Raw genomic sequence first — 141,465 nt, 5'->3', positions numbered from 1 at the left:
CGGGGCGCCGCATCGGCAACAACTTCATGGACGGCCTCAAGGACGGCATCATTCTTTGCGAGTGAGTGGGGGCAATTGTGGCCCACTTGGGCGGCCCCCCAACCCCACATCTCGACTCCCTGAACCCTTCAAAATGACCATGAGCTCAGAGCTTGGACACTTGATACCTGACACCTCCAAACAGAACTCTGAGGTGGCAGATAATCATTGTACCCATTTAACAGTAAAGTAAACAGAGGCCCAGTTAGGTAAAGCATGTCACCAAAAGTCCCACGCTGTGCCAACAGAAATGACTTCAGAACCTAGAGTCTGAACTGCCAGGCATACAGGGCAGCCGCATTTATAGTCTCCGGAGTCCCAAGAAAGGGAGGTCACAGCTAAAAGGCACCGAGCCACATCCCCCCTGGAGAAGGAAATGGCAACCCGCTCCAGTATTCTTTCTTGCCTGGGAAACCTCATGGACAGAAGAGCCTTGTGGACTATAGTCCATGGGGTCTCAAAGAGTCAGACATGACTTAGGAACTGAGTGCATACACCTGAGGGATGTGCCACAATAATTTCAGTGGGTCCTGATTTTCTCCTCCTCTCAAAACCTAATCACCAAGAGAAAGGCCAGCCCTCACAGCTCCCAAGCCCTGACTCTAGATTCTACTTTCTAGATTTCACCACAATCCTATTTCTGGGTAGGAACCCTGAGTCCAGCCCAGGTCTTGTCTGCATCTCTGAGTCTGACCCAGGGCAAGGTAACCATGTGGGCCAGAGCTGTGCTTAGGAATCTTCCAGAAGCTTCCCAAAGTCACCTTGTTACCAAGCCCTAGCTGCTAGAAAGGGAGGGACCGGGGGATGCTCTTCAACCATATCCAGGGAATGGGGGGATGGTTTGGTGTCCCAGGCCTTAAAGAGTGCAGAGCCACCCACCTGTTCATGGAGGAGGTGCATTTATGGAGCGCCTGCTGTGTGCCAGGCAGGTATAGGCACTGGGGATAGTGAACAAAACAGACTCGACTTGGGGCGCATACAGAACTTTTGTCCTACTGGAGATGATTGAACAAATAATTGATGAAATAATCACATACGGGCCTGTGGTGGGAAGTACCATGGGGAAAACTCAAGCTGGGAAGGATGGCGGGTGGGCAGAGGAATGAAATGTTGCTGTTTTGTACAGAATGGCCTGGAAGGTCATTCTGAAGAGGTGGCGTTGGAGCAGAATCTCGGATGAAGTGAGGGAAGTTGCTGCTGGGGCATCTTAGGGAAGAGTGGGCCAGGTAGAGGGGACAGCCAGTGCAAAGGCACCCTGGGGTGGGAACATGCCTTATGGGTTCAAGGATGCTGAAGAGGCTGGAGTGACCAGGGAAAGTGGAGGGAGTTAGCTGGGGGCCAGATGATGCAGGGTCTCTGTGTCATTCATGCTAAGGAGTTAGGCTTTTATTCTCAAGGCATTGGGAGTGTTTGGAACTGGGTAGTAACTGGATTTTTTCTTTTTTCCTTTTTCAAGTTTCCAATATTTTAATTGGAGGATTATTACTTTAGGATTTTTTTAAAATTGAAGTATAGTTGATTTACAGGCTTCCCAGTTGACACTAGTGGTAAAGAATCTGCCTGCTAATGCAGGAGACATAAGAGATGTGGTTTTGATCCTTGGGTTGGGACGATCCCCTGGAGGAGGAAATGGCAGCATACTCCAGTGTTCTTGCTGGGAGAATCCCATGGACAGAGGAGCCTGGTGCTCTATAGTCCATGGGTTGCAAAGAGTCGGACACAGCTGAGCGTCTGAGCACATAGTTGATTTACAGTTGTGTTCATGTCTGTTGTACAGCAAAGTTAGACAAAGTCCTACTGTATAGCACAGAAAACTATTTAATATCCTACAATAAGCCATAATGGAAATTTTGGGGACCACACTGCACAGCTTGCAGGATCTTAGCTCCCCAATCAGGGATCAAACCCTGGCCCTGTGGGGTGAGAGTGTGTGCGTGCTCAGTCGCATCCGACTCTTTGGGACTCCGTGGACTGTAGCCCGTCAGGCTCTTCTGTCCATGCAATTTTCCAGGCAAGAATACTGGAGTGGATTTCCATTTCCTCCTCCAGGGGATCTTCCTGACTCAGGGAGCAAACCTGAGTCTCCTGCATTTCCTGCATTGGCAGGCAGATTCTTTACCACTAGTGCCACCGGGGAAGCCCATGGAATTGTTCTGAGAAGGGCATTTTAACTGTGGGGTGACGAGCATCTGGAGGGGACGAGATGGAAACTGGGAGCCCCCAGGGAGGTCATGGCAGGAGCCCAGGAGAGGGACAGCAGTGGCTCAGAGCGGGGTGGAGGTGGGCTTCTGGAAGTCTTCAGGAGGCTGAGCCAAAGGAATTGCTGAGGGATTGGATGTGGGGTGAGTAAAAGGGAGAGGAGTGTCAAGGGCAGTGGAGGGCTTTTAGTGAGCTGTGGAAGATGGAGGGAGTTCTGTAGGGGGAGGTGGGTATCAGGAGTCTTGGTGGAATGCATTTGTTTGAGACCCACATGTAGTGGGGAGATGAGCTTCCCTGGTCACTCAGACAGTAAAGAATCCCTCTGTGATGCGGGATACCTGGGTTCCATCCCTGGGTTGGGAAGGTCCCCTGGAGGAGGGCATGGCCACCCATTCCAGTATTCTTGCCTGGAGAATCCATGGACAGAGGAGCCTGGCGGGCTGCAGTCTATGGGGTTGCAAAGAGTCAGGCACAACTGAGCAAATATACTATTACTCCGTGGGGAGATGGAATGGAGAGTGGGAGGCGGGCTGCAGGAAGATTTGGGGGAGCCACTGGCATATGAAGGGCATTTAAAGTCAAGAGACTGGGGACTTCCTGGTGGTCCAGTGGCTAAGACTCCACACTCCCCATGCAGGGGGCCTGGGTTTCATCCTTGGTCAGGGAACTGGGTCCCACATGCCACAACTAAGACTCTGCATACTGCAACTAAAAAAACAAAAAACCTCCCACATGCCCCAACTAAGACCCAGCGCAGCCAAATAAGTAAAGTCCAGAGACTGAACGAGATCACCAGGGTGATGGTGGCCTGAGAAGAGGCCCCAGTGCTGAGCTGTGGGCTCTCCCAGACGTAGTGGTTTGAATGAGAAAAGGAGCCTGGGGAATTCCCTGGCGATCAAGTGGTTAGGACTCAGGGCTTTGAACTTCTGAGGGCCCAGGTTCGATCCCTGGTCAGGGAACTAAGATCCTACAAGAGGTGCAGTGAGGCCAAAGGAAAATAAAAAAGAAAATGAAATTGAAACATGGTCACCAGTGAGGCGGGGGCACCCCAGAAGACTACTCTCCACCTCCCGTAGGGAGACTTTCTGACCAGAACAGGTCCAGCTTCCTGAGGGTGGTTTGCCATCTGGGTCCTGCCCGCGTGTTTGGGTGGTTTGTGGTGGGGCTGTCTCTGAGGTCAGACTGCAGTGGGAAACAGCAAAAAGTCTGGCGCCCCCTGATTGTCATCCTGAGCCCTGGTCCCGCTGGACCGGGCTTGGATACTGGCAGCAGGGAGTCCCCTGCCTCAGCCCCCTCCCCTTATTGTAGGTTCATCAATAAGCTCCAGCCAGGCTCTGTGAAGAAAGTAAATGAGTCCACCCAGAACTGGCATCAGGTGAGCCCAGACTCTCTCAACTCTTTAGTCTCTTAACTCTCTGGCCCCTAGCCCCGCCCACTTCCACCTGTAGCCCCGCCCACCTCCACCCAGCCCCGCCCACGCCCCCACACCCCTGACCGCTTCCGGCTCCCGTCCAGCTGGAGAACATCGGCAACTTCATCAAGGCCATCACCAAGTACGGGGTGAAGCCCCACGATATCTTTGAGGCCAATGACCTGTTCGAGAACACCAACCACACGCAAGTGCAGTCCACCCTCCTGGCCCTGGCCAGCATGGTGAGTGTGGGTGACCGGTGGGCGCTCTGGGTTGGGATGTGGGTGGAGCTTCTTGTACCCTGCCCCCTGCGTGGTACTCCCACCCCAGTCCCTGCTTGGGTGGGAGAGGGAAAGCGGGTGCCTTTCAGGGTTTTCAGTGCAACTGTGTGGCCCAGAGTCAGTCCCTGGCCCTCACCTCCCCACCCAGGCCAAGACGAAAGGGAACAAGGTGAACGTGGGAGTGAAATACGCGGAGAAGCAGGAACGGAAATTTGAGCCAGAGAAGCTAAGAGAAGGGCGGAACATTATCGGGCTGCAGGTATGGTCCTTTCCTCGCCTGGGTCTTGCTGATGAGCTGTGGTTGAGGAGGGCACCCTGGTCCCTGCAGGCTTTGGCGGGTTGCCGGGGGCGGGGTACAGAATATGTGGCCTTTAGGAAACCCTATGCTTAGCATTTTCAGTACCCTAACTTACTCCTCTGACAGTCCTAGGGGGTGGGTACTGTTACCGTCACACCCTTTATACAGATGGGAAAACCGAGGCCTGGAGGTTTGCCCATTTGCTAGGATTGCTCAGGTGATGAGTAGCTGAACCCTGGAAATCAGGCCACTTAGCAGTCATGTGACACACCTTCTCTGAGCCTCAGTTTCCAGTCTGTTGCCCCACGGGAGTGGAAACAGGGCCTCATCAGAGGGCCGTGTGTCTGCTGACATCAGTTGTGTCTGGTCACCCTCGGTGGGATCCTGTAACCCCCGGGTAACTCTCCTCCTGGCTCCCTAGATGGGCACCAACAAGTTTGCCAGCCAGCAGGGCATGACGGCCTACGGCACCCGGCGCCACCTCTACGACCCCAAGCTGGGCACGGATCAGCCCCTGGACCAGGCCACCATCAGCCTGCAGATGGGCACCAACAAGGGAGCCAGCCAGGTGTGTTGCGGGGCAAGGGGGGCTGTGCGTGTGGCAGGCTGGTGGGGGCTCTCGCGGTCCCCCACGGCCTGACCGTTATGCTGCCCTCTGCAGGCCGGCATGACTGCACCAGGGACCAAGCGGCAGATCTTTGAGCCGGGGCTGGGCATGGAGCACTGTGACACGCTCAACGTCAGCCTGCAGATGGGCAGCAACAAGGGAGCTTCACAGCGGGGCATGACGGTGTACGGGCTGCCCCGCCAGGTCTACGACCCCAAGTACTGCCTGACGCCTGAGTACCCTGAGCTGGGCGAGCCGGCCCACAACCACCACCCGCACAACTACTACAACTCTGCCTAGGGCCCAGGGCCTCCCGCCTTCCCCCAGGGAGGCTGGCTGCTGCTCTTGGCAGGGCCTGGCCCGGCCTGCCAACCCCCTCCCCCTGCATGGCTCCTCTGGCTCCCTGGCACCTGCCTACAGGGTTAGCTTTTGGGGGGAGCAGAAGGTGGGGGGGCTGTGGAGAGGGGGCTCCTCCCTGGTGTGCTGCAGGGTCCAACATGGAGCTGGGTGTTCCCCACCCAAAGGACGCACTGAGCAAAGCTACCCCGCTGTCCCCCACTCCCCATAGATGGGTCCCCCCCCGCCAGGACAAGAAGCCCTCCCAAGCGAAGCCCGCAGAGCCCAGACTCGACCCCTCCCCACCCCATTCCCGCAGCGGGCGCAAACTGCATGCCCAGACCCCTGGCGGACACACGCGGTTTGGTTTGCAGCTGGCTTACGGGATGTGACAGCGGCGTTTGTGACGCGAGCACTTTCTTTTTCTACTTCACTGGAGCACAATAAATGGCTGTAAAATCACCCGAGGGGCCTCCCTTGTGGCTTGGTCAGTAAAGACTCTGCCTGCAATCGTAGGTGGACTGGGTCCAGATTTCTGGGTGATTTCGTGATTTCTGGGTTGGGAAGATTCCCTGGAGAAGGGAATGGCTACCCACTCTGATATTCTTGCCTGGAGAATTCCATGGACAGAGGAGCCTGGCAGGCTATATAGTCCATGGGGTCGCAAAGAGTCAGACACGACTTAGCGACTAAACATCATCAACCATCAAAATCACCTGAGGACTTAGGGCTGCTCTATCCCAGGGCTTTTGTGGCTGCCGCGCATGCACAGGGTACGCTCCATTTCCCGCACACACATCTGCACAGGTGCACACACACTCACACGCAGGCACCCTAAGATACACATACTGAGCTCACAACACTCGGTGGACCCAGGACTCACACCCCCCCACAGACAAAAAGAATCCACACAAACGCACACTTCATGTGTATGGTGTACACACACTCCCTGCAGCCTTAATGCACACACCTTTCACACACAGATACTCGCACGTGCAATACACATGCCTACCCAAGACAAAAACACACCTTCACACAGGTACATAATACACACACACACACACACACACACATGTTCAGCACCCATGTACCTACCCTGGAAGCCTGTGGGTCGTGTCGAGGTCAGCACTGGGATGGGTGAGATACGATGTGAATCACAGTTTTGGAGCTGGCCAGCCAAGCGACCTTGGGCAAATCACCTCCCCTCCCTAGGTCTGTTTTCCCATCAGGAAAATGAGGACATTGAAGCCTGTGGGAGTCACAGGAAGCTTCAGTGAAATGACGCCTCCAGACGGGGATGGTATTTGGCACTGATCATGAGAATGGACCACAAGCCTGGTCCTGGAGGCCCCTGTGGGCAGAGAGAATCCTTGAGTCCTGGAGTAGACTATGGGGCTTCCGTGGTGGCTCAGTGGTAAAGAATCCACCTGCCAACGCAGAAGACTCGAGTTCAATCCCTGGTCCAGGAAGATCTCCTTCCCCCTGGAGGAGGAAATGGCAACCCACTTCAGTATTCTTGCCTGGGAAATTCCATGGACAAAGGAGCCTGTGGGGGTACAGTCCATGGGGTTGCAAAGGGTCAGGCACGACTGAGCAACTAGACAACCAGACTGTGGGGAGGTGGGAGGCGACGGGGCAGTGGGAAAGATGGGTGCTCCGGACGCCCAGGGCGATGGCCTTTTACCAGCTGGCACAGAGCAGTTAAGAAGCTGACCACAGGGTGCAGCTGGCCTGTGTGCCTGGCTCACACGGTGCCCTGTGCTCAGGGCTCATCTCCAATCCTGGCCTGCCAGCCCGAGATCCCAGAAGTCTGGACGAGGTCCCAACTCTCCCCATTTCAGGGGACACCCCACTCTTCCCGCTCTCCTGCCCGAAAGTTACCCACCGCCAGGGTTCCATGGAGAGGATGTGGCCTGCCATGCTGGGGGCTCAGAGCAGTCTTCTCCCCTTCCCTCCCCAGGGTGGGCTGGGGTGGGGGGACAGGGCGGGACAAGGCTGGAATGATGGGACCTGCTGGGACAGACATCAGAAGCCCCCTGCGCTTGCACAATCCCTGGGGCCTCGTAAAGCAGATTCCGGGAGCTCTTGGCTTGGCTAGCCGGAGTCCTGCTCCCCCAGGGCCAGCGCGGGGAAGCTATGCTGAGGAGGATCCTTGCCTGGCCCAGGGCCCTGCCTCCTTGGGAAAACAGCACCATATTAGCACTTAGACTGTGAGACTGGGGTAGGCGGGCCCTGGTTGACACAAGAGCAAGGGCCCTTTCCCTGGACCCGAGAGCAGCCCCCCACCCAGGTGCCTGTCCAATCACTCTGTCTAAGCCCACTGGGTCCTGCCTTGGCCATGGGACCCGACCTGAGTGAGGTCTTGGAAGAGAAGGTAGGAGCACCGGGTTGGGGGCATGTCAGGGCAGGGTGGGCCTCGGGGGACACCCGTCAGACCCAATGGCTGGGCCTGGTGGGTCTGGCCAGCTCAGCATCTTCCTCTGCTGTTCATATTCCTTGCTGCCCTGGTGGGTCACCATCTGCTGGCACCGTGTCAGGAATCACGCTGGGTGCCTCTGTCCTCAGGGTGGCCCTTAGATGGAGTTTCCATCTTCCTTCCACTTGCTGCCCAGGCTCATGGGGCTGCGTGGAGGAGCTTGAGCTGCCCCGTGCTGCCAGAGCACCAGGACCACCAGATTGTCTGGGATCTAGCCGTCTGCTTGTTTAGGTGTGGTTTTTTTTTTCCCAGTACCACCAATCAGTTAACTCAATTCTGATACTACCTGAAGACAGCCTCTGATCCCACAGGATAAGGGTTCCGTTCAGGGCTACCCCTCCCCCATGCCAGGAGCCAATCACAAGTCCAGTGACCAGCTGTAGATCGGGGGTTCTCTCCACCCGCTCCTCAGATTTTGTTAATTTACTGCACTGGTTCACAAAACTTGGAGAAACATTTTACTTTTTATTAGATCACTGGTTTTATTATTACTTTGGTTTTATTATGAAAGGATCAAACTCAGGAGGAGCCAGAAGGGAGAGACACAGAGAACAAGGTATAGGGAGGGGTGTGGAACTCCTGAATCCTTTCCATGTGTTCCAGCACCTCTAAGTGTTCACCACAGGCAGAGGTTCATCAGATCTTGTTCTCAAAGCACTTCATCTTAGGTCCACTTGTTGTTGTTCAGTCACTAAGTCATGTCTGACTCTGCGACCCCATGGACTGTTGCCCTCCAGGCTTCCCTGTCCTCCTCTATCTCCTGGAGTTTGCTCAGATTCATACCCCCAATGGCTCAGTGGGCAAAGAATCTGCCTGCAATGCAGGAGACAGAGGAGACATGGGTTCGATCCCTGGGTTGGGAAGATCCCCCGGAGAAGGAAATGGCAACTACTCCAGTATTCTTGCCTAGAAAATCCCACGGACAGAGGAGCCTGGTGGGCTACAGTCATGGGGTCGCAGAGTCAGACATGACTGAGCAATGCCCATTGTGTCCGTAATGCCATCCAACCACCTCATCCTCTGCTGCCCCACTTCTCCTCCTGCCCTCAATCTTTCCCAGCATCAGGAAAAATCCCAATTTTTCCAGTGAGTTGGCGTCCCATCAGGTGGCCAGAGGATTGGAGCTTCAGCTTCAGCATCAGCCCTTTCAGTGAATATTCAGGTTGATCTCCTTTAGGCCCCTTCCCAAAGGTTGGTAGGTGTGGCTGAGTTCCTACTCAGGAATCAGCCCCATGCTGAAGCTGTTGAGTGCTCAGTCACTTCGGCTGTGTTAGTTATTGAGCACTTAATGCATACTAAACACTACGAGAGGCTTCCCTCATAGCTCAGTTGTTAAAGAATCCACCTGCAATGCAGGAGACCCCGGTTCGACTCCTGGGTCGGGAAGATCCGCTGGTGATGGGATAGACTACCCACTCCAGTATTCTTGGGCTTCCCTTGTGACTCAGCTGGTAAAGAATCTGCCTGTAATTCAGGTAGGCCCCAGTTCAATTCCTGGGTTGGGAAGATCCCCTAGAGAAGGGAAAGGTTACCCACTGCAGTATCCTGGCCTAGAAAATTCTATGGACTGTATAATCCATGGGGTCACAGAGTCGGACATGACTGAGAGATTTTCACTTTACTTCATACACTATGGGTAATGCTGATTCATTGTTGTCTAGCCACTCAGTTGTGTCCAATTCTTTGCAACCCCACAGACTGCAGCCCACCAGGCTCCTCTGTCCATGGAATTCTCCAATCAAGAATACTGGAATGGATTGCCATTTCCTCCTTTAAAAAATCTTCCCGATAGGGATTGAACCTGGGTCTCCTAAACTGGCAGGTGGAGTCTACCACTGTGCCACTTGGGAAGCCCCAAGGATGTCTAGGACCTCATTCTAAATCACCTCATTAGCATAATCTCACCAGTGAGCAAAAATGGGCTCTTTATGAATGATGAAAGATACTCTGACTGCCCAGGAAATTCCAAGTGTTTTAGCTTTGTGCCAGGATCCAGGGACAAAGACCAATATTTCTTTGCAGTGGAAGCTTGCAGTCCCAACCCCTAGACTGAAAGGCAAGCGCCAAGACCAATATTTGTTACACTGAACATGTGCATCTGGCCCCACCTCCAGTCTCCCCAGCACCCTAGGACAACAGTCCAGTCCCTTCTTCCCCTCCAGGGATCTTCACCCCACTCAGCCCCCAGAAGCCAGGAGCTGTTCCCGTAGCCTGGACCCTGGACTCATGAGTGAGACCCTGGGCTGTGAGGTCTGCTGGCTGCAGGACCCTGGGCCCACGGCCTCCTGTCTCTGGCCTGCTTCCTCACCTGTGAGCATCCTCCTCCCGGGGTGGCCGTTGGAACACGGCGGGAAAGCAGGCTCACCTGAGAGCAGCCTCAGGAACAGGGGGGCCCTGGAGCCTGACCTTCCTCAGGGGGGTCCCCCAGGAAGCCCTCTCTGATCACCCCACCCCTACCCCGGGCTCTCTTGGCCCCAGTTTCCACTGTGACTGTAAATGCCTGGCCAGACGCCTGTGCGTTTATCCCTGTCCCCTGAACCCAGCTGCCCGGGTTTCACCTTGAATGCTTGTATAGTGGCTAAAATGTACGATGGTTTGAAGGACTGACTGAACCCCACTTCAGATGGCCCGCTGGGCCACCTCTGAATGCCTCAGTCTCCCCTTTTCCTGTGTTGAGACCCTGGGTCTGACCCAGAGCCTAGGAAATCAGAGAACTGGGAGTTCTGCGTTTGCTGCTTTATTTAAGGGCTTGTGACAGACAGCTGTCCCCAGCCCAGCCCCTCCCTCCTCTACAAAAGCTAGGGAACATGAAAACAGGCCGCCCTGCCAGGGGGCCCATGGGACTGTGGCTTGAATTCCAGGCCGCAGGCCTGGGAAGGCAGCTGGGGAGGGGGAGCAGTCAGTCCCGTTCAATGGCCAAGTACTGCTGGTGAGGTGCAGGAAGGCGCTGGAGAGACCGGTGGCAGCCTCTGTTGGGCCTGCCCTTGCAGAAGGGGATCAGGACGCAGGCCTCTAGAGAAAACAGGGCCCTGAAGCCAGTGGCCCAGGTGCTAGAGGCTGGAGCCAGTCAAAGGCTTGTTGAGCAAGCATTTCAGGCCCCCGGGGCCCCACCACCCTTCAACTCTACCCGCATCCCATGAAAACTCCCCTGCAGTCGCACCTGCAGCAGCGCACGCATACACACACACACACACACACACACACACAGATACCCACTCTGCACACACTCACATTCGGGGCTGCAAAGGCCCTGGACCCACACCCTGGACACCCTGGAATGTCTCTCGTTTGGTACCCAGTGGGCGGGGCTGCCAAGGGGGTGGGCCGTCTGTGTCGCTACTGATTGGCAGCCTCGCAGGCGTCTATCCAATCGCTGTACACGTCCACTGGTTCTGACAGATCTGAGCCGCTGCGGTCAAGGGCAACTGGTAGCACTGGACCCCCTTCCCACATGTACTTTTCTGTAGCTCACACCACTGTTAGCCAGACCACTGCCCCGAACCCCGTTCACACCACGTAAGTCAGCCCGTGGCGCTGCTTCCTCTCGGTGGCCACGCCCCCCGGGCACGCCGCAGGGCTGGGTGTCCTCGAGCAGCCCACTCTGGGCGGGGCCGCCCAGAATCCCCAGTCCATCTTCTGGAAAAAGCCCGGTTTCCCAAGGATACAAGTGATGGGTGTCTGGAATTCCTCTAGGCACACGGTACAAGAGATGACTCCGGTGTTTCGGGCTCGGTCCCTGGAACAGGAGGAGGTGCAGGGGCTAGTGAAGGAAGGGGCCTCTGTCTGTGGGTGATGATCCCCCTAAGCAGGAGGGCTTGGGGCAGATTGGAGGACAGGATAGTGGTGGGGGTGAGCCACACCGCAACTGAGGAAGGAGGAAGTGGCCCCGTGAGGAAGGCTCCCCAGCCCCACTCACATTTTCACGTCACAGGACTTCTCGTGGTTGCAGAAGGGGCAGGTGAACTGGGTCTCCAGGGTGCCTGTCATCTTCTTCTTGGGGGGCGGCTTCCGTTTCGACTTTCTGCGCCCCATGTCTGTAGGGGAGCGAACCTGTGGGCAGAAGGGACAGAAATCTGACTTGTGGGCCCCATGCGGCCCCCCAGCCCGATGCCCTAGGAAGCAGGCTGGCTGCCTCTGGAGAAGGGAGGTCTTGCCTGAGGCTCCCAGGGGCTGGGCTGGCAGACCACCTCGGTGCACTATGGGGTCAGGCGGCCTGGATTCTAACCCCAGCTCTCCTACTTCCTGCAGGATCCCAAGTGGGTTCCTTAAATGCTCTGTGCCTCAGTCTCCTGTCTATGAAGTGGCATGAGGTTTCCATCTGAGCCTGGTCTCACGGGGAGGGCCAACAGGACATATGGTAAGAGCCTGGCCTGTCTGCCAGCACCTACACAGGAGGCCACCATTCCTGGTGAGGACGAGACTCTGTGAAGGCCGGTCACACAGGAGTGCTCAGGAGCCAGAGATTTTATTCAGGCTGCTCCTTCTGTCACGGGACAGGCCAATGCCACCCAGGAGGAATGACACTGAAAGGATGTGACAGAGCCTTCTGGGGGGCCCCTCAGGCAGGCTCTTTGCAGATGAGGGGCTGCTGGACAGAGAAACGGGGACATGCATTTGGAGTAAGGAAACGCCATATAAAAGGTTGAGGGCCTGGCCAGGGTTTGGGGACCATGCGGGTTGGGTAGAGGGGCAGGCTGGGGGGAGAAAGGGGGTGGGGAAGGAGCAGGTGGGAGTGTTCTGAATATTTGGATGGATGCTGGAGGTTGTGGGGAGTGTAGGGATTAAACTGTTTGGTGTTTTAAAGAGACCAAGGAGGGACTTCCCTGGTTGTCCAGTGGCTAAGACTGCACTCCCAATGCAGGGGGCCTGGGTTTGATCCCTGGTCAGGGAATTAGATCCCATATGCCACAACTAAGAGTTCACATGCTACAACTAAAGATCCCGCATGCCGTAACTAAGGATTCCGCATGCCGAAACCAGACTGAAGATGGTGCATGCTGCATCTATGACCCGGTGCAGCCAAATAAATATTTAAAAAAAGAAAGAGAGAGGGACCAAGGAAAGGGATGGGTGGAAAGCCTGGGTGAAGATGAAGTCAGAACCAGGACAGGGTTGTTCTGGGTGAAAGGCAGCAGTGGGTAAGCGAGGAGAGGGGACAAGCCAGTGGTGAGCACGTCGAGAAGGAACAGTCCAGTGGAGTGGGTGAGCAGTGTGAGAAGTGTCCGGTTGACTCCCAAGGTTGTGGTGGGGGATGGAGGTGGTGGCTTGGGGAAAGGGGGCCCTGTTCTCTGATGTCTGACACAAAGGAAGAGCAAGGTGCTGGGGCAAATGGCACGTCCAGGGGAAGATGCCTCAGAGGCAGGTGGGCAGGGAAGCAGCAGCAGCTACACTGAGTGCAATCTCCCATGTCAGGCACCAGGCTAACCCCCCGAAGCGCCCCTCCCACCCCCATCCACCCCTGATTCTGGTCTCATCCTTTCATGACTAGCAGAGGTCAGCAGCCTGCCAGAGAAAGACCAGTGTTTCATTCACACATGGTGATCACTCTCTATCTGATGGCCTTGTTCTAAACTAAGGGTGCTTCCAATTCACTGAGTAAACAGAAGGAGCTGGCGGTGAACATCCAGAATCCACAAGTCTCCAGGACCACCCACTTGACCTTTCCCCTTGTGCTATGGAAGAATGGCCTCGCTTCCCACAAACACAGTTTGTTACTTTGGGCCTTGGATCCCAGCATCACACTTGCTCTCTCCACTGGATCATTAACAAACACACTTGGGATGACTTTGCCCATCATCAGAAACCATCTCTTTATTTATAGAGAGTTTTTCTAATAGAGCTGTCTGCCTTCTCTCCGGTTCTCTCTCCACTGCTCCTGCCACGCTGTCCACCCCACGGGGCAGTCCCCACTCCTCAGCACACCGGACTCACCGGTTTCTCCGCCTGCCCTTTTCACAGGGCTCTCAGGACCTGGGACTCTCCCCACTCACTCCTCGATGGCAGGTTCTGCCAGTCTCTGCTGCTGCAACCCCACCCCACCTCTCTAATTTGCTAAGGATAGTGAATCCACTTGCTCAGTCTCCGGGCCCCTCCCTTGTCCAAATACATTCACCTCCATGGAGATCACACCCCGTCACCGCTTCCACTGCCTGCTCTGAACTGTAGCCTTCCTGACCACCTGCCTCACCTGATGCTAACCCATGTTTAAACATGACCTGTCCAAAACCCAGCTCCAAACACCTCAATCTGCTCTCCTGCAGCCTTCTTCAGCTCAGCAGACAGCAAGTCCATCTTTCCAAAAACCCTGGACTCGACCTCAGTTCCTTTTGCCCCCTCTCACACCCCTTATCTCACCCTGATCCTACTGTTCTACTTTTATTTTAGGCCGCATCTTGAGGCATGCAGGACCTTAGTTCCCCAGTCAGGGATGGAACCTGTGCCCTGGCAGTGGAAGCTCAGATTCTTAACCACTGGACCACTAGGGAAGTTCCCTACTATTCTACCTTTAGAAGACGCCCAACATCTGACCACTTCTCCCCACTCCCAGGGCCAGTTCTGTGGTCTGAGTCCAGAGTCCAGGTCTTCTCTGGCCTGGATGATCACAACAGCTTCCTCACGGGTCCCTGCCCACCACCCTCAGAGTGTGAACTCCTTGTGGGCAGGGATTTCTGTCTTTTCTTTGTATCCTCAGAGCCTAGAACAGCTCATGGCACAGAGCTGGTGTTCAACAAATATTTACGGAATGAATGAATGAATGAATGAACCAACCAACGCCAGGCCTAGAGCAAGCCACAGCAGTGCTGTAATCAGGGAAGGTGAGGTGTCTGCTCTTGTGTAACTGATATTCTGGTGGAGAAGACAGACCCCTAAGCTAACTAATAAGGGAAAAAATTTCAAATATTGACAAGTGCTGTGTGTGTGGGTGTGTGTGTTGAGTCACTTCAGTCGTCTCTGACTCTTTGTGACCCTATGGACTGTGGCCCGCCAGACTTCTCTGTCCATGGGATTTTCCAGGCAAGAATACTGGAGTGGGTTGCCATGTCCTTCTCCAGGGGATTTTCCCCACCCAGGGACTGAACCCAAATCTCTTACGTTTCCTGCATTAGCAGGCAGGTTCCTTACCACTAGCAACACCTGGGAAGCCACTGGCAAGTGCTACAAGGTTAATAAAACAGAGCAACGTGGGACTTCCTCGGTAGTCCAGTAGCTAATACAGGGGATACGGGTTCCATCCCTGGTCTGGGAAGATCTGACACGCTGCAGGGTCACTAAGGCTGCATGCCACAACTACTGAGCCTGTGAGCCGCAACAAGAGAGGCCACCACAATGAGAAGCCTTCACAGTGCAACTAGAGAGTAGCTCCCACTCACCACAACCAGAAAAAGCCCAAGCGCAGCCACAAAGACCCAGGGCATTCCAGAAAATAAATAAAATTAAAAACAAAAAACAAGGCTATGTGAACTTCTCTGGGACAGGGCTACTTCACTCAAGGGTGGAGCCTGAAGGATCCTTTGAGGAACGGTCATTTAAAATGAGGACTGAATGATGAGAGAAAGAAAATCCACATAAGACAGGGCAGGCAGAGGCTGGAAATACTTCAACTGCAAAGGCTTCAAGGAAGCACCAGCTTTTCTTGAGAAACAGAAAGAAGACTGGTACAAGCTGAAGCCCAGTGAGCAACAGGGAGATGGATGTGAGATGCAATGGAAGACGAAAGCAGCAGGCCGACCCCAAGACCCTGCAGGCTTTAGTAAAGTATAGTCACTTCAGCAGCCCAGGCTCCCACCTTTAGCCAGAGTGTTTTGTTGAAAAAATTTCCCCAGAGCCAGACCCTGGGTACCACCTGCCACAGAATCACCTGGGGCTGCTCAGAAAAATGCAACTTTCTGAACCTCACACCAGATGTCCCCCAACTAGAATGTCAGTTCTGCAGGTTGGGGTGGGAGCCTGATTTGTGCATGGCTGAAATCAGCAGCCCTGGTAGCTCACCTGCCAAGGCAGGAGACTGGAGTTTGATCCCTGGGTCGAGAAGATCCGGTGAAGGAACCGGCAACCGACTCCAGTATTGCTGCCTGGGAAAACCCATGAACAAAGAAGCCTGCAGTGTTGCAGTCCATGGGGTCGGACAGGACTGAGCAACGAATCAGCAGCACGCCAATGCCTGGTGTGCATTAAGTGCTAAGTAACTATCTGAATATATAAACAAGTCTCCTGAAGCTAGAGATGGGCCCCAGAATCTCATTTTTCCCGGTGACTACAGTGCCCCCCAACCACGCTGCAGAAAAGGGGTATGGACTGCATGTAAAGTTCCGGGGACGGGGAACTGTACTTATGTGGCGACCTAAGTCCAAAGCGCGCCAAGAAGATGGAAGAGAGCTCAGCCATCGCCCCTGGCGGAACTCAAGAGGTGGTGGGAGGACTGTTCCTCCAAGCTCACCGAAGCTTCGGTGTCGCCTCCCGCCAGCCGCCGGTAGCACCCAGGCCTCCAAGCAGCGGGCTGGGACCTGCAGGGACCTGAGGCAATCAAGTTCCCCGATGGGCCGCTCCCCGAGCCCTGGGCCCTCGGCGCCTCCTTCAGGACCCCGTGAGCGCCCTGGGGTCGCAGAGCGCTCAGCCCCACCCGGCCCCAACGTCCGACCGCGCGAACCTTTACCTGCACTCACACCCTTGTTGCGACCGCCTCGTTCACCCGGGAGACAGTGACTTCCGGCTCTCGGCGGAAGCGGAAATATCTTACCTCCCCCGCCTTCTGGTCCCCTCGAGGCTGGGACTGCCCAGCGAGGAAGCCCAGCCTCCTCCAGCATCTTCTCTGTGCGCACGCGTACTCCCATTTCGGGCCCGGCGGCAGGAACGCGTTGTCCCTGCACAAGGGCCTGACCATACTTGGTAGTTAGAGCCGGCGCTTGTGGTCACAACTTTGGTGCGCTCACGCACTGGCAGTTACCGCGTTTCAGGAGAGGTGGACCCTGCCGTAGCAGCCCTGGAAAGGCAGCTTCGCCCTTGGCCGCAGCATCTTCACTTATCTTCTCTCCCAGTTCAAGCCCCAGCCCTTTGCAGCTCACATGGGCCTCCCAGACGTCAGCCACATACATATATCCCAGTGCTAAGGACATGCAGAGAACTGTATGGCTGAATCAGAGTGTGAGAGAAGCTTGTAAGAAGCTCTTGTCAGACTTTAACAAGAACCTGTGTATCTTATTCTAATACAAATTCTGGCTCACTAGGTCAGGAGTGGGACCTGGCAGTCAGCCTTTCTAACTAACTCCCTGGTGATGTCCTGTCTTGCTGGTCACTTTTGAGTGTGTAAGCTATAATACATGAGATTGGACAGGCAGTGAGGGAGAGGGGAGAGGAAAAGAAAGCTCCACAGTTCCCACAATGTAGTGAAGAGGCTGACGCGACTTAGCAGCAGCAGCAGCAGCAGTGAAGGGGCTGGACAGAAACATGACTTGTGGACACAGCTGAGGAAGGATCAGGTGGAATGAATTAAAAGAGTAGCGTTGACATATACTGCCATGGGTAAGACAGCTAGTGGCAAGCTGCTCTGTGTCACCGGGAGCTCAGCCTGTGCTCTGGCCATCTAGAGGGTAGGGCAGGGGGAGGTGGGAGGAAGGCTCAAGAGGGAGGGGACATATGTATACTTATGGCTGATTCATGTTGTATAGCAGACACCAATACAACATTGTAAAGCAATTATCCTCTAATTAAAAGTAAAAAAGAAACAAAGGATCAGTTGCTACACTGTTCAGCTCAGCAGAGGGGAGTGTGTAGATTTCAGAGCATCTGATGGTGAAGAAGGTTGCCCAACTAGTCTGGGAGGTTAGAGAAGGCTTCCCCGGGAGGCTGCTGCTCAGGATGAAATCCAGAGGCTGAGTAGAAGTTACACAGAAGTAGAACTTAAGAGGGGGGACTTCCTTGGTGGCCCAGTGGTTAAGAATCCATCTTCCAGTGCAGAGTACCAGGGTTTGATCCCTGGTTAGGGAATTAAGATCCCACATACTATTGGGCAGCTGAGTTGGTGCTCTGCAACTAGAGAGCCCCCAAGCTGCAACAAAAACCCAGCACAGTCAAAATAATTAAAAAAAAAAAAAAAAGAGGGAGTGAAGGAGAGAGGAGAATCAAGGTTGGAGACCCTGGGTGCTGCCTCTTACCCAGAAGAGGAAAGGCTTGAGAGAAATGATTTGGAGGAGAGGTCAAAGGTTGTGTTTGGCTGTGACAAGTTTGAGACAAGCAAGAGAGGGTACAGAACAGGCCTTTGGAAGGGATGTTAGGGGCTGAGAAGTTGGATGTGATTTTGAGTCACCTACATATGGAGATGATTTAAAGCCGTGCGTCAGAGGAGGTCACATGGTTTCAGGGTTAAAGGGCAAAGTGCAGCAAAAGAAGGCTAAGAAGGAGTGGGGATGGGGGTGGGGGGAGGCTTCCCTGGTGACTCAGTGGTAAAGAATCTGCCTGCCGATGCAGGATTTGATCCCTGATCTGGAAACATCCCACATACCACAGAGCAACAAAGCCCATGCACCACAACTATTGAGCCTGTTTTCTAGAGCCCAGAAGCCACAACTACTAAGCCCACGTGCTGTAAGTATGGAAGCCCACCTGTCTTAGAGCCTGTACTCTGCAACAAGAGAAGCCACAGCAATGAAGAGCCCGCACATTGCAACTAGAGAGTAGCCCCTGCTCTCTGCGCGAAACTAGAAGAAAGCCTGCACAGCGACTAAGACCCAGCACAGTAAAAAATAAATAAATTTATTAAAAACAAAAACGGAAGGAGACCAGGGACTTTCTTGGTGGTCCAATGGCTAAGACTGTGCTCTAAATGCAGGGGGCCCATGTTTTACCCTTGGTCGGGAAACTAGATCTCACACGCCGCAGCTAAGACCTGGCATGGCCAAATAAATAAATATTAAATAATAAGTTTAAAGAAAGAAGACCAGGGCTCCCCAACCTTAGAGATTAGGAGGAGGAGGAGCCAGTAAGAGACTGGCCAGACCAGTGTTATCGGAGGAGAAAGACGTCGGTTGTCCTCTCCTAGAAGTCTCCAGAAAAAAAGTATTTCAAGACAAGAGTGATCAACTGTTGTCACATGTTGAGTAAGATGAAAGACAGTTGACTGTTGACTTTGGCAAGTGTTTGGTCCCTGGCAGTCTTGATAAGAACTGTTTCGCTGAGAGTGTTTAAGAAAAGAATTTGTAACGAGATTGTTTCCAATAAACCTATCTCCAAGAAGTCCTCTAGGGGGCAGTGTTACTCTGGGAACTGCCAAGCTTCACCCCAGAAGTGCCTCTCTGGAGGACTCTCTTCCCACCTGTCTTGTCTTGACTTTTCAGTTGTTCAGTCCCAGCGACTCTTTGCGATCCCATGGACTGCAGCACACCAGCTTTCCTTGTCCTTCACCATCTCCCAGAATTTCCTCAAACTCATGTCCATTGAGTTGGTGATGCCATCCAACCATCTCATCTCTGTTGTCCACTTCTGCCCTCCATCTTTCCCAGCATCAGGGTCTTTTCCAATGAGTTGGCTCTTCACATCAGGTGGCCAAAGTATTGGAGCTTTGGCTTCAGCATCAGTCCTTTCAATGAATATTCAGGGTTGATTTCCTTTAGAATTGACTGGTTTGATCTTGCTTGTAGAAACCTGGATACAGACATAGAAGTAGTAGTAGTGTTAATCATTCAGTCGTGTCAGATTCTTTGCAACCCCATGGACTGTAGCCCGCCAGGCTCCTCTGTCCATGGGATTCTCCAGGCAAGAATACTGGAGTGGGTAGCCATTTCCTTTTCCAGAGGATCTTCCCAACCCAGGGATCGAACCTGGTCTCCTGTATTGCAAGCAGATTCTTTACTACCTGAGCTATTACCTTATACCATAATGTTACCTTGCAGCTTGATATTTCCACTTGGTACTGGTCAATACACCTACAGGGAGCTATTGCGTGACTGCCATAGTATGTATTTGGACAGTCCTATATTTCCTCATGATTGCCAAGTTCGCTGGTTGTTTTTTTGTTGTTGTTGTTTTCTTTCCCTTTCTTCTCTCCTTCTTTTTTCCTTTCTTTCTCTCTACTTCTACTCCTTCCCTCCTCTCACATCTTTGTTGAGATACAATTGACAGACGACAAACTGCACGTTTTGACAGATACATACAGCTGTGAAACAATCTCCATGATCAGCAGAGAGAATGTTTTCACCCCCCCAAGAAGTCCTTATGTCTCTTTGTAGTCCATTCCTACCCCACACCCCAGCCCTTGACACCAACTAACCTGTTTTCAGTTCCTATAACTTTGTGCTCTTGAGGAAGTCATACAAACAGAATCATACAATATGAAGCCTCTTGAGTTTGGCTTCTTTTACTCAGCTTAGTACGTCTGAGACATGTCTATGGTTTTTTTGTTTTGTTTTGTTTTGTTTGGTGGGGGGATGGTTTGGCTTTGGAGCATAGGAGGAGCTTAGTTCCTGGACCTGGGACTGAACCTGTGTCCTAGGCAGTGAAAGCACAGAGTCCTAACTGCTGGGCTGCTGAAGAATTCCCTATGGCCATGTTGTGTTTGGCTTTCTTAGTGGCTCAGTGGAAAAGAATTTGCCTGCTGATGCAGGAGCCGCAGGTTCAATCCCTGGGTCAGGTGAGATCCCCTGGAGTAGGAAATGGCAACCCACTCCAGTATTCTTGCCAGGAGAATCCCATGGACAGAGGAGCCTCGTGGGGCTACAGTCCATGGGGTCAAAAAAGAGTTGGACAGGACTTAGTGACTAAACAACATCAACAAATGTTGCGTGTATCAGTAGTTGTTGCTTTTTATCATCGAGTTGTGTTCCATCATATGGATGGGACACAGTTTGTTTATCCTTTCACTTGATAATGGACATTTGGGTTGCTTCCAGTTCAGGATAGTTATGTATAAAGCTACTATGAGCTATCTTATTCAGATCTCTGTGTGGGTGTTCATTTTCTACTGTATGTTTTACTTCTGTTTTTGATTATAGTTGAATTACTCTACTGTAATTTTAATTTAATTTAATTTTACTTTTATTTTGGGATATAGTTGAGTTTCTGTATTTTATTTCTACACCAAAACGTGTGAGTCCCTTGTAATTCATTGTTGCACACACTCTGAAGTAGGGGTCAGGCTGTTTTGTTCTGGGCAAACCGGCAAGGCAGATAACATCTTTCCTGCAAAGTTGCGACATCAACTTAACCGACATCGCGTCATCGTTCTCTCCTGTTTGTTTCTGGATTTCCTCTGGATGTTTTCCTGGAGCCCGGGTCATGCTGTGTGGATGACTGTGCGTTTTGCTGTTTGGTCAGGCAGGTGTTACCTCACTGTTCAGGAGTCTTGACCTCAGAGGCTGTTGAGGAGGGTGGGTATGACCTGACTCTCCATTGACAGCCAACTGGCTGGGTGAGGGTGCCGGTGCCAGGCCCAGCACCTGGTGTGAGGAGTGGAGTTCAGAGTTGACAATATCCGTGATGGTTGCATCAGACGCAGTTGGTCGGGAAGAGAGGGATGAGATGAAGCTCTGTGACTATGATCTTAAGGATTCTGCCATCTTATTTCCTGTAATTGACAAGGCAGCTTTCCAACCACTGCGGTGTGCTGGTGGATGTTTTCCCCCGCCCCAAGCTGGGTGGAAGTCCTCTCTGAGGGCATGTGTCCACCCTGCCTTGTTCCTTTGGGTGCTCCTTGGGTTGGCTCAGGATGTGGGCCTCCGTGAGTGGCAGAAGTACTCGGCCCTTGTGGAGGAGGGGGACTAGTTCTCCTTCCCACCTGGGTCAGCTTGGATGCGTCACTTCTTCTTTCCGTTCTTTGGGCCCTGTGAACCGGGATGTTGGGCTAATTCCACACTCTGGGCCCTGCAAACAGGGACACGAGGCCGACTTCTGATTCAGACTCCTGCCTGCCTGGAGTCTCTGAGTCAGTGGGGAGAGGCAGGGTAGCTGTGAGCTGCCTTGACTGTCCTGGTTAAGATGGAGGATCTGCTACTTCCTGAGCAGGACTTTGGGCACCTGACTTAATCTGTCAAGCTTCTGTCCCCTGAGAAGCCGGGGTACTGCTGGCCCTTTCCTCCTCGGTCAAGATTAGAAGCGATGGTGTGTTTTTTGTTCTTTTTTTTCTAGCCACACCATGAGGCATGTGGTATTTCCCCCAACCAGAGAGCAAACTTGTGCCCCCTGCACTGGGTCTTAACTACAGAACAGCCAGGGAAGTCCTGGGATGGTGTTTTTTGTTTTTTGGCATAGGACTTGGCTGGTAGTAATGCCAGCTGGAAGGAACTCAGGGTTGGCATTTTTTTTTCAGGGTTGGCATTTTGGTAAGACAGTTTTGCTTAATTTTTTTGAAAGATTTTTTTTGATATGGACCATTTTTAAAGTATTTAATTTGCTTCTGTTTTGTGGGGTATTTTTTTGGCCACGAGGCTTGTGGTATCTTAGCTCCCTGACCAGAGATCAAACTTCCACCCTTGCATTGGAAGGCAAAGTCTTAATCGCTGAACCATCAAGGAAGTCCCCAGCTTTGCTTAATTTTAGTAATAACACATGTGTATGTGTGTGTGTATGTTCAGTTGTTCAGTTCTTTGCGACCCCATGGACTGCCCCACGCCAGGCTTCCCTGTCCTTCACCATCTCCTGGAGTTTGCTCAAACTCATGTCCATTGAGTCAGTGATGCCATCCAACCATCTCATCCTCTGTTTCCCCCTTCTCCTCTTGCCCTTAATCCTTCCCAGCATCAGGGTCTTTTCTAATGACTTGGCCCTTTGCATCGGGTGGCTGAAGTATTCTAGCTTCAGCTTCAGCATCAGTCCTTCCAAGTAACACATGTAACAAATTCATCAATACTGATTGCTACAAAGTAGCAAATGTAAGATGCCATTTCCCAAACAATTGGGTCCCTGGCCCATAGCAGCTGAAGTGGGCGGTGCCGGGTGAGTCAAGAAAGAAGTTCTTGCAACTGGCTGGGTCAGGCTGTTTGTGGGTTGGTTTTAGTCAACTGAGAAGCCCACAGGGGAACTAAGTGCATTTCTCTGCAGCTTTCGGTTCAGGGTGAGCATTTTGCTTTCAGCATTCTTTAGCAGGAACAGGCTCTGAAATAATTCTGGAAGTTTTCCCCTGTATGTACTTGCACAGATGTACAAAAGCATGGGTCCGGGGATGTCCAAGGTGGCTGTGCTGGTGAGAGGGAAGGACTGAAAAAGATTTCTATAGGCCCCTGCGAGGAGCTGGTGACACAAGGCAGAAAATCTGTGGCTGTCAAAAAGCAGGGCAATCGTCCTCTTAGGAGTGTATCTTGTTTATTTTACAATCATTTCTGCATACATAGAAAATAAATGTGCAGGCTCATTTATGGCAGCATGATTTGAGGACTGCAAAATTATTGGAAGCCATCTGGGCACTCCTCGGTAGATGGCTGTTTAGACAGACAATGGGGCCAGGCACCCCGTGGGGCCTCTTGTAGCAGCCGAAATAAGCTCCCCTGAGGGCCAGTGGGCAGATCTCCAGATACAAAGGGCAGAAAGAGCAAATTGCAAAAGAGAACCTTTGCGGGTGCGGGAAATGCTTGTTTCTTGATTGCGGCATTGGGTTTGGGAGTGTGTGCCTTTGTCTAAACTACTGAACTGCACACTTTTAAAATGTGTCCGTGAGAACTCAGTGAAGTTGATTTAAAAAGAAAACAAAATCAGAACCAAAAGAGCAAGGTGCAGGGACTTCCCTGGTGGTTCAGTGGTGAAGTCTGCATGGCCCCACTGCAGAGACACGGGTTCGATCCCCTGGTAGATCAGCTGGTAAAGAATCCGCCTGCAATGCAGGAGACCCCGGTTCAATTCCTGGGTCGGGAACTTCCCCTGGAGAAGGGATAGGCTACTCACTCCAGCATTCATGGGGTTCCCTTAAGGCTCAGATGGTAAAGAATCTGCCTGCAATGCAGAAGAACTGGGTTCAATCCCTGGTTTGGGAGGATCCCCTGGAGGAGGCATGGCAACCCTCTCCAGTGTTCTTGCCTGGCAAATCCTCATGGACAGAGGAGCCTGGTGGGCTACAGTCCATGGCGTTGCAAAGAGTCAGACACAACTAGACATAGCTCTTTGTCAGGGAAGATCCCTTGCCTTGAGGAACAGCCAAAAAAATCAAACACACAAAAACTAAAAATGCAAGGTGAAGATAAATGGGAAAGGTAAGAAAAAACATTCAGGTTTGCCTTTATTTGCACATAGAAATCCTTGAAGGAAGCCCAAGATGTTTGTAAAAATACTGTTTTTCTAGAAAGGTGGAGGAACAAACATGAGGCGGCTGAGATAGTTTCCTTTTCTACAAAGTTTAGATTTTAGAACTGTATGAATAGCACTGATCCCATATTGAAATGAGCAAAAAAAAAAAAAAAATGTCCTGATATGAACATTCGACTTGTGGCTAGATAGAATGCATGCAGAACTGAGTGTATGTGGAGATGATCTTTGTGAAAAGGGGGAGTTTTTTTTTATTATGGAAGGAAAGAAAACTGGAGGAGGAAGTTGTACCCTTCTATTTGGTACATAGGCCATATGTATACATGTATCCATTCTCCCTCAAACTCCTCTCCCATGCAGGCTGACACAATATTGATCAGAGTTCCACAGTAGGTCCTTGTGGTTATCCATTTTAAATATAGTAGTGTGCACATGTCCATCCCAAACTCCCTAACTATCCCTTCATCCCCGGCAACCATAAGTTCTTTTTCTAAGTCTGTGAATCTCTTTCTGTTTTTTAAGTTCATGTGTATCATTTTTTTTTTTTTTTTTACTACACATATAAGGGATGTCATATAGTATTTCTCCTCGCCTGACTTAGGAAGGCAGATTCTTAACCACTGGACCACCAGGAAGTTAAGTTCCTGTTTGGCCTTAAAATCGTACTCATGGATGGGGCCAGTCGGTTACAGACGAGACTAAGAGATGAAGGTGCAGAGCGAGGATGGTGGGGAAGCCCCAACCTTTCCAACCCCATGTATTGCATCTCGCCAGGGAGGTAAGGAAAGAGACGCTTACAACACACATGTTCAGCCTTTGCAAGTTTTTCTTTTATTGTCTCTTCGGCAGTGACAGAAGGATGCCTGATCCAGGGGAAAGCTCTGCCTTCCTCCCTCCTTGCCCCTCAATGCCCGGAACTCAGGCTGGGCGAGCCCGGTCACGGGGCCTGGCACTCTGGCCCATACATGTGTCCATGTTTCTTTCAGACACGGGCATCTATGTCACAAGTTCCTCATCTGCCCTTCTCTTTCCTGCTCTGCCTTCACACCACGGGCTCCTGAGAAAGCCTGCCCACGGGCAGGGGGAGTAGGGAGTGGGTGTGTGTGTGTCCCAGCGGGGCCCACCCACCCACCGGCAGGGAGGCGCCTTCTCACTCAGGCCCCAGCACGGAGCCCCCGGCGGTGCTGATGCTCGGACCTGGCTCGCCTCGGCAACCTGGTCTTGAAGAGGGACTTGCCCGAGGCTTCAATGTAAGTGATGCTCATCTCCTTGGGGCTGATCTCTACGTAGGCGAAGCCACCCAGTGAGTTCTCGGCTCCGTAGTGGAAGCGTAGGTAGCCACTGGGGACTTTGCGCGTGTGTTTCTTCGAGGGGTCCATGAAGTTCCCGGCCCCGCTCAACACGAAGCCCAAGCCGTTCTCATCCTGAAGGTACTGTGGACAGAGGACACAGGGTCGGTGGAGCCCCCAGCCCCTCAGTTAGGCGGACTGTGGACTGGGTGCCCACCTGTCTTGGGTGCAGGCTCAGGTCTGCACTTCATCAGAGTCACCTTGAGCAAGGAACATAACCCCAGCCCCCCACCCCATGCCACCCCCGCCAAGTCTCCAGTTTCTTCACCTCTGGGAGCATGTTGATCTGGGGAAGCAACTGGCAACAGGGACCCCTGGGAGGGCTTTTAGGGAACTTTGGGCTGTGTTCTCTCTCGTTAGCAAGCATAGAGTTTGAGGGATAGTGATAATTGAGAGGGCCCCAAACAGGAGGGGAACTCCCAGATGGCTCTGGTAAAGAAGCTGCCTGCCAACGCAGGAGACACAGGGGATGGGATTCGATCCCTAAGTCGGGAGGATTCCCCTGGAGGAGGGCATGGCAACCCTCTCCAGTATTCTTGCCTGGAGAATCCCACGGACAGAGGAACCTCACGGGCTACAGTCCACAGAGTTGCAAAGAGTTGGATACGACTGAGCACACACACATGAACAAGAGGACCCCCAACGCCACCCCACGTGGCACACTGGCCAGGCTGGGGACGTCCTCCCCTTACCAGGGCCCCAGGCCACCCTGGGGACCCTCACCTGCAGGTTGTGGTCGTGGCCACACAGGTAGGCGGTGACCTTGTGTGTGGTCAGCAGCGGCAGCAGCTGCTTGACCAGGCAGTGGGTGGGCCCGTGCTCGGCAATAGACCACACAGGGTAATGGCCGGCCACCAGCACGTAGTCCTCCTTGGCCGCTGCCAGCTGCTTCTTGAGCCAGGCCAGCTGCGTGCGGGCCATCGCCAAGTTGCGGGGTCGCTCGGGCTGCTGGCTGGCAAAGTCATCAGAGTTGCCGCACAGGGTCACAGTGTCCAGCATGAAGATGGCCACGGACACGTTGGACCGGGGGATCTTGAAGCGCAGGCGGTAGTAAGGGCTGGGGAACTTCCTGCGGATGGTTCGGAGAAAGGGGTAGGTGTCCATCTCGGGCGGAGACGCCCCGGGCTCAGCTCTGGCTGATTGGCCTCTTTGCCCCCCGAGGGAGGAGGCTGGTGCGGGGTGGGAAGGAGAGGCAGGAGGGGGCAGGCTCACCAGCGCTTGGAGACCCTGGAGTAGGCGATCTGGGCTGAGACGTTCCCCAGATGGTCATGGTTGCCAGCCAGCACGTACCAGGGCACGGTGCGGAGTGGGGAGGCAGAGAACACATCCTCGAAGGTCTCCTGCAGCAGACAGACAGAAGGGCGGCACCCAGCTCAGGTTCAAGCAGCCACTGGCTGCTCCCACCAACTCGGGGGCCAGGAACAAGGGAGAAGCTGTGCGTGCTCTGCGTGTGCAACCATCATGTTGCTCTGCCCTCTCTAGTAAAAGGTCTAGAAGCTTCTCCACGCATCGCCCTCCCCCCACCCCCGCCACTCCAGTGGCACACACCTGAAACCTCTTGTCGTTGACATCCTGCACACCGCTGAAGTAGAAATTGTCTCCCAGGGACAGAATGAAGTCTGCGCCCAGGATCTGCACTGTCCTGGCAATCTCTTTGGCATTGGCCATTTCCCGGGCTGTGTAGAATGGGGCGTTGGGGACCCCTCCCCAGTCACCCACAGCGACGAAGCGCAGCATGGGGGTGGGGGTGGTGGCGGCAGCAGCAGCAGCAGCCCGGGGGAGCACCAGCGAGGCTTGCAGGATGAGCAGAACCGTCCACATGTCCATCTGGGAGGGGAGAGACAGGCGTCTGGGGCTTGGGCAGCAGGCCACCCTGAGACCCGCCACTGGCCCTGTTCTGGGAGGGGAAGACATGGGCTCCCTGCAGGGCTGGCTTGGTGCTCGAGTTCCCAGGGCTTCAGGGCAACAGCTGGCTGGGAGGGTCAGTGGGCGGGCAAGCAGGATCCAGCCGGCAGGGTGGGGAGGGCTGGGTGTGCAGGGGCCCAGCACTCACCCTGGGGGAGGAACAAGCCAGTTGCCTGGGGGCTCAGAGAGGCAGGTGAGCTCCACTGCAGAGCGGCTGGGCACAAGCCTTTATTTCCTGGGGGGCGGAAATGGATCATTAGAGAGGATGAGGCAGTTTCTCCAGGAGCCCTCCCCTTGGGTCATGTGAGCCTGGGAGCTAGTTCCCCAGCGCTGGCCACGGGATTCGAGGTGGGGTGTGGCACTCCAGAGCAGCCCCCGTGTTTGCCCAGCGGAGCGTGTTTGTGTCCTGGGCCCTCGAGTGTGCAGCAAGCTCTATCGGTGCACCCCTCCCAGCCAGCCACCCATCCCGTGTCCGCATCCTCAGTGGACGTGTTTGTCTGCCCACGTCTGGGTGTGTCTGCACTGTTATCTGCATGTAGCTGAGCGTGCCTGCCTCGGTCACATGCCTGCTCTGTGCTTGTCCCATGTCCCCATGGCGGTGGACACAGCCACTGGCAGGGCCCTGTGTGGGGTGCCAGGGAGGCGTGCTCGAGTCCTCAAGTGGAACTGGGTGTGGGGGACAAGACCGGTGTGTCCCGGCCTCGCGCCCCAGTCCAGCCGCATGTGTGTGTTGTGTCTCTCGGCTGAGTTGTGGGTCCGGTGTGTGAGGTGTGTGTGAAACATCCGAAGGCAGCCCCAATCCCAGCCAGGGTCACCCCCCCTCCCCTAAACAGCAGGGGCCTCCGTTTCCAGGAAGTCCAGCCCGCATCTTCCCCTCTGCCTCACGCCACCCCCATTCCTGCAGGAGGAAACCAGGCAGGAGGGAGCTGGTGACCAGCCGTGTGACCACAGGCTTTTGACCCTCACACCCTCGGCCGCTGCTCTTGAGGCTTGTCTGACCTGCCCCTCCCCTCCCTGCCTCCCTTCTCCCGGCCCCCTGGATCCATGGACCCGTAGGCACTCACGATGGCTCTCTACAGCCCCTTGCGACGGTGGATGGGGGCCCCCATCCCCAGGCTTGAGGACACAGGCTGGCTGCTTGCTCCCCCCACTCCCGACCCCACGGCCTAGATAAACAGGAAGTGGGTCACGAGGTTAGGCGGAGACCACTCCCCCGGGTGGAGGCCTCCGGTCTACACCCGCCGGGCGGTCTCACCTGCAGTCGGCGGGGCCCGGGGTCAAGGCCAGGCGCGGCTGAGCGAGCCAAGCTGCAGGAATGCCCGGCGCTCGCCGTCGGGGCTGCCCGGGCTTAAAGGACGCGGCGGCCGGGGGCGGCCCAGGTGATCCCCAGCGGCCGGAAGCGCTGGAGCCTGGACCTCCTGGCCCTGCCGGCCGCACCCGGGGATCCTGCTGGGTCACCCCGCGTCACCACGCCTCCGGGGTGCGGGCAGCGCTTCTGTAACTGGGGGTGACGCACTGCACCCCGGAGGACGGCCCATACCCGGCCGACTGCACTGCAGCTCGGCCGGGGAGAGTGACTTGGGGTCCCGGTTTCCATCCCCTGCCCCCCCAACGCAGGCAGAATCTCCACCCTTGGGGCCTACACACTTTGGGTGCCAGGGCCTCCCTATCGCAGCGCTGGGTGGGGTGGCAGCCCAGGACTGACCCTCGAGAGAGGATGTCTGTCGTCTTCAACCTCAGTTTCCTGGTCTCTAAATTATGCGTGAGGGCAGAGTTCAGTCTTCCTTAGATGTGCAAATAATTTACCTTGAAACACTCTCCAGAAGCAAGGGCACAACCCTTCCCGCCTCCTTTTGAAGCTGGTGGTGGTTATTCTGTCACTAAGTCCCACTCTTTCCAACCTTAGGGACTACAGCCTGCCAGGCTCCTCCATCCAAGGAATTTTTCAGGCAAGAAGACTGGAGTGGGTAGCCATTCCCTTCTCCAGAGGATCTTCTTGATGGAGGGGTGGAACCCGAATCTCTTTCCTCACCTGCATTGGCAAATGGATTCTTAACCAACTGCACCACCTGGGAAACCCACTGTATAGAAAACCTGCCTAGAACTCTGCAAAAATGGCCCAGTCATGAAAAAGCAAACTTTGAAGCACTGTGGGCTTCCCTAGTGGCTCAGATTACGTAAGGAATCTGCCTGCAATGCAGAAAACCTGGGTTGGATCCTGGGTCAGGTAGATCCCCTGGAGAAGAGAGTGGCTACCCACTCCAGTATTTTTGCCTGGAGAATTCCTTGGACGGAGGAGCCTGGCAGATTATAGTCCGAGGGGTCCCTAAGAGCTGGACACGAGTGAGTGACTAACATGTTCCACAGACTGGAGGAGAGCCAAGAAATGGGAGGACAATCTGAACATGGGGATCTTGGGCCAGAAAAGGGGCACTGCAGGAAAATCTGGTGACATTGAAAGTTTTGTGAATAGTAACACAACTAAGAAACGATCCTGGAGTGGTTACAGGTGTGACCTGTACAGGATGCTAGTCACTGAGGCAACAGTGAGACGTATGTTGCAACTCTTTGCGCTGTTTTTAAAATTTTTTTTGCAATTTTCCTGTAAATCTAAAGTTATGCCAAAATAAAAAAGTTGACTTTGAAAACAGGTGTGACCCAAGAAACTTAAACGTTGATTCAACGTGCATTGAACACCTGCTATATGCCCAGTACCCAACAGACACAGCAGGGAACAAGACAGATCAGGAAAAACCTGCTCTGCTGGGCCCCAAGTGCTGGTGAAATTTATATTCTAGCTGTTAATTACTTTCCATTCTTTGGAGGTGGGGTGGGGCATTCTCTTTCCATTTTATACTTTCTGTGCTGTTTGCTGTGCTCACTCACTCAGTCAAGACCAACTCTTTGGGATCCCAGGGACTATAGCGTGCCAGGCTCCTCTGTCCATGGGATTTCCCAGGCAAGAATACTGGAATGGGCTACTGTTTCTTATTCCAGGGGATCTTCCCGACCCAGGGATCGAACCCATGCCTCCTGCATCTCTTGCACCAGCAGCTGGATTCTTTACCACTACGCCACCTGGGAAATCCATACTTTCTGTACTGTTTGGATTTTTGCTTGAAAAGTGCTTAGTTATTTTGCCAGTAGAATAAATGCAGACTTCCTCCTAACATAGCTGCAGTCTGAATGTACACACAGGAAACAAAGACCTCACTCCAGATTCAGGGAAGTGGTTGTTTTTCTGGGAAGACAGGGAAGGGAACAGAATTGGAGCTCAGGGATAAGGAGGGGTGTCCAGAAAAGGGGCTTCAAATTTATCCCTACTGTTTCCTTTCACGAAAAAGGAGAACAAAATGATCGGAAGCAATTAGAATCCACTGTTAAATTTGCTTCTTCATGTAGCAGGTCTGGGGTGTTGGAAGGATTATCTTCTATGCTTTCTGTATTTTTTGAGATCACACAAAACTATAATATTTGTTATCCTATTGTATTACATGGTCTTTGTAGACACGTCGGAAAATCCTGAAAAGCACAAGGGAAATGATTACACCCGTCTGCCTAGAGAGTCACTATGCAGTAATTTTTTTTTATTAATTTTTCTCTGCCTACATTTTTTCTTCTGAAGAATGGGATGCCACTGATAGCATTTTTTTGAGGGGCTTCGCTGTGTGACATGTGGGGATCTTAGTTCCTGGACCAGGGATCAAACCTGTGCCCCCTGCAGTGGAAGCTCAGAGCCCTTCCCTGGACCACCAGGGAAGTCCTATTGATACCATTTTTTGACCTTGTCAAATGTTAACATTTTCTGTATCTTTTAGTTTTTTTTTGCTTTTTAAAAAGGTTTTAAAATAACATTTATTTCTTAAAAGTTAACATGCACCTAAACATTTTTCTGTACCTTTTATTTTTTATTTTTTTATTTTTTTTTGCCGATGAGTGCTTGCTCTGGGCTTTACTTGGATTGACTGGTGTGGTCCCAGCACCATCTGTGAGGTAGGCACAAGATCACGCCCATTTTACAGAAAGAGAAGCTGAGACTCAGATGGGACCTTGTTGGTCCAGAGTCACAAAGCTGGGGGCGGCCGGGCTGGGATTCAGGCCCAGGGCAGATGGGCTACTGCTCTTTCCTGTCCATCACCCTCATCTTGGCGGGTGCTGGGCTGGGATCTCCAATAGGTGTGGGCATGGGGGCGCCCCAAGTCTGGGATGAGCCTTGGGACCCCGCTGTCCAGGACTGGGGACCTGCTCGCATTTTGTGGGGTCCCTGGCCCGTAAGTAGAGGGTGTCTACTTAAAAAGGTTTTAAAATAACATTTATTTCTTAAAAGTTAACATGCACCTAAACATTTTTCTGTACCTTTTAAATAAAAAAAGTACAGAAGCACATGCACATGAAAATGAATCAGGCTTCGTGTGGAGTGTGTAATGAAACTTGCGACTCCTCAGTTAGGTCTTTCAGGTCACCTCTGGGGTTCTGAGCAAACTCCTCTCTGTTCACTCCAGCGAACACAGTTCTGGTTCTGATTGTCTGTGGAGGTGGATCAGGGTTTGGCCCTGAGCCTCCTTCCCCATCCTCTCCCGCCTTGCTTCCCAACAGCAACGTCAATCCCATGGCTGAGTTCCTCCCTGCCCTCCCCTGCCTGCTCTGCCGCAGCCCTGATCACTCTTCTGGCTTTCTCACTCTCCCTTCTTGGAACAGGAGCCCTCGCTCTGACCTCAGGGCCTTGGCACTTGCTGTTCCATTTTCGTAGAAGATCCTTCCTTCTCCAACTACCCCTGTGGCTGCCTCCCTACTGTATTGAAGTTCTTTTAACTCATCTAAAAAGCACCCCTCCCACCCCCATCCCGAATCCCTCTTATTCTGCTGTAGTTTTATCCACAGCCCTTATCACTGCCTGTTGAACCACACTCTGCTTATCTTGTTTTCAGTCTGTCTCCCCAGACGAATGAGGTCTGAGGTGATAAGAACTGTCTCGGCCAGTCGTGTTTGCTGCTGTTTCTCTGGCATCTAGAATCTGGGGCCCACATGGCAACTCCTCAGGAATTACCAGTGGAAAGGTGGAAGAAGGGGACACCATTGCACAACATGTTTTTACCTCCAGTCTGAATGTGCAGCCTGCCCGAACCTTCCTGGTTTCACCTACCACTAACCACCCCACTAACCACCAGGGCTTCCATGGTGGCTCAGATGGTAAAGAATCTCCCTGCAATGCGGAAGACCTGGGTTTGACCCCTGGATTGGGAAGATCCCCTGGAGGAAGGCATGGCAACCCCCTCCAGTATTCTTGCCTGGAGAATCTCCACGGACAGAGGAACCTGGCGGGCTACAGTTCATGGGGTGGCAAAGAGTCGGACATGACTGAGCGACACAGCACAGCACATCACAACCACCCCTTAGCTTGCTTCATCTAAACATTTTTTTTGGCCAAGGTGCACGGCATGTGGGATCTTAGTTCCCTGACCAAGGATCAAACTCGCACTCCCAGCGTTGGAAGTACATGGAGTCTTAACCAACTAGACCACCAGGGAATTCCCAAATGCTGTTGCTGTTTTTCATAATGCAGGACTCTTGGAAATACATCACTGTCTGCATCTCCTTCCTGTCTGGGCCACAGGACACAAGTCACACTAAAGACAGTGTATTGGAGAAGACTCTTTTTTTTTTTTTTTTTTGGAGAAGACTCTTGACAGTCCTCTGGATTTGATCCAGAGTCCTGGATCAAACCAGTTAATCCTAAGGGAAATCAGCCCTGAATATTCATTGGAAGGACTGGTGCTGAACTTGAAACTCCAATCCTTTGGCCACCTGATGTGAAGACCTGACTCACTGCAAAGACCATGATGCTGGGAAAGATGGAGGGCAGGAGGAGAAGGGGATGACAGAGGATGAGATGGTTGGATGGTGTCACCGACTCAATGGGCATGAATCTGAGCAAATTCTGGGAGATAGTGAAGGCCAGGGAAGCCTGGCGTGCTGCAGTCAGTGGGGTTGCAAAGAGTCAGACATGACTCAGTGACCAAACAGCAACAACAAATTCCTACTTCAGGGACTTTGCACTTGCTGTGCCTTCCTCTGGCCCACTCTCTGCTCACCTTCTTGCCCTTGAGTACCTGACTTCAATGCCATAACACTTCCTCAAGCCTCCTGGACATCTGGACTCAACACACAACCCCATTACCTACTCCCAAGTCTCTAGTCTGTCAAGTATCCCCCCATCCCCAGGCCAGGAATTCCCTCGAAAGCAGATCTGGGTGGACAAGAAAGCTTCACTTGATGGGGGAGAAGGGAGAATGGGGTTAACATTACTTCTGCCAAGCACGAGTCAGTGAAGGGAGGTGTGCACCAGACTGGTATGTATGGTGAGGAGAGCCTGAGGTGGGAGGTTTCAGGAGGTGGGGATCAGGGGCTAAAAGGATCACAGGGACAAGGGCCTGGAGTCATGGAGGGTGGACTTGCTTTGGAAGGTGATAGGTTTGGAGGATAGGGTCCAAGCTGTGTTTTTATAAGATCAATCTGGGAAAAAGCAAGTCACAGACAGATCTGTATCATCTGTTTCTCTGTATCTGTTTATATCTATCTGTACCCATTTAACTACTGCTATCTACTGCTATCTATTTATTTGGGCTTTTGTGGTGGCTCAGAGATTAAAGCGTCTGCCCGCAATGTGGGAGACCTGGGTTCGATCCCTGGGTCGGGAAGATCCCCTGGAGAAGGAAATGGCAACCCACTCCAGTGTTCTTGCCTGGAGAATCCCATGAACGGAGGAGCCTGGTGGGCTGCAGTCCATGGGGTCGCGAAGAGTCGGACACGACTGAACGACTTCACTTCATCTATCTATTTAAGAGTTTTATCTGTGAATGCGCGCATGCTCAGTCACTCAGTTGCATTTGACTCTTTTGTGATCTCATGGACTGTAGCCTGCTAGGTTCCTCTGTCCGTGGGATTCTCAGACAGGAATACTGGATTGGGTTGCCATTTCCTTTTTCTGGGGATCTTCCCAGACCAGAGATGTCTCCTGCATGGTAGGCAGATTCTTCACCAGTGAACCACCAGGGAAGCCCATCTATCTATCTACCTATCTATTATTTATCATACTATACCTTTTATAAGGGCTTCCCTGGTGGCTCAGTGGGTAAAGAGTCTGCCTGCAGTGCGGAAAAGCTGTGTTCGATCCCTGACTTGGGAATATCACCTGGATATTCCCTGTATATATATATATATATATACACTTGTTTCTTTATTTCACTGTGCCAGATCTTAGTTGCAGCATGTGGTATCTAGTTCCCTGCCCAGGGATCGAACCCAGGCCCCCTGTAGGGAAGTCTCTGTCACACTGTATCTTGATAGAAAACTACAAGAGCTTGTTTGCTGCTCACCAAGAAGAAATAATTCTAGTGCCCACAGGAACCAGTTTAAGAGAGGAATCTTCTGGAGATGGGTGTCTTGGGGAATTATTCATTTCTACCTTATTAATTTCTTTATTGAATTCATCTTTAAAAATGATAAGCTAATAAAGCTTTTGTCATCAGGAAAACAGCATTTACCTAAATAACCATTCTGATGAAAACACGGACAATTGTTGATGGAGGGTGAGTCTACAGTGGGGGGACCCTCACCTCCAACCTCAGGCAGCTGGTATGTTCGAGTCAGCTCTCCAGGACAGCTGTTTGAAGGTGGTTGAGCCGTCTGCCTGAGTTCAGATTCCAGCTGCCCTGTTGTTGGTTAGCACTGTGATGGTGGGCTGGGGGCTTTACTCTCTGTGGCTGACTTTTTCGTCTTTAACACAGGCGATGTTCAACACTTGAGTGTTGTGTGCATTGGAAGTCCTGCCACATGGAACATGCAGAAGAGGAACTTGTACATAGCCAGCTCTTGCTGTAAGCTAGCTGCCACTGTTTGTTATCATCATCACTATTATGTGTATTATTGACTACGGCATCGGCTTCCAGGTGGCCCTAGCAGTAAAGAACCTGCTTGCCAAAGCAGGAGACGTGAGATCCGGGTTCGATCCCTGGGTCAGGAAAATCCCCTGGTGGAGGGCATGGCAACCCACTCCAGTATTCTTGCCGGGAGAATCCCATGGACGGAGGAGCCTGGCGGGCTCTAGTCCATAGAGTTGCAAAGTCGGACACGACTGAAGTGACTTAGCACACGGGGCAGTGACAGTTTGTATAAACCCGACGTGTTTAAGAGGCAGCAATGGGAGGTTAGGGGACCAACTCGTGCCCATTTGCCTGAGGCTTTTCTGATCTAACACAGGAAGTCCTACATCCCAGGAACTCCCTCAGTCTTGGGTAAACCAGAAGTACAGTTGGCCACCCTACGGGAGATCTTGGATCCCAGTGGTGAGATAGGGGAATCTCTGACAACCCCTAACTTTTGGGAACTCAGTGCCAAGGAAGAAACTTAGGGGGAGGAACCATTCTGGGGGAACTGGACAAACCCTAGTGTGGATACATTGAGTGTGAGTGTCTTTTTGCTTGTCTGGGTGGGAGAAGACAGGTTTTCCTGTGGGGAACACAGGGCAGAGGTCCTAGCATCGTATTCTGAAATATTTCAAACACACAGCACAGTTGAAAGAATTGTCCAACAAACACCCACACACCTCCTCCTAGAGACTGCAATTAACATTTGAATATATTTGCTTTAATATTTGGAAGCTTCCCAGGTGGCACTGGCGGGTAAAGAACCTGGCTGTCAATGCAGGAGATGTAAGAGACATAGGTTTGATCCCTGGGTCGGGAAGACCCCCATGGAGAAGGAAATGGCAACCCACTCTAGTATTCTTGCCTGGGAAATTCCACGGACAGAGGAGCCTGGTGGGCTATAGTCCATGGGGTCACAAGGAGTCAGACATGACTGAAGCTACTTAGCACACTTTGATATCTATCTCACCATCCGTTCACTCATCCATCTTACTTTTTACCCATTTTATTATGTTGCAGACTTCTGCATACTTCCCTGCCATGGTTTCAGTGCTTATACCATTAACTCAAGCTTGATATTGGCTTACAGTGCTTCTCTTTGATGTGAAATTTGCATACAATGATTTGTACAAGTCTTAAGTGTACACTGGGTGAGTTCTGATAAACCTCAGTTACAACCCTAGGGGAAATAACTTACTCATCTCCCGTGAGATTCAAAACAAAAAATATAAAAGTAAATGGAGGCAGCTCAAGTTCTGCTGCTTGCAAAGCTCTGTGACCTGGAGAGTGTCTTAACCTTTCTGGGCCCCAGTTTCTCATCTTCAAAATGGGGAGAGTAAGGGTACCTGTCTGAGATTTGATTGTGGTTGTTGCAGGTATTGAACGGGTGAATCTGTATAGAGATACTGTGGAGTGCCTAGCATGTAAGAAGTGCCTTGAAAAACACTTATGATATTATCCAGCGAAAGCAATTGGAACAATTGGAACAGCGAAAGCAATTACAGTTGGTGGAAAAAGAAATAAAGAGGTAAGTATATTGCAGGAAAATTTCAAAGATGGCCAACAGAGGAGTCTAAACATTGAATTTACCCTGGTGTGGAAGGCAGATGGAAGGAAAGGGACTGTGTGGATGCTAAGTCCCTTCAGATTCTTTGAGGTCCCATGGGCTGTAGCCCACCTCTGTCCATGGAATTCTCCAGGCAAGAATATTGAAGTGGGTTGCCATTCCCTTCTACAGGGAATCTTCCCAACCCAGGGATGGAACCCGGGTCACCTGTATTATGGGAGGGGTCTTTAATGAGCCACCAAGGAAGCCCAAGGAAAGGGAGGTTTTGAGCTAAATCTTTGGGACTCCATGGACTGCCTGCCGGGCTCTTCTGTCCATGGAATTCTCTAGGGCAAGAATACTGGAGTGGGTTGCTATGTCCCTCTCCAGCTGATTTTCCCAATACCAGGTTTCGAACCCAGGTCTCCTGCATTACAGGCAGATTCTTTACCATATGAGCCACCAAGGAAGCCCAATCCGGATCCACCACCACAGCAAATCAGCAGGTGGGGGCTCTATGCACCTGTGGATGATTAGAGGGAGAGGAGCATTGTGATAACAAGAGTGGTAGGAGGGCTTTCCTGCTGGCTCAGTGAAGAGTCCACCTGCAGGAGACACATGTTGGATCCCTGATCCGGGAAGATCCCACATGCCACGGAGCAACGAAGCCTGTGTGCCACAGAACTATTGAGCCTCTGCTCTAGAGTCTGGGAGCCGCAACTGCTGAGCACATATGCTGCAGCGACTGAAGTCCTCATGCCCTAGAGCCCGTGCCCCGAAACAAGAGAAGCCACCGCAATGAGAAGCCAGCCCATAGCAAGTAGAGAGTAGCCTGCCTGAAGCAACTAGAGAAAATTCCATGCAGCATCGAAGACCCAGCACAGCCAACAATAAATAAACACTTAAAAAAGTGATATGATAATCTGACTGAGTTTAGAAGAATTATCAGAATGTTTAAAAGAACATTTTACACCCCTGTATATGTTTAATTTTTAGATTTGTAACAGCTGCTAAGGATTTCAGATGCATTTGCTTGGTGGAGGCATTTAAGATTGAAGAATCAAAATATACTATGTTGTATAAACGTTATCTACAATATTTAAGAGATTTCAATTCACTACATTTCTGAATGGACTCAAAGATGCACTCACTGACCTCTTTGAAAATGATAGTCCGCTTTGACAGGTGTATAAGTAACACCATAGCTATCCTTGGAACCGAACACTTAAGGGAAATGCTTGTTTCTAAAGGTATGATTTAAATTACATGTTTACAAAGTGACCACAAAGATGGGTTTTTCTAGGCATCAAAGTTGCCCCGAATAAAACACTGTTATGAGTTTGATTTGAGGAACCCAAAAGCCAGTGTGGCTGGAGCAGATGGAGCAAGGGGGAAAGTGGGAGGAAACGAAGATGGGGTGTGGTGGGGTTTGGGGGCTGCAGGGAAGAGAGATTCCCCCAGTGAGGCGGGCGCCAAGGAGAATTTGGAGCAGAGGTGAAACTAATCTAATAGGTGTTGCGTAACTTCCACCAGCTGCTGGGCTGCGAGACACAGCTACTTGGTGGGTATGGCAGGTGGGGGAAAACCGAATCGTGGTGGTTTCCCCCAAACCTATTTTAAAAAAGCCTGAAATCTTGACCTCCGAAGCTCGCGTGATCCCCTGGCAGCCGCCAGAACGCCCGGCGCCTGTCTTAGACTTTTGACCTGGACACTACTGCCCCCGCGTGGCCACAGCCTGAACTTCAGCAAAGTCTTGCAGACCGCGTTCCGTTTTGGGTGCGCAAAGGACCACCTTGTGTGAGGCGCGGAGGGGTCCTGCGATGGAGTCAGTCAAGGTCTGCCCCCGAGTAACTCCCCAGGGAGGGATGAGTGAGCTACGCGGGGATTAAGATGTTTGCAGGATAGTCTGATGAGCAGCTGGCTTCTCAGAAACTTGCAAACCAGAGAGATTCTCAGAGGACGGGTCTTTGGGCAGTGTCTGTTGTTGAGTTGCTCAGTCGTGACCGACTCTTTGCGACCCCGTGGACTGTAGCCCACCAGGCTTCCCTGTCCTTCACCATCTCCCAGAGTTTGCTCAAACTCATTTCCATTGAGTCAGTGATGTCATCCAACCATCTCATTCTCTGCCATCCCTTTCTCCTCCTGCCTTCAATCTTTCCCAACATCAGGGTCTTTTCCAGTGAGTCAGTTCTTTGAATTAGGTGGCCCAAAACATTGAAGCTTCAGCTTCAGTCCTTCCAGTGAATATTCGGGGTTGATTTCCTTTAGGATTGACTGGTTTGATCTCCTTGCAGTCCATGGGACACTCAAGAGTCTTCTAGCACTACATTTTGAAGGCATGAATTCTTTGGTACTCAGCCTTCTTTATGGTCCAACTCTTACATCCATACATGGCTACTGGAAAAACCATAGCTTTAACTATATAACCTGTCCCAGCCTTCAGTTCCTAGTCATCCACCCAGGTCTGCTAAGATTCTCTGGTTTGCCCCTGCTTACTAGTGCTCTGTAGAGCAAGTCCAAGCCCTTTAGCCTTGTGCTTGAAGCTATGGAAAACCCAGTTCTGACTGCCCCACCATATTATTAGCATGAACAGTACACCAGTAGAGACCTCCCTGGTGGCCCAATCATTAAGAATCCACCTGCTATGCAGAGGTCATGGGTTTGACCCCTGGTCTGGGAAGATCCCACATGCTGTGGAGCAACTAAACCTGCACCCTACTCCTGAGCCCACCCTCTAGAGTACACAAACCTCAACTACTGAGTCTGTCTGCCTAGAGCCTGTGTTCCACAACAAACTGCAACTAGGGAGTAGCCCCTGCTCACCGCGACTAAAGAAAGCCTGGGCACAGCATTGAGGACCCAGTGCAGTAAACAAACAAACAAAAAGCTATCACATTCAAAAAACATAGGAGGAAATATTTTTTTTAGTTTATTTTTTTATTGAAGGAAAATTGCTTTACAGAATTTTGCTCTTTTCTGTCAAACCTCAACATGAATCAGCCATAGGTATACATATATCCCCTCCCTTTTGAACCTTCCTTCCATCTCCCTCCCCGTCTCACCCCTCTAGGTTGAGCCATACAGCAAATTCCTGTTGGCTATCTATTTTACATATGGTAATATGCTTCCATGTTACTCTTTCCATACATCTCACCCTCTCCTCCCCTCTCCCCATCTCCATAAGTCTATTCTCTATGTCTGTTTCTCCATTGCCTCCCTGTAAATAAATTCTTCAGTACCATTTTTCTAGATTCCATATATGTGCATTAGAATATGATATTTATCTTTCTCTTTCTGACTCACTTCACTCTGTATAATAGGTTCTAGGTTCATCCACCTCATCAGAACTGACTCAAATGTGTTCTTTTTTATGGCTGAGTAATATTCCATTGTGTATATGTACCACACTTCTTTATCCATTCATCTGTCGATGGACATCTAGGTTGCTTCCATGTTCTAGCTATTGTAAATAGTGCTGCAAAGAACAATGGGATACATGTGTCTTTTTCAATTTTGGTTTCCTTAGGGTATATGCCTAGGAGTGGGATTGCTGGGTCATATGGTGGTTTTATTCCTAGCTTTTTAAGGAATCTCCATACCGTCTTCCATAGTGGCTGTATCAATTTACATTCCCACCAACAGTGCAAGAGCATCCCCTTTTCTCCACACCTTCTCCAGCATTTATTGTTTGTAGATGTTTTGATGATGGCCATTCTGACCAGTGTGAGGTGATATCTCATTGTGGTTTTGATTTACATTTCTCTAATAATGAACAATGCTGAGCATCTTTTGATGTGTTCATTAGCCATCTGTAAGTCTTCTTTGGAGAAATGTCTGTTTAGGTCTTTTTCCCACTCTTTGATTGGGTTGTTTGTTTTTCTGGCCTTGAGTTGTATGAGCTGCTTGTATATTTTGGAAATTAATCCTTTGTCAGTTGTTTCATTTGCCATTATTTTCTCCCATTCTGAGGGTTGTCTTTTCACCTTGCTTATAGTTTCCTTTGCTGTGCAAAAGCTTTTAAGTTTAATCAGGTCCCACTTGTTAGTTTTGTTTTTATTTCCATTACTCTAGGAGGTGAGTCATAGAGGATCTTGCTTTGATTTATGTCATCGAGTGTTCTGCTTATGTTTTCCTCTATGAGTTTTATAGTTTCTGGTCTTACATTGAGGTCTTTAATCTATTTTGAGTTTATCTTTGTGTATGGCATTATAAAGTGTTCTAGTTTCATTCTTTTATATGTAGCTGTCCAGTTTTCCCAGCACCATTTATTGAAGACGTTGTCTTTGCTCCATTGTATATTCTTGCCTCCTTTGTCAAAAATAAGGTACCCATAGGTGCATGGGTTCATTTCTGGCTTTCCATCTTGTTCCATTGGTCTATATTTCTGTTTCTGAGCCAGTACCATATTGTCTTGGTGACTGTAGCTGTGTAGTATAATCAGTCTGAAGTCAGGAAGGTTGATTCCTCCAGCTCCATTCTTCTTTCTCAAGACTGCTTTGGTTATTCGGGGTCTTTTGTGTTTCCATATGAATTGTGAAATTTTTTGTTCTAGTTCTGTGAAAATTGTTATCGGTAGTTTGATAGGGATTGCATTGAATCTGTAGATTGTGTTTGGTAGTATAGTCATGTTCACAATATTAATTCTTGCTACCCAGGAACATGAAATATCTCTCCATCTGTTTATGTCATCTTTGATTTCTTTCATTAGTGTCTTATAATTTTCTGTATACAGTTCTTTCATCTCCTTAGGCAAGTTTATTCCTAGATATTTAATTCTTTTTGTTGCAATGGTGAATGGGATTGATTCCTTAATTTCTATTTCTGATTTTTCACTGTTAGTATATAGAAATGCAAGTGATTTCTTTGTATTGATTTTGTATCCTGCAACTTTGTTAAATTCACTGATTAGCTCTAGTAATTTTCTATACTATCTTTAGGGTTTTCTATGTACAGTATCATGTCATCTGCAAACTGAGAGCTTTACTTCTTCTTTTCCGATCTGATTCCTTTTATTTCTTTTTCTTCTCTGATTGTGGTAGCTAGGACTTCCAGAACTATGTTGAATAATAGTGGTGAAAGTGGACTCCCTTGTCTTGTTTCTGATCTTAGGGGGAATGCTTTCAGTTTTTCACATTGAGAATAATGTTTGCTGTAGGCTTATCATATATGGTCTTTACTATGTTGAGGTAGGTTCCTTCTATGCCCATTTTGAAGAGTTTTAATCATAAATGGGTACTAAATTTTGTCAAAGGCTCTTCCTGCATCTATTGAGATAATCATATAGTTTTTATCTTTCAATCTGTTAATATGGTATATCACATTGATTCATTTGTGTATAATGATGAATCCTTGCATCCCTGGCATAAACCCAGCTTGATCATGATATATGAGCTTTTTGATGTGTTGCTGAATTCTTTTTGCTAAAATTTTGTTGAGGATTTTTTGCACTTATATTCGTCAGTGATATTGGCCTGCAGTTTTCTTTTCTGTGTTGTCTTTGTCTGGTTTTGGTATCAGGGTGTTGGTGGCCTCATAGAATGAGTTTGAAGTGTTCCTTCCTCTGTAATTTTTTGAAAGAGTTTTAGAAGGATAGGCATTAGATCTTTTCTAAATGTTTGATAGAATTTTCCTGTGAAGTCATTTGGTCCTGGGCTTTTGTTTTTTGGGAGATTTTTGGTCACAGCTTCAACTTCAGTGCTTGTAATTGGGTCAAATGTGGATATGTTGTTACATCATAAGTCCCACTAATTCACACCTTAGCATCATATACAATACCTACTGAAGTTTTTCATGTGTTCACAGCACATTAGCAAAGTTACTAGGAAAACTGGACTACCATGACACAAGGTGTTATTGAGTGCACAAAATTGTGACCAGAGAGCCAAGATCAAGGAGTAGTTTGCTTTGCAAAACAATTCTACCCAAAAACAACAGGGGGAGAGAAGAAATTAAAGTGTTCAATGAGACTTTCCTGGCAGTCCAGTGGCTTGCAGGGGGCATGGGTTCGATCCTTGGTCAGAGAACTAAGATCCTTCATGCTGTGTGTCATGGCCAAAAAAAAAAAAAAGTTTACGAGATTAAACACATGTTGACTCAAAACTGCCATTTAATATGCTTTGTATCATAGGATATAAAAACTAACCCATCTATGGAACATTAAGATGACAGCAAACACAATAAAAACTTCCCACATTCAATATACTACTATTTTCTGGTTGTACCAAAAAAAAACCAAAAAACCAAAAAACAAAACCCAAAAAACTCAACCAGCCAGGAAATAATTTCAACTCTTAAATAAAAAGTATTTATAGTGCTAGCTTCAGCAGCACATATACTAAAATTGGAACGATACAGAGAAGATTAGCATGGCCCCTGAGCAAGGATGACACGCAAATTCGTGAAGCTTTCCATATTAAAAAAAAAAAAAAGTATTTATAGTGGCAACATGGATGGACCTAGAGACTGTCAAACTGAGTAATGTCAAAGGAAGACAAATATCATATGATATCACTTATATGTGGAATCTTAAAAAATGGTACAAATAAGCTTACAAAACAGAAATAGAGTCACAGATATAGAAAACAATCTTATGCTTACAGGGGGTGCTGGGGAAGGAGGGATAAATTGGGGTTGACAAAGACACATACTACATATCAAACAGATAATAAAGACCTATTGTATAGCACAGTATACAGTATAGCACAGGGAACTCCACTCAATACTCTGGTTTAGGAAAAGAATCTAAAAAAAGAGTGGATATATGTATACCTAATTCACTTTGCTATGCACCTGAAACTAACACAACAGTGTAAATCAACTATGCTCAAATTTAAAAAAAAGGGGGTTTGCACCTTAAAAATGGATGAAATAGGATTTCTATCGTCTTAAAAATACTACTAGAGCTACTAAAAAACTTTGCATTTACAAAATAATTGATAATAAGATTTCTTTGTATTGTACAAGAAGATAGACAGGAACCACTGATAGGCTCGGGTGTGTGATATTACTCACACATAACTTCTTTCTTTCCTGCTCCATCAGAGGCTGGGCTCTCCTTGTTTCCAGCCTCTTCATTTGATGCAGGTAAATCTTTAGTCTCTTGGGTGGCCATTTCCACCTGTTTTCCCTGTGCTCCCTTTCCCCCTTTTGTTTGCACTTTTCTATCTGAAGATTCAGCCTTTCCTGTTGCCTTCTTTGGCTTTGTTTCCACTTTGGCAGGAGTAGGCTTAGTTGACAGCCTCCCAGGTCTCCTCTTGGGCTCCTCCTTCCCCGCCCCTGACGAGGAGCTGACCTTCCTCTGGGGCACACTTGCAGCCGGGTGGGCACATGCTGGGAGAGGAGAGATGACTCTGGAAGCTGGTCTGCTTGGCCATGGCTGCTCCTTCCCCTGCTGGAGAAGTTGGGACCCCTCATGGCCCTCCCCCACCTTTTTTTGTTTTATTCTCTTTTCTTTTTGCTCTTCTGATTGAGTGACTTTTACTACCCTTGTCACCCAGATCACCAGTCTGTTTTCTTGCCTTCTCTGACCTCCTGCTGGTTTCCACTAGTGTATTTTTGGTTTTAGTAAATGAATTCAAACATTTTTTCTTTTTTATAGTTTCTAGCCCTTTGCTGAAGGAGGCTTTCAACTCGCCTAGGCTTTTGGTGATTCTCTCATCAAATTCATCCAGTTTTCTACTGAGTCTGACGAACATCTTTACAAGTGTTACTCTGAATTCTTTATCTGATAAGTTTCTTATCTCCTCTTGGTTTAGTTGTTTCTCTGAGAGATCCTCATGTTTGAAAGATATTCTTTGAAAGATTCTGTAGTTCCTTCATTTTGCCTAACTCTGTTTCTAAGTATATCAGTTAGTCGCCCAGCCTTGAAAGAGTGGCCTTATATAGGAGGTGTCCTATGGGATCCAGTGGTGCCATCTCCCCTGGTCAACAAAGCCAGGTGTCCCGGGGGCATCCCCTGCATGTTCCCTCCTGTGATGGGTAGACAGCAGTAGTTGCAGATGTGCTGGTGGGTGAGGTTGGTCCCCAGACAGACCTGTCTGTGACTGCTGCAGATGGCCTTAGCAGGTAGAGCTGGTCCCTGGTCCAAATGTCTAAAGGCCCTGGGGCTGAAACTGCTGTGGGGAGGGGGTGCTGGTGCACAGGCTTGGCCTCTTGAGTTCGCAGGAGAAAGCAGGGGCAGGGCAGGTGGTGTTAGGCTGATGGAGACTGATAGAAATGGTGCTGACCAGCCCCAAGCTGGAGAAGGCAGTGGCACCCACTCCAGTGCTCTTGCCTGGAAAATCCCGTGGACGGAGGAGCCTGGTGGGCTGCAGTCTGTGGGGTCGCAAAGAGTCGGACACAACTGAGCAACTTCACTTTCACTTTTCACTTTTATGCATTGGAGAAGGAAATGGCAACCCACTCCAATGTTCTTGCCTAGAGAATCCCAGGGACGGCGGAGCCTGGTGGGCTGCCATCTATGGGGTCGCACAGAGTCGGACACAACTGAAGCGACTTAGCAGCAGCAGCAGCAGCAGGCCAGCTATGTGGAAAGAAAGTAAAAACAAATGACGTCTGCCAGCACTTCTGTCCCTAATGTTCCACTGGACCCCTGCCCTTCTGGTGCACACCCTGAAATTAGCTGATGACTCTCCTTTTTGTAGGGCCCAGGTGCTTTTCAAGCTGCTGCCTTTGTGATGGATTTTGGAGTGAGTGAGTTTCTGCATGAGTCATTTAAGAGTGGAGTCTCTTCCCTTTCCTACAGCTCCTGGGCTCCCCCAGATGTGAGCCCTGCTGGTTTTCAAAGTCAGCTGTTATGGGCGCTCAGCTTCCCAGTGCAGGCTCCCCAGGTTGGGGAGCCTGATATGGGGCCTGGACCCCTGCTCATCACAGGGTACCTCTGCAGTTGTGATAGCTCTGCTGTTTGTGGCTTACCTCACAGGAGTGTGGGGGTGGTTGGATCTCACTAGACCAGGACTCTGTGCCTCCTACTTTTCTCAATGTGGCCTTTTCCTTATACCCTTAGGTGTAGAAAATCTGTCGTTCTAGTCTTCAGTTCAGTTCTCAGAGGCGGCAGTTCTATATGTGGTTGTAGTTTTGGTGTGTCCCTGGGAGGAGGTGAGCACAGGATCTGCCTATTCCAGCAACTTGATCTGAAATTTGTGCAAGGCGTTATCCTCAGCACTTGGCTGAACCTAAAATCAACCTAAACGAGGGCTAGAAGATGACTCTGGATCTGACTCTGCTGTCACCTTGAGCTGTCACTTGCCCCATCACTTAGATACAGCATCTTTACTCCGTTAGAACCTCTCTTTAGATGTCAAACCCAGAAAAGCCAGACAAAGGTGATCCTATCGCCTTTCAATCAGAAGGAAATATTTATGACCTTGGATTTGGCAAAGTATTCTTAGATATGACACCAAAAGCAAATAGAGGGGGAAAAAAGATATTTTGGATTTCACCAAATTAATAAATTTTTTGCATCAAAGGGCACCATCAAGAAAGGGAACACATCATTAGAATTCTTGTGCACTATTGGTGGGAATATAAAATTATTCTTCTGGTATGGAAAACAAAATGATGGTTCCTCAGAAGTTACAGAGGTGATATGTGATTCAGAGATTCCTCTACTGGGTGTATGCTCAAAAGAATCTAAAATATGGACAGATACTTGTACACTTGTTCATAGGGCCATTATTCACAATAGCAAAAATGTGGAAGCAACCCAAGAGTCCATCAAGGATGATTGGATCACTAAGATGGAGCATACATGTAATAGAATATTATTCAGATTTAATGAGAAAGGGCGCTTCCCCGGTGGCTCAGTGAAAAAGAATCTGCCTGCATTGCAGGAGACACAGGAGATGCAGCTTCAATTCCTGAGTTGGGAAGAGCCCCTGGAGGAGGAAATGGCAACCCACTCCAATATTCTTGCCTGGGAAATCCCATGGACAGAGGAGCCTGGTGGGCCGCAGTCCATGGGGGGGGGGGGGGGGGGGGCGGGCAAAGAGTCCCATGCAACTGAGCAAGTGAGTACACATTCAATGAGAAAGGAAGTTCTGACACATGTTAAAACATACATAGACTGTGGGGACATCATGTGAAGTAAAATAAGCCTATCCAAGTAGGACAACTACTGCATGATCCCACTTATGTGAGGTTCCCATAGCAGTGGAATTTATAGAGACAAAAAATAGAACAGTGGTTTCAGGGGCTGGAGGAAGGTATGAATGGGGAGTTGTTTAATGAGTACAGGGTTTCATTAAACAGTACAAACTCTGGAGATTGGTTTTCCATAGTCAATGTACTTCACACTGCTGATCTGTACACTTAAAATAGTTAAGATGTAAATTTTTATAGTATGTGTATGTGATCACAATCAAAAGTAAAAACTCTTAAAGTGAGAGAGTAAAAACAGCCCACAGAAGGCAAAAAAATGGAAAATTATATATCTGGTCAGAGACTTGGATGAAGTATAAAGAACTCCTACAAGTCAATAATAAAAAGCCAAATAGTCCAATTTAAAGGTGGAAAAACACTGGAATAGAAAATTTTCCAAGGAAGATATACTAGGATTTCTGGACATGATTACACATCAAGGAAATGCAAGCCAAAACTACAATGAGGGTGGGGCTGGTGGGCAAAATTGGTGAAGGAGGTCAAAAAGTACAAATTCCCATTTATAAAATAAGTCACAGGAATGTAATGTGCAGTATAGCAGTATAGTCAATAATACTGTATTGCATATTTGAAAGTGAACAGAGGAGCCTGGCAGGCTATAGTCCATGGGGTGGCAAAAGAATAAGACATGACTTAGTGACTAAACAACATTTACTGGCTTGCCTTGGTGGCTCAGTGGTAAAGAAGTTGTCCACCAATCTGGGAGATGCAGGAGGTCTGGGTTCAATCCCTGGTCCGGAAAGATCCCCTGGAGGAGGAAATGCAACCCACTCCAGTATTTTTGCCTGAAAAATCCCATGGACAAAGGACCCTGGTGGGTTACAGTCCAAAAGGTTGCTAAGAGCTGGACACAACTGAGCAAATGAGCGTGACAGTAGAGCTTAAAAGTGCTCATTTCAAGAAAAAAAAATTTTTTTTTGGTAGATATGTGTGGTGAGAGAGGTTAACTGGACTTATTGTGGTGGTAATATTGCAGTATGTACAAATATAGAATTATCATGTTGTACAGTTGAAACTAATACTGAGCTGATTCATGTCAATGTATGACAAAACCCACTACAATATTGTAAAGTAACTAGCCTCCAACTAATAAAAATAAATGGAAAAAAAAGAAACTGAGTTGGTCAAAAAGTTTATTCAAGTTTTTCCCTAAGGTAATACTGGCCAACTCAATATAATGTGATATGCTAATTATAACTCAATTAAAAAGCCACAATGAGAAACAACTACATATCCACTAGAATGGCTAGAAAAAAGTGAGAGAATAACAAGTATACTTGAGGATATGGTGAGATTGAAACCCTCATACACTGCTGGTGGAAAATAAAAAATAATGCAGTCACTTTGGAAAACAGTCTGGCAGTTCCGCAAAGATTAAACCTAGAATCACCACATGACCCATTGATTCCACTCCCAGGCATGTATCAAAGTGAAATAAAAACACACTTCCACACAAAAACTTGTACATGAATGCATTGACTTGAAAAGAACTGTCAGATATTTCTCCAGCAAACATGAGTTTACTTGGGACAGGCAGAGAATTACACTTCAGGACCTGAAGCCATGGTGAGTTGTGAGCCAGTCACCCCAGAGCAAGGGAAGGAGGTTGAGAGGGAAAATGATGTTATGAGGGTGATAGTGAAAAAAAGTTTATGGTTTTTCACTGGCTGAGTCCTTGCAGGGAAAGAAGCCTCCTTCTTCCTCTTTGGCTCTGCTATCATTGCAGGATATGAGTGTTCCCCCTTGTGGTCTCCTGACTCTAATTGAGGTTTCTGGTTTTTTTGTTTGTTTGTTTGTTTTTTTACAAATGCTTATAGCAACAGTTTTCATAATAGTCAAAAGTAGTAATAATCCAATGTCTTTTAGCAGGTGGATACAGAAATGTGCTATAGCCATACAATAAAATATTTTATTGTTGTTCAGTCACTAAGTTGTGTCCAACTCTTTGAAACCCCATGGACTGCAGCACACTAAGCTTTCCTGTCCTTCACTATCTCCCTGAGTTTGCTCAAACTCATGTTCATCGAGTTGGTGATGCCATCCAACCGTCTCATCCTCTGTCATCCCCTTCTCCTCCTGTCTTCAATCTTTCTCAGCATCAGGGTCTCTTCTAATGAGTCAGTTCTTCGCATCAGGAGACCAAAGTATTGGAGCTTCAGGTTCAGCATTAGTCCTTCCAATGAATATTCAGGTATTAGTATTGAATGGTTTGATCTCCTTGCTGTCCATGGAACTCTCAAGAGTCCTCCAGCACCACAGTTCGAAGGCATCAGTTCTTTGGTGCTCTGCTTTCTTTAAGGTCCAACTCTCACATCTGTACATGGCTACTGGAAAAACCATAGCTTTGACTATACTGAACTTTGTCAAAGTGATGTCTCTGCTTTTTAATATGCTGTCTAGATTTATCATAGCTTTCCTTCCAAGGAGAAAGCATCTTTTAATTTCATGGCATATTACTCTGCCATAAAAAGAAATGAAGTATCAATACCTGGATACCCCTTGAAAAATTATGCTAAGTAAATGAAGTTAACCACAAAGTCCACATATTACAGAATCCCACTCATATGAAGTCAGTGAATATAGAAACCTAGAGAGACAGAAAGCAGATTAGTGATTGCCTAGGGCCTGGAGGAGGAAGATGGGAAGACATTGATGGCTAGAGGGTACAGGGGTTTCTTTTTGAGATGATAATAAATGTTCTAAGATGGACCACAGTGATGACTGCATGTATCTGTGAGTATACTGAAAACCACTGTTTGTCCATTTAAAAGTGGCCCATTGTATGTAATATGTGTGTTGCATCTCAACAAAATCCTTCAAATAAATGGATAAATGCATTAAGAGTAAGATAAATGCATAAAGGAGGCTGAGTGCCTGAAAACTGATGCTTTCAAATTGTGGCACTGGAGAAAACTCTTTGAGTCCCTCGGACTGCAAGGAGATCAAGCCAGTCAATCTTGAATATTCATTGGAAGGACTGTTGCTGAAGTTGAAGCTCCAATACTTTGGTCACCTGATATGAAGAAATGACTCATTGGAAAAGACCCTGATGCTGGGGAAGATTGAAGGCAGGAGGAAAAAGGGATGAGAGGGGATGAGATGGTAGGATGGTATCACCGACTCAATGGACTTGAGTTTGAGCAAACTCCGGGAGATAGTAGAGGACAGAGGAGCCTGATGTGCTGCAGTCCATAGGGTCCTAAAGAGTGGGGCAAGACTTAGTGACTGAACAATAACAACATCAATCGACTCTCAGACTCTCTAAGTATATTAGTCGTTTCTGGGTACATCCCACATTTACATAACCCTTTATTGTTTTTCTTATATCAGAGAAAATAGGAAATTTGCTGTGGGAATATTATAGCTGTTCACATCTCAAAGCGCTTTAAGAACACACTCAGAAACTAATGTGGAGTCAGTCTCCTGCCAGAGTAAGGCGTATACCTAAGAATTTAATGAAGACGTCTCATAGCTTGTGATTGGTGGGAGGAGATCGTTCTGTTCCAGGTTGTCCTGACCCAGGCAACCGGTGTGCTCTGGGCTTGCTCCTCAAGGGGTCCATTCCACTAAAAACAGCCTTGAGTTCTCTGCTTACACATCTGTGTCCCATTCAGGTCTGGAGCTGGCTCAGCTTAAACGCAAGGATCCTTGGAGGGTCAGGGCGGAAGCCAGGTCTGTTTGGCCACGTGACCTCCACCTGCTGTTACCCATGGGGGCTGGGTGATGGTGGTGGGGAGGGAGCGTCCTTTCGAAGGGTCCTCTAGGGAGCGCATCAAGGGCAGGTGCGTGGGGCCACTCTGCCTGGAGTGGACGTTGTTCCTCCGCGTGGATGCGCTGGGGATCGTGTCTCACCTGTGCTTCCCCGCAGCAGGTGGAGCTTTTGTTGCGCCTAGACCTGCACCGGATCCAGGAGTAAGAAGTGGGTTGGTGTGTGGGAGCAGGTGTGGTCTGTGGGGTCCCCAGTCCCTTTTCCCTTCCCAAGCGGCATTCATTGTCTTCTGAATTATTCAAAAATTTAGGAGTAGGACCTCAAGTCCATGACCTGTCCCTCCTGCCTAACGCTTCCTAGGGCTGGCAATAAATCCCTAAACTTTCAGATCCCTCCCCCCTTCTCATAGCCAACTTGTCCTCTCTAATTCACAGCGTCATCAGCTATTCGTTCTCCATGATCATTTCAAACAGACCCAATATTTTAATTGTCATTTCCCCACAGTCAATGTTTGGCTCGCTTTAAAAAGATTTATCTTTTTGTTTGTGGCTATTTTACATGAGAGCTAAGCATAGACTAACCACCTGGAACTATGTTGTATAAAACCGTCTAAGATCTTTCCTGGTCACAGACATCCTTGGGAAAGACATTTGGGTGGAGGTTCTTCTTTGGAAACTCACCTGTCAGCACTGCCCCTTGCTGTTTGTCACCTTGAAAAAATTATTCACTTGAGTCTCATTTTTCTATTTATAAAATATCATTAATAATAATAACATATTTCAAATGAGCAAGAAAGGAGTGTTTCAGAAAAATGAAATAATGATTTCAGTGTTATTACATTTTATTTGCTAATGATTCTTCCTTCTTTTTTTTTTTTTTTAATTTCCCTGGGAGTGTGCATAACTATTCTGAGGTCTTGTTATGAACCAAACTTGGGTTCACTCACCCCTGCAGAGAAAAGTCAATCTACTGACACTGGGATGTGGTGAAGGGAAGTGTGGCATCTTTTGTAGGGCATCAATTAAGGAGTCCAGGCAGCTAGTGCTTAAAAGTCCTGAACTCCTGGAAGGCTTTCAGGGAAAGATTTTTAAAGATAGGATGAGGAAGAGGGAGAGGGGTGCATGATCAGCTGGTGGACATTCTTCTGATGTTTTTGGGAGTCAACATCATCAACCTTCTGATTCCAACCAGTCTGAGGTCTATTTGCTTGTGGGCTGCATCCAGTTAGCCTCTTCTACTTGGTGGGGGCTTCAATATCTGCAAAACAGCTTGGAGGATATGGTTCAGAACATTACCTATAGTCCTTGAGGAGCAGGGCTTCCCAGATGGTGCTAGTGGTAAAGAACCTGCCTAGCAATGCAGAAGATGCCTGAGACAAGGTTTCAATCCCTGGGTTGGGAAGATCCCCTGGAAGACGTGTCCATCCACTCCAGTATCCTTCCTGGAGAATCCCATGGACAGAGGAGCCTGGCAGACTGCACTCCATGAGGTTGCAAAGAGTCAGACATGATTGAAGCAACTTAGCGCGCACTTGAGGAGGAATGAAAGTCCTTGACTTTACTGGCTGAAGTATTACTATTTTGTCTTGCTTGACTGTTGACCTTTCTTTCTGCATTTTCTCACTCCTCTGATTAAATTTACCCTTTAGAACTTGGGGAAGGCCTAGGAGGCTATGGTTTTTCTACAGACAAGACACAGGTGGAGGACATGGCTAGGAGTGGCAGGAGGGTGGGGGTGGGGTTGGGTGGGGAGCTTGCTGTTCTGGGATGGCCCCTGCTATAGTCTGTCCTTTTCTTGTGGGTTGTTTAAAATGGACTATCAGGCTTAGACTTGCAACACTTACATGGGCTCTAATGTCATTGTTTTCCAAGTGATTTCTTTCGGTGGAAATAACAACTGCCATATTCATTTTCTGAAATGAATAGATATTATATAGTTGTGAGTTTTCTAGCTGAACTAAAAAAAAGTGCCTTGCAATTTTCTTCCCCTTTTTACATATAAACATTGGGTTTGAGTGATTTTACTGAGGCTTCCCTGGTGGCACTAGTGGTAAAGAAACTGCCTGCTAATGCAGGAGACATAAGAGACATGGGTTCAGTCTCTGGGTCAGGAAGATCCCCTGGTGGAGGGCATCGCAGCCCACTCCAGTATTCTTGCCTGGAAAAACCCCATGGACAGAGGAGTCTGGTGGGCTACAGTCTCTAGGGTAAAAAAGAGCCGGACTTGACTGAAGCGACTTAGCATGCATACACTGGATTCTTCAAACAATGGGTCTGTCACTTTTAAAATCTCAATGCTGGTCCAGAACAACATGAATGGGAGCAGAGCCTGAGGTCAGTGTCTTCAAGCTAAGCCCCTGCCTTGAGGCTGCAAAGGGGAGAACTTAAAGGCCAAATGGTTCTTCCTGAAAACCTCCCTTGTAGGTGTGTTCCTGCTCACAGCCACCTGAGAAAGAGCTCTTGCTACTGAGAGAAGCTATACCCTCGAAAAGCTGGGGATACACCAGCGTTGGGGTGGCCTGGTAAGGCCCTTCTCAAGGTTGTAACTATGGTTCCTTTGTGCCTGTTTCTAGATGTAGGTTGGAGGGGTTTCCCTGGTGGTCCAGTGGACCCATACTCCCAATGCAGAGAGCCCAGGTTCAACCCCTGGTTGGGGAACTAGATACTTCATGCCACAGCTGAAGATCCCACACACCAGAACTAAGACCTGGCACAGTCAATAAAAAAGAAAAGATGTGGTTTACAGCTTTACATTCACAATGTAGGTGCACTCCGAGTAATTTCTGCCTATTGGAAAAAAAAAAAATCTGTGAAGATCACGTGTTCTGTCTTCTGGCAGAAGGTATTGAATTTGAGAGTCCTTTGGGTCAGAACTTTTAGGTGAATCTGGGTGAGGGTTTCCTCATTGTGAGAATGGAAGCCCCATAGAGTGAGCTTTCCCCCATTATTCGCCAGGGAGAGAAGGGTGGGCAGAGCTCCCAGAGTTTATTACTCCTGTGGCTGCTCTGGTGACCCCACCCTGCTTCTCCAGGGACTGATCTGGGCTAGTAGTTCAATCTCAGCCAGGAGTCTGGAGACCAAAGCTTGACAGTGTTTCACCTTCTGCATGCTTAGTCGCTCAGTCATGTTTGACTGTTTGTGGCCCCACGGACTGTATTTCCCCAGGCTCCTCTGTCCATGGGACTTTCCAGGCAAGAAAACTGAACTGGGTTGTCATTTCCTCTTCCAGGCAATCTTCCCACCTCAGTGATTAAGCCCATATCTCCTGCATTGGCAGCTGATTCCTTACCACTGAGCCACCTGGGAAGACTTCAGAATGTAGCTTTTCCCTCTGAGCTGTGGGCTGCTTATCTCAGCTGATTTGAATATTTGTGATTCTGTTGATTATTAAGGCCTTGTAACTGATTTTCCTTAGCAGTTTGCAATTTTATTTCCTGTGGGAGTAAGATTTTTATTAAAAAACTAGAGAAATTTTTTTTTGGCTGCGGCATGTGGCATGAGGGCTCTTAGTTCCCTGACCAGGGATCAAATCTGTGCCCCTTCCAGGGGAAGCTCAGAATCTTAACCACGGAAACACTAGTGTGTGCATGCCAGGTCACTTCAGTCGTGTTCGACTCTTTGCGACCCTATGAACTGTAGCCATTTGTGACTCAATGGACATGAATTCGAGCAAACTCCGTGAGAAACCAGAGGACAGAGGAGCCTGGCATGCTGCAGTCCATGGGGTTGCATAGTTGGACATGACTTAATGATGGAACACCACCACCAGACTCTTGGGTACCTCGGGTGCTGTAGCCCCTACCTGTACTGCAACAAAGATCCTACCCTTGAGCTTTTAGGGGACAACACCATGGCACCCCTGTGGTCAGCAAAGGTATTATTAGTTCAAACCCAAACTAAGCTGTTGGTCCTTAAATCCTATAAAGCAACCAGCTATCATGGGGAGAGACCCCTAACATTAATGGCACTGATGTGAGGCTCTCTAGAGGAAAAAAATGACAAACACCAGGGTAGAGAAGACACCTCTTCCCCTGAGGTATATCCAGTGATGAAAACACAGTCAGGGAGGAAGGGAGGGAGGAAGCAAAAGGAAAAAAAAAAACAAAACAAAAACTGAAAGTTTGACCAATTGGTGATCCAACGTATATAACTAAAAGAATTTACACAAGAAATGTAAAAGGACACTGCTTGACTTTGGGCCTCTACAATGTATGAGATCTTTCATGCCTTCAAAAGGAATTGGGATGACTGAAGGCTTTCCCACATTCTCTACATTTGTATGGTTTCTCACCAGTGTGTATTCTCATGTGCCCTCTAAAGGTAGTGCGATAAATGAAGGTTTTCCCACATTCTGTACATTCATAAGGTTTTTCTCCAGTGTGAGTTTTTTCATGTGTTAGAAAGGATGTGTAACAACTGAAGGCTCTGCCATAGTTTACATTCATAGGGTTTCTCGCCTGTGTGAGTTCTCTGATGAAATTGAAAAGAACTGGGAAAATTGAATGCTTTCCCACATTCCTTACACTTATAAGGTCCATCTCCAGTGTGTATTATTATGTGTGTTCGAATGCTGGAGGGAGAAATGAAGGCTTTCCCACATTCTTTACATTTATAGGGTTTCTCTCCAGTATGCTTTCTCATGTGTCCTTGAAAGGTTGTGCAATAAATGAAGGTTTTCCCACATTCTGTACATTCATAGGGTTTCTCCCCAGTATGAGTTCCTTCATGTATTCGAAAGGAACTGGGCCAACTGAAAGTTTTACCACACTGTTTACATTCATATGGCTTCTCTCCAGTGTGAGTCCTTTCATGTGATCAAAATGAACTGGGACAAATGAAGGCTTTCCCACATTCCTTACACTTGTAAGGTCCATCTCCAGTGTGTGTTATGTATAGAATGCTTGAAAGAGGAATGAAGGCCTTCCCACATTCTTTACATTCATAAGGTTTCTCTCCAGTGTGAATTCTTTCATGGATTTGCAGACCTAGAGGAGAACTGAAAGTTTTCTCACGTTGTTTACTTTCATATTGTTTCTCTGCTGTGTGGACCCTTTCATGTCTTCGAAAGGAACTAGGACAGTTGAGGGCTTTACCACACTGCTTACATTCATAGGGTTTTTCTCCAGTGTAGTTTCTTTCATGGATTTGCAAGCCTAGAGGAGACCTGAGGGATTTACCACAGTTTACACATGAAGGGCTTCTCTCCAGTGTGAGTTCTTTCATGGGCTCAAAATGAAGTGGAAGAACTAAAGTATTTCCCACATTCCTTACATTTATAGGGTCCTTCTCCAGTGTGTGTTATCATATGTCTTCGAAAGGTTGTGAGCCATGTGAAGACTTTTCTGCATTCCTTACATTCATAGAGTTTTTCTCCAGTGTGAGTTCTTTCATGTCTGTGAACAGATTTGTGGTAACTGAAGGCTTTCCCACATTCCTTGCATTTATATGGTTTCTCCTCATATTCATGATACTCATATGGTTTGTGTACAGTGTGAGATCAGATGTGACTATTAAGAAATGAATGACACAAGAAGACTTTTCCACACACATGACATTCACATGGTTCTACTCCAGAAGGAGTTTTCTGGTTCAGATTAAGATTTAGAATCTGGCTGACAGCTTCTCTATGTTGACTACCTTCTTTGCTTTCACAGAGTTTTTCTACCACATAAATTCTGTAAAAAAAAAAAAAAGAGAGAGAGAGAGAAATTATTGATTTCTTTAATAATTTCACATTTATTAGTAGGGTATTAGAACTGCATTTTTATATTTTATAGCAAAAGTGAATGTTTTTCGCCCTTTCTAAACTGTTTGAAAGCTCTGTAACAGGACTATTATGAAAACAGTGATATTAATATATGGAGTTTCTTAATATTGTTTCCCAAAGTGGATAAAGTTACAAACAATGAACACCCATGTCACATTTAAATAAATACTTTCAGTGGAAAAAGAATTAAGGATAAATAAAACTGAAGCTGGAATTATTTTGTTTTATTTGCTTATTTTAAAAAGCTGTGATAGGGGCTCCCTTTGTGGCTCAGGGGTAAAGAGCCCACCTGGCAATTCAGGAGACATGGGTTGGATCCCTGATCTGGGAAAATCTCATACTCCGCAGAGCAACTAAGCCCATATGTCACAACTATTGAGTCTGCATACTGCAAGTACTGAAGCTTGAATGCCCTAGAGCATGTGCTCCACAAGAGAAACCCCTGCAATGAGAAATCCATGCACTGCAACTAGAAAATAGCCCTTACTCTTCACAACTAGAGAAAAAGCCTGTGCAGCAACAAAGACCTAGGACAGCCAGAAATAGATACATAAAGAAATTTTTAAAAAAAGTGAAAAAAAAAAAAGTTTATGACACACCAGGACTCTCACGTGGGACACTGTCTACTGTGTGTGTAACTCACCTTAGTTTTCTCCCTTGGGTTTTGTACCAATCTTCAATGTTATGACTGTCTCATTTTTTCCCTAAAATGCAGACCCAGAAAAATAATGCAAATTATTATAAATTATAGAACAATATTAGATTCTAGGTCCACAATAAGCTGTGACACGCTTAGTTTATTTACCAGTGTATGGTAGTCCTCCCTTATCCACAGTTTTGCTTTCTGTGGTTTCAGTTACCTATGGTCAATTGCGGTCTGAAAATATTAAATGGAAAATCACATAAGTAAACAATTCATAGTTTTAAACTGTGCACCCTTCTGAGTAGCATGATGAAATCTTGCAACATGCCCTCCATCATGTCCAGGATATGAATCATCCCCTTGTCCACTGCATCCATGCTGTATATGCTACCTGCCCATTTGTCACTTAGTTGCCATCTCGGCTGTCAGATCACTGTGGTGATATCCCTGTGCTTGTGTTCAAGTAATCCTCATTTTCTTTTTTAAACAAACTTTAGAAGACTATAATATGATGCCTTTTTAAAATTTTTAAAAATATTTATTTGGCTACACTGGGTCTTGGTTGCTGCATGTGAGATCTAGTTCTCTGAACAGAGATTGAACCTGGCCCCCCTGCAGTGGGAGCGTGGAGTCTTAGCCACTGGACCATCAGGGTAAGTCCTCTCATTTTTCTTAATGATGGCCCCAAAATGCAAGAATAGTGATGCAAGAATTAGGGTATGCCAAACAGAAACTGTAAAGTCCTTTTTTAATGAAAAGATGAAAATTCCAACTTAAGAAAAGATATATACTGATGTCGCTAAGATCTATAGGAGAAATTAATCTTCTATCATTAAATTGTGAAAGAAAAAGAAATTGGTCTTATTTTGCTGTCTCATCTTGAACTGCAAAGTTATGCACACTTAACACTTATGTGTGTTAAGTGCATGGGTATTATACTTGTTCTATTCTTAGTTATTGTTATCAGTCTCTTGGCTATTGTTGGTTAGTTGCTAAGTCATGTCCAACTCTTTTGCAACCCTGTGGAGTTTGCCAGGCTCCTCTGTCCATGGGATTTTCCAGGCAATAATACTGGAGTGGGCTGCCATTTCCTTCTCCGTGTCAATCTCTTACTGTGCACCAAATTCTAAACTTATCATAGGTATGTATGTATAGGATTCAGTACTATTTATGGTTTCAGGCATCCACTGGTGGTCTTGGAATGTATTCCATGCAGATAAGGGGGACTACTGTATTCCTTTTCCACATTCCACATCTTGGAACAATGTTGATTGGCAAGGAATACTTGTTCTCGAAGAAGTGAAGAAATGTTGTCATTCTTACCTATTGAGACCAGGTTCCCCAGAATTATCTGCATCACATCTCTGTAAAGTTTCTTCTGCACAGGATTCAGTAAAGCCCACTCCTCTGGGGTGAAGTTCACAGCCACATTCTCAAAAGTCACTGTGTCCTAAAATATCACAAATATGTTTCCAGTAAGATGTGTGAGTCTGACAGAACTCTGGGATTTATGCTCAATTTATAGGAAGATTGTATATAATTCTATCACCTTCAAACATTTATTTTATGTCTTGGTCATCGGAACTTACTTTTTGTCCATACTTATTTCATCATGAATTTAACAGCATAACGAACACATGCAAACTATTTGTGCATTTTTACTGTGACCACTTGAAATGTTACTGCTCTCTAATGTGAAGGTCTAGAGGGCCTTGGAGAAATGAGAAAAATGCTACAAAAAATGAATCAAATATCATTTTAAACACATTAATCTCTTTTGAAAAAAACTCATCTCCTTTGTTATCACACACCATTTAACTCAGTCCTCCATAATGCATGGGGGCTTCCCAGGTGGCACAGTGGTAAGGAATCTGCCTGCCAATGAAGGAGACACAGGAGACATAGGTTCAATGCATGGAGTGGGAAGATCCCCTGGAGGAGGAAATGGCAACCCACTCCAGTATTCTTTTTTTAAATTTTAAGTGGAGCCTAATTACTTTACAATATTGTGGTGGTTTTTGCCATACATTCATATGAATCAGCCATGGGTGTACATGTGTTCCCCATCCTGAACCTCCCTCCCACCTCCCTTCCCATTCCATCCTATCCCTCAGGCTCATCCCAGTGCACCAGCCCTGAGCACCCTGTCTCATGCATCGAAACTGGACTGGCGATCTGTTTCACATATGATAATATACATGTTTCAATGCTATTCTCTCAAATCATCCCACCCTCACCTTCTCCCACAGAGTCCAAAATTCTGTTCTTTACGTCTGCGTCTCTTTTGCTGTCTTGCATATAGGGTCATCATTGCCATCTTTCTAAATCCTATATATATGCATTAATATGTTGTATTGCTGTTTTTCTTTCTGACTTAATTCACTCTGTATAAAAGGCTCCAGTTTCATCCACCTCATTAGAACGGATTCAAATGCATTCTTTTAATAGCTGAGTAATATTCCATTGTGTACGTGTACCACAGCTTTCTTATCCAAATTCCTCTGCTGATGGGCATCTAGGTTGCTTCCATGTCCTGGCTAAACACTGCTGTGATGAACATTGGGGTACATGTGTCTCTTTCAAATCTGGTTTCCTCAGTGTGTTTGCCCAGCAGTGGGATTGCTGGGTCATATGGCAGTTCTATTTCCAGTTTTTTAAGGAATCTCCACACTGTTCTTCATAGTGGCTGTACTAGTTTGCATTCCCACAGTGTAAGAGGGTTCCCTTTTCTTTGCACCCTCTCCAGCGTTTATTGTTTGTAGACTTTTTGATAGCAGCCATTCTAACCAGCATGAGATGGTACCTCATTGTGGTTTTAATTTGCATTTCTCTGATAATGGGTAATGTTGAGCATCTTTTCATGTGTTTGTTAGCCATCTATACATCTTCTTTGGAGAAATGTCTGTTTAATTCTTTGGCCCATTTTTTTGATTGGGTCGCTTATTTTTGTGGAATTGAGCTGCAGGAGTTGCTTGTATATTTTTGAGATTAATTCTTTGTCAGTTGCTTCATTTGCTGTTATTTTTCTCCCATTCTGAAGGCTGTCTTTTCAACTTATAGTTTCCTTCATTGTGCAAAAGCTTTTAAGTTTAATTAGGTCCCATTTGTTTATTTTTGCTTTTATTTCCATTACTCTGGGAGGTGGGTCATAGAGGATCCTGTTGTGATTTATGTCAGAGAGTGTTTTGCCTATGTTTTCCTCTAGGAGTTTTACAGTTTCTGGTCTTACATTTGGATCTTTAATCCATTTTGCCACTCCAGTATTCTTGCCTGAGAAATCCCATGGACAGAGGTGACTGATGGGTTACAGTCCATGACGTTGCAAAGAGTTGGACGTGGTTAAGTGCACATGCAAAGCAAAAAGCCATGATGTATGAGGTCAAACCTGCAGTAGTTTTTAATGAATAAAATACAGTGAAGAAATGGGAGCTTTTCCTTCTCTTCCCATCACCAAACATGAGAGTCCAGGAGGCCTGTGGAAATACAGCTTGTAATGAGGATCATTTAGCCATACTGGCCTGAATTAGCCAAGTGCAACTGGCCAGATTAAAACACCCTCGTACTTTCAGTTTGTGTAACGTTTATTGCAGACTGTTTCTCCATTCTCTCTCTCTCTCCCATTAGTGGAGCTAAGAAGTTATTTAGAACCTAGGGTTCAGACAACTTGCCATGATATTACATGCTAAAAAGGCATTAACAACTTAGACCTCCACAAATTCTATATGATGAGCCTCAGGGCTGCTTCTCACCAGTTTTTAGCACACAGAACGAAATGATAAAGTACTGAAAGATCTCTTTTCAGTCAAAGCCCTTGCTAACCCTTGAAGAACTTGTTAAGAGCTCCATATATGTTAAGAGCTCCATATTGCTCAGGAGTTAACTCAAGTCCACGGAGGTCTGCTGGTGAATCTCTCCATGATTATATAATAACACAAAGGATTCACAGGGCTTTCCTTCAAAGAACGCAAAAGAAAAAAAGAAAACCCCAAGTTCACAGATATAGAGAACAGATTGGTAGTTGCCAGAGAGGGTAAGTGAAGAGAGGGTTGTCAAGGGGTGGGTGAAATAGGTGAAGGCAGATCAAAAGTTATAAACTTTCAGTTATAAAATAAGTCAGGGGATATAATATGCAGCAGTATGACTATAGTTAATAATACTTTATTGCATATTGGAAAGTTTCTAACAGAGGAAATTTAAAATTTTTCATCATAAGAAAAACTGTAACCATGTGTAATAATATTTGTCTAGTTAACTAACTAGACTTATTGTAATACTTCATAATATAAACAAATATCAAATCATTATGTTGTACACTTGAAAATGTTATATGTCAGTTATATCACAATAATGCTAAAATAAAATGCCCCCCCCCCAAACTAGGGAAGACCTAAAAATTGCAGGAATATAGACTATCAACAAAATCAAAAGCTGGTGATTTGAAATAATCAGTAAAATTGATAAAGGTCTAGGCAGGCTAAATGAGAAAAGAGGGAAGGCAGAAATTATTAAAATCAGGAATGAGCCTTTCTGGCGGTGACGACCTCCTCACGAGAACATGCCTCTCGCAAAGGATTTTCTTCATCCCTCTTCAGAAGAGGAGAAGAGGAAACACAAGAAGTGCCTGGTGCAGAGCCTCAATTCCTATTTCATGGATATAAAATGCCTAGGATGCTATAAAATCACCACCGTCTTTAGCCATGCACAAACAGTAGTTTTGTGTGTTGGCCGCTCTATTGTCCTCTGCCAGCCTACAGGAGGAAAAGCAAGGCTTACAGAAGGATGCTGTTTCAGATGGAAGCAGCACTAGAAGCATCCTGTATCAGGATGAACAGGAAACCATCCCAATAAACACGTTTTGGATTAAAAAAAAATAAAATCAGGAATGAAAGGAATGTAAGACAAGAGCATTTGATAAAACCTAACATCCACTTATAATAATGCACTAGGAACAGAGGGGAGTTCTGCCTCTTAAGATAGAACATTTGCATGAAACCTGTAGGCAACATCACACTTAATGATGAGAAACAAGAGGCTTTTTTTGGTAAGATACTAAGACACGAGGTAAGGTGTCCTCTCACCACTCTTGTTCAACACTATACCGGAAGGCCCAGCTAATGCAATAAAGCAAGAAAAGGAAATAAAATATATACAGATTAGGAAGGAAGAAATAAAACTGGCTCTGTTGTGTGTGATATGATTTTCTATGTAAAATATCTGAAAGGATTCATAACACCAGATATCACTCCAGCAATTAATAAGAGAGTATGGAAAGACTGAGGATACAGAAGTCAACTGTTTTCTTATAGATCCAGAGAAATATAGCTATCTGACCTTTGATAAAGGACTAAAAGGCAATTCAATGGAGAAAAGAAAGACTTTTCAACAAATAGCGCTATATATAGTGGATACTCACATGCAAAAAACAAGTAAGTAAATCTACACACAGAACTTACAGAAAACTTAAAGTAGACCATAGTTCTAAGTGTAAAACCCAAAAGTAAAAAATTTCTAGAAGATAACAGGAAAAAATCCGGGGAATCTTGTGTTAATTTATGAATTTTAAGATACAACACCAAAAGCAAGATCCAAGAAAGAAAAAAATAAGCTTCATTTCATTAATATCCCTTATTCTATAAAAGACAATGGTAAGAGAATATAAAGACAGTCACAGATTGTGATAAAAATCTTTGCAGAATAAAGATTTTTTTTGCTCAGTCGTGTCTGACTTTTACAACCCCATGGACTGTAGCCTGCCAGGCTCCTCTGTGAATGGAATTTTCCACGCAAGAATACTGTAGTGGGTTGCCATTTCCTACTGCATATCTGACAAAGGATTGGTATCCAAAATGTTCAAAGAACTCTTAAAATACAACAGTAAGATGATAAACAATCCAGTTAAAAATGGCAAAATCGAAAATAAAGCAAGAATCCTTGGGGGAAAAAATAAAGTCCCAAACATGGCTAAAAAAATGGGCCAAAGATTCAAACACACATCACCAAGGAAGATATATGGATGTTAAATAAGCCCATGAATAGACACTCAACATCAAATGTCATTAGGAAATTGCAAATAAAACAAATATCAGATGTCATTTACAAAGCAGAATAGAGACACAGACGTAGAGAGAAAACGTATGGATACCAAGCAGGCTGGCAGGATGGGATGGGCTGGGATTGACATATATACCATTGATACGATGTATAAAATAGATAACTAATGAGAACCTACTGCATAGCACAGGGAACTCTGCTCAGTGCTCTGTGGTGACCTAAATGGGAAGAGAATCTGAAAAAGAGGGGATGTATGTATACATGTATAACTGACTCACTTTGCTATACAGCAGAAACTAAGAATATTGTAAAGCAACTACACTCCAATAAAAATTCATAAAAAAATAAAAAAAGATATCACTGGACATTTATTTGCTGTTGTTTACTCGCTAAAGTTGTGTCTGACCCTTTGCAACTCTGTGGACTGTAGCCTGCCAGGTTCCTCTGTCCATGGGATTTCCCAGGCAAGAATAATGGAGTGGGTTGCCATTTCCTTCTCCAGGGGATCTTCCCGACCCAGGGATTGAACCTGTGTCTCCACATCTCCTGCATTGGCAGGAGGATTCTTTACCACTGTGCCACCTGGGAAGCCCCACCCCAGGTTGAGATATAATCTCTAAGGTGGGTCAGTCCCTGGTGAAGGAGGATAGGGACACCTGAGCCATCACTGGAGAGAACTCTCCTCACCTCCTCAAAAAATGAGGAGACGCTCAAGGAAGATTCAGTTTAAGATCAGACTCAGCCCCCCAATTCATAGGCTCTTTGTCCAGGAGACAGAACTCCTGACCACAGACTTTTTCAATACACAAAATACACTCTGAGTGCACTTACATCATAGAAGCAGAACTCAAACATAACATGTAAAGACTTCTATGCCAAAGAAAACCCCCACTGTCTGCTCTGCTTCAAAAAGCGGGGAGCTTTAGTTTGGAGTCACTGTCTTCAGCTCTGCTCTACAGTCACAATACTTTGAATTACCATTGAATTGACAAAATGATACTTCACAAGAAATCCAGCAAAAGCACTCAACCCAGTGTTTATGTGTAAAGGAAGATAGAAAATTGTGACGCGATTTTATTTGTTCAACAGGCAAACTCCAATATATCTATTCCTATCAGAAAATGAAGAGGTCACTTATTTTCAAAAAAAGAAACCAAATTGTAAACGATCACAGGGAACACTTTTAGATATTGCAAGTCTAAGTCCTGATACACCATTCGAAATGACCCAAAAGGCCTCAGACTATAACTACATCTATTCAGAGTTAAAAAATATTAAACAGAAATTTAACATGTAGAATGTAATAATGAGATTCTTTTTTCTGAGATTCACCTTTCTTGCCTCTTTGGAAAAGCTTTACACTGTCTCCCCAGCTCTATTGAGTAAATAAAATTCAAATTTATTGAAAAACTGAGTCTCAAATAAGTGAACACATCTTTTCAAAGTGAGAAACTCAGAAACAGAGGCACTGCTGAAAAGGCAGATAACCTAGGAAAGTTATTCAAAAGGATCCTCTAGCCAAAAGTCTTCATGTCTGTGAGCAAGATAGATTTTGAGAGGAGGGGCACAAAGATTTCTGTTTCAAAGATTTCATAACATATTCCAGGTGATTGTTTTTTGTTTTCCTCTCAAGTAAATAGCCATAAAAACAAATCTTTAAAACGAGTCATCCATGGCTCTGTGGATAAATAATAAACAAAATACAACATCACTTTGAAATGTACCAAGAAGAAAAATAGGTAAAAGTGATACTATGAACTGCAGAGGGGAAGATGGCATTTGGGAATGTGAGGAAAGATCTGGAAATTCAGGGACTTATTGCCAGTCCTAGGAAAGGCTAGGCTGGGCGGACAGGTTCGTGAATTTGAGGACCTGCTCCTCAAGCATTTTAAAAAGTGAGAGTAAAACGATTCTCCTGCAGAGAAAGGGAGAAAAGGACACCCTACAGACCACAGCTGCTCCCACAGGTGAACCCTGGAGACCGACTCACTATTGCCCCGTGTTCCTCCCTATGGCCATCGCGCAGTCTAGGGGAGACTTGGGCTTGCAGTGACAGGACAGGATGTCAGGGTGTCCTGGCTGCCAGCCCAGTCCCCATGCTGCATGCCACGCAACCGGCGAACCCGGGTCCGCAGACTCCGGAGTTAGGAAACCTGGCTCCATCAATCCCACGGCCCTTCTCTCCCAACACCTGACTCCGCACGTTCAACATTTTTCGGTTTCTGGAGTTTCCAGTCATCCCCCCACGACACTCCGCGACAAGTGCTCTCACCACGACGACACATAATGTGACATAGCCACCTGGGGCCTTAAGTCAGTTACAGCTGATGCGGCTGGCTCCAGAAGAAAAATCTACACTGAGCACGCAGTCCATACCTCCCACATCATCCAAGAGGCGCCACCAAATAATCAGGAGTAAAATAATCAGCGACTCCCCTGATTGGACAGTTTGCAAGGCCACGCCCCCTGTACCTGAGTGACAGGAGGCCGGAGGGTGTGTCTTTGAATTGACCAGGTTCTCGAAGTGGGCGGGAAGTGGTCTCTGTAGGAACATTTATAGATTCTTGATATATTATAGCATCAAGCCATAAGGTTTCAAGGCCGGGCAGGAAACTGGGACCCTTCTTCATGAATACGGACACTTGAAAGTGTCCTCATTATTAGATAATAATGAGTTCCTTCTGGGGACTGCCTGTTGGTCCAGAGGTTAGGACTCTTTGTGTTTCCACTGCAAGGGACACAGGTTCCATCCCTGGTCCCAGGAACTAAGATCCTGCAACTCTCACAGTGCCAAAAAAAAAAAAAAAAGAGTCTGTTCCATTTTATCTATGATCATTTCCTGTAGAATTCTGTCCATCCTTCCCCACCACAATTCATTTGGTACTTTAAGAAGAGGTCTCCTGAGGACTTCCCTGGTGGTACAGTGGATAAGAATTCGCCTGCCAATGCAGGCGACACAGGTTCAATCCCTGGTCCAGGAAGATTCCATATGCCATGGGGCGATTAAGCCTGTGTGCCACGACTATGAAGCCCATGTACCCTAGAACCAGTGCTCTGCAGTAAAAAGAAGCCATAGCAATGAGAAGCCTGAGCACCACAATTAGAAACTAGCCCCTGCCCATTGCAACTAGAGAAAAACTGCATGCAGCAATGAAGACCCAGTGCAGCCAATAAATAAGGAAAAATGAAAAAAGGAAGACTCCTGTCTAATAGCAGTGTAAAACACTAAAAGAGATGTATATTTCAGAACTTATTTACAAATCTATGTAGTACCCCTAAGATGACATGGGAGACAAAAGCAAGGACACCTGAAGATATTTTAGCCCCTGGTAGCCACAGCAAATAATAAACAAAGCCCAAACCCTTCTCAGATAAACTAAAATCTCACACTACAGGCCTATATAACTCAGTTCTTTTTAGCAGTAAGATTATGTCTGATATTCAACAAAAAATTAAAAGACACAATGAGAGATTTAAAAAACACACCTCCAGGATTAGGACAAACAAAGGAACCTGATTCAGATGTAGCAGATATGTTGGAATTATCAGATCAGTAATTTAAAGCAACCATGATTCATATGCTAAGTGTTCTAATGGAAATAATGGATGATATTCAAGAACAGATAGGTAACGTATACAGAGACAAAAACTCTAAGAAAGAACTTAAAGGGAAATTAAAGAAATGAAAAATAAAAGAACAGAACAAAAATAAAGAATTCTTTGTTGGGGGAACCTTATCATTACAGTGCAAATGTGTGAGGAAAAAGAATCAGCAGACTTGCAGAGCTGTCACCAGAACCTTCTGAACTGAAATGCAAAGTTAAGAAAAGGGTAAAGACAGAAAGAAATCAAGAGCTTTGGGACAATTAAAAAAGGGTTTCCCTGATGGCTCAGTGGTAAAGAATCCCCCTGCCAATGCAGGGGACATGGGTTTGAACCCTGATGCGGGAAGATCCCACATGCCATGGAGCAACTAAGCAAGTGCACCACAACTATTGAGCCTGTGCTCTTAAGAGTCTGGGAGCTGTGTGCCCTAGAGCCTGTGCTCTGCAACAAGAGAGGCCACTTCAATAAGAAGCCCAAGCACCGCAACTAGAGAGTAGCTCCTACTCGCCACAACTAGAGAAAAGCCCACCCAGCGATGAAGATGCAGTGCAGACAAAAATAAATCACAAATAAATAAATGAATTATATAAAAGGTGTAACATATACAAAATGATAATATGTGAAAGAGAAGAAAGGAACAGAATAAGTAAAAGAGTGAGATTTCCCCCCAAATTAATAATGGATACCAAACATGCAGATCTGGGCAGTTCAAATTTCACCGAACAGGATAAAACTTAAAAAGTCAAACTCAAGAAAAGTCTAAGACAAAAAGAAAATCTTTAAAGAAGTCAGGGGGAAAAAAACAGATATTTACCATGGAGAACTAAGGATAGGAAGTAAATTGGACTTCTTTTCAGAAACCATGCAAGCAAGAGGAGAGTTTTATAAAATACAGTGTTGAAAGAGAAACCACCCAACTATAGTTCTGTGTCAAACAAAATTATTTTTCAACAGTTGAGGGAGAGGGAATCCCCTGTTGGTCCAGTAGTTAGGATTCTGTGCTATCACTGCCAAGGGTATAGGTTCAATCCCTGGTGGGGGAACTCAGATCCCACCAGCTGCATGGCAAAAAAAGAAAAAAAAAAGTGAGTGAGAAATAAAAGATTTTCAAAAACCTAAGGGAATTTGTCACTAATACCCCTGCTTTGCAAGAAATGTTAAAAGAAATTCATCAGGAAAAAGGTAAAGGAAAAAGGTTAAGTGTTAGAGAAGGAACAAGTGAAACTAATAATTAAATCTTAAATAATTTGTTTTTGTTATTTTTAATTAATCTGACAGATAACATTTTATTGAAAATAATAACAGCAGCAACATATTCAGTGATTACACCTTTTGGATGAGTGAAATGAATGACAGAAATGCTATAAGAGGCAGGGAGAGAATTTGAACACCCAATTACTTCAGAGAGGGACCTGGGTTAGTTGTAAACGTATGCTACAAACTCAATGGCAATGACTAAAAATGTTGAAAAAAGTTATGATATGCTAAGAGAAAAAACGGAATTAGGTAGAATGCCCTCAAAAAAGGGATAGAGAAAAAAAGGTAGAGGAGACAGAAGAAAAGTGGGAGACAAGAAAGAAACAAAGAACAAGAGGAACAAATGAAAAATGGTAAAAATATAGTAGATATTAATCCAGCTATACCAATAATCATTTAAATATCAAAAGTCTAAATAGTTTTCTTCCCTGGCGGCTCAGAGGTAAAGCCTCTGCCTGCAGTGCGGGAGACCCGGGTTTGATCCTTGGCTTAGAAAGATCCTCTGGAGAAGAAAATGGCAACCCTCTGCAGCACTTCTGCCTGAAAAATTCCGTGGGCTACAATCCATGGGGTCACAAAGAGTCGGACATAACTGAGCGACTTCACTTTCAAATACAATAAGTGAAACAAAAACTATCACAGTGGGTTAAAAAAAAAAAAAAACCAAACACGCCTAATTATATGCTGTCTGCAAGACCCACACTTCATATAAAAAGACACAGTTTAAAAGTAAAGTACTCAATCTGGGGCTCCTTGAGATTAGGACGGGGCGGGGCAATTGAGAGGGGCGGGTGCAGTGGTTGAGTGACAGCCCGCCTCACTTATTCCGGGCCCCGCAGTCAACCGGTGAGGCTAGGCCAGGGGTGCGGGTGGGTCAGCCCAGCTTAGCGAGGAGTCTTGATCTGCTACCACCTGGCAAATGCTGTCCCGCCGCCAGGATACCCAACAAGAAAGTCAGCTCCCCCGACAGGGTATTGAAGGAGGAGACCAAGAGTAGATGGGAGAGATTGTCTGCTAAGCAAAGAGAAACCAGTCTGCAGAGTTAACCAAGAGACTAAAGATTTACCTGCTGAAAATGGAAAAACGAAAAACCAGAGAGCCCGGCCTCTGAAGCAGGAGAGAAAGAAGCCAGTCTGGTTAATGTCTTATCGCTGGTCCTTGTCCCCTTTCTTGTACGACCCACAGGACTATTTTTTACCAATTGTTTTGCAAATGCAAGTCTTTTGGTATCCCTAGGAACATTTTTAACAAGAACGGAATCCCACCTCATCCTCCCCCACCTTTTTTTTGAGTGTAAAGGTTTTTTTTTGTTTTGATTTGTTTTTAAAGAGGTGAAATCATTTGCTGGTTGTTTATTTTTTGGGTGCAGTCAGAAAACAGTGGGACTTTTTTTTTTTTAAGTGTCTATTTTTATTTATTTATTTGGCTGTGCTGAGTCTTAGTTGTGGCATGCAGGATCTTTGTTCTTCATTGTGGCATGTGGGATCTAGTTCCCTGACCAGGACTGAACCCAGACCCCCAGCACTGGGAGCTCGGAGTCTTATCCACTGGACCAAAATTTGGTTATTAAACATGGGAGGCTTTGACTGTCTTGAGTGTGAGCTTAACATTCCATAAATAGGAGTAACTTTTATATCCTATGATATAATGCATACTAAATGGCAGTTTGGAGTCAGTTGTGCATTTAATGTCTTAAACACTTTAAATTACTTCTCTTCTTATGTTGTTTTTGGTATAATTTTTTGTTTCCTACAGCAAACCACTCCTTCACCTTGATTCTCTTTGTCAGAATTTTGTGCACTCTAACATCTTCAGTTATGGTAATGCAGTTTTCCTAGTAACTTTGTTAATGTTCTGTGAATTGAAAATTTGAGTATGTTACATACCCTGAATATTCATTGCAAGGACTGATGCTGAAGCTCCAGTACTTTGGCCACCTGATGAGAAGAGCTGACTCATTGGAAAAGACCCTGATGCTGGGAAAGACTGAGGGCAGGAGGAGAAGGGGGCAGTAGAGGATGAGGTGGTTAGATAGCATCACCAACTCAATGGACATGAGTACAAGCAAACTCTGAGAGACAGTGGAGGACAGAGGAGACTGGCGTACTGCAGTCCATGGGGTTGAAGAGAGTCAGACACGACCTAGCTACTAAATAACAACAAAAGTGTATATGATATTAAATTGTGATTTAGTGGGACTTATGATGTAACAGCATAACAACATTTGAAGACATTGGTACTTGATATCCTGTTAAGGAAATTTTGTCTCCAAATTTTAAGCTAGAAAGTCACTGGAATAACTATTCAGAAAAGAATAACAACTACATGATCTTTTTAGATTTTTGGTATGTATGTTAAGAATTCTGTACAAATTGAAATCTCTGTGTAGTGATCCTTAAAACAGCCAATAAACTCTCAATTAGGAAAAAAAATTAAAGGGATGGAGAAAGATATGCCATATCAACATTAAACAAAAGACAGCGAGTGAACCTATATGAATTTCAGATAATGTGGGCTTCAGAGTGAGAAAAACTTAGAGGTAAAGAAGAACATTATATAATGATAGTGTTCTTCAAGAGAACAAAGCAATCCTTAGTGGGTATAACAACAGATTGGCAAAATACATGAGAAAAAAATGATAGAACTGCATGGAGAAATACATGAATCCACTATTATCATTGGAGACTTTAACCACCCCCCTCCACTATACCCATCCCATCAGTAATTAAGAGTTCCAGCAGACAGAAAATCAGAGTGGACATAGTTAAATTAAATAGCACCATCAAACAAGTGCTCTGCTGAGCTAAGTCGCTAAGTCATGTCCAACTCTTTGTGATACTATGGACTGTAACCCACTAGGTTCTCTGTCCATGGGGATTCTCCAGGCAAGAATACTGGAGTGGGTTGCCATGCCCTCCTCCAGGGGATCTTCCCAACCCAGGGATGGAACCCAGGTCTCCCTCATTGCAGGTGGATTCTTTACCATCTGAGCCACCAGGGAAGTGGATTTAAGTAAATACACACAATACTTTAGCCAAACACAATGCACATTCTTCTCAAGTTCCCATGGAAGTTTCATGAAAATAAACCACATTTTGGGACATAAAACACACCTTAAAATTATGATTTACTCTATGACTGTGTCTCTATTCCCGCCCTGCAAATAGGTTCATTGCTACCATTTTTTCTAGATCCCATGTGTGTGTGTTCACTCAGTTGTATCTGACTCTTTGTGACCCTGTGGACTGTAGCCCACCAGGTGCCTCTGTCCATGGTATTTCCCAGGCAATCCTGGTTGAACCTGAATGTTCAACCCCCAATGGAGGGGATTGCCATTTCCTCCTCTAGGGGATCTTCCCAACTCAGTAACTGAACTCATATCTTCTGCGGCTCCTGTACTGGCAGGTGGGTTCTTTACCACTAGCTTTGCCTGGGATGCTCAATCGATAAATATCCTTAAAGTCCATATTAATAATCTCTTCACTGAATATCCAATTTAGTGAATAAAGTAGTATCAAAAATAATAATACATAAAAAATTAAGAGTTGGAAAAAATCAATGTAGAGAGAATATAATAAGAATTTTGACGACTGGATCAGGAAAAGTCACTCTGTTAAATGATGTTTTGCAGAAAAGTCAAATATTGCTTGTTCAAGATTGATTCAAGGGCAGCAGTGGTTCCAGCAACAGTGGCAGCATCACTGGGTCCCTGTGGAGGTTCTCATGGAGGCACTGTCCTCCCCTTGGGGCTGAGACCCATCAGTTTATGTAGTCTCTGCGATCTCCCTCATCCCCCTCAGCTTCTGGAAATGGGCTCAAGCGACTAAACCCATGATGAAGAAAACTTCAACATCTGTCACTTTGGACACAAAAAAGAGAGGAAAGGGACAATTCTGTGAACTCTTTATTGGTGGCTTGAGCTCTGAAACCACAGAAGAAAGCCCGAGGACCTACAGTGTAAGCAGTGGGGAAGACTTACAGACTGTGTGGTCATAAGGGATCCCGCGAGCCAGACATCAAGAAGATTTGGTTGTATCACGTTTTCCTCCATGGCTGAGGTGGATGCTGCCATGGAGGCGACCTCATTCCATTGATGGGAAAAGGGTCACCCCCAAACACGCTGTCCCAAGAGAGGACTATGGAAAACTGGGGGCTCTTGTCACTGTGAAGAAGCTATTTGTTGGTGGAATTGCAGAGGACACTGAGGAGCATCATCTTAGAGATCACTTTGGGAAATATAGAGAAATGGATGCCACTGAGATAATTACTGATAGTCTGGAAGGAAAAGAGGCTTTGGGCTTGTGATTTTTGATGACCACAATCCCGTGGATAAGATAGTGTTGCAGAAAATTCATACCATCAATGGTCATTATGTAGAAGAAAGGCATTTTCTTGATATAGAAAGCAGGTTGTCCAAAGTTCTAGAGGTGGAAGGAGAGGCCATGTTGCATTTGGAGAGTATCATGGTGGTGGTGGAAATTTTGGAGCAGGACACGGAAGGGACATTAGAGGAGGATCTGATGGATGTGGAAGATGGCAATCATGGGTATGGAAGAGGACCTAGAGGTGGCAATTTTCGAGGTGGCCCTGATAGTGGAGGCTCTTAGCCAGAGTCATGGTGCAGTAAGACATAATATTATTTCTTTGAAAAATTCTATGGGGTGTGTGTAGGGTTAAGAAGCTGTTAAACTTTTATGGTTAAATAAAAATAACCTGAAAACTAAACAGGAGTAACATGTTCTCGTTCAGTGACAGTGTTTTGAATATTTTTATCTTTAAATTCTTTTTCTAGTTTTATGAGGTATCAAAGTTGAAAGTGTACAGTATAATGATGACTTACATATATTGTGAAGTGATTACCACAGTGAATTTTATACAGTTACCAAAATAAAAAAAGAAAGTTGTTTCTTATCATGAGAATTCTTAGGCTTTATTTCACTACGAAATTTCATATAGCATAGAGCTGTGTTAATTGCAATCCTCTTATTGTACATTATGACTTTTGTATTTATTCATCTTATAACGGGAAGTTTGTACTTTTGGACAACTTTCATCCTATTTCTCTTCTCACCAATTCTCTCCCTCTGGCAACTACAAATATCAACTTACTTTTCTATGATTTTTTTTATTTGAGTTTTATTTTAATTCTACATATATGGGAGATCTGACAATAGTTGTCTTTCTCTGACTTATTACACTTAGTATGAGGCATTCAAGGATCATCTGTACTGTTGCAAATAGTGGACGTCCTTATTTTTTATGATTGAATACTATACCACTGTATCTTTGTGTATATAAATATATATATGTATATATACACACATACATATTTATGTAAATGTGTATGCATACACATGTTTACAGATATCTACATACATATAAAATATAAAATCACTGTTTTTCCTTATATTCATCTTTTGATAGATATTTAGGTCATATCCATATCTCGAGTCTTGTAAATAATCCTACAACAATCATGTGTGTCTAGATGGTTATTCAGGACAGTGGCTTTATTCATATATATTCAGTTGAATTGTTGGTTCCATTTTTAAGTTTTTAAGGACCCTTCATACTGACTTTCACAATGGCTGCACCAATTTACATTCCCACAAACACTGCAACAAAAGTTTTTCTCTTTACTACATCTTAGCAAGCATTTGCTATTTCTTGTCTTTTTGGAAACAACCATCCTAACAGGTTGGAAGTGATAACTCCTTTTGGTTTTGATTTGTAACTTCCTAATGAATGTGGCCCACTGGAGAAGGGAAAGGCAAACCACTTCAGTATTCTTGCCTTGAGAACCCCATGAACAGCATGAGAAGGCAAAATGATAGGATACTGAAAGAGAAACTCCCCAGGTCGGTATGTGCCCAATATGCTACTGGAGATCAGTGGAGCAATAACTCCAGAAAGAATGAAGGGATGGAGCCAAAGCAAAAACAATACCCAGTTGTGGATGGGACTGGTAATAGAAGCAAGGTCTGATGCTGTAAAGAGCAATATTGCATAGGAACCTGGAATGTTAGGTCCATGAATCAAGGCAAATTGGAAGTGGTCAAACAGGAGATGACAAGAGTGAATGTCGACATTCTAGGAATCAGCGAACTAAAATGGACTGGAATGGGTGAATTTAACTCAGATGACCATTATATCTACTACTGTGGGCAGGAATCCCTTAGAAGAAATGGAGTAGCCATCATAGTCAACAAAAGAGTCCGAAAAGCAGTATTTGGATGCAATCTCAAAAATGACAGAATGATCTCTGTTCATTTCCAAGGCAAACCATTCAATATCACAGTAATCCAAGCCTATGCCCCAACCAGTAATGCTGAAGAAGCTGAAGTTGAATGGTTCTATGAAGACCTACAAGACCTTTTAGAACTAACACCCCCAAAAAATGTCCTTTTCATTATAGGGGACTGGAATGCAAAAGTAGGAAGTCAAGAAACACCTGGAGTAACAGGCAAATTTGGCCTTGGTGTACGGAATGAAGCAGGGCAAAGGCTAATAGAGTTTTGCCAAGAGAACGCACTGGTCATAGCAAACACCCTCTTCCAACAATACAAGAGAAGACTCTACACATGGACATGACCAGATGGTCAACACCGAAATCAGATGGATTATATTCTTTGCAGCCAAAGATGGAGAAGCTCTATACAGTCAGCAAAAACAAGACCAGGAGCTGACTGTGGCTCAGATCATGAACTCCTTATTGCCAAATTCAGACTTAAACTGAAGAAAGTAGGGAAAACCACTAGACCATTCAGGTATGACTAAATAAATCCCTTATGACTATCCAATGGAAGTGAGAAATAGATTTAAGGGACTAGATCTGACAGACAGAGAGCCTGATGAACTATGGACGGAGGTTCATGACATTGTAAGCAGGAGACAGGGATCAAGACCATCCCCATGGAAAAGAAATGCAAAAAGGCAAAATGGTTGTCTGAGGAGGCCTTACAAATAGCAGTGAAATGAAGAGAAGTGAAAAGCAAAGGAGAAGAGGAAAGATATTCCCATCTGAATGCAGAGTTCCAAAGAATAGCCACGAGAGATAAGAAAGCCTTCCTCAGCGATCAATGCAAAGAAATAGAGGAAAACAATAGAATGGGAAAGACTAGAGATCTCTTCAGGAAAATTAGAGATACCAAGGGAACATTTCATGCAAAAATGGGCTCAATAAAGGACAGAAATGGTATGGACCTAACAGAAGCAGAAGATATTAAGAAGAGGTGGCAAGAATACACAGAAGAACTGTACAAAAAAGATCTTCATGACCCAGATAATCACAATGGTGTGATCATTCACCTAGAGCCATACATCCTGGAATGTGAAGTCAAGTGGGCCTTAGAAAGCATCACTACGAACAAAGTTAGTGGAGGTGATGGAATTCCAGTTGAGCTAATTCAAATCCTGAAAGATGATGCTGTGAAAGTGCTGCACTCAATATGCCAGCAAATTTGGAAAACTCAGCAGTGGCCACAGGACTGGAAAAGGTCAGTTTTCATTCCAGTCCCAAAGAAAGGCAATCCCAAAGATTGCTCAAACTACCGCACAATTGCACTCATCTCACACACTAATAAAGTAATGCTCAAAAGTCTCCAAGCCAGGCTTCAGCAATATGTGAACCAAGAACTTCCAGATGTTCAAGCTGGTTTTAGAAAAGGCAGAGGAACCAGAGATCAAATTGCCAATATCTGCTGGATCATTGAAAAAGCAAGAGAGTTCCAGAAAAACATCTATTTCTGCTTTATTGACTACGCCAAAGCCTTCGACTGTGTGGATCACAATAAACTGTGGAAAATTCTGAAAGAGATGGGAATACCAGACCACCTGACCTGCCTCTTGAGAAACTGTATGCAGGTCAGGAAGCAACAGTTAGAACTGGACATGGAACAACAGACTGGTTCCAAATAGGAAAAGGAGTACGTCAAGGCTGTATATTGTCACCCTGCTTATTTAACTTATATGCAGAGTACATCATGAGAAAGCTGGGCTGGAAGAAGCACAAGCTGGAATCAAGATTGCCGGAAGAAATATCAATAACCTCAGATATGCAGATGACACCACCCTTATGGCAGAAAGTGAAGAGGAACTAAAAAGCCTCTTGATGAAAGTGAAAGAGGAGAGTGAAAAAGTTGGCTTCAAGCTTAACATTCAGAAAACTAAGATCATGGCATCTGGCCCCATCACCTCATGGGAAATAGATGGGGAGACAGTGGAAACACTGTCAGACTTCATTTTTTGGGGCTCCAAAATCACTGTGGATGGTGACTGCAGCCATGAAATTAAAAGACTCTCTTATTCCTGTGGAAGGAAGTTATGACAAACCTAGATAGTAATATTAAAAAGCAGAGACATTACTTTGCAACAAAGTCTGTCTGGTCAAGGCTAAGGTTTTTCCAGTGGTCCATGTATGGATGTGAGAGTTGGACTGTGAAGAAAGCTGAGCGCCGAAAAATTGATGCTTTTGAACTATGGTGTTGGAGAAGACTCTTGAGAGTCCCTTGGACTGCAAGGAGATCCAACCAGTCCATCACCAACCAGTGATGGTGTTCATTTGAGGGACTGATGCTGAAGCTGAGACTCCAATACTTTGGCCAGCTCATGCGAAGAGTTGACTCATTGGAAAAGACTCTGATGCTAGGAGGGATTGGGGGCAGGAGGAGAAGGGGATGAGAGAGGATGAGATGGCTGGATGGCATCACCGATTCTATGGGCATGAGTTTGAGTAAACTCCGGGAGTTTGTGATGGACAGGGAGGCCTGGCGTGCTGCGATTCATGGCGTCACAAAGAGTTGGACACAATTGAGCAACTGAACTGAACGGAACTGAGTGATTTGTGGGGCTTCCCTTGTGGTTCTGTGGTAAAGAATCCACCACAGGCGACACTGGTTACATCCCTGGTCTGGAAAGATCCCACATGCCACTAAGCAAATAGGCCTGTGCACCATAACTATTGAGCCTTTGAATCATAACTACTGAGCCCATGTGATGAAACTACTGAAGCCCATCTTCTCTGCAGCAGGAGAAGCCATTGAAATGAGAAGCCTATGAACCACAATTGGAGAGTAGCTCCCACTTGGCACAACTAGAGAAAACCCTGGGGAGAAACAAAGACCCAGCACAGGCAAAAATGAATCAATCAAATTAAAAATACAACTAGAAATTATTATTGTTTACATATTTTATCTGTTTCAATATATAGAGTCAATTTTACATTAGTAAAAATTGAAATCAGTTTTCAAAAAATCTTGTTCTGGAACTTCCCTGGTGGTTCAGGGGTTAAAAATCCACCCTCCAATGCAGGGGACATAGGTTCGATCCCTGGTTTGGAAATTAGGATCCCACTAGCCCCAGTGCAACTAAACCCACGTGCCCCAACTACTGAGCCCCAATGCCACAACTAGTGAGAAGCTGGCGTGGGGCAACTAGAGAAAGAAGCTCACCTACCACAACCAAGAGCCCCCTTGCAGCAACAGAAAGATCTGGCATGCCGCAAGGAAGACCCCGAGTGCTGCAACCAAGGCCCGAGGCAGTCAAAGAAAAAAAACAATACAAATTAACAAAAATCACGTCCCATTATTTCCATGAGGTATGCTGCAGCAGGAATGGGTCCTGTTGATTATCCATTCATGCAGGGAAGGACGTTGGCGTCCCATCCAAGTTTTGGCAATTATAAATCGAGTTTCTAAGAAGCATTTTTTCTTTATTTTTGGCTTCACTAGGTCTTCACTGCCTCATGAAGGTTTTCTCTAGATGCTGAGAGCAGGGAGCTACTCTTCCCTGTAGCATGGGCTTCTCATTGTGGTGGCTTCTCTTGTTATGGAGCATGGGCTCTAGGTATGTGGGCTTCAGTACTAGTACCTCCTGGGCTCTAGAGCAGGGATCCAGCAGTTGTGGTGCATGGGCTTAGTTGCTCCAAAGCATGTGGGATCTTCCCAGATCAGGGATTGAACCTATGTCCCCTGCATAACATAGGCAGATTCTTAACCACTGGACAACCAGGGAAGCCCCTAAGAAGCATTTCTATCTGGAGGTTTTTTTTTTAAATGAATATTAGTTTTTGTTCCTGAAAAACAACTATCTTGTGTGGGAAAGCTGTATTAATCACTGTGTGATCAATTATAAAAGAAAATACCACAGCAATATCTCAAGAGATTGTATTATTTTGCATTCCCACTAGCAACGGATGAGAGTTCCAATTGTTTCAAGTCTTTCTCTGCCCTTAGTATTGTCAGTCATTGTGGCCATTTTTATGGGTATGTATTCTACAATTAATGTGTTTCTAATCTGGGAGATTGAGGACACAAAGAGTATAAAGATCCTACGTAAAAATGAAGATAGTAAGATGGTGCAGGAATAGGACGGGGAGACCACATTCTCCCCCACAAATTCATCAAAAGATCATTTGAATTTGAATGCTGAGCAACTTCCACAAAACAACTTCTGAACACTGGTGGAGGACACCGGGCACCCAGAAAGGCAGAGTTAGGGACAGAGACCCATCCCAGGGAGGGAGTCGTGAAAGAGGAGAAGTTTCCAAACACCAGGAAACCCTTTCACCGGCAGGTCTGTGGGGAGTTTTGGAATCTCAGAGGGCAACATAACCAGGAGGGGAAAGAACAAAAAACAAACCCCACAGAATACGTGTCTTAACCGAAACTCCCAGCGGAGAAATAGCCCAGACGCTTGCTTCTGCCACCAGTGAGCGGGGGAGGTGTGGGTTGCATGCTTAGGGTAAGGACCGGGCCTGAATGCCCTGAGGACAATCTGAAGGAGCTATCCTGAGATAGCAACCCAAACTGTGGGATAGCCAGAGAGAGAAAAAGAGAGAGAGAGAGAACTTTCCTGCGAAAAGCTCTAACCTAAGACAGAGCCTGGTGGGCTCACAGAACAAAGGATTGAGCGAATACCAGAGGAGAGCTAGCTGGCTGCAGACCGGCCCATCGCCCTGCCAGAGGCAGAGAGGCAGGTGGGCGACAGCTAGAGCCAGAAGGCGAGGGGCATCCTCCACCAAATTGTGAGCAGGCTCCCAGTTGCTAACCAGGTCTTCTGAGATCCTGGACGGTTGACATGTGCCAGGAGGGTCGCAGCCTGAGATCAGCCCCCCAGAAGAGACACACGACACACCTGAGACGGTGCTCCCGTGGCGCACACAGGAAACCGAGAGGCTGGGAGCCGGGAGGTGATAAGACGCACCGCCCACCTGGGATAGTGCATTCGCCAAGCACCTGGTCGCCTGAGCTCCTCGGACCTGGGAAGGGCACCAAACGTAGACCCAACCGAGTCTGTGCCTTTGTGGAGTACCCAAGAACCTGAACCTGAGCAGCTTAGACCTGGAAAGTGCACACAACCCGGGGGCCACTTTGGACAATTCCCCTTCAGAGCAACCTGGAACCTGAGCAGTGTAGACCAGGAAAGCACAGGCGCCGTGAGCTGGGGCAAACCCAGTGTGGCCCAGACACTGCGAGCGCTCCCCACACACGCCAGTGGTGTGTGTTTGCGGTGTTCCTCTCTCCCCACAGCACCACTGAACAAGTGAGCCTAAATAAGTGACCACCTTCGCCCCCTTGTGTCAGGGCGGAAATTAGACACTGAAGAGACTTGAAAACAGAGGAAGCCAATATAAACAAAGAAGAGGGAGGCGCTCTGGAAGCGACAGGTACAACAGGCAAAACCCTGTAGTTAGCATTGACTAAGCATTGGAAGGGGCCTATAGACCTTGAGAAGAAGTATAAGCTGGAGCAAGGAAATTTCTGGAACTGAACTGACCCCACACTGCCCTCAACAGCTCCAGAGAAATTCCTAGATATATTTTTGCTATTATCACTTTTTATTTTTAAGTTCTTTATTACTCCTTTAATTTTCATTTTTATAAACTACTATTACCTTGCAAAAAAAAAAGACTATTTTTAAAGCAAATTTCACATAAATATTTTTGTAATTTTTGTGATTGATATTGTTTTGCATTTTTAATATTGTATTTTTGAGAGTCTAACTCCTACTCTAGATTTTTAATCTTTGCTTTTTGATGTTTGTTATCAATTTTGTACCTTTAAGAATCTAATCTTCAGTACACATTTTTACTTAGGGGTGTGATTACTGCCTTGATTGCTATTTCACCTTTCGACTCTCCCTTTCCTCCCCCAGGTCACCTCTATCTCTCCCTCCCCCTTCACTTCTCTACTTAATTCTGTGAATCTCTCTGGATGTGCTGGGTTGTGGAGAACACTTAGGGAACTGATTACTAGCTAGTCTGGTCTCTCCCCTTTTGACTGCCCCTCTTCTCCTCCTGGTCACCTCTATCTCCCTCCTCCCTCTTCTCTTCTCTATGTAACTCCGTGGACCTCTCTGGGTGTTCCAGACTGTGGAGAGCACATACGGAATTGATTACTAGCTAGACTGCTCTCTTCCCTTTTGATTTCCCCTTTTCTCTTCCTGGTCACCTCTATCACCCTCCTCCCTCTTCTGTTCTCCATATAACTCTGTGAACCTCTCTGGGTGTCCCTTACTGTGGAGAATCTTTTCACCATTAACCTAAATGTTTTGTCATCAGTGCTGTATGGATGGAGAAGTCTTGAGGCTACTGCAAGAATAAGACTGAAAGCCAGAGGCAGGAGGCTTAAATCCAAAACTTGAGAACACCAGAAAACTCCTGACTCCAGGGAACATTGATCAACAAGAGCTCATCCAAAAGCCTCCATACCTACACTGAAACCAAACTCCACCCAAGAGCCAACAAGTTTCAGAGCAAGACATACCAAGCTAATTCTCTAGCAACACAGGAACATAGCCCTGAGCATTAAAATACAGGCGGCCCAAAGTCACACCAAACCCATAGACACCTCAAAACTCACTAACTGGACACTCCATTGCACTCCAGAGAGAAGAGATCCAGCTCCACCCACCAGAACACCGACGCAAGCTTCCCTAACCAGGAAACCTTGACAAGCCACTCGTCCAACCCCACCCACAGGGAGGAACCTCCACAATAAAGAGGAATCACAAACTTCCAGCATACAGAAAGGCCACCCCAAACAGAGCAATCTAAACAAGATGAAAAGGCAGAGAAATATTCAACAGGTAAAGGAACGTGATAAATGCCAACTATACCAAACAAAAGAGGAGGAGATAGGGAGTCTACCTGAAAAAGAATTCAGAATAATGATACTAAAGATGATCCAAAACCTTGAAAACAAAATGGAGTTTTAGATAAATAGATTAGAGACAAGGATTGAGAAGATGTAAGAAATGTTAAACAAGGACCTAGAAGAATTAAAAAAAAAGTCAATAATGAATAATGCAATAACTGAGATCAAACAGTAGAGTAACTAAGGCAGAAGATAGATTAAGTGAGGTGGAAGACAGAATAGGGGAAATAAATGAAGCAAAGAGGAAAAAAGTAAAAAGAATTAAAAGAAATGAGGACAACTTCAGAGACGTCTGGGACAATGTCAAATGCCCCAACATTCGAATCATAGGAGTCCCAAAAGAAGAAGACAAAAAGAAAGGCCATGAGAAAATACCTGAGGAGATAATGGTTGAAAACTTCCCTAAAATGGGGAAAGAAATAGCCACTCAAGTCCAAGAAACCTAAGGAGTCCCAAACAGGATAAACCCAAGGTGAAACGCCTGAAGACATGTTAATCAAATTAATGAAGATCAAACAGAAACAGCAAATATTACAAGCAGCAAGGGAAAGGCAACAAATAACACACAAGGGAATTCCCATAAGGATAACAGCTAATCTTTCAATAGAAACTCTTCAGGCAAGAAGGGAATGGCAGGACATACTTAAAGTGATGAAAGAGAAAAACCTACAACCCAGATTACTGTACCCAGCAAGGATCTCATTCAGATATGAAGGAGACATCAAAAGCTTTACAGACAAGCAAAAGCTGAGAGAATTCAGCACCACCAAACCAGCTCTTCAACAAATGCTATAGGATCCTCTCTAGACAGGAAACACAGAAAGGTTGTATAAACATGAACCCAAAACAAAAAAGTAAATGGCAACATGATCATACTTATCAACAATTATCTTAAATGTAAATGGGTTGAAAGTCCCAACCAAACGACAAAGACTGGCTGAATGGATACAAGAACAAGACCCCTATATATGATGTCTATAAAAGACCCACTGCAAACAAGGGACACATACAGACTGAAAGTGAAGGGCTGGAAAAAGCTATTTCACCCAAATAGAGACCAAAAGAAAGAAGGAGCAGCAATACTCACATCAGATAATATAAACTTTGAAAAGAGACAAAGGAGGACACTACATAATGATCAAAGGACCAATCCAAGAAGAAGATGTAACAATTATAAGTATATATGCATCCAACATAGGGACACCACAATATGTAAGCCAAATGCTAACAAGTATGAAAGGGGAAATTAACCCAGTAACATGATAATAGTAGGAGACTTTAATACCCCACTCACACGTATGGATAGATCAACTAAACAGAAAATAAGCAAAGAAACACAAACTTTAAATGATACAATGGACCAGTTAGAACTAATTGATATTTATAGGACATTTCACCCCAAAACAATGAATTTCACCTTTTTCTCAAATGCAGCAGGAAAGATCACATCCTAGGCCATAAATCTAGCCTTGGTAAATTCAAAAAATTAAAATCATTTCAAGCATCTTTTCTAATCACAATGTGGTAAGATTAGATGTCAACTACAGGAAAAAAAACTAGTAAAAATGCAATCATATGGAGGCTAAACAACACACTTCTGAATAACCAATAAATCACAGAAGAAATAAAAGAAAGGAATCAAAATATGCATAGAAATGAATGAAAATGAAAACACGACAACCCCAAACCTATTGATTCAATAAAAGCAGTGCTAAGGGGAAGTTTCATAGCAACACATGCTTACTTTGAGAAACGAGAAAAATCAAATAAATAACCTAACTTTACAACAAAAGCAACTAGAAAAAGAAGAAATGAAGACCCCCAGGGTTAGTAGAAGGACAGAAATCATAAAAATTAGGGCATAAATAAATGAAAAAGAAACAAAGGAAACTAAATAGCAAAAATCAAGAAAGCTAAAAGCTGGTTCTTTGAGAAGATAAATAAAATAGACAAACCAGAAAATAGAAAAGGGAACCCTTTTACACTGTTGGTAGGAATGCAAACTAGTACAGCCATTATGGAAAACAGTGTGGAGATTCCTTTAAAAACTGAAAATAGAACTGCCATATGACCCAGCAATCCCACTGCTGGGCAAACACACTGAGGAAACCAGAATTGAAAGAGACACGTGTACCCTAATGTTCACTGCAGCATTGTTTACAATAGCCCAGACATGGAAGCAACCTAGATGTCCATCGGCAGAGGAATGGATAAGAAAGCTGTGGTACATATACACAATGGAATATTACTCAAATATTAAAAAGAATGTATTTGAATCAGTTCTAATGAGGTGGATGAAACTGGAGCTTTTTATAGAGAGTGAAGTAAGTCAGAAAGAAAAACAGCAATACAGCATATTAATGCATATATATGGAATTTAGAAAGATGGTAATGATGACTCTACATGCAAGACAGCAAAAGAGACACAGAGATAAAGAACAGACTTTTGGACACGGTGGGAGAAGGCGAGGGCGGGATGATTTGAGAGAATAGCATTGAAACATGTATATTATCATATGTGAAATAGATCAGCAGTCCAGGTTCAATGCATGAGACAGGGCGCTCAGGGCCAGTGCACTGAGATGACCCTGAGGGATGGGATGGGGAGGGAGGTGGGAGGGGGGTTCAAGATGGGGACACATGTACACCCATGGGTGATTCATGTGAATGTATGGCAAAAAACACTACAATATTGTAAAGTAATTAGCCTCCAATTAAAAAAATTAATTAATTAAAAAAATGAAGATAGTATAATATATTTTGAATGCCTCTATGCATAGACAGTAAGAAATGAGTGAAAGTGAAAGTGAAGTTGCTCAGTTGTGTCCGACTCTTTGAGACCCCATGAACTGTAGCCTACCAGGCAGGCTCCTCTGTCCATGGGATTCTCCAGGCAAGAATGCTCAAGTGGGTTGCCATTTCCTTCTCCAGGAGATGAGTAGACTTGTACAATTGTCAAATAATAGCTAAATTTTAAAACTGCAATGAATACGTTGTATTGTCTTCTGGTGAATGTCTACAATATCACATATGAGTGTTTCTTGCCCTAAACCCCAAAGAAAACATGTACCTCTAAGCCCAACTATGACTCTTCCAGAATGTTAGATGCAGAGGGTAAAGGTAAATGATCCCTTACAGTGTCAATGGTCAAAACCCTAATTATAGTGAAGCTTGAAAGATAATCTGATTACTTCAAGCAATTATTCACACATTAAATTAGCCACTACAGCTTAAGATTCCAAATCCTTTCTCCTTGTTATCTAGTCATGAGATCTAGACACAATTATCTAGCTGAAATACAAACCTGGGTTAGGGACTTAATCCCCAGTGACTAAGACTCTGTATTCACAATGCAAGGGGCCTGGGTTTGACCCCTAGTCAGGGAACCAGATCACATGTGTCAGAACTGAAGTTCCCAGATGACACAACTAAGACCTGGAGCAGCCAAATACATAAAATAAATATATAAAAAACCTGAGTCAACCTTAACTTTTCATATGTATCTGGAAATTTATTATAGGAATTGTCTTATAGGTTTGAGATGGAGAAGTCTCATAAATGATCATCTCCAAGCTGAAGAAGCAGAAAAGCTGGTGGTATAATTGAGTCCAAGTGTGAAAGCCTGGGACCCAGGAGCTCTGATGTCCAAGGGCAGGAAAAGATGGGCATTGCAGCTCAAGAAGAGGGGGTGGAATCACCCTTCCTTCATCTTTTTGTTCCATTTCTTTTGGTCCTCAGGAGATTAGATAACACCCACACTGATGAGGTTGGATGTCTTTTACTCAGTCTACAATCAAATGTTAATCTCTTCCAGAAATACTCTCAAGAACACACCCAGGAATAAAGCTTAACCAGCTATCTTGGTATCCCTTAGCCCAAGCAAGTGGACACACAAAAAGTGATCAACAAGCATAGCTCTATCCAGCCAGCACAAATAGAAAATGACAATATGCTGGGCTCCAGCCCCAGCAGGATGCAGGGGTACCCTCAGGATGAACGGTGTCGGCGAGAGAGAGAGAGAGAGAGAGAGAGAGAGAAAGAAAGAGAGAGAGAGAGAGAGTGACCAGATGGGGGTGTTTGCAGCAGGGTCTGGCCATGCTTTATTTTTTACCGTAGCTTTTATACCCTAAGTTAGTACATTTCTAAGGGGAAGATAGTTTAACATTACATCAGCTTGTCCTTCACAAAACCAGAGTGTTTTCTGCATACTTCTTTGTTTATGAGGATCTTGTACATTATCTTCTGGCTTTGGGGCCTATTAACATTTTATGCAAGTCAGGTGAATGTAAACTTATTTTCTGTTTCTGTGGTGACCTTAACAGAAAAGTTACAGTCTCATAGGGCAACAGTACAGCATGTCACAACAGAGTAGAAGTATAACCTTGTTAACACAAAGGTCAATTCTTCTGCAGAAATTGTCAGTTGAATTTATCTAAGAGGTTTACCCCACACAGACTCTGCAGCTTCAGTGAGGCAGCCTCTGCCTAGCACTCCTGGCTGACAATTAACAACCATCTCATTGTTACCACACTAGGGCTAAGCTCTTATTTTTCTAGATCTTTAACTATATTAACAATGGTTTCCATAACACAACCTTAGCACATTAAGAGCAAAAGCACAGCAAGCAAAGGTTAACCCAAGAGCCACTTTTAGAATAATTTTTTCTTGTGTTTTCTAATAGGCCTTCCTCACTCCCCGAAGGGCTCTGTGTCTATTAGGGCCTTTATATGATCAGGTTCTTTACGCTGTTTTATGATTAGGGTATTATAAGCAGTCATGCATATTAGTACCAAGGGCATAAAGGCATTTGCTAATCAAACTAGAATGCCAGCAAAGGAGTTTAAATTTAAACACTCCTTTCATCCTGGATAATCTCATAAGATACCACCACCCAGGAAACTTATTGATCCGCCTTGCCTGTCAGGTTTTCTCCTCATGACCTTGTCATGGGTGGGATCTCTGCTCCAGGCAATAATATGACCTATGTGATTTTAAATTTTGTAGAAAGCATACTAAAGAAAATAAATTGAAAGAGGATACTGGTTTTGATAATATTTGTCCTTAAAGAAACAAAAAGAAATATTTCAAAATGTCATCCACATCAGAAAACATTATATCCTTTTCTTCTTTCTAAGCCTTGAGAACTGGTGTCTTATGATTACAACCCTTGTTAAGTCAAAAGTTAAATTTGAAATCTGATCCATTACTCTTGACCTACATTGAGACTTCACAAGACTGACAGTTCTAAGAGAAGACTCATACCAACTATTAACTTATCCTTTCTTATGGCATGTCTATTCTACAGTTTGACCCATTTTCCAGTGTTTTTTCAGTATTTTTTTTCATCAGATAGGATTATTATATTTACAGTATTCAGTTTGATGTACTTGACTAAGATACAGTAATGCAAATCTCTTCCTCTGCTCAAGTTTTCAGATGAATTTTGATGACTACAGATGCCTAAAATATTTTAATATGATCTAAGTTACAAATTTCCTTTATCTACTTGAGATTTATTGAACTAAATAGAATCCATTTTATCCTCATTGAGCAACTGTTTTCTTTCAAAACTTAAAGTTGCAAAAAAAAAACAAACCTTAAAGTTGCATACTGTTTATGTTAGAGCTGAAATGAAGAACTTAAGTAGCTAAGAATATATTAATCCCAGCACAAACCAGACTACTAAACAGCAAGACAGTTCAAGAGCAAATATCCCAATAGAATCCAAGGGGAATAATCTTGGAAAACTCAGAACACAGTTAGAAGAGAAATGAGATGTGATGAAAAGGAAAGTAGAGAGAAAGTGGGGGAGAAATTGATATCAGAAGTGAAAATACACAAGCATGGTTTAAAAAGACATCACCCAATGGTTGCAATAACTCAACATCCTGAGTCAAATATTGTATATATACAAGATACAATAATGAGCTAAAATATGGTCTAAAAGCCAAAGTTAATGTAATGCACTTTTAGAGAATACAAAGGCCAAACAAGCAAGGAAAAAGCTAATTGGTGATGTCTAAGGAAAAACAAAATAAGATGGGTAACAAGAGAGTACTATTTTTATACATTTTTGGCAGGGGGGATAGGGCCAAGAGGCATGCAGGATCTTGGTTTCCCAACCAGGGCTCAATCCTGTGCCCCCTGCATTGGGAGCTCAGGGTCTTAACCAATGGATCACCAGGGAAGTCCTGTGAGCACCATTTTTAATAAGCTAAGAAGAATCAAATCCAACTAGAGTTTTATACCCAGCATCAACATTGCCCCAAGTAAAGATGTCTGTCAAAACTTAAGTCAAACACTTCATTGTGAACAACATTGAAATTAGACAAAATACTAGAGTGAGTTGTTAAGTCCAAAGTAAAATAATTCCATATTAAAAACCAGGAATGCAAAAAGCATGAATAGGAAAATTTCAAAATAATTATGAATAAATTTTGTTTCATAAAGCCCTTCTAGGTTTATCTCAGGGACATTAAAATATCTGTAGCATTAAAACAATGACAACAGTAATAGAAGAATCAAGTAGTTAAAATAGAATTGAAAGTGTTCTAAGATATGGAATTTAAAAAGATGGCAACGATAACGCTATATGCAAAACAGAAAAAGAGACACAGATGTACAGAACAGACTTTTAGACTCTGTGGGAGAAGGCGAGGGTGGGATGTTCTGAGAGAACAGCATTGAAACAAGTATACTATCAAGGGTGAAATAGATCACCAGCCCAGGTTGGATGCATGAGACAAGTGCTCAGGGCTGGTGCACTGGGAAGACCCAGAGGGATGGGATGGGGAGGAAGGTGGGAGGGGGGATCGGGATGGGGAACACATGTAAATCCATGGCTGATTCATGTCAATGTATGGCAAAAACCACTACAATATTGTAAAGTAATTAGCCTCCAACTAATAAAAATAAATGGAAAAAAAGAAAGAAAGAAAGTGTTCTAAGGTGTTATTAGCATTTGGGAAAGGTGCTAAAAATAATTATCTGTATTAGACTATTAAGTGAAGTATTTATAGTGTAATCACTAGTGTAACTACACCCTAATGTGTGTATGAGTGTGACTGACAAGTTTCCAGACAAAAAGTGGATTAATAAAAGTGTTAAACCCTAGTCAGTGAAGTAAAGGGAGTAGACAGACTAATTAGGTCAAAGGATCAGAAAAGAGTAAGGTGATTGAAATCATCAAACATTAACCAGGAATTAGTTGAAGGGTAAACGTACAAAATACTAAACCACAGAAGAAGCTCTATGGAACTAATACTAACCTTTTAAAAGAATGGCTGTGTGATATAGACATTACAGACTTGTCAACAAACATTTTGGAGCAGAATACCTTGGTTCGATCCCTGAGTCGGGAAGATCCCCTGGAGAAGGACATGGCAGTTCAGTCTAGTATTCTTGTCTAGAAAATCCCATAAACAGAGGAGTTTGGTGGGCTATAGCCCAGGGGCTCACAAAGAGTCACAGACAGGACTTAGCAAATAAACAACCTCAACAATTATTGATAAACATTCAAAAGGTCTCTATTTTTCCTTTTTGCTATTATAACATCAATTTCTGGAAATCTTTGTATATAGATAGAAACTTCTATTCCTATTTTTGTTGGCTGTATCCATAGTGGGAGTAAAAGGAAAGATTAACTTGTTGATAGGAACTGCAAATACCACTCCATACATAGATGTATTAAATTTTTTAAACATTTTTTTCTTTTTTGGTTGTGCTGGGTATTCCCTGCTCTGTGTGGGCTTTCCCTAATTGCAGTGAACTGGGGCTCCTCTTGTTGCAGACCACAGGCTCTAGAGTGTGGGCTCAGTAGTTGAGCTGGCACACTGGCTTAGTTGCTCCACAGCACGCAAAATCTTCCTGGACTGGGGATCGAACGTGAGTTCCTTGCTTTAACAGGCAGATTCTTATCCACGGTGCCATGAGGGAAATCCCACTTTTTTCATCCAGGATAGTTTCTGACAGTGTTAATAGCCTCTTATTTTTGCATTTGTGTATAAAGACTGAAGAATCTCTCAAATCCCTTTGATCTGAGATAGGGTGTGTCTTTGAAAAATCCACTGATTGGGTTACCCACTCCCTTCATAAAAGGGGAATCCGAGGCAGAAGTCACTGCTTTCTCTGGCAAGCTACAGGCAGTCTTCATCGCAGGATTGGGTCACAGGACAGGGGGAACCAGCATCGGCCTCTTTCACGGATCAGCCTGTTCTGGTAAGTGTGGCATCCATATTGATGGGAACAGAGTCCACTTGCATTCTTTTCTTGGTGAAATTTCCTAGAGTTAGCTCTTACAAGAGAACGTTATGTTATTGAAAGGTATATCCTAAGTGTTAATGTTACAAAATATTCAAGGTTTTGTATAGTTTTGCATTTGAAACTTTCTTGGAATAACAGGACAGATTACAAAAAAACGACATCACCAAGAAATGGAAGTAATACTTGGCTCTGCTTTGTTTAAATTGTTATCCTCTGTGGAAAATTCTTTACCCACACTGTGGTTGAGTCTTTCTTTCTCTCTTTTTTTTTTTTTTTTGCAATTTTTTTTGCAAGTTTTCTGCTCAAATATGTCCTCAGTTAGGCTTTCCCCTGGAGAAGGAAATGGCAACCCACTCCAGTATTCTTGCCTGGAGAATTCCACGGACAGCGGAGCCTGGCAGGCTACAGCCCGTCTACAGGGTTGAAGAGAGTCAGACACAACTTAGTGACTAAACCACCACACCACCAATCTTTTCATCATTAGTAATTTTAATTTCTTCCTCCCTTTATCCTTTCTGGCTTCACTTTCCCCATGTGTGTGTATGTTAGTCACTCAGTCGTGTTTAACTCTTCGTGACCCCATGGACTATAGTCTGCCAGGCTCCTCTGAATACTGGAGTGGGTAACCATTCCCTTCTCAAGGGCATCTTCCCACCCAGGGATGGAACCTGGGTCTCCCACACTGCAGGCATATTCTTTACCGTTGAAGCCACCAGGCAAGTCCCTGTAAGGGCAAAGCAAAAGGTAAATAACTCGGAGTAAAACCTTAAAGTCCACATTAGTCATCTATTCACTGAATATACCATTTGTGAGAGAAACAGTGTAAAATAAATAGATAATAATGCAGATAGAATTAAAAATGGGAAGAAATCAACATTAGAGAAGGTAATATGCATCAGGAAAGGTCACTCTGTTAAATAATGTTTTGCAGAAAAATCGAAAGTTGCTCAAGACAGATTCAAGGGCGGCAGAGGCTCCAGAGGCAGTAACAGCATTCCTGAGGCCCGGACGTGAGGTTTTCCTGGAGGCTCTGTTTCCGGAGCAGCGGAAGCCGGGAGCCGGGACTGGTCAGGTTCCTGTTAGTCTCTGAGATCTCCCTCATCCTCCTCAGCTTCAGAAAAATGGCTCAAGCGGCCAAGCCTGTGATGAAGAAAATGTCAACATCTGATCCGTTGGAGAGGAATGAGAGAGAGAAAGAAGAATTCCGCAAACTCTTTGTTGGTGGTTTGAGCTCTGAAACCACAGAAGAAGCTCTATGGAACTACTACCGGCAGTGGGGATATCTTACAGACTGTGTGGTCATAAGACACCCCGCCAGCCAGACATCAAGAAGGTTTGGTTTTGTCACATTTTCCTCCATGGCCGAGGTGGATGCTGCCATGGCGGCCAGACCTCATTTCATTGATGGGAAAAGGGTCGCCCCCAAACGCGCTGTCCCAAGAGAGGACTATGGAAAACCGGGGGCTCTTGTCACTGTGGAGAAACTGTTTGTTGGTGGGATTGGGGAAGACACGGGGAAGCATCATCTTAGAGATTACTTTGGGAAATATGGAAAAATCAAAGCCATTGAGATTATTAGTGATAGGGAGTCTGGAAGGAAAAGAGGCTTTGGGTTTGTGACTTTTGATGACCACGATCCCGTGGATAAGATTGTATTGCAGAAATACCATACTGTCAATGGTCATCAGGCAGAAGTAAGAAAGGCCTTGTCTAGACAAGAAATGCAGGAACTCCAGCATTCTAGAATAGGAAGGGGAGGAGGTAGGGTTCATTTTCTGTACTTGCATGATGGTGGTGGAAATTTTGGAGCAGGACAAGGAAGGGACTTTAGAGGAGGATCTGATGGAGGTGGAAGAGGTGGTGAATCTGAGGATGGTGACCATGGGTATGGAGGAGGACCAGGAGGTGATAGTTTGAGGGTTAGTCCTGGTTATGGAGGAGGACAAGAAGGTTGTGATGGAGGAGGGCCTGGACATGGCCACCAGGATGGGGGCTGCAGAGCTGGTTATACCAGCTACGGAGGAAGGAATGATGGAAGTCAGAATTGCAATAATTTGGGAAATTATAAGCAGAAACCTTCAAAGTACGAGTTACTGAAGAGTGGAAAACTGAATGGTAGGAGGAATATGGGAGGATCATATGATGGAGGAAACTATTGTCCAGGAGGCCATGAAGGAAGTGGGGATTATGAGAAAGAGGCGATATTGAGTTTGTTATTTGACAGGGGCTTGATTGTATGTCAGGGAGAATGAGAGCATGGAGGAAACAGAACAGCTTCAGGCTATGGAAATAACAATGTCAAGGAAACTCTCATTTCAGTCATGCATAAATATTTGGTGATGTGGCCCAAGGCATGAGAGTACATGCAGAGAGCTATTTTGTGAGTGGGCTTAATTATGTAAAAACATTACCTTCCTTGGATGAAAAAATCATATAAAAAATGCTTTTGAGACACAATTCTTTCTTTTTGAAATGTCTTTCCAGTGCCACTGTTCAAGAGTATAGAAGCATCTCTTTCTTTGATAATGTTTCAAAGTTTTGGGTGACATGTGAAAATCTTTTTTCAAGATTTTCCCCAACATTTTGAAAAACTACTAGCTAGAAACGCCGTGTGATAAGACCTAACATCATTCTTCTAAAAAAAATTTAGGTCATGTGTAAAGAAGCTATTGTACATTGAAGATTTAATAAAATAATTTTAAAGGTGAAATGGTAGTAGTTTGTACCTACCTATGCATAAAATATAAACTCACTCTTTTTAAATATACTCATCTTTTGATATTTAGGTCATTTTCCCATGTCTTGACTATTGCAAATGATCCTGCAATGATCATATGAGTGTAGATGATTATTTAGGATACTGGCTTCATTTTTTTCTGATACTTACCCAGAAGTGGAATTGCTGGTTCCTACAGTGGTTCTAATTTTAATTTTTTGAACCTCCATACTGGGTTGTTCTTTTTTTTAATGGCTGCACTAATTGACGTTCTCACCGAGTGCAGAAAAATTTCCCTTTGGTGTGTCTGACACAACCACCATGAGCTCTGTGCAGGGACGTCAATCATGGACGCAGGAGGACAGAGCCCTCAGTGTCAGGATGGGCTTGTCTCCCCCACATCTCCCTCTCTGTTCCCAAGCCCTGAAGTTTGAGAGTCACAGACTATGATGCAATCACAGAGGGAAGGGGGAAAAACATGCTTATGGTCATTGTTTTTCACCAGGATGGAGGGGGGCAGGTGAAGACCCCAGGACAGGAGCCTCCCCAGAGCTCCTCCAGTGGGACTGACATGAAGCAGTAAAAAGAAGGGGAAGGCAGGCTGCTTGCTTCTCAGCACTGTGACTCCCTTATACACACCTGCTTTCTGATTTTAAGTGTGCCCTTCTCTGGCACACCAGTCTGGCACACGCCCTGCAAGTTTTCCACAGGCTGAGAGACAGAGGGGTCGTGGGCATAAGCTGGGCCAACATGAGGGGCATCTTCCTTTTTGAGAGCAGAGCAGGGATCAGATGCCGATCCATCTTGTCATCAGCTGAACCTAGATACAGGGCTTGGTCTCGGTTCGGCATCTCCTGCTATGTCGCTCTCTCCGATTTATCTTTTCTTGCTCCTGCAGTCTTTACATACTGCATGGGATAGAGTTTGGGATAGAGTTTGAAGTTTATGCGGATTGCCTGAAACACAGAGTGTAGAAAGATGGGGATGTGGTGGTGGGTTTTCCCCCATCCATACATTAAAACTACAAGCAGGTGTATTCCATCTCTCCTTCCTGAGAAGGCCAAAGCAACTGATAATACCTTATGAGTAAGTTCTTGTTTGCATTTGCATATATGTGTGTTTCATCCCCTTGAAAACGATCTGAGGTGTGCACAGAAGTGGCAGAGATGTAGACCAAAGGATTCTGAATATTCTATCCTCCTTTGTCCTATGATCTGAAATTTTTTCCTCTTCACTCCCTTCAAGAGAGGAGAGGGGTACTCTTTCTACCCCCTTTTGATGTCTATGTCAGAAGCTTTCTGTATCTCCTTTATACTTTAATAAAACTTTATTACACAAAAGCTCTGAGTGATCCAGCCTGTCTCTGGCCCTGGATTGAATTCTTCTCCTCTGGAGGCCAAGAACTCCAGCGTCTTTGTGTGATTCAGAAAAAACCTTTCATCTTGGGGGCTCATCCAGGATCCTTCAGGACAAGGTAAGGATGCTTGGAGCTCTAGTTCTTTGTTCTCCTAACGAACAGGTTTTCCACTGTACTTTACTAACTCTACAGTGTGGTTGTGTGAATGAATGAAATGCCCTGTACGAAGCAAGTGAGGAGCCCTGCTCTGCGGTTCCGCGGCAACCTCATACGGCTTATGGCAGAAACCTGTTGGGGGTTTATACCGACCTGCCAATGCCAAGAGGCACCCAACGTCTCCTTCAAGAACAGACCAGAAATGGGCAAAGCGTGTGGACCGAACTCTCCTTTCTCGGTCAAACTTTTCAGTCTCTTTGACCATTTCATAGCTCTGTGGAAATTAGAAGTACAACCTAATCTATCGGATCATAGACTTTCAAGGGGCTTGTAATCTACGTTGCTAATGTGTACCACGGCTTAGGTTCCCAAACTTGGATTGGTAGTCAGGAAGCACCTAGCCTCACTAGGCATGGAAAGCTTAGAAACTAGATGGAGCTCTAGCTCCAAAAGCATCTCTGAGGTTAAAGGTTACTCAGATTGGAACTACAAGGGAAGTTTTTCTTCATTTGGTAACATTCTTAGTGGATAAGAGAAGGCTCATACTGGTGTGGTGACGCTTGGAAGAAACATCTCAGTTTCATGTTCGTATCGGTCTTATTGTGGTCAAGAATATACTCAGGGCTGTGCACAGGCACTCAGGTGACGAATGTTTCCCCCAGCGGTTTAGCCTGGGAGGCATTCCGGAAAGTTACTCTGATTGCACCCCGGGTGGCATCAGAGGCAAGCGAGGTGAAGAGCTGGACGTCAGTCAGGGATGCCATCAGGTCTACCCCTGGTGCATCCCCACCCCGTCTCGGTGGTAGAACCGGGAGGGGCGAGTGTGACGCCTGTGTCGGTAAGGGACAGACTAAGTCTGACCAGGAAGGAAAAGCTTTTGGTGTAAAGTCTGTCTACACCCCCATCTAGAGCAGGGAGGGACGCCTCCAGTAGAAAAATGGCGCTGGTTGCTTTTTTTTCTCTCTTACAGATGGGAGCTAACAATTCCAGCCTCACTCCTTTGAATTGTAGCCTGAAAAACTGGGATAGATGTGATTCCCAGGGCTTAAAGAAGACACACCTGGTCTTCCTATGTGATACTGCATGGCCGTGGTACCCACTGGAGGATGGCGAACAGTGGCCAGTTGGAGGGTCTCTTAAGTATAATACTGTTTTACAATTAGACCGGTTCTGTAGAAGACAAGGGAAATGGGTAGAAGTAGCATATGTGTTGCCCTTTTTCTCTCTGCAAAATATGCCAGACTTATGTCCTAAGGGTATAGATTTGGGTGTGACTCCTTCAGCTCCCTCCTGAGCTCCTACTTTGCTAGATGAGATGGAGGACAGGAGACAAAAAGATAAAGAAAAGCAGGTTTCTCCAATCTATCCCTGGGATATGTGCAGAGCAGCAAGAGAGACTGAATAGCCACTCAAGCTGTTGCCTCTTCATGAAGTACCCACCGGGAGAAATTATCAGTCTATGAGAGTTAATAAGCATTTTTCTTAACAAGAAATACAAAGAATCAAGGAGGATCTGGGAGACTATTTAGAGGACCCCCCAAAATATATTAGAGCTTTTAAAGGTGTTACTCTGCTTTATGACCTTACTTGGAAGGCTGTGATGTATATCTTGGGACAAACGCTGACTTCCGACTCAAAGACTTGAGTTTTGGGAAAAGCGGTTGCTTATGGAGATGAATGGCTTGGTAATGAGTCAGTAGGAAAGAGGGAGGACAAGATAACAGCCCTCCCCACTGGGAATCAGGCGGTCCCAATTATGGAACCAGACTGGGACTACAACACAGCAAAAGGAAGATGGGATCAGAGTCATTTTGTCAGATGTATTCTTGAAGGACTCAGGCAGGCGTGTTCTAAGCCTTTAAACTATGGCCAACTGGCAAACATAGAATAGGAGGAGAAGGAAGCTCCTGGTAAATTCCTAGACAGACTGAGAGAAGCCCCTCGCAAATACACTGAGATTGATTCCGAAAGTGAGGAGGGAAAAGTGATCTTAAAAGATAAATTTCTCACTCAGTCGGCTCCAGATAGTCTCTGTAAGTTATCAAAACGGGCGTATGGACCAAATCAGTCTTAATCTGTTACAACTGGCTCAGGCAGTCTATTATGGAAGGGAATGTAAGGAAAAGAAAGAAAGGCAGAGAAAGACAAAGGAACAGGTGGAAAGCCCTTGCAATGGCTGTGAGAACCGTACTTAAACAGCCTGAGAGAAATGCCCAGAGGGACCCAGGTGAAAAGGGATGGGCTTGCTATTACTGTGGAAAGGAGGGGCACCTCAAGCGGGATTGCCCTCAGGCATCTAAGCCGCCCCCGGCTCCATGTCCGGTCTGCAAAGGACCACACTGGAGGAGAGACTGCCCCCAGAGGCGTAGGTTTCAGGGGTCGGACTCTCAAGACAACCAGGACTGAAGGTGCCTGGGGGTTCCCACACAAGCTCCCGTTCTAATTACACCTGAGGAACCCCAGGTATTGATAACTGTGGGAGGCCAATCCGTTGATTTCCTTTTAGATACTGGGGCAATTTACTCCGTGCTATCCCTCGAGCCCCTCTGGAAAGACCCCTACCAGGTTATTCTTTCTTCTCCCACAGCTGTCAAAGTACCAGGAATTGATTTGTGGGTACATCACACTCAAGTTAAAAGGTGGCACCCTGACCAGAACTAAGTGATGTCATTTTATGTCTTTACTTTCTATGCTCTGACTTTGTACTTTTCAGATGGGCCTGATAATCTATGTGAGCCTACTTATGCTGACTCTAAAAATCCTGAGTCTGCCATTTGATCCTCAAGACAATGCCTTCCTGTCCTGGGATCACTCCTATGCTGCATCCCACAGTCGGTCTAACTGCTGGGTCTGTGGACCACTCCCTTCTTCATCCGTGAAAGGCTTCCCATGGTGGACATCTCCACTTCAAGGAAAGGACTTTCTCCAAGTCTGCAAATACCTTCAACAATCACATGCGATGCCTCTTCTTAAACTGATGACATCTAACAACCTTAAGATGGACTGATGTAACTATGGATATAATGTGACTTTTCATTTTGATTTTAACTTGGTTTAATGACTATTTTGCCTTACATCTGTAACTGTATAGGGGTTTCCTAACCGTCTAAAAGCTTTTAATTTACAAATGGTTGTCCGAGCTCCTATGAGTGCCACAGCCTCCTCCAACTATTACTTGGTGCCCCTGGATCAGAGACCCTCAATATGAGGGTTAGGAGAATATGTTGCCTCAACAATTTAGGGACTATGCCCCTAAACAGCAGGAAGTAGTTATGGAACGAAAACGACGCCCCTTTCCCTTGGCAACATAATTCTCCTAAAAGAAAAGGGGGGAATGAGAGAGTCATTTCCTAGGCAGGTTGATAAGAAGTCTAGGGGTCCCCAAGCAGAGAGAGGTCTGGGATATTCAAGGAGGAAGAAAGGACAAGCTTTTAAACTTTTTTCCCTCTACATCCCTTAGGATTATATAACAATAATGTATCCTGCCTGAGGACAGTCTTTGGATTAAACCCTCTGGCTAATACTGTTATCTTAAAATGTAAATTATGGGAGTAGGTCTGGTGAGATCTTTACAACCTCCAGACATTCTTTGGATGCATTGGAGAGTATATAATTCCATTGCTAACACTAGCAAGGGGGTACTCTTTCTACCCCCTTCTGATGTTTATGTCAGAAGCTTTCTCTATCTCTTTTATACTTTAATAAAACTTTATTGCACAAAAAAGAGGAGAGAATTATGGATCTTTCCTTCTCTAATCACCAGCAGGATTTCCAAGCTCTGTTCCTGGAGGTCTTAAAATTAGTGAGACTACTGAATCCTGGCCTCTCCTGCTGCTAGAACCCTTAGACTGAGGCACACAATCCCTTTGAAACACTGGTCCCCTGGCCTGAGGCCACTCTTAGAGAAAGTGGCTCAGCCTGAATGTTGTCTGCTGACAGAGATATTGCTGAAATGTGCCTCCATGGAGAGACCCGAAGTGACCTGGATTTTCCACCCTAAAAAAAAATGAGTCCCATCAAATATGAATATTATTAATTCACTCCCACCAAAAGTGAGGTATTCAGCCCAATATTCCAGAAGCAAAAGAAAAAAAAGTAGATACTATGTCAGAAGACAGTAGAGCCCTTCATTTTTATCTATACCATTCACTTATCTGGGGAAAATGATGAATTCTGCCCTAAAACATGGACTTTCACTGTGTGACATGAATGTCTCTAGTTGAGTTAGTGTAGCAGGGCTTAACAATGGGTTTGCATCAAGGAGCCTGTTTTCTGTTCATATTTTGCTGATTCATAGAGTTTCTAATGGATCTGCAATGTTTATCCACATGCCGATGTCCTCAGAAGTAGAAGACGTGTTTAGAACCTGTGCACCTTGTTTCCTTATTTGTTATGTTTGGAATTTTTTCAACACTAATTCTGTTGGCAGCTGCCCTGCTACTGGAGAGTTGCTGATTTGAGGGGAGAATGTCAATCCTGTTTCTACTCTTCTGTGTGAGGACCTCTGCCAAATCTTTGTCCCTTCCAGCTGTCTCATTTCATGTTTCTTTTCGTCATGGTTTGCTTCTGCTTCTTTTACCAAAATATGAAATGGAGTGTTTGATGGAAATATTTCAGGTGTGTACATTTTCTAGTTTGGTGGAAGCTACTAACTATTTGACCTCTATCAGAGTCAATTACACTAACTCAACCAGAGATATGCATGCCACACAATTAGGTAAAGTCCATGTTTTAGGGTTTCCCTTGTGGCTCAGCTGGTAAAGAATCTGCCTGCAATGTGGGAGACCTGGGTTTGATCCCTGTATTGGGAAGATTCCCTGGAGAAGGGAATGGCTACCCACTTCAATATTCTGGCTTGGAGAATTCAATGGACTGTATAGCCCATGGGGTCGCAAAGAGTCAGAAACGACTGAGGGGCTTTCACCATGGGGAAATGTCTCTACTTTCTAATTATTTTTATTAGAATGCATGCTGGAAAAATAGTCATACTTTAGAATGTAATATAGTAAAATATCCAAAGGAGACTTAACAAAACATATGAAAACCATAAAACTGTAAAAATCTAAACATTTCCTTGGATTGTACTTAATGTCATGAAGTATTGACATAATTACCATAACAGAATCCAACACTTTCATCTATAGCTGTGTATATGCTGTTGTCCAAATGTTCATTGAAATGATTGTTGTGACAAAGAGAAATGAGGTCTCCCTGATATTCTACAGACCTTGGAAAATGAACTATTTTTAGATATAACTATTCCTATGAAATCTGCACACAATTTAAAATGTGAGAATACTGATGATAATTACAAACTCAAAATAAGTTACATGGTTTAAAAGTGAATTAATGCAGGCTTTTGTGAATCTACAAATCCATTTCAGACTATATTTAGAAATTTCTGTCCTCAAACACAAGAGACAAATACATATTGTCAAGTTGTTGATTAAATCAAATCAAATAATCAGATCAAATAAAGTACCAATTTTAAAATAGCATTTAATATAAATTTAAAGGAACCATGCTGGGATCTTGGTATCCAAACTCTAGTTTCCAACATGTGGAATTCTTAATGAAGAGTAAAAGGTAGAGCTGAATTTTGTTATAAAGCTTCATGATATTTTAATTTAAGTGGGTACTGTTTGTTACTTTCCTTCCTAAAAGAGACCTATTAAATAACACCCCACTTTCTTCACACAGGTTACTAGTACCAGAAGGAGCTATATGAACCTTACTGTAAAAAAATCATAATTGTTTTTTTTTTTTACCTACCTAGTGGCTCTCTAATGGACTAATCTAAGACTTCCTTTATTTCCTGTGTCTTTGAAATTTCCTAGGGCTGACTTACTTCACTCTGTATAGGCTCCAGTGTCATCCATCTCATTAGAACTGATTCAAATGCATTCTTTTTAATGGCTGAGTAATATTCCATTGTGTATATGTACCACAGCTTTCCTATCCACTTGTCTGCCTATGGACATCTAGCTTGCTTCCATGTCCTGGCTATTGTAAACACTGCTGCGATGAACATTGGGGTACACGTGTCTCTTTCAATTCTGGTTTCCTCAGTGTGTATGCCCAGCAGTGGGATTGCTGGGTCGTATGGTATTGGTCCTTTAATGGACCAGAACCTGGTGGTCCAGAGTCGACGATAAGAAAGCAAGAGAGAGAAAGAGGCTGAAAAGCCCTGGTTTACGCGGAGAGCCAATAAAGCTCTGTTCTTAGAGCTTGCACTGCTGCACATAGGCAACAGGTGCCCTCTCGAGTGGGTGAAGGCACAGTGCACCTTCTCGAGAGGGTCTTAGAAGCCCGGGCAAGAAAGTGAGCTCAGCGGGCCCCTGCACTCCAAGGAATTAGCCTGAAAGAGAGAGAGAAGGAAAGAAAGACACGGGGACCAAAGCTCTGATGGAGCAAAGATGTTTTAATCAACACGGTGTGAGCATATATACTGTCTTACAAGGTAGTTATTCTCAGCAAAGATAAAGATTAAAATTCCAGATTTACAAAACATAAGGCGATCCCTATCAAAGAGAGAGTTGCAAACAATCACTTTTTACCGTATGGTTCATAAAAAGGAAGAGGGTACTTATCACTGTAATGAGAAATGCCTGGATTCCTCAGCCCTGGGAAAGGCGTGCCTCTCCTCTTAATTCCTGAATATTCAGGAATTAATAAGGACCAGAGGATTCCTGACAGATCCAAAGCAGCACACAGGAAGCCTCCTGTTAAATGCTTACTGACAGTATGGCAGCTTTATTTCCAGTTTTTTTAAGGAATCTCCACACTGTTCTTCATAGTGGCTGTACTAGTTTGCATTCCCACCAACAGTGTAAGAGGGTTCTCTTCTCTGCACCCTCTCCAGCATTTATTGTTTGTAGACTTTTTGATAGTAGCCATTCTGACCAGCATGAGAGATACCTCATTGTGGTTTTAATTTGCATTTCTCTGATAATGAGTAATGTTGAGCATCTTTTCATGTGTTTGTTAGCCATCTATATATCTTCGTTGGAGAAATGTCTGTTTAGTTCTTTGGCCCATTTTATGATTGGGTCACTTATTTTTCTGGAATTGAGCTGCATGAACTGCTTGTGTATTTTTGAGATTAATTCTTTGTCAGTTGCTTCATTTGCTATTATTTCCTCCCATTCTGAAGGCTGTCTTTTCACCTTGCCTATAGTTTACTTCGTTGTGCAAAACCTTTTAATTAGGTCCCATTTGTTTATTTTGATTTTATTTCCATTACTCTGGGAGGTGGGTCATAGAGGATCCTGCTGTGATTTATGTCAGAGAGTGTTTTGCCTATGTTTTCCTCCAGGAGTTTTACAGTTTCTGGTCTTACATTTAGATCTTTAATCCATTTTGAGTTTATTTTTGTGTATGGTGTTAGAAAGTGTTCTAGTTTCATTCTTTTACAAGTGGTTGACCAGTTTTCCCAGCACCACTTGTTAAAGAGGTTGTCTTTTTTCCATTGTATATCCTTGCCTCCTTTGTCAAAGATAAGGTGTCCATAGGTTCGTGGATTTATCTCTGGGCTTTCTATTCTGTTCCATTGATCTGTATGTCTGTCTTTGTGCCAGTACCATACTGTCTTGATGACTGTGGCTTTGTAGTATAGTCTGAAGCCAGGCAGGTTGATTCCTCCAGTTCCATTCTTCTTTCTCAAGATTGCTTTGGCTATTTGAGGTTTTTTTGTATTTCTATACAAATTGTGAAATTATTTGTTCTAGTTCTGTGAAAAATATCATTGGTAGCTTGATAGGGTTTGCATTGGATCTACAGATTGCTTTGGATAGTATATTCATTTTCACTATATTCTTTTGATCCATGAACATGGTATATTCCTCCATCTATTTGTGTCATCTTTTATTTCTTTCGTCAGTGTTTTATAGTTTTCTATATATAGGTCTTTTGTTTCTTTGGGTAGATTTATTCCTAAGTATTTTATTCTTTTCACCACAATGGTGAATAGAATTGTTTCCTTAATTTCTCTGTTTTTTCATTGTTAGTGTATAGGAAAGCAAGGGATTTCTGTGTGTTAATTTTATATCCTGAAACTTTACTATATTCATTGATTAGCTGTAGTAATTTTCTGGTGGAGTCTTTAGGGTTTTCTATGTAGAGGATCATGTCATCTGCAAACAGTGAGAGTTTTACTTCTTTTCCAGTCTGGATTCCTTTTATTTCTTTTTCTTCTCTGATTGCTGTGGCTAAAACTTCCAAAACTATGTTGAATAGTAGTGGCGAGGGTGGGCACCCTTGTCTTGTTCTTGACTTTAGGGGAAATGCTTTCAGTTTTTCACCATGGAGGATAATGTTTGCTGTAGTTTTATTATATATGGCTTATATTATGTTGAGGTATGTTCCTTCCATGCCTGCTTTCTGGAGGATTTTTATCACAAATGGATGTTCAATTTTATCAAAGGCTTTCTCTGCACCTATTGAGATAATCATATGGTTTTAATCTTTCAATTTGTTAATGTGGTGTATCACGTTGATTGATTTGCGAATATTGAAGAATCCTTGCATCCTTGGGATAAAGCCCACTTGGTCATGATGTATAATCTTTTTAATATGTTGTTGGATTTGCTGGCTAGAATTTTAAGGATTTTTGCATCTATGTTCATCAGTGATTTTGACCCACAGTTATCTTTTTTGGTGGCATCTTTGTCTGGTTTTGGTATTAGGGTGATGGTGGCCTCATAGAATGAGATTGACAGTTTACCTTCCTCTGAGATTTTCTGGAAGACTTTGAGTAGGATAGGTGTTAGCTCTTCTCTAAATTTTTGGTAGAATTCAGCTGTGAAGCCATCTGGTCCCAGGCTTTTGTTTGTTGGAAGATTTCTGATTACAGTTTTGATTTCCATGCTTGTGATGAGTCTGTTAAGGTTTTCTATTTCTTCCTGGTTCAGATTTGGAAGGTTTTACTTTTCTAAGAATTCGTCCATTTGTTCCAAGTTGTCCATTTTATTGGCATGCAGTTGCTGACAGTAGTCTCTTAAGATTCTTTGTATTCTATGTTGTCTGTTGTGATTTCTCCACTTATATTTCTAATTTTGTTGATTTGATTCTTCTCCCTTTTTTTCTTGATGAGTCTGACTAATGGTTTGTCTATTTTATTTATCTTCTTAAAGAACCAGCTTTTAGCTTTGTTGATTTTTGCTATGGTCTCTTTAGGTGTAAAGTTAGGTTATTTGATTTTTCTCTTGTTTCTTGAGGTAAGTTTGAATTGCTATGAACCGTCCCTTAGCACTGCTTTTACTGAATCCCACAGGTTTTGGGTTGTCATGTTTTCATTTTCATTCATTTCTATGCATATTTTGATTTCTTTTTTGATTTCTTCTGTGATTTGTTGGTTATTCGGAAGCATGTGGTTTAGCCTCCATGTGTTTGCATTTTTTTTTATGTTTGCATTTTTAATAGTTTTTCCCTGTAGCTGACATCTAATCTTACCACATTGTGATCAGAAAAGACGCTTGGAATGATTTCAATTTTTTTTGAATTTACCGAGGCTAGATTTACGGCCCAGGATGTGACCTATCCTGGAGAAGGTATCCTTGAGAAAAAGGTGAAATTCATTGTTTTGGGGTGAAATGTCATAAATATCAATTAGGTCTAACTGGTCCATTGTATCATTTAAAGTTTGTGTTTCCTTGCTAATTTTCTGTTTGGTTGATCTATCCACACGTGTGAGCAGGGTATTAAAGTCTCCCACTATTATTGTGTTACTGTTAATTTTCCCTTTCATACTGGTTAGCATTTGCCTTACATTTTGCAGTGCTCCTATGTTCAGTTCAGTTCAGTCGCTGAGTCGTGTCCAACTCTTTGTGACCCCATGGACTGCAGCACGCCAGGCTTCCCTGGCCATCACCAACCCCTGGTGATGTTACTGAAAGGTTGTTGCTGAACGATGAGATGTGGGATTCTCGGCCTCCAGAGGAGAAGAATTCAATCCGGGGCCAGAGACAAGGGTGGATCGCTCAGAGCTTTTGTGTAATAAAGTTTTATTAACGTATAAAGGAGACAGAGAAAGCTTCTGACATAGGCATCAGAAGGGGGCAAAAGAGTACCCCCTTTGCTAGTATTAGCAATGGAGTTATATACTCTCCAATGAATCCAAAGAATGTCTGGAGACTGCAAAGACCTCACCAGACCCACTCCCATAATTTACATTTTAAGATAACAGAGTTGGCTAGAAGGTTTAATCCAAAGTTTCTCCTCAGGCAGGATACATCCTTGTAAAGACCAGACCTACTCCCATAATTTATGTTTTAAGATAACAGAATTAGCCAGAGGATTTAATCCAAAGACTGTCCTCAGGCAGGATACGTTATTGTTATATAATCCTAAGGAATGTAGAGGAAAAAAAGTAAAAAAGTTTGTCCTTTCTTCCTCCTTGAATATCCCAGACCTCTCTCTCCTTGGGGACCCGTAGGCTTCTTATCAACCTGCCTAGGAAACGACTCTCTCATTACCCAAACTCATGTTCATTGAGTCGGTGATGCCATCCAACCATCTCATCCTCTGTTGTCCCCTTCTCCTCCCACCTTCAATCTTTCCCAGCATCAGGGTATTTTCCAATGAGTCAGCTCTTCGCATCAGGTGGCCAAAGTATTGGAGTTTCAGCTTCAACATCACTCCTTGTCGGGAGCCATTACGGGATATCCCACCCACGACAAGGTCATGAGGAGAAGACCTGAAACGCAAGGCTGTTCAGGCTACCAGGGACCCTCCAGGTTGACCCTGGCCTCTACCCCACCCTGTAGCCTCCCCTTCTTGCTGATGTCCTTGTTTGTCCTGTTGCGGATGTTTGTGTCGCCTGCCGAGAGCTCTCCTGCTGCTCTTTCACTAAATAAAGACCAACATAGAACCCTAATTAATAAATCCTGGATGCTGGTTCCCTATGAAGGGGCCAAGGATGAAGGAAATGTTTCAAGTAAAAGCCCTTTTGCTGGCACTCTGGCTTATTTGGCAAATGAGTACTAATACACATGACTGCTCACAACACCTTAATCATAAACAGCATGAAGAACCTGATCACAAAAGGCCCTGATAGGCACAGAGCCCTTCGGGGGGTGAGAAAGCCCTATTGGAGAACACAAAAAATATTGTTCTAAAAGTGGTTATTAGAGCAACGTTTGATTGCTGTTATTGTGCTGAGGTTGTGCAGTAAAAACTATTGTTAATACAGTTAAGGATTTAGAAAAAGAAGAGTTTAGCCCTAGTGTGGAAACAATAAGATAATTGTTAATTTTAATCAAGAGTGCTAAAACAGAGGCTGCCTCACCAGAGCCACAGAGTCTTTGTGTGGTAAACTTTTTAGATAAATTTAGCTGAGAACTTTTGCCAAAAGACTGACCTTTGTGTTAACAGGATTGTATTTCTACTATGTTGCAACCTGCTGTACCATGAGACTACAACTTTTCTGTTTTCTGCTAAGCTCAAGGCAAAATAGAACAATAAATAGACGACGGAAAACAGTTTTGCCTTCACCTAGATCATAAAATGTTAATAGGCCCCAAGGCCAGAAGATAACGTACAAAGATCCACTATGAAAGAAGACTCTCATGAACAAAGAAGTATGCAGAAAACACCCTGGTTTCGTGAAGGAGAAAACTGACGTAATGTTAAACTAAACTTTGTATGCTTATCTTTCACCTCCCCTTAGAAATGTACTAACTTAGGGTATAAAAGCTACGGTGAAAAATAAAACACTGCCAGACCCTGCTGCACACTCCAGTCTGGTCTCTCTCTCTTTCTCTCTCTCTCTCTCACTCACCGACATCGTTCATCCTGAGGGTACCCCTGGATCCTGTTGGGGCTGGACCCCGGCAACTCCTTCCAGTGAACACCCAGGACTGATCTCCTTTCGGATGGACTGGTTCGATCTCCTTGCAGTCCAATGGACTCTCAAGAGTCTTCTCCAACACCACAGTTCAAAAGCATCAATTCTTTGGCACTCAGCTTTCTTTACAGTCCAACTCTCACATCCATAGATGACTACTGGAAAACCATAGCCTTGATTAGACAGACCTTTCTTGGCAAAGTAATGTCTCTGCTTTTTAATATGCTGTCTAGGTTGGTCATAACTTTCCTTCCAAGGAATAAGCATCTTTTAATTTCATGTCGGCAGTCACCATCTGCAGTGAGTTTGGAGCCCCCCAAGATAAAGTCAGCAAGTGTTTCCACTGTTTCCCCATCTAACTGTTACGAAGTGATGGGACCAGACGCCATGATCTTAGTTTTCTAAATGTTGAGTTTTAAGCCAAATTTTTCACTCTCCTCTTTCACTTTCACCAAGAGACTCTTTAGTTCTTCTTCACTTTCTGCCATAAGGGCGGTGTCATCTGCATATCTGAGGTTATTGATATTTCTCCCAGCAATCTTTTTTTTTTTTCTGCACAAAGGTTTCTTTTTATTCATAACATAGGCAAAGTTATTTAAGTCAATAAATTTTTAAGGATTTTCACACGTCCTGATTCTTTCCACTGCCAGTCACCATAGTTCCTCCAAAGTTGTCATCTTCAAGGCAGCCCTACAAAAAGTTCTATTCAATCCACAGCTGTGATGCCACAGCTGTTTTAGTTGGGCCTCTCTGATCTTCAGTGGAGTGCACTTCAAAGTTTGCCACCTGTAATCTTTAAGATCCAATTTCCTCAAGCAGTTCACTATAGGATCCTGTTTAGGGTCAGGAGATTCTCCCAGCAATCTTGATTCCAGCTGGTGTTTCATCCAGCCAAGCTTTTCTCATGATGTACTCTGCATACGAGTTAAATAAGCAGGGTGACAGTATACAGCCTTAACGTACTCCTTTCTCAATTTGGAACCAGTCTGTTGTTCCACGTCCAGTTCTAAGTGTTGCTTCCTGACCTGTGTACAGATTTCTCAAGAGGCAGGTCAGGTGGTCTTGTATTCCCATCTCTTTCAGAATTTTCCACAGTTTATTGTGATCCACACAGTCAAAGGCTTTGGCATAGTCAATAAAGCAGAAATAGATATTTTTCTGGAACTCTCTTGCTTTTTCAATGATCCAGCAAATGTTGGCAATTTGATCTCTGGTTCCTCTGCCTTTTCTAAAACCAGCATGAACATCTGGAAGTTCATTGTTCACATATTGCTGAAGCCTGGCTTGGAGAATTTTGAGCATTACTTTGCTAGTGTGTGAGATGAGTGCAATTGTGCAGTAGTTTGAGTATTCTTTGGCATTGCCTTTCTTTGGGATTGGAATGAAAACTGACCTTTTCCAGTCCTGTGGCCACTGCTGAGTTTTCCAAAATTTCTGGCATATTGAGTGCAGCACTTTCACAGCATCATCTTTCAGGATTTGAAACAGCTCAACAGGAATTCCATCATCTCCACCAGTTTTGTTCATAGTGATGCTTCCTAAGGCCCACTTGACTTCACATTCCAGGATGTCTGGCTCTAGGTGAGTGATCACACCACCGTGATTATCTGAGTCTTGAAGATCCTTTTTGTACAGTTTTTCTGTGTATTCTTGCCACCTCTTCTTAATACCTCCTGCTTCTGTTAGGTCCATACCATTTTTGTCCTTTATTGAGCCCATCTTTGCATGAATTGTTCCCTTGGTATCTCTAATTCTCTTGAAGAGATCTCTAGTCTTTCCCATTCTATTGTTTTCCTCTACTTCTTTGCATTGATAACTGAGGAAGGCTTTCTTATCTCTCCTTGCTATTCTTTGGAACTCTGCATTCAAATGGGTATATCTTTCTTTTCTCCTTCGATTTTCACTTCTCTTCTTTTCACAGCTATTTGTAAGGCCTCCTCAGACAGCCATTTTGCTTTTTTTGCATTTCTTTTTCTTGGGGATGGTCTTGCTCCCTGTCTCCTGTACAATGTCATGAACCTCCGTCCATAGTTTATTAAGCACTCTATCAGATCTAGTCCCTTAAATCTATTTCTCACTTCCACTGTATAATCATAAGGGATTTGATTTAGGTCATACCTGAATGGTCTATTGGTTTTCCCTACTTTCTTCAATTTAAGTCTGAATTTGGCAAGTGCATATATATTTATAATTGTTACATCTTCTTCTTGGATTGATCCTTTGATCATTATGTAGTGTCCTTCTTTTTATCTTTTCATGGCCTTTATTTCAAAGTCTATTTTATCTGATGTGAGTATTGCTATTCTTGCTTTCTTTTGGTCTGCATTTGAGTGAAATATATTTTTCCAGCCCTTCACTTTCAGTCTGTATGTGTCCCTTGTTTGCAGTGGGTCTTTTGTAGACAGCATATATAGGGGTCTTGTTCTTGTATCCAATCAGCCAGTTTTGTCTTTTGGTTGGGACTTTCAACCCATTTACATTTAAGATAATTGTTGATACATATGATCCCATTACCATTTACTTTGTTGTTTTGGGTTCGAGTTTATAAACCTTTCCTGTGTTTCCTGTCCAGAGAAGATACTGTATCATTTGTTGAAGAGTTGGTTTGGTGGTGCTGAATTCTCTAGCTTTTGCTTGTCTGTAAAGCTTTTGATTTCTCCTTCATATTTGCATGAAATCCTTGCTGGGTACAGTAATCTGGGTTGTAGGTTTTTCTCTTTCATCACTTTAAGTATGTCCTGCCATTGTCTTCTGGCCTGAAGAGTTTCTACTGAAAGATCAACTGTTATCCTTATGAGAATCCCCTTGTGTGTTATTTGTTGCCTTTCTCTTGCTGCTTGTAATATTTGCTGTTTCTGTTTGATCTTCATTAATTTGATTAACATGTCTTGGGTGTTTTGCCTTGGGTTTATCCTGTTTGGGACTCTCTGGGTTTCTTGAACTTGGATGGCTATTTCCTTCCCCATTTTAGGGAAGTTTTCAACTATTATCTCCTCAAGTATTTTCTCATGGCCTTTCTTTTTGTTTTCTTCTTCTGGGACTCCTATGATTCGAATGTTGGGGCGTTTGACATTGTCCTAGAGGTCTCTGAGGTTGTCCTCATTTCTTTTAATTCTTTTTTCCTCTTTGCTTCATTTATTTCCACCATTCTATCTTCCACCTCACTTATCCTATCTTCTACTTCAGTTATTCTGCTGTTGGTTCCCTCCAGAGTGCTTTTGGTCTCAGTTATTGCATTATTCATTATTGATTGACTCTTTATTTCTTCTAGGCCCTTGTTAAACATTTCTTGCATCTTCTCAATCCTTGTCTCCAGACAATTTATCCGTAACTCCATTTTGTTTTCAAGATTTTGGATCATCTTTACTATCATTATTCTGAATTCTTTTTCAGGTAGACTCCCTATCTCCTCCTCTTTTGTTTGGTATGGTGGGCATTTATCATGTTCCTTTACCTGCTGAATATTTCTCTGCCTTTTCATCTTGTTTAGATTGCTGTTTGGGGTGGCCTTTCTGTATGCTGGAAATTTTTGATTCCTCTTTATTGTGGAGGTTCCTCCCTGTGGGTGGGGTTGGACGAGTGGCTTGTCAAGGTTTCCTGGTTAGGGAAGCTTGCGTCGGTGTTCTGGTGGGTGGAGCTGGATCTCTTCTCTCTGGAGTGCAATGGAGTGTCCAGTTAGTGAGTTTTGAGGTGTCTATGGGTTTGGTGTGACTTTGGGCCGCCTGTATTTTAATGCTCAGGGCTATGTTCCTGTGTTGCTAGAGAATTAGCTTGGTATGTCTTGCTCTGAAACTTGTTGGCTCTTGGGTGGAGTTTGGTTTCAGTGTAGGTATGGAGGCTTTTGGATGAGCTCTTGTTGATCAATGTTCCCTGGAGTCAGGAGCTTTCTGGTGTTCTCAAGTTTTGGATTTAAGCCTCCTGCCTCTGGCTTTCAGTTTTATTTTTGCAGTAGCCTCAAGACTTCTCCATCCATACAGTACTGATGATAAAACATCTAGGATAATGGTGAAAACATTCTCCACAGTGAGGGACACGCAGAGAGGTTCACTGAGTTACATGGAGAAGACAAGAGGGAGGAGGGAGATACAGGTGACCAGGAAGAGAAGATGGGAAAACAAAAGCGGGGAGAGCATTCTAGCTAGTAATCAATTCCTTATGTGCTCTCCACAGTCTGGAACACCCAGAGAGGTCCACGGAGTTACATAGAGAAGAGAAGAGGGAGGAAGGAGATAGAGGTGACCAGGAGGACAAGAGCGGGAATCAAAAGGAGAGAGACAGATCTAGCCAGTAATCAGTTCCCTAAGTGTTCTCCACAGCCCAGAACACTGAAAGAAATTCACAGAGTTGGCTAGAGAAGAGAAGGGGGAGGGAGGAGATAGAGGTGACCTGTGGGAGAAAAAGGAGAGTCAAAAGGGGGAGAGAGAAATCAAGATAGTAATCACACCCCTAAGTAAAAACAGGTACTGAAGATTAGATTCTTAATGGCATGAAATTGATAACAAAAACCAAAAAACAAAGATTAAAAATCTAGAGTAGAGGTTAGGCTCTCAAAAATACAATATGGAAGAAACAAAACAAAATCACAAAAATTATAAAATATATATATGTGAAATTTGCTTTAAAAATGGGGTCTTTTTTTGTTTTGCAAGGTGATAGTAGGTTATAAAAATGAAAATTAAAGGAGTAATAAAGAACTTAAAAATTAAGAAAATTTAAAAATTTTAAAATGATAAATGCTAACTATATCTAGGAGTTTCTCTGGAGCTGTTGAGGGCAGTGTGGGGTCAGTTCAGTTCCAGATAGTACCTTGTTCCAACTTATAACTTCTCAAGGTCTATAGACTCCTTCCAATGCAGTCAGTGCTAACTACAGGCTTTTAATCTGTTGCACCCGTCACTTCCAGAGCGCCTCCCTCTTCTTTGTTTATTTTGGCTTCCTCTGTTTTCAAGTCTTTTCATTGTCTAATTTCCGCCCTGACACAAGGGGGTGAAGGTGGTCACTTATTTAGGCTAACTTGTTCAGTCGTGCTGTGGGGAGGGAGAACGCCGCAAAGAAATATCATTGGCGTGTGTGGGGAATGCTCGCAGTGTCTGGCCCACACTGGGTTTCACAGAGTATGTGTTTTCCCAGTCTACACTGCTTAGGCTCCAGGTTGCTCTGCGGGGGAACTGTCTTCTCTCTCTCTCTTTCTCTCTCTTTTTCTCTCTGGCTATCCCACAGTTTGGGTTGCTATCTCACGTTAGCTCCCTCAGATTGTCCTCAGGGCATTCAGGCCCTGTCCTTACCCTAAGCATTCAGCCCATGACTCCCTGTTCAGCCCCCACTCGCTGCTGGCTGACGCAAGCGTCTGGGCTACTTCTCCACTGGGGGTTGCGGTTACGTGCATAATTTGTGGGTTTTGTGTTTTTTCCTCCAGGTTATGTTGCCCTCTGAGATTCCAAAACTCCCCACAAACCTGCCGGTGAGAGGGTTTCCTGGTGTTTGGAAACTTCTCCTTCACGACTCTCTTCCTGGGACGGGTCTCTGTCCCTAACTCTTTTGTCTCTCTTTTTATCTTTTATATTTTGTCCTACCTCCTTTCAAAGAGAATGGGCTGCCTTTCTGGGTGCCTGGTGTCCTCCGGCAGCATTCAGAAGTTGTTTTGTGGAATTTGCTCAGCATTCAAATGATCTTTCAATGAATTTGTAGGGGATAAAGTGGTCTCCCCGTCCTATTCCTCCACCGTCTTAGGACCATCCCCCTTCACTCCCTTCTTATGTTTAGATAAACACAGGTAGATTATGAATGTCAACTATTTCTTTGTAGATTCCATTTACACTTTCCTATGGTTATATGCACATTACTGGATTGTCAAACTTCATTCTAATTCGTATTTCAAAGCATTGACTACTATTTTCACAAAATTTCCCACGTTTGAAAACTCCAGGCTAATTTTAAGGTGACTCTCTATGTGACACTTTAACATTTTGCACATAAAAGTATTTTGAAATGTTTTACAAATCTGTGCCATTCCTGTCAGGAGCTATGAATTGTGTTAATCACAATCTGCAGTTCATAACACTCTCTCACAGTTGGTGTCTTCACAGTCTATGTTGTTTATAAAGCCACTTTTCATAGTGTGTCTGCTTTCCACATTGTTAGGTTCTTTGACCTAAAACCTACATCCTCTATGCAGCCAATAGGAGAGCATAGAAAATAGTTTTCTGCATATAAAACTTCAGTGTTATGATCACAGGGATAGTTGCACTGAGATTTTTGGACTAGGTGGTTTAACAAGAGAAAGTCAAGCTACGTTGCCAGGAATATATGAAACAAAAGCCTTGAAATACTTTGGTAAAATTTGGGTTGTCTCCATAAATATTTCAGAAGAAAGAATGTGGAAACATCACTTAGTATCTCATACTTAGATTTCTGCAAAAGGTGACAAGGCTGGGATTGGGGAGGGGACCTAGGGATGTCACAGAAGAGGAAACATCCTTCCTTCTGAGAGAAATAGAGATCCTCTGACAGCAGCTAACCATGTGCCAAATTTGACCAAAGACTCTCTCTTTTTCCTTCCAGACACTGATATCTGTGTGTAGCCAGAGTTACATTTCAGGATTCAGAAAAACCCCACAGGAGGGACAACCTGTTTGCTGCTTCCACATGTGCATTGTGTCCAGAGAGATACGTTTCCAACCACACAGGTGAAATATTTCATAATGGTCTACGGTAACTCCACCTCCTACCTATTTCACCATGGAAAGAATACTGAGCACTTTGGGAAAGGACCTACTAGGCATTAGTTTCTCAATTCATGTATTTATGCATTTTTTTGACCTCTTCATTTTTATTGCACTCAAATATATATAACATAAAAATCTATCATTTTAATTACTCTTGAGTACAATTCAAGGACATTAATAAATTTCTATTGCTGTACCACCTTTTCCACTGTTCTTCCACAAACTTATAACCCCTAACTTCATCAGTTACATGAAACAGTTACTCTCAATTCCCTGGTAAACATCATTCTACTTTCTGTGTCTATGAATTTGACTATTCTAAGTACATCCATAAATAAAAGCATATTCCTCCCTTGGCATGTGGTTTCTTTCAAAAGGATAAGACTTTCAAGGTTCATGCATGTTGTAGCATGTGGCAGATAAATTCATTTCTTTTTAAGGCAGGACATTCTTGCATTGCATGTATGTACCTCATTTTGTTTAATCATTTATCTCTCCATGGACATCAGGGTTGTTTCCGTTTTTTGGCTATTGTAAGTAATGCTGGTAAGATATTATCCAATTCACTGCATTCAACTTTAGGGAGTACACACCTAGATGGGAATTTCTCACTCTAACAGTAATTCTGTGTTAAATTTTTAAGGAGAACTGCCAGACTGTTTCTCACAGCAGCTGCACCATTTTACATTCCCATCAAGAAGGTACAAAGGTTCCATTTAACTTTCTCAGCAACACTTTCTAATTTTATATGTCTGAATGTTTCATTAGAGGGGATCAATATGCACACTGCACGAGATGGTATATTTCTATTTCCTACATATTTAAATGTTTTACAAATAAAAATTGGGATAATGAAATGGTGAGCCTGCTCTCTCTCTAAATGCAGAGCAGTGTGCCCCATGCCCAGACCGAGAGTACCTAAACAGGGAGAGAAATCACTGCCTCCCCAGGGTTGTGACCTTCCTGGCATTCGAGGATTCTCTGGGGATGTCACTGACCTGCACAGCTCTGTGCTTCTGTGTCGTCATGGCTGCGGTTTTGTGGGTCTTTGTGAAGCACCGAGACACCCCCCTAGTCAAGGCCAATAACCGGGCTCTCAGCCATGTCCTGCTCATCTCCCTCCTCCTGTGTGTCCTCTGCTCCTTACTCTTCATCAATCATCCCCACACAGCCACCTGCGTCCTCCAACAGATCACACTTGGAGCTGTGTTCACTGTGGCTGTGGCCACTGTTTTGGCCAAAACCCTGGCTGTGATCCAGGCATTCAAGGCCAGGAAACCAGGAAGAACCATGAGACGATTGCTGGTAAGAAGAGCTACTAACTATGTCTTTCCCATGTGCTCCTTGATCCAGGTGATTATCTGTGGAGTCTGGCTGGGAACCTCTCCCCCTTTCCTTGAGATGGACTCACTCTGAGCCCAAGGAGCTCCTCATTGTGTGCAACAAGGGCTCAGTCACTGCCTTCTACTGTGTCCTGGGCCACCCGGGCTCCTTAGCCCTGGGGACTTTGTCCTTGGCTTTCCTGGAAAGAAACCTGCCTGATGCCTTCAATGAAGCCAAGTTCCCGACCTTCAGCATGGTGGTGCTCCTCAGTGTCTGGGTCACCCTTCTCCACGTCTACCACAGCACCAAGGGCAAGGTCATGGTGGCCGTGGAGACCTTTTCCATCTTGGCATCCAGTTCTGGGCTCCTAGGCTGTATCTTTGCCCCAAAGTGCTACATTATCCTCCTAAGACCTGTGATGAATTATCTGAAAGGTTTAAAGAATCAAATAGATTCCAAGAGAAACTGGCATGCAGATTTTATCTCATAATAAGTCTCTGTTACACTTGCTTTGAATAATACTATACCACTCAGAGAGATAACATTATTCACTCAGATATTAGAAACAATCAAAACTACTTCACCTCTATTCAGCAGGGGATTCTCTTTTCTTTTTTTTAAAGTCTCTGTGTACAACTACACTCAGTCATTAAGAGTTACAAATAATTGTTCAATTTCAGATTAATGGCTCCTCAAAGCGTCTGCTACTAAGTCTAGCCGGGTCCTCTGCCATTATGGGAGATCCCACCCGTGACAAGGTCATGAGGAGAAGACCTGAAACGCAAGGCTGTTCAGGCTACAAGGGACCCTCCAGGTTGACCCCGGCCTCTACCCCACCTTTGCTGTAGCCTCCCCCTCTTGCTGTTGTCCTTGTTTGTCCTGTTGCAGATCTTTGCGTTGCCTGCCGAGAGCTCTCCTGCTGCTCTTTCACTAAATAAAGACCAACATAGAACCCTAATTAATAAATCCTGGATGCTGGTTCCCTATGAAGGGGCCAAGGATGAAGGAAATGTTTCAAGTAAAAGCCCTTTTGCTGGCACTCTGGCTTGTTTGGCAAATGCGTACTAATGCACATGACTGCTCACAACACCTTAATCATAAACAGCATAAAGAACCTGATCACAAAAGGCCCTAATGGGCACAGAGCCCTTCGGGGGGTGAGAAAGCCCTATTAGAGAACACAAAAATATTCTAAAAGTGGTTATAGTTAAAGATTTAGAAAAATAAGAGTTTAGGAGTGTTAATTTTAACCAGGAGTGCTAAACAGAGGCTGCCTCACTGGAGCCGCAGAGTCTTTGTGTGGTAAACTTTTTAGATAAATTTAGCTGAGAACTTTTGCCAAAAGACTGACCTTTGTGTTAACAGGATTGTATTTCTACTATGTTGCAACCTGCTGTACCATTAGACTACAACTTTTCTGTTTTCTGCTAAGCTCAAGGCAAAATAGAACAATAAAGAATAGACTACGGAAAACAGTTTTGCCTTCACCTAGATCATAAAATGTTAATAGGCCCCAAGGCCAGAAGATAACGTACAAAGATCCACTATGAAAGAAGACTCTCATGAACAAAGAAGTATGCAGAAAACACCCTGGTTTCATGAAGGAGAAAACTGACGTAATGTTAAACTAAACTTTATATGCTTATCTTTCACCTCCCCTTAGAAATGTACTAACTTATGGTATAAAAGCTACGGTGAAAAATTAAGCAACGCCAGACCCTGCTGCACGTCCTAGTCTGGTCTTTCTTTCTCTCTCTCTCTTTCTCTCGCCAATGTTGTTCATCATGAGGGTACCCCTGGATCCTGCTGAGGCTAGACCTTGGCGGTCCTCCATCATTTAGTATATAGCATCTTTTTTGTTTGTGCTTTGTCACTCAGTCATGTCCAACTCTTTGTGACCCAATGGACTGTAGCCTGCCAAGCTCCTCTGTCCATGGGGATTCTACTGGCAGGAATACTGGAGTGGGCAGTCATGCCCTCCTCCAGGGGATCTTCCCAAACCAGGGATCGAACTCAGGTCTCCCGCATGGCAGGTGGATTCTTTACCGTTTGAACCTCCAGTATATAGTAAGCACATCCTTTTTGTTTTGGCCATTCTTGTATCCAAAAGTTTCATTTTATATGTAAAAGCATTTCAGACCACCCTTTATTGTATTTTGTCTGTTTGGTTTCATCAGCTGATGGTGGAAATATACATATTAGCAGAAAATATTGAAAGTATGCATGCTTTTCACATGTGTTAATCGAATTCTTTTAGAGATTTTAATTTAAATTATAATCTAAAAATGTATTTTAAAAGATAATTTTTTCTGAATACAGAAATTAAAGTAAAAAATAATTGTGATATAGTTTCTTCATTCTTTCAAATCATAATTTTGCCACTTACTTAAAAATGGAAACTTAATCAACTCCCAAGTTTCCAAATAAAATGGGCTTTTTCTGGAACCTCTGCATCAATATTCTGTTTGTTCAGTTTTTCCTCCAATAATGAACTTTTGAGAAATATTTTGGTGTATTACTTTTTTTCCATATCCTCTCTAATGTTTTATCCCTCAATAAAAATTCCTGTTTTGACAAAATTCCGTTTCTTGTGAATTTGAGAATCAATATTGCTAACTTCTAGAAATTATACTCTGTTTCCAACTTTATTACACAGAATCAATTCCTTTGGATGAAAATAAGCTCATTAAAAATTTTAAAGACAAATTATTGCATTTATTTTAAATAATTTTTTAAACTTTTTATTTTGTATTGGGGTATAGTTGATTTAAAATGTTTTGATCATTGATAAAGATGGTATTCTCTATTTAATCAGGGATTTTACTTCCTCTTAATGCTTTAGTTTTTCTTTTTCTCTATTATATTTGTTTTAAAAGTCATTGATTTGTCATTTTTCATTACTACCTTCCTTCCAATCACAGAGTTTATTTAGATTTTCTCTTTTGTATCTCTTGAGAAAGAAGGTCAGATTATTGTTTTCAGACATTTCTTGTACGTTGTTGTAGTTGTTTAGTCACTAAGTTGTGTCCAACTCTTTTTGACTCCATGGACTGTAGCCCACCAGGCTCCTCTGTCCATGGGATTTCCCAGGCAAGAATACTGGAGTGAGTTGCCATTTTCTTCTCCAGTCAGTCTTTCTGACTCAGGGATTAAACCTGAGTCTTCTACATTTGCAGGTAGATTCTTTACCACTGAGCCACCAGGGAAGGTTTTTGTAAGCATATATTGCAATAAATTTCCCTCTCAGCACCTGTTTATGTGCATTCCAGAAATTTTGACATGATGCATTTTCATATTCATTACTTTTTATCCATTTAAAAATTTCCATTTTCTATTTTTTGTTATTGTTGTTCAGTTCTAAGCTATGTCTCTTTACAACCACATAGACTGCAGCATGCCAGGCTTCCTTGTCCTTCACTATCTCCTGCAATTTGCTTAAATTCATGTCCATTGAGTCAGTGACGCCATTCAACCATCTTATCATCTGCTGCCCTCTTCTCTTTTGCCCTCAATCTTTCCCAGCATCAGGGTCTTTTCCAATGAGTTGGCTCTTCCCATTAAGTGGCCAAAGCATTGAAGCCCCAGCTTCAGCATTGGTCCTTCCAGTGAATATTCAGGGTTGATTTCCTTTAGGATTGACTGGTTGAATCTCCTTGCAGTCCAAGGAACTCTCAAGAGTCTTCTCTAGCTCCACAATTCTAAAGCATCAATTCTTCAGTGCTCATCCTTCTTTACGGTCCAATTCTCATATCCATCCATATATGATTACTGGAAAAAACCATAGCTTTGAGTATATAGACCTTTGTCAGCAAAATGATGCCTCTGCTTTTTAATATGCTGTCTAGGTTTGCCATAACTTTTCTTTCAAGGAGCAAGCATCTTTTAATTTCATATCTGCAGTCACTGTCAGCAGTGATTTTGGAGCCCAAGAAAACAAAACCTGCCACTGCTTCTACCTTGTCCCTTTCTGTTTGCCATGAAGTGATGGCATGGGATGCCATGATCTTAGTTTTTTGAATGTTTAGTTTTAAGCCAGCTTTCTCACTCTTCTCTTTCACTTTCATCAATGGCTCTTTAGTTCCTTTTTTAGTTCTTTTCTCTTTATTTGCTTGCAAAATTTTTTTGTCTTGAGCTTTCAGAAGGTCAATTATAGTGTCTTGGCGTGATCTTTCTGTGGGGTTAAGGGCAGAAGAACTGTTTGAGTTCTGCTTAGCTTAAAATCTGTCGTTTTATGCCTTTCTCCATGTTTGAGATATTTTCAGCTAATAGTTCTTAAATTATTTCTCAGCCTCACATACTTGATCTTCTGTTAAGAGGACTTCAAGGACATAAATATTACATTATTTGCTATATTTTCACAGGTCTCTGAGGCTTTGTTCATTTTTTCCCAATCTATTTTCTCTGTCTTGTTTAGATATATTAAATTCTATTGATCCAAACTCAGATTCACCACTTCTATCATCTGCCAGCTCCAATATACTATTGAGCTCACCCAGAGTTTTTTCTTTCATTATATTTTTCAGCTCTTCAGTTTTCATTTGGTTTTGTGCCTTCTATTTCTTTGCTGACATTTTCCATATTTTTGTTTCAAGATTTTTTTAAATTTTTAATTGAAAAAGTTTGTGATGGTTGCCTTAACATTCTCATAATTTAATTCCAAAGTATGAGATGTTCCAAGGATAGCCTCTTATGATTGTCATTCAAGGATAGTCATCCTATGACTGTCTGTGTCCTACTAGTAATTTTCTTGGTCCCTGACATAATCTATGATTTTTCTATACTTTTTATCCTTTCCTGGACTGTTTACATATTGAGATACTCTAGATCCTATTTAATCTTCCATTTTCACATACATTCATCTCAGTTAGGTTTATTACATTGGTCTTGATATAATTTTGTGTGCCCTGATTCCCATGACAATGCAGTTTTCAGAGCTCTTGGAGTGCCACTCTGTCCTGCCTTGGGAGACAGCATAGGCTCTCACACTGCAGTTCAGATTTTATAGTTTGGTCATATTATATGAGTTCACATTTGCTTTATGAGGTGACTGCTAAGCACTTCTTATGCAGCATTGAAGAGTCCCTTTCTTGAGCTCCTTCCTCTCCAAGGTCCTCCTCCCTTCCTCTCTGAGAGAATGAAGGATGCCCCATGCCACCTCTGGGCGGGAGTAGAAGTTTGGACTCCATGTCTAGTGAGAAAAGAAAAAGGACATGTCACCCTGGGTTTCCTGCTGCCATTGCATGCTAAGAAACTTCAGTCGTGTCAGACTCTGTGCAACCCTATGGACTGTAGCCCACCAAGCTCCTCTATCTATAGGATTCTCCAGGCAAGAATACTAAAGTGGGTTGTCATGCCCTCCTCCAGGGGATCATCCTGACTCAGGGATTGAACCCCACATCTGTTATGTCTCTTGCAATGGCAGGCAGGTTCTTCACCACTAGCGCCACCTGGGGAGTCCTGCTGCTGCCATTACACGAAGGCAAATGTCTAGACTCCTTCTTAGTCTCCTTGATACCCATCCCGCAGGCTATATCCTACACCTGTGGGAGACAATAGGAAAAACTCCCAGCTTTGTCTCCACTGATATACACTGAATATGAAAGTACCCACCTGGATTGCTGGCTGTTTTCTGCTGGAGGTGGGGTGAGTAGGAGAGCAGATTTCTGACTTACTCCTGTTGATGTTGCCCAGTGGGTCTATAGCATGACTTCCTAGGTCACTTGCTGTCATGGGGCTAGAGAGTCAGTGAGGCCTGGGTCAGCAGGAAAGAACATACCTTACGCTATCTGATGACCTTAGATGGGTAACAGGCATCTATACTTTCTACTTCGTTCCCACTGACGTCAGAGGGTTATCCATGGTGTTTGGTTGGTGAAGCGCAAGTTTTGTCAAAAACGTTTCTGTTCTGTGAGTCCCATGTTCTAATCTTTTGGCCAAAGAGAACAGGTCTTCCTTAGGGTTCTGTTAGGCGGATTAAAATGGAGGAAGTCTCGTTCAGGCTTCAAAAGCAGGGGAGCAGGCCTCTGACCTGCCTGGACCCTTCCTGGATTCCACGCCTGCCTGCAAGCACAGCTGGTTAGGGGGCACTTTAGATAAGAAAGGAAGTGAATCTTGGAATTTTTCAGCCCCTGGAAGTCTGGCCAACCCCCCGGCATCTAATGAAATCCTATGACTTGTAAGGTGAAACAAAACAGCAAAAAATTGTAAAGAGGTTACAGTAAAACCAGAGCTGCACTTGGTGGAAGCTCTCAAAACTGTGATTTGAAGTCTCATCTGTGGGGTGGACGCACCCCCACCCCCCTGGCCCCCCGGGGCCCTTTTCAAATTGGGACTCCAGATTGCTGTAAACTAAGGACTTTCTAGTGCTTTTTAAGGTTGGATGTAGGTTGGCCCAATTTGGTGATTTATACGCAGTTGCTTCTCTGTTGTTTCTATTTCTTTTCTTTTAATGACTATAGACTGAAATTAAGTCAAATAATCTTCTATATAAAGCTGAAGTGGTTTATATGTATAATGAGTGATTTCTTTGTTAAAAAACCCTTCAAACCTAAAATGAAAGTAAAACTTTCAGCAAAACAGGTTCTTTTTGTTTGTTTGTGTCTGTTGGCAATTCCAGGTTGCAAGTTTCTCTGGTGATCAGTATGAGATAAACAGGTGATTCAGATAAAACCTAAGACCTCACAGTTGTGTTATTCCTCAAATGCGGAGGTTCTTTCCCAGTCTGTCTGCTCTTTTCGTCTTTCAATTTCCACACATAGTCTGTTTAATTATTTCCATGGTTTTTAATTGTATTTAGCATAGAGAGTCAAAAAAAATGAGTCTACACTGTCTTATCCAGAACCAGAAAGCACATCTTTTTTGGTAAGGGTTTAATACCATTTTAATATTTTCTATTTTAATATCTATTTCTATTCTTTGAATTACGTATTAGGATGGGTAATATGTCTTAAATTTATTTCATTGTGACAAAAAACACACAACATAAAATTCACCCTGCAAACAATGTATAAGCACACATTACATTATGTTCAACCTCATGCACACTGTTGTGCAACGGATTCTCAAAACTGCCCCCCCAACATTATGTGTGAGTGAAACTCTATACTCACCAAACAACTCCCCAGATCCTCTTAACCCTGTCTTGGAAACCACCTTTCTAATATGTTTTTGACTACTTCAGATACCTCATTTAAATGGAATCATGCAACCTCTGTTCTTTTGTACTGATCTATGTTGCTTACCATTATGCCCTCAAGGCTCATGCATGTTGTAGCATATAACAGGATTTTCTTCCTTTTTAAGGTTAAATAATATTCCACTGTATGTATATGACCCATTTTCCTTATTCTTTCATCCGTTAAAGTTCATTTAGGTTGTTTACATCTCTTTGCTGTTTTTAATAATGCTGCAATGCATTTCTTTCCCCCTGCAATGCATTTTTAAAAATGATTTCCTGGCAGTTTGTGAGATTGGAAAAAATTCTTCTTACATGCATTAACATTATAAATTACATTAATTTATAACAATGTCATAAATTAATGTCATAAATGTCATTAATTACATTTCTAAATTTCTAAAGTATAAATATTTGTTCAGTTCAGTTCAGTTGCTCAGTTGTGTCTGACTCTTTGCAACCCCATGGACTGCAGCACACCAGGCCTCCCTGCCCATCACCAACTCCCAGAGTTTACTCAAAATCATGTCCATCGAGTCAGTGATGCCATCCAACCATCTCATCCTCTGTCGTCCCCTTCTCCTCCCACCTTCAGTCTTTCCCAGCATCAGGGTCTTTTCCAATGAGTCAGTTCTTTGCATCAGGTGGCTAAAGTATTGGAGTTTCAGCTTCAGTATCAGTCCTTCCAATGAATATTCAGGACTGATTTCCTTTAGGATGGACTGGTTGGATCTCCTTGTAGTCCAAGGGACTCTCAAGATCTTCTCCAACACCACAATTCAAAAGCATCAATTCTTTGGTGCTCAGCTTTCTTTATAGTCCAACTCTCACATCCATACATGACTACTGGAAAAACCATAGCTTTGACTAGACGGACCTTTGTCAGCAAAGTAATGTTTCTGCTTTTTAATAAGCTGTTACTTATTTGTTACTTAACAGTAAATTTTGCCTGATTATGATTTGTATTAATATCAATTCATTAATAATTTAAGAATTTTTCATCAAAGGTTTTGCTATAATGGATTTTTTGTGTGTGTTTATGTTCAGGAAGCTTGCATCGGTATGGGATACCCGATACATGAGTATTTAGTAAAGTTTTGTAGTAAACCTCTAGGATAGGAAGTACCTTCCTAGATTTGAGACAGAAATCCAATAAATAAATAAAGTGATGGATATATTTAACTATATGAGAAGAAAACTGTGGTTTTACTAAACTGTTTTCTACATACTTTTTTACTTGCTATAATGATATTATTTTACTAATGAAAATAAAGTTCTATAATGATTTTGAAATAAAATAACTATTGAAAATGTCAATGAAATATTTATATTTTAGCAATACACTCCCATTGATTTCTTCATCTGTAAAATGGAGATAGATAATAGTATCTTCCTTATGGGTTGCTGTGAAAATACTCAGAAGTAGAGTGCATTAAGTGGCTTCAGTGGCAAAAAACTCGCCAGCCAATGCAGGAGACACAGGTTTAATCCTCCCATTAGGAAGATTCTCCTGGAGAAGGAAATGGTAACCCACTCCAACATTCTTGCCTGGGAAATCCCATGGAGAGAGGAGCCTGGAGGGCTACAGCCCATAGGGACACAAAGTGTCAGACACAACTTAGTGACTTAACAATGTACAGAAAATGCCTGTAATGTATTGTGCAATGTAATGTGCTATTCATTTTTCCACCAGGGTGATTACCATTTTTTTTTTTTTTTAATGCTTGAAGTCTGTGATTCTTAAATTCTATTTTTGCAAAGAGATCCTTTTAAAAATAAATTCTACCAAGTCTGATGATCCCTTTGGAATAAAAATTCAGGTTTCTGTGTGTGTGTGTATGTGTGTGTGTTTGTGTGTATCTATACACCTATATCTCAAACAAAACTTTAAGCCTTATGAAAAGCTACTTACCCAGACTTTATTCTGACTTCCACAAAGAACTTCTTTGTTTTTCTGGTTGTAATTCTGTATTTCTAAATTAGCTACTTATAAGGCTTTTTCATTTTTCAGCTTTTGATATTTTTCTAATAATCTTCTTCTCTGAGAAAATTAGCATGTAGTTCTCTTGCTATATTAAAATATAATTCCCTTCCCCCAATATAATTATATAATAAGTTAGGATAAATTGAAAGTCAATGACTATTGTTTTATTACATAGATGTTTACCATTCTAGGACTTGAGTCTGATCCAGATATTACGATTACATTTTCTTTCTCATTTTTTTCTTTGGATCATCTAAATGGTAAATTTCTCCTTTTTGTTTAATTTCTAAGAATTCATCACTGGTTTATCTTTCTCCAGTATAAATTTAAATCTCTTTTCAGTAGATCCAGATGCAATTTATCAGCTTCAGTTCCTGCTTAGGGCCTTCCCTCTTGGGATTGTACAAACACATACATAGACATACCTATATACACTGTATCTGGTTGGTTAGAGGAGAAAATTATGGTTATCTCTGGGCAAAAGGACTGGGAGATGGTATGAGACAGAACATTTTACTGACTGTACCACTGTTTGAAGATTTCCTATATGTGTATCTATGACCTAGCCCCTTCTCCCACAAAAAAATTAAAATAAAATAGCGTTAGATCCCTATCTACTGGTCTGTGATAGCAAGTTAAAGAGAAAATGAATATACGATCCAATTTTATAAAAAATTTAAGGACAGCCGTAAAAAAAAAAAAAAATCCTAAATATGGCATGTGGTTTTGTTGGGCTATGTGAGGTACCCGAACATGGGGAAAGGACTGAAGAAAAGCTGTTTGTTTAGCTTTCATTTACTTGTTGTTGTTTAGTTGTTAAGTCCTATTTCTCTCTTTTGCCCGTTAGGCTCCTCTGTCCAGGGGCTTTCCCAGGCAAGAATACTGGAAGCGGTTGCCATTTCCTCCTCCAGGGTATCTTCCCCACCCAGGGATCGAACCAGCCTCTCCTGCATTGACAGCTGGATTCTTTATCACTCAGCAACCAGGAACTCGCCCCGCCACCCGCACCCCGCAACCTGTACAGCCTGGGGAATCCATGGACTCCCCCGTACACCCCCGCCAACCCCCAGCCTTCAATCCGGTCCCTCGAGCCGCCTTCTCCCGCTCTCCGGCCAGTCTAGCCAAGCCCCACCCCGGCATTATCCCCGCCCCTGGAACTAGTCTCTGCCCAGCCTTAGGCTTAGACTCTAGCACCGCCCCCCAGATCCGTACCCAGTCAAAGCCCCGACCTTAGTCCCCTAACAGGACGGGTGTCCGCCTACAACCGAGCCCTCCAGGCTTGGTTCCGCCCACAAGCGAGTACCCGCCCACAGCCCCGCCCCTAGAGCCGGTTTCAGTCCCTGGCTCTGACCCACACTGCGGCCCAGCCTTGGACTCACTACACAAACGAGAACGCCTCGTCCGAGGCTTGGGTGCAAGGCCGCAGTCGCCCGCCGCCTCAACCCTTCAGGGCTCCACTGTCCGCGGCGGCTAGATGCCGGAAACTGAAGCCCCTGCTCCAGCCCAAGACCGGAAGCGGAAGCGTCGATGGTACAGAGGAAGAAATAGCGGGGCGGCTCGCTGAACTGTGGGTACGGTCTTCTCCGCTGGGGGATTGGATTCACGTGGTACGTTCGGCATCATTATAAGAGGCTGGACTCTGTGGGCTGCCGGCATTCTGGACTCCCTTAGGAGTCTAGGAAGGGGCATGAGTCTGGGGCACCCCGGTCACGGGCTATAGAGTTCCTCCCCCTTTCCCGCGAGCCGCGTTTCCACCCCTGGGGCCTCAGGCTGTTCCGGCAGGTCGGCGCATAGCCTCTGTTTCCTGCTAGCTCTGGGCACCACTGTCCCCTCAGAATTCCCCATCTCCCCACCATCTTTCCCCGGTGTGTTTTTTTGCCTCCGAGGGGACATTTAGTCGTCTGGAGGCATTGTTTTGATTGTTACAAATGGGAGGGGCTGCTACTGGCTTCAAGTGGGTGGAAACCAGGGATGCTATTGGACATCCTACAGTGCACTAAATAGCCCCGTGACAAAGCATTATCAATAGTGCTGAGGTTTGGAAACCCTGTTCTAGGGTCTTAAAATCTGCAAAGCCCTGAATGAACTTAAAAGGTTAGCGGAGACACTTTTAGTGCCCTTGAGTGACGAGTCTTGTTAACAGTGTCTGGAATCACAAAAAGACAGTCACTATCCAGTTAAAAGAGTTGAGCAGAGCGAATGAATGCACACCGCGTGAAGCCGCTTCCTCCAACTCAGAGGGCCGATGGCTGGACAAGAATCAGGAAAATCTAGTCGTAACCTGCAGTTACGTGTTAAATCGGTGCAGTAAATATTAATACAAAAAAAGAAAAGTGAATGGTGTGGCCCTTCCATCCAGCGATTGTATTATGCCTCCCAAAAAATCTCAAAAGCAATCTTTGTATTCTTCCCCCACCCCCACCCCCACAGACAAGTAAATTATATCTGGAGTTCAAGTCTGAGTTGAAACCAGTCTCAAGGTTCACCTGTCCTCATTGACACGTGGATTTCTGTGTGACCAGGTGAGTACCATGTGGATCTTATAGAAACAATTTCCAGCAGCCTCAGCTATGCAGAACTGCTAACAGGTCTTTCTTGTGCTCAGGCTGTAAACACAAGGAGTCACTGAAAATGAAAATATCTTTAAGAAAAAAAAAAGTATGTTTGATGGGGATTATATTCAAGGAAAGATAGTAAGGAGTGTGGTGATGCATGTGTAAATAAGTAAATACAGTTATGTGCAAATAAATGCACATTAAACAAGCATGTTAATAACTACACATAAGTAACAAATACATATTTACTTGCATTCCATAATACTGAAAATTTTAGGATTTTATATATTTTAAGTATGTTTTGTATATTTAAGTATAAATATATACTTCTTTTATGTGTATCTGTAGTATTAAAAGTCATCCCACTAAAGACTAGCAGGACCACTTAGCAACATTCCTCAGGCCTGGTTCAGTTTGACTTCTAAAGCCCTATAAATCTTCCTCAAAGATTCAAAACGGTGCATGGGGGAAAAAGTAATTTGTACTTCTTTATATTGGCAACAAATTCAAAATTGAATTAACCAGCAGCCAAATGTCTTTTGAGCAAGTGTTTGGTTTTATTTTGTGTTTTGTTTGTTTTGTTTTGTCTTCTGAGATTTAAAAATCAGTTGGAGGAATACTGAGCAACAGCTTGTAGATGCAAGGGTAGGGCAGTAGTTTCTGCAGATTATACTCTACACCTTGCGTTCTAATAAGAATTAACTTTATTTCTTTAACTGTTTCTGAAATAACAGTCTGGTGATTTATATTGCAGAGAATCGTTTTGAGTAATAGTATATTGTTGGTTTTCACTAATTGTGTTTGCGTGTGTGCCTTTTTCATTCTGTCTTTTCTGTAACATTCTTAAGGGGAATGCTTGCTTGTCATGCAGTAGATATGCTTTGAGTGTACAATTTTTGGTAACCAACTGTCCTCTTTTATTTGACTGAGGGGTTTGCTGGGCTTGCCAGGTGGCTCAGTGGTAAAGAATCCCCCTGCCAATGCAGGAGACCCAGGTTTGATCCCTGGGTTGGGAAGATTGCCTAGAGAAAGAAATGGCAACTCACCCACTCCAGTATTGTTACCTGGAAAATCCCATGGACAGAGGAACCTCACAGGCTACAGTCTATGGGGTTGCAAAGAGTTGGACATGACTGAGTGACTGAACCCTCATGCATGAGGGTTTTGCCAGGTCACAGAATATTTTGGGTCCAAACTAGAATTAGGACTCTAGGCATGGATTGAGAGAATGAATATTGTTAAAATGTCCATAGTACTCAAGACAATATACAGATTCAATGTAACCCCTATCAAAAATCCAGTGGTATTTCTTACAGAAATAGAACACCTAAAATTTGTACGAAAGTGCAAGAACAATGGCTTATAGTTTTCAGTATATAGGTCTTTCACACCCTTGGTTAAATTCCTAGGTATTTTATTCTTTTTGATGCAATTGTATAATGGGATTGTTTTCTTAATTTATTTTTCTTATAGATCATTATTAGTGTAAGGAAACAACAGATTTTGTGTGTATTGATTTTGTACCTTGCAACTTTACTGAATTCAATTGTTACAAGTTTTTTAATGAAATCTTTATGGTTTTCTACATGTAAAATCATGCCATCTGCAAATAGTGAAAAGGTTTTACTTTTTTCTTTCCGATTTAGATGCCTTTTATTTCTTTTTCTTGCCTGATTGCTCTGGCTGAGACTTCCAATACTATGTTGAATAGAAGTGGCAAGAGTGTGGGCATCCTTGCCTGTTCCTGATCCTAGAGGAAAAGCTTTCAGCTTTTCACATTGAGTATGATGTTAGTTGTGGGCTTATTGTACATGGCTTTCATTATCTTGAGGTATGTTTTCTCTGTACCTGCTTTGTGGAGAGTTTTTATCATAAATGGATGTTAAATTTTGTTGAATACTTTTTCTGCATCTGTTGAAACAATTATATGATTTTTTTCCCCTTATTTTGTTTATGTGGTATACCACATTGATTGAATTGAACCACCCCGTTATCCCTGGAATAAATCCTACTTGATCATGGTGTGTGATCCATGGTGTATGATTTATTGTTGAATTTGGTTTGTTAATATTTTGTGTAGGATTTTTGCATCTGTTCATCAGGGCTGTTGACCTGTAATTTTCTTTTTTTTGTGGCTTCCTTGTCTGGTTTTCAGTATCAGGGAAATACTTTCCCTGTGAACTGTGTTTGAAAGAATTCCCCCTCTTCTATTTTTGGGAAGAGTTTGAGAAGGCTTGGTGTTAGTTCTTCTTGGAATGTTTGGTGAAGTTTATCTGTGCAGCTGCTTGGTCCTGGGCTTTCATTCACTGAGAGGTTTTTGATTACTGATTCAGTCTCCTTGCTAGTGATCAGTCTGTTCAGATTTTGTATGTCACTCAGAGAAATAGAAAATGTGAACTGCTGATGTTGACAGGGGCTTCCCTGGTGGCTCAGTGGTATAAAATCTGCCAGCCAATACAGGAGACACGGGTTCAATCCCTGGGTCGGGAAGGTCCCCTGGAGAAGGAAATGGCAACTCACTGCAGTATTCTTGCCTGGGAAATCCCATGCACAGAGGAGCCTGGCAGACTACAGTCCATGGAGTTGCAAAGAGTTAGACATGAGTTAACAACTAAACAACAACAGTCTTTCAAATAGATTCCTTGTAGTATGATTGACAGGAATATGACAAATGTTTTGCATTTCACTTGAGATTGACAGATTTCCTTCCATAGGGGCTGTATTTGTACCCCAACAGTATATAAGAGTGCTCTTCTGTACTGCCTTGGCAATGAAAGGTGTGGTCCCCTGTGTCTTTGCTGATCTGACAGATAAGAAATGGTATCATTTTAGTGCAATCTCTGTCTTTGTTCTGTAAATAAGATCAGTGACAATTCTACCGATTGAATAGGTAGTGGTGGAAACTGAACAAAACTGTGTCTCAGAGTGGGTGGGACATGAGGAAATGAGATAGAGAGTGAGGAAAAAAAAAAACTTTGGCTGTGGTGAGGGAGACAGACTGGGTGGTAACTAGAAAGAAAACTCTGTGATTAGAATAGTAGTGTCTCTCTACTGAAAACACCGCATTGAGTTTAAATGGTGCGAGGAAGTCCAGTAGAGTGGGAGAGCGTGAGAGGAAGGGCAAAGTCGAGATAATTGCAGGCGTCCAGCTCCTAAAAGGGGTGGAGCACAGACGAGAGCTGCACCACCCAGCATTGTAGAGAAGCCAGGTCCTGGTTTATAACCAGAGAGGGAGAAAACCGTGGTGCAGAATACAGTTTTGATGACAAGATGGGAAGGTAGATTCCTTCTCACGAAGATGACTAAGAAGTAGGATGCAGGACCATTTGCTGAAAGTGAAGATGTATTTGTTACCTATCTCTGCCTGGCAAATCATCCCCAACCTTAGTAACTAAAACAGTAATCCTTTGCTGGGCTTCCTTGCTGGCTCAGTGGTTAAGGACGTGCATGCCAGTGCATTTTAAAGGTAGCAGTGTGTACAATCACATACTACATTTTGATGGAGGACGTGGTGGACAGTCTAAGAAAGGCTCATCCTCAGTAGCCTGGAGAGAGAGACTGTGACAACTTCATATTTTCCCATTCATTCCAGAGCCCAGTCCTGAGTGCACTGTGGGGACAAGAGGAGGGGCATCCTGGTTCTCCAGCTCCTTGTTGCTGAGGAAAACGTCACTGTTTGAATTGCAGGATGGCGACCATGGTCCTGTCCCCTACTTGTGGTGAGTTTGAGGGTCAGCCCTCAGAACTGACTAAGTGCTAGAGTCTCATGCATCACAGAGCCCGTGGAGCGGGGGGGACTGAGCAGATGAGGCGTGAGTGTTACTCCTGGAGCCCCAAGGTCATGGATGCCTGACTGTCTGCTTCTTGGGATTTGGGACTTAGCTGGTTTGTGAATCTGGGGAGACGTCACCTGTGTCGCAAATGCGTGGGAGCTTTTGAATTACACTTCTGATTCTTTGTATACACTTGAGCAAGTAACAGTGGTATCCTTTGGCACTTCAGTTTCTTCATCTGCAAAACAGGAATAGTCCTTTCTTCCTCCAGTGTGGTATAAGACCTTTGGCACTATTTTCTGACTGTGAATGAGACAGAGCTCTGTTCTGCCTCCGGGGGAAGGTGGGTGTGGGTGTTTGGGTGTCGGTATGTCCTCTTTATGTTGGGGATACAGTCAATTACAAGTAGGTGAGGAAGCCTAAGCCTCCAGGTTTGTGAGTGAGAACAGCGGGCAAGCCTGGGTTCTTGGGGTATTTCTTCTTCTCCAGCTCAGTCGTCCCTGTACACAGCCCCTCACCAGAAAGGATACACAGAGGAGGAAGGGTTGGCCAGTGGCTTCCCGACAGACTGGTTACAGGTGAGTCAGACATTCCTGTTTCCAGATTGTACTCCTTTGACCAGAAGTTGAACTTGTCCCTTCAGTGACCTGGAGCTGGATCAGGTTTTCAGGCATCTGGTGGAGGGTTCGGGGCGACCCAAACAACGTCAGCACATGCCAGCATTTACTGCCATGTCGAGCTTCCTCCAAGGTCACTGTCTACACCATGTTTTGCTGAGAGTTTTGTTTTTTTAATTTTACTGAGGTGTTGGTGATTTACAATGTTAATTTCTGGCATATAACAGAGTGTCTTAGTTATACACACACATATATTTTCTTTTTCGTATTCTTTTCCATTATGGTTTATCAAAGGACATTGAATATAGTTAACCTGTGCTATACAGTAGGACTTGTGGTTTATCCATCCTATATATAATAGTTAGCCTCTGCTAATCCCAAACGCCCATTCCTTCCCTCCGTCCCCCTCCACCAGTCCCCTTTGGTGAGAGTTTTAAGGGGAAGCTAGGGAAACACATGACCGTGTCCTAAACTCAGGCAGTTGCTGGTGGCCACTGAGGCATCTTTCATCCATTTGCCAAGTACTTCTCTGATTTCTGCAGTGTCTTAGGCCTGTGCTCAGCCTTTGAGGCTGAGGGGAATTTGATTGCAGGATGTCACGGTCTCACTGGAAAAGAAAATTGCCTGTGTGTTAGGGGCACATGCGGCCCTGGGGGTGGACATGAGCAGACAGGAGATGAGTGTCCAGGGCGAGCCCAGGAGCAGTCGAGAGCAGAGCTCAGAACCCTGCCCACACAGCTCCTGCTTTGGACTCTCTCTTCCTATTCTTGTCGTCCTTGGCTTTTTTTCTCTCAGCATTGGTGGGGATGGTCCTTAGTTAAGCCACGGTGTTTATGGTGGTTTAGGACTCGGTGACTTTCGAGGACGTGACCGTGGAGTTCAACCAGGAGGAGTGGGCACTGCTAGACTTTTCTCAGCAAAAGCTGTATAGAGATGTGATGCTGGAGAACTACGGGAACCTGGCGTCGCTTGGTAAGCCCTACATCATCCCTGCATTTATTTCATGACTCAGATAATAAGACTTTTTTTAAATTGAGGTATCTTATCATTCTTATAACATAAAATTCACCATTTTAATCATTAAAAATTTTTTTAATTTATTTTTTAAAAGTTTTTAATTGAAGGATAATTGCTTGGCTTTTGATATAGTCAAAGTTGTGCAGCCATCAACACTAATTTCAGAGCATTCTCATCACTCTTAAAAGAAACCTGTACCCATTACAGTGATCAGTACGTGTTATCTTCCCTACCCCCACTGCCTGCAACTGTTAATTTGCTTCCTGTTTCTGTGGATTGGCCTATTCAGAACATTTTCGTATCAGTGGAATTATGAAATATGTGATCTTTCTGTCCCATTTCTTTCCGGCAACTTAATGTTTAAAGGTTTAGCTCTATTGTAGCATTTATAGATTCTTTATTCTTTTTTATGACTGAGTAATCCATTTTGTGGATATACCACATTTTGTTTATTCATTCATTGGTTAATAAACATTTGGGTAGTTTCCACTTACTGGCTAGTTTAAATAATGCTGCTATGAATATTTGTATACAAGCCTTTGTTTAAACACCTATTTTTAGTTCCTCTTTGGTATATATCCAGGAGTGGAATTTTGGGTTTTATATTACTAGGTTTAGTTTTCTGAGGAACCACCAACCTGTTTTTTACACCAGCTGCACCAATATATGAGAGTTCCAATTTCTCTGTATTGTCCCCCAGTATTTGCTTTTTTGAAGATAGCCATCATATTGGGTATAATGTGGTATCTCACCTGTTTTGGTTTGAGTGCATGCTCTGTTGTCTGATTCTTTGTGATCCCATGAGCTGTAGCCTGCCAGGCTCCTCTGTCCATGGAATTTTGGCAAGAATACTGGAGTCAGTTGCCATTTCCTGTTCCATGTTTTGATTTGCATTTCCCTAATTACTAATGAAATGGAACATTTTTTCATGTAATTGTTGACTGTATGTCATTTTTGGAGAAATGTCTTTTCAAGCCACTTTTTAAATTTGGTTGTTGATCTTTTTTGTTTTTGGGTTTTAGAAGTTTATTATATTCTGAATGCTAGACCCTATCTGCAAATGGTTTCTCCCATTGTGTGATATCTTTTCATTTTCTTTTTTTTTTTTCTTTTTTTTTCCTTTTCATTTTCTTGATAGTGTCCTTTGATACACAAGTTTTAATTTTGATGAAGTCCAGTTTATGTGCTTTTTTCTTTTTTTCGTTGTGCTTTTGGTATCATACCTAGTTATTGCCAAGTCCAATGTCCTGAAATTTTGCTTCTATGTTTTTCTCCAAAACATTATAGTTTTACTTTTTCAATGAAATCTTTTACCTATTCGGAGTTAATTTTTATATGGCTATTTTGGCCCAGTTGCCAAAAGTTATTTGACCATAAGCTTGTGAGCTTATGTACTCTCAGTTATTTTCCACTAACCTGTGGAAACCTGACATAACCTGATGGATCTGTCATTGTGCCAGTATCACATTGTCTTCATTACAGTTGCTTTGAAGTAATGTCAGTAAATGGGATTCTTCCTACTTAGTTCTTTTTCAAGATTGCTTGTTGTCTATTCAGGATCCTTTGGCAATCCATATGAATTTTAGGATCAGCTTGTCCATTTATTAAAAAAAAAAGTCCATTAGAAATTTGATGGTGATTTCATTGAATCTGTAGATGATTTTGGTTAGTATTCTCATCTTGGGTGTGTGCTCAGTCACTCAGTTGTGTCCAGCTCTTTGCGACCTTATGGCCTGTAGCCTGCTAGGCTCCTCGGTCCATGGAATTTTCTAGGCCAGTATGCTGGAGCAGGTTTCCATTTCCTGCTCTAGGGGATCTTCCCAGCCCAGGGATCAAACCCGATTCTCTTACTTCTTCTGCAGTGGCAGGTGGGTTCTTGACCACTAGTGCCACCTGGGAAGCCCTAGTATTGTCCTCTTGATATTAAATTTTTGAATATATATCCTCTGTTACTTACTTTTAATTTACTTTTGTCATGGTCCAGTAGATACTTTATATGATTTTATTGTTTTTAAATTTATGTAGACTTGTTTTGTGACCTAATGTATGCTTTGTTACAGAGAATCTTTCACATGCACTTGAGATGAGTGTATATTCTGTTGTTGAATAAAGTGTTTTATGTCTGTGAGGTCTAGTAAGTTTATAGGATTGTTTAAGTCCTGTGTTTCCTTGTTGGTCTTTTAACGAGTTGTTCTACCCATTACCCATTATTAAAAGTGGGGCATTGAAGTCTGCAACTATTATTGTAGATCTATTTCTCCCCTCAGTTCTGTGAGTTTTGAGCTTATACATTTTAGACCTTAGTTGCTAGGTAGTATATGTCTGTAATTATCATATCTTCTTGATTAATTGATCTCTTAATCATGGTGTAATATCTTTTTTGTGTCTTGTAACAGTTTTTGTCTTAAAGTCTATTTTGCCTCATAGTAGTATAGCCACATTCTCTCTTTTTTATCTCTTGTTCATATGGAATTTGTTTTTCCATTTGTTGATTTTAAACCTGTTAGTGTCTTTAGATATAAAGTGAGTCTCTTATAGATCACGTATCATTGATTATTTCCTATCCGTTCTGCTAAAATCTGCCTTTTAATTGTGACCGGTTAATCCATTTACTTTTAATGGAATTCCTCATAAGAAGGACTTAGTTATGTCATTCTGTTTTTTTCTGTATGCCCTATATAATTTTTGTTCCTCCATTATTGTTTACTTTTGTATTAGATATTTTCTAGTGGACCATTTTGATTCCCTTTTCATTTCTATTTCTGTTTTTTAGTTACATTTTTAGTGGTTGTGGGAGGGATTACAGTTTTAATTTTAGACAGTCTGTTCTGATTTAATATCAACTTTATTTCAGTATACAAAAGATTAACTCCTGTGTAGCTGCACCCCTCCTTATACTGGTTTTTTTTTTTTTACAAATTATATCTTTATATGTTGTGTTCCATTACACAGGCATTTCCCTTTTAAATCATTGGAAAAAAAGGGGAGTCACAGCCAAAAATAACAAGGAGTTAAAAATCCAAAAAGAAACAATTGTTTTTGATGTTTATATTTACCTGTGTGTGTATTTTCCTTTATTGGTGTTCTTCATATGTTTGTGTGGATTTGAGTCAATCTTCATTGCCCATTCATTTCAAGCTTAAAATTTTCCTATTAGCGTTTCTTGTAGGATAGATATGTTAATGACAAATATTCAGATTTTGTTTATAGGAATATCTTGATTTATTTTTGAAGGGCAGTTTTGCTACATATAGAATCTTTGGTTAACTTTTTTTTTTTAAGTAGCTTGGGTATATCTTCCCAATGTCTGTTGCCTGTGCTTTCTCATCCAAAATTGGCTATTACTCTTATCAATAATTTGGTGTATATGTTGAATCACCTCTCTTGCTGCTGTCAGGGATACTCTTTGACTTCTCAGAGTTTAATTATATTGTGTTTTAGGATGGATTCTGATTCTTTGAGTTTATCCTGTCTTGGGTTTGTTAAGCTTCTTGGTTGTGTACATTATGTCTTTCATCAAATTTGGGGAAATTCTTAGCCATTATTTCTTTAAATATCCATTCTGTCCATTGTCTTCTTCACTTAAGGGACTCCTATTATGTGTATGTTGGTATCCTGTGAGTCTTTTAGGTGCTGGTCGTATTTTGTTTCTTTTCTTTACTTCTGTTCAGACTGAGTAGTATAAATTGTCCTATCTTCTTAATTACTGATTCTTTCTGCTTGCTCAAGTCTGTTGTTGAACCCCTCTTCTGAATTTTTCATTTCAGGTATTGTACTTTTCAACTCCATAATTTCTGTTTGGCTTTGTTTTATAATTTCTCTTTTTAAGATATTTTCTCTTTGATCAGAATTTGTTTTTATGGTTTCATTTAGGTCCTTGATCATACTCAAAATAGTTAATTTAGATTCTTGGTGTAGTCACCAAGCCCAAAATTTGGGCTTCCTCAAGGATAGTTTCTACTAATTGTTTTTTTCCTGTAATGGACCATCAGTTCAGTTCAGTCGCTCAGTCGTGTCCAACTCTTCACAACCCCATGGATCATAGCACACCAGGCCTCCCTGTCCATCACCAACTCCCAGAGTCTACTCAAACTCATCTCCATTGAGAAGGTGATGCCATCCAACCATTTTATCCTCTGTCGTCCCCTTCTCCTGCCCTCAATCTTTCCCAGCATCAGGGTCTTTTCCAGTGAGTCAGTTCTTCACATCAGATGGCCAAAGTATTGGAGTTTCAGCTTTAACATCAGTCCTTCCAATGAATGCTCAGGACTAATCTCCTTTAGGATGGTCTGGTTGGATCTCCTTGCAGTCCAAGGGACTCTCAAGAGTCTTCTCCAACACCACAGTTCAAAAGCATCAATTCTTTGGCACTCAGCTTTCTTTATAGTCCAACTCTCACATCCATACATGACTACTGGAAAAACCATAGCCTTGACAAGACAGACCTTTCTTGGCAAAGTAATGTCTCTGCTTTTTAATATGCTATCTAGATACTTTTGTTTATTTGCCTGCCTTATAGTTTTTTGTTGTTGTTGAAAACTAGACATTTAGAATGTTGTAACATAATTCTGGAATCACTTCTTTTCCCATCCCTAAAGTTTGTTGATCTTGTTTGTTCTAGTTGGTGTGATATGCATGTTATCTTTTTGAGCTCATTTTTGTAATGTTAGTATTGGTTGTACATGGCCGCTGAAAGCTGTTCTGTTAGCTTAAGGGTTGTTGTTGTTTTAGTTTCTATGTCCAGCTCTTTGCAACACCATAGACTATAGCACACCAGGCTCCTCTGGCCATGGGATTTCCCAGGCAAGGAGAGTAGAGTGGGTTGCTATTCCCTTCTCCAGGGGGGTCTTTCTGACCTAGGGATCGAACCTCTGGCTCCTGTCTTCACAGGTAGATTCTTTACCACTGAGCCACCAGTGAAACTCCAGCTTCATGGTTAACTAATGATTTATCAGAGATTTCCTTAAACAGTTGGAACAAAAAAGAAAAAAGCTCCTAGTCTCTCTATACAGGGGCATACCTTCAAACTCAGGCAGTTTACAGCTTTGCCTTAGTTTTCACTTCCTCCTTGTGCCGAGCCTGAAGGCCTGTCAGTGGTGAGGCCTTAGTGCCCTCTCATGGCTTTTCTGAGCATGTGCCCAAGCCTGGGTGTGCATGTGGCTATCCAGAGTCAAAGGAGTATAAGGGAGCTTTATAAAAATTCCCCCAAACATTTTAGGTTATACTTTTACTCTAGGCTTCTTGGTTTGCCTTTTGCTTTCCTCTGCTGTTTCCATTTGCCTCAAGCAGTAGTGGCTAATATATTGCCTTTTTAATGCCTTCAGCACATGCCCACTGTGTAACCAGCTCAACCTTTGGAGAGTTAGGGGTTAGATAAAAAAAGGCAAGCCCTTTGAGCCAGTCCTTCAGGGAGCCACCAGAAAGATCAAAACAAGCCACCACAGTGTGTTGAGAATAGGGTCTATCCTGCACCCCTTAGTACTAGGAGTTGTCTTCAATGTCACAGCCAAAGCACGGAACAGAGGATGAGTCAAGGGTCAGTTAAAAATGTCAGCTATTTTTCGTCCTTGATTAAGCATTTTCCTGGTTGCTGTAGACTTCTGGTAAGTTTTCAGGGTTCTGATAAAGTTGTTCTGATAGTTTTTCCAGTTTATTCACTGTTTCTGTAGAGGGAGGGACTTTTGAAGCTCCATATTCCATGATTTTCATTGTCGTTTTTTCTCACCAGACCTCAAGCTTGTCTCTGTTTCTAGGGTGTAGGAGTATGGTGATGAAGGAGACAGATATGGTCCCCATGCTCGTAGAGCTATTTAGTGCCTTCCCTATGAGCTGAATATTCCTTCCCCTGACTTTATATTTTCCATAGTTAAAAGCTTTATAGCTTTTGCATTGTGTATTTAAACTTGGGCATGGACTTTGGGACTGTGTGTGCCCTGTCACCCTGGATATTGAACGAGATTGCTTGTACTTTTGTTTCCTGAGAGTTACTATAGTCATTAGAATTTAGATATAATTATTCCATTGCTCCAAAAGCCACACTTCCCCATCTTCAGAATTCTTGGCTTCAGTTTCATAGATTTGCTTGTCACGTGCACAGGCCCCCAATAGCACATGTCTTTTCTCCGTGAATAGGATATCATGTTGATAAACCCAGTCTGATCTCCCAGTTGGAGCAAGAAGACAAGGTGATGACAGAGGAAGAAGGAATTCTCCCAGGCACCTGTCCAGGTGAGCTCTAGGAGGATGTGAGGAATTGTCTTTGAGGTGTGGCTCTAGCCAGTGATTCAGGGCATCGGAGTGTTACTTGGAGGTACCTAAAATGTGTTTTCTGACAGAGATGGCCAAAGACATTTGGTGTGAGCTTCCTCATGCGCCTTCTTTCTTTCCTCTTTAACCCTCTGTTCAATGTCTTCTACTTTAATTTGGACTCAGGGGGTGAAAATAATGTCCCTTTTCCTTTTTAAATAAGTCTCATATGAGCTCTTTTTCTGATTCCTTCATGGAACTTTACCTCCCTGATAATTCCTCCTGGTGTAAATCTCTGATCAACCCTAATCCTTTTAGAGTCCTTTTTTAGTACCTGTAATTTGTATACTCATATGCCTTTCCTTGCAAACCTCCTCAAAAACCCTAACCCCTCAGTTTGTCTTTACTCATATTTCTTTTCACCATTAACTTAAATTTATTTTCAATTTGTTTTAGATTTGGAAACGGTACTTAAAGCAAAATGGTTAACTCCGAAGAAGCATATTTTTAGAAAAGAACATTCTAATGGTGTTAGAGCGGTAAGACCAACGTGGTAATTTCTGGTTTTTCTCAGTAGGAAAATTTCATAAGTTAGAAAAGCAACAAAATAATCAGGGAAGTCATTATAGGGAAATGTCATTAAAATATGAAATAATGGTGTTCCAGGAGAGATACTGTAAATCAGTTGTGAATTTAGAGAAAATTATAAATTAGCTCCAGACTTGTTTCTTTGCTGAGAGTTCCCACAAGTAATTACTTCCTTAAATGTGACTGTCAAAATATAAAGTAGTCTTAAACTTATTAGAAAATGCTCTGTGAATATGATAAGGACTTGTGGCAATGCATCTGTCTATCTTTTCTTAACTTGTAAAAACTCAGACTGGGCAGAAGCCATTTAACAAGCATTTAAAATAGATAGCCACAGCATCAATGATGATAATGTAACAGAGTTCCTGGGAGAGAAAATGTGTAACAGCATTGAATATTTAAAAAAAATTATAAACTATAGTTTTCATTCATCTCTTAACAGGAGAGGAGTCATCTGGGAGTGAAACTCAATGAATGTAACCAGTGTTTTAAAGTCTTCAGCACAAAATCTAACCTTACTCAGCACAAAAGGATTCATACTGGAGAAAAACCCTATGACTGTAATCAGTGTGGAAAATCCTTCAGCAGTAGGTCTTACCTTACTATTCATAAGAGAATACATAACGGGGAGAAACCCTATGAATGCAATGACTGTGGGAAAGCCTTCAATGATCCTTCCTCTCTTAGACTGCATGTGAGAATTCACACTGGAGAAAAACCCTATGAATGTAACCAGTGTTTTCATGTTTTCCGCACTAGTTGTAACCTCAAAAGCCACAAGAGAATTCATACGAGGGAGAATCACCATGAATGTAATCAGTGTGGCAAGGCCTTCAGCACGAGGTCCTCCCTTACTGGGCACAATAGTATTCATACAGGAGAGAAGCCTTATGAATGCAATGACTGTGGGAAAACCTTTAGGAAGAGCTCATATCTGACACAGCATATGAGAACTCATACTGGAGAAAAACCCTATGAGTGTAATCAGTGCGGAAAGTCCTTCAGCAGTAGCTTTTCTCTTACTGTTCACAAGAGGATTCATACTGGTGAGAAGCCCTATGAATGCAGTAACTGCGGGAAAGCGTTTAATAATCTCTCAGCTGTTAAGAAACATGTGAGAACTCACACTGGAGAAAAACCCTATGAATGTAATCATTGTGGAAAATCTTTCACTACTAATTCTTACCTTTCTGTGCACAAGAGAATACATAACAGGTGGATATGAATGCAGTAACTGATTTCTTCTCTCTCAGACAACTCGTGACAACTCACACTAGATGTATGAGTCAGCTGCTGCTGCATAACAAATTTCCCCTTGAAACATAGTGGCTTTAAACAGCAAACATATATTATCTATAGATCAGGAATTCAGAACCAGCTTAGATGTGTAGTTCTGGTCAGGATCTCATGAGGTTGTAATCAAGATGTCAGCAGGAGCTCCCATCCTCCACTTTATTGCTAAAGAGTCCACTTCCAAAATGGCTCACTGGCACACCTGGCAAGTTAGTAGCTGGTTGTTGGCAGGGAACCTTCATTTACTCACCATGTTGGATTCTCTATAGGGTTAAAAATCTTTATGATGTAGAAGCAGGGTCGTCCCAAAGCAGTGGATTTAAAGAAGAGCTAATGCAGAAGCTACAGTGTCTTTTATGACCTCGTCCTGGAAGGACATATCATCATTTCTTCCATACTTTAAGGGTCACACAGATCACTCCTGATACATTGTGGGAAGAGACCATGCTCAATGTGAATACCAGGAAACAGAGATTGTTGGGAACCATCTGAGAAATCACTGAAAGAGGGCCTTCGGGAGACCCTCATTCTTTCAGTCTGTTCAGTATGAAGTAATTCGGTACCTCCTGTGTAAATTCACTCATGAAAGAAACGTCATAAGTCCAAGCTTCATGATAAACTTTCAGCTCAAACTCACCCTAATGTACACAAAAGGTTATGTATTGGGAATAAATCTGAGGAATACAGTCGTGATATCTAGGGAGTCATGTGACAGTTCACACTAAAGGGAAAATCCAATGAACATCATCAGAATGTAAAAGCCTTTAGGGACACTTGTCCCTTAAAATGTCCTTTAGGACATGTGTGAGGAATCACTACAGAGGAACACTCATGTAAGGAATGTGGAAAACCCTGTAGCACAAGCGTTTTTGTTAACAGAAGATGAAATTTCAAGTACCAAGTACTATGGGAAAGCCTTCAGGGTTCTCTCAGTTTTTAAGAGACATGAGGATTGATTCTGGAGAGAACAAACCATTGAATGGCATCAGTATTGGAAAGCCTTCCAGTTTCCCACATTCCTTAAACTTGTGAGTATAAAGAAGGAGGGAATGCCTTTAATGATACCTCTTACATTAGGAAAAGTATGGAATTCCTGGATGCAAAAACCTGTGAGTGGATTAATTTTGGAACATCTTTCGATGACTTCCGTCTTCTTTGAATTGTGAGAAGTCGCCTGGGAGGGGCAGGAGGGGAGCCCGAGAAGGTCCTCAACGTGAGATTGCCTGAGCTCTTCTCTGAGTGGCTGTGGAGTACTTTAAAACGGGAACGAAAAGTGTAAATGTTATGAGTCTGGGATTACCTTTCAGTGTCTCATCCTTAGGTTGGGGCAACTGGTTCTTTAATTTTCAGTCTTTTTGCTTAAGTAGCAACATTTGTGTCTGCAGCTGTGCCCTAAAATAAACCTTAAGTTATGTTCTGTAGTTTTGTATGTAATACATTTATCATCATTGACTCTAAAACTATTAATACACTGCATATTCATAAAGGTACTTCTGACTATTTCCTGAGTGAATTAGTTTATCCTAGTAAAAGCTAGGATAATTTCTAAACACCTTTTAGCAATTGCTAAATAGCTGAATTGCTATATACTTTTTTCTAATTTAATGACATTTTTATTAAGTGGATTTTATGATGCTAATTCTTTTTTTATCTTTCTGTTCTAGTATGGCAGTTATTTTTAGCCTCTTTATCAATGTCCATTTTCCCCTATGTTTTCTTAAAAGAAGAAGATTTTGTTCTTTAAACTTTTTTTCAAGTTGTTGATGAGTAGTATTGAAAATAGTCAATCCACAGGGCATCCCCAAAGCCCAGGGAGGTGTTCTTCTGCTCTGCTGGCCATGAGAAGTAGGTGGAAGTCATGGAGGGAAGCGAGGGGGACACATTATCATCTGGCTTGTCTGCCTCACCCACATCCTGTTCATCTTACCCATTCATTCTTGTGAAGGTGGAGTCAAGCTGTAGAGTTGGAAGAACTATATTTTGATCATGATGACAGTGACCACATTGTGGCAAAAATCACAATGAGTGGGCTCTCTAAGAGGCTCTGATTGGCTCTATCACCTACAGGCTGCTTATTCCTAGACTTCTTACATGATTTAGAAGTACCTTAGTGGTTGAAACTCAAGTGATTTTTTATTTGTTTGTTTTTGAGATGATCTGTTAATGTCCTGCTGAATAATATTATTAGTTGGTCATTTTATAAATGCTCCAAGATTATTTGAAAACTGTGTGTGTGTGTGTGCGTGCGCGTGCGCGCGCGTGCTCAGTCATGTCCGACTTTTTGCGACTCCATGGACTGTAGACCTCCAGGCTCCTATGTCCCTGGGATTTCCCAGGTAAGAATACTGGAGTGGGTTGCTCTTCCCTTCTCCAAGGGATCTTCCCGACCCAGGGATCAAAGTGGTCTTCTGTGTCTCCTGCCTTGCCAAGTGGATTCTTCACCAGTGAGCCACCTGTGTATCCTCTAATTTTCAGATATAGAGTGTATTCTCATTACCTCAAGCTAAACGTGTTTTCAGATATATTAATAGTATGTACCTGCAAGTTTTTCCCCTCTCTCAAACATAATTACCAATAGATGTGAATTAAAGTTCTCTACCATGGTTGTGGATTAACTAATTCTTTTTGGTAATTCTGTCATTTCTTTATGTATTTTAATGTAATGTAAATAAAGTACATGCATTTCTGAGGTGGTTGATCAGAAACTGAAGGGGAACTGAAGAGCCTTTTGATGAGGGTGAAAGAGATGAGTGAAAAATCCAGTTTAAAACTCAGCATTAAAAAAACTAAGATCATGACCTCCAATTTCATCACTTCATGGCAAATAGAGGGGAAAAAGTGGAAACAGTGGCAGATCTTACTGGGCTCCAAAACCACTGTGGATGGTGACTGCAGCCATG

General features: G+C 43.9%; 7 protein-coding genes, 1 long non-coding RNA gene, 1 other non-coding gene and 3 pseudogenes across 14 annotated transcripts in view; 7 read left to right on the top strand and 5 right to left on the bottom strand.

The window, feature by feature from the left end:
- Positions 1-5,633, top strand: part of CNN1 (calponin 1) — a 7,928-nt gene extending 2,295 nt beyond the window's left edge. Inside the window, exons 2-7 of the mRNA XM_043466531.1 lie at positions 1-61; positions 3,547-3,613; positions 3,754-3,891; positions 4,079-4,189; positions 4,650-4,796; positions 4,890-5,633. The exon at positions 1-61 is cut by the window's left edge and continues 61 nt beyond it. Of these exons, the coding sequence (XP_043322466.1) occupies positions 1-61; positions 3,547-3,613; positions 3,754-3,891; positions 4,079-4,189; positions 4,650-4,796; positions 4,890-5,135 (770 nt within the window). The 3' untranslated portion in view covers positions 5,136-5,633. The remainder of the gene's footprint in view (positions 62-3,546; positions 3,614-3,753; positions 3,892-4,078; positions 4,190-4,649; positions 4,797-4,889) is intronic.
- Positions 5,634-10,368: 4,735 nt separating this feature from the next.
- Positions 10,369-16,405, bottom strand: ELOF1 (elongation factor 1). Of its 3 annotated transcripts, none has more exons than XM_043466532.1 (4): positions 16,301-16,405; positions 11,564-11,697; positions 11,313-11,383; positions 10,369-11,048 (listed from the first exon to the last, which is right to left on the bottom strand). In XM_043466532.1, exons 2-4 carry the CDS (start codon positions 11,677-11,679, stop codon positions 10,984-10,986), a joined length of 252 nt encoding a protein of 83 aa, XP_043322467.1. In that variant the 5' UTR covers positions 11,680-11,697; positions 16,301-16,405; the 3' UTR covers positions 10,369-10,983. The 3 variants fall into 3 exon arrangements, with proteins under 3 accessions (XP_043322467.1, XP_043322468.1, XP_043322469.1); XM_043466533.1 differs by lacking the exon at positions 16,301-16,405 and adding an exon at positions 16,085-16,208; XM_043466534.1 differs by having other exon boundaries at positions 10,827-11,053.
- Positions 16,406-24,676: 8,271 nt separating this feature from the next.
- ACP5 (acid phosphatase 5, tartrate resistant) lies at positions 24,677-28,754 on the bottom strand. 2 transcript variants are annotated; one of them, XM_043466529.1, is made up of 6 exons: positions 28,378-28,754; positions 27,271-27,357; positions 26,766-27,044; positions 26,430-26,557; positions 25,941-26,286; positions 24,677-25,301 (listed from the first exon to the last, which is right to left on the bottom strand). In XM_043466529.1, the coding sequence occupies exons 3-6, from the start codon at positions 27,042-27,044 to the stop codon at positions 25,023-25,025; spliced, it is 1,032 nt and encodes a 343-aa protein (XP_043322464.1). In that variant the 5' UTR covers positions 27,271-27,357; positions 28,378-28,754; the 3' UTR covers positions 24,677-25,022. The 2 variants fall into 2 exon arrangements, with proteins under 2 accessions (XP_043322464.1, XP_043322463.1); XM_043466528.1 differs by lacking the exon at positions 28,378-28,754 and adding an exon at positions 28,187-28,287.
- Positions 28,755-42,903: 14,149 nt separating this feature from the next.
- On the top strand, positions 42,904-43,010 carry LOC122441075. The gene has a single exon (XR_006269219.1). It is a non-coding gene; the product is annotated as a U6 spliceosomal RNA (small nuclear RNA).
- Positions 43,011-43,596: 586 nt separating this feature from the next.
- On the bottom strand, positions 43,597-44,287 carry LOC122440919 (non-histone chromosomal protein HMG-14-like). Its single transcript, XM_043467584.1, has 2 exons — positions 44,227-44,287; positions 43,597-43,922 (listed from the first exon to the last, which is right to left on the bottom strand). Exons 1-2 carry the CDS (start codon positions 44,285-44,287, stop codon positions 43,597-43,599), a joined length of 387 nt encoding a protein of 128 aa, XP_043323519.1.
- Positions 44,288-54,688: 10,401 nt separating this feature from the next.
- On the bottom strand, positions 54,689-57,246 carry LOC122440918 (annotated as a pseudogene).
- A 4,178-nt stretch (positions 57,247-61,424) lies between these two features.
- Positions 61,425-61,676, top strand: LOC122439298 (40S ribosomal protein S27-like). The gene has a single exon (XM_043464381.1). The coding sequence runs from the start codon at positions 61,425-61,427 to the stop codon at positions 61,674-61,676; it is 252 nt and encodes an 83-aa protein (XP_043320316.1).
- Positions 61,677-71,617: 9,941 nt separating this feature from the next.
- Positions 71,618-72,390, top strand: LOC122440917 (annotated as a pseudogene).
- Positions 72,391-90,320: 17,930 nt separating this feature from the next.
- LOC122440916 lies at positions 90,321-91,296 on the top strand (annotated as a pseudogene).
- Positions 91,297-91,341: 45 nt separating this feature from the next.
- Positions 91,342-113,411, top strand: LOC122440915 (vomeronasal type-2 receptor 116-like). Its single transcript, XM_043467583.1, is given in 4 exon segments — positions 91,342-91,377; positions 111,832-111,912; positions 111,914-111,956; positions 112,882-113,411. Coding segments are annotated over 4 exon segments (690 nt in total).
- Positions 113,412-117,144: 3,733 nt separating this feature from the next.
- On the bottom strand, positions 117,145-123,966 carry LOC122440374. The gene is made up of 3 exons (XR_006269093.1): positions 123,856-123,966; positions 119,095-119,378; positions 117,145-118,506 (listed from the first exon to the last, which is right to left on the bottom strand). It is a non-coding gene; the product is annotated as an uncharacterized LOC122440374 (long non-coding RNA).
- On the top strand, positions 123,916-141,254 carry ZNF557 (zinc finger protein 557). 3 transcript variants are annotated; one of them, XM_043466522.1, is made up of 8 exons: positions 123,916-124,047; positions 124,907-124,998; positions 128,624-128,750; positions 129,294-129,382; positions 130,267-130,393; positions 136,571-136,666; positions 137,141-137,223; positions 137,715-141,254. In XM_043466522.1, the coding sequence occupies exons 3-8, from the start codon at positions 128,720-128,722 to the stop codon at positions 138,495-138,497; spliced, it is 1,209 nt and encodes a 402-aa protein (XP_043322457.1). In that variant the 5' UTR covers positions 123,916-124,047; positions 124,907-124,998; positions 128,624-128,719; the 3' UTR covers positions 138,498-141,254. The 3 variants fall into 3 exon arrangements, with proteins under 3 accessions (XP_043322457.1, XP_043322456.1, XP_043322459.1); XM_043466521.1 differs by having other exon boundaries at positions 123,950-124,083; XM_043466524.1 differs by lacking the exon at positions 129,294-129,382 and having other exon boundaries at positions 123,950-124,083.
- The last annotated feature ends 211 nt before the right edge of the window (positions 141,255-141,465 follow it).

This window comes from Cervus canadensis, chromosome 4, assembly GCF_019320065.1.
Source record: "Cervus canadensis isolate Bull #8, Minnesota chromosome 4, ASM1932006v1, whole genome shotgun sequence".
NCBI classification, from domain to species: Eukaryota; Metazoa; Chordata; class Mammalia; order Artiodactyla; family Cervidae; genus Cervus; species Cervus canadensis.
The sequence above is the reverse complement of the archived record's forward strand: the minus strand, read 5'-3'. Positions and strand labels throughout refer to the sequence as shown.

Excerpts from the sequence above, each read along its gene's own strand:
- ELOF1 (XM_043466532.1), bottom strand. The coding sequence starts at position 11,679 with ATGGGGCGCAGAAAGTCGAAACGGAAGCCGCCCCCCAAGAAGAAGATG. Across the intron at positions 11,384-11,563 it reads AAGTCCTGTGACGTGAAAAT|GGACCGAGCCCGAAACACCG; the intron begins GTGAGTGGGGCT and ends CTCCTGTTCCAG. Across the intron at positions 11,049-11,312 it reads ATTCCAGACACCCATCACTT|ATCTGTCAGAACCAGTGGAC; the intron begins GTATCCTTGGGA and ends GCAGCGGCTCAG.
- ACP5 (XM_043466529.1), bottom strand. The coding sequence starts at position 27,044 with ATGGACATGTGGACGGTTCTGCTCATCCTGCAAGCCTCGCTGGTGCTC. Across the intron at positions 26,558-26,765 it reads TCAACGACAAGAGGTTTCAG|GAGACCTTCGAGGATGTGTT; the intron begins GTGTGTGCCACT and ends TGTCTGCTGCAG. Across the intron at positions 25,302-25,940 it reads GCCACGACCACAACCTGCAG|TACCTTCAGGATGAGAACGG; the intron begins GTGAGGGTCCCC and ends CTCTGTCCACAG.
- LOC122440919 (XM_043467584.1), bottom strand. The coding sequence starts at position 44,287 with ATGTTCGTCAGACTCAGTAGAAAACTGGATGAATTTGATGAGAGAATC. Across the intron at positions 43,923-44,226 it reads GAGAATCACCAAAAGCCTAG|CATGTGCCCACCCGGCTGCA; the intron begins GCGAGTTGAAAG and ends CTCCTCTCCCAG.
- LOC122439298 (XM_043464381.1), top strand. The coding sequence starts at position 61,425 with ATGCCTCTCGCAAAGGATTTTCTTCATCCCTCTTCAGAAGAGGAGAAG.
- ZNF557 (XM_043466522.1), top strand. The coding sequence starts at position 128,720 with ATGGCGACCATGGTCCTGTCCCCTACTTGTG. Across the intron at positions 130,394-136,570 it reads CGGGAACCTGGCGTCGCTTG|GATATCATGTTGATAAACCC; the intron begins GTAAGCCCTACA and ends CTCCGTGAATAG. Across the intron at positions 137,224-137,714 it reads ATTCTAATGGTGTTAGAGCG|GAGAGGAGTCATCTGGGAGT; the intron begins GTAAGACCAACG and ends ATCTCTTAACAG.